General features: G+C 54.1%; 1 protein-coding gene across 1 annotated transcript; it reads right to left on the bottom strand.

Moving 5' to 3' along the window:
* Nucleotides 1-52062: 52062 nt before the first annotated feature.
* On the bottom strand, nucleotides 52063-138225 carry RAB3C (RAB3C, member RAS oncogene family). Its single transcript, XM_054575302.1, has 5 exons — nucleotides 138119-138225; nucleotides 130199-130426; nucleotides 89660-89778; nucleotides 67383-67507; nucleotides 52063-52250 (listed from the first exon to the last, which is right to left on the bottom strand). Exons 1-5 carry the CDS (start codon nucleotides 138140-138142, stop codon nucleotides 52063-52065), a joined length of 684 nt encoding a protein of 227 aa, XP_054431277.1. The 5' UTR covers nucleotides 138143-138225.
* Nucleotides 138226-142726: the final 4501 nt, after the last annotated feature.

The following is a 142726-nucleotide window of genomic DNA, read 5'->3' as shown; positions in this document are numbered from 1 at the left end:
AGCCAAAAGCTTCCTGCGGTTTTTCCTGTAACGGGCAACTACACCAGGATTTTTCCCTTTCCCCAGCGGAGTGACTGCGAAACGATTTCTCTGCTTCGTTCTACTGTCCTGGCCCTTCTTCAGAGCCACCTCACCACTCTGTCTCCCCACAACATTCTTATCTTTTGGAGCAGACAGATGGCTCCCCCTGGTGGCCTTTGGCCGGCCTCCGCGGAAGTGAAAGTTCCTGCCATGAAGGGGCTTTGGACAAGACCAAAATCGGTGGCAATACAAAGCACAAGGTCTGCTGAGAACTGCGCAGGAATCAGAACCTCCCGACCAGGCGGGAACCACGTTTTCCCAGTCACCAAACAGACGCGGGCGCTCCCGCTTTACCCAGTTGGAACGCAGTTCCTCTGCTGCCCGCCTAGGCAGGACTCTTTCCCGGGGCAGGCAGGGGCTGGGGGCGGGGCCGGGGGGACAGGGGGTCTGGCGGCGCTGTCCGTGGTTCTGACTTGGAGCAGCACTTGCTGGAGCTGAATGTCCGCTTTTCCCGCTAGGAGCTCCTAGTACAGGACCCCCTCCCAATCCCATCTTGTACGTGGCATCACCTCCTTTGGATGAAGATCACATTTTGGACGGGCTGCTGCTGGCTCCCTTCCTGAGCCCGTGAGCTCTCCCGACGCACACTGCTGTACTTGAATATGGGTCCTTGCCACACACGCCAACCCCCGCCTCCTGCTTTCTTGAAAATGGAATACCTCTCTTACGTTTCAGCACAGAATGGCAAGCGGAAAGGCGGTCACGAATTGGCACCCCCTTCCTCCCTTCTTCATGCCTCTAGAATCCAAACGTCTAAGAGATGAGAGAAACCGTCCAGGTGCGAGGCATTGTCATCCATGCTTTGCTCGGATACCTACAGTCTGTTGCCTGTCTGCCTTCTTGCCATAACATGGTCTGTCCTTGGTCGCATCCAGACGAAATGGCTTTGGAACGTTATGGAGGACGATGAAGGCTGACATCAAAAACCAGGTTAAGTGCTTAGCAAAGCCATGCTAGACCGCTTGTTATCTGCAAAGCAGAGCAAGCTGGCAATTGGTAACAGCCCGTGTGGGGGTGGAGGGGTTGAGAAGGGAGCAGTTACCTGCAAGCTCTGCTGAAGAGGACTGCAACCTTTTCACAAGAAAGCTTTATCATGTACATAGCCTGTGCCCACAGCGTTCCCCTAAGTCTGCAAAACTCCCTTGAGCTTTACCTAACCAACCCCTATAAAGTAAACGTGGAGACCATGGTCACTGTCATTGTCCCTCCATCAGAGGACAAGGTCCCACCTGGCCCACGCTTTTCACTAAATTGTCTTGTGCTGTGTCTTTGTGTTGTGTTGTCCTTTCTCAACCTCCCATCGCCCCCACTCAGGGACCACCCCTCCACGTGGGTCGCGGCAGACCGCCACTGGTCGAACCGACCCATGGGGCACCTTCGCGTGAGAAACCTCCAGCATGACATTTTTTCAACCACGTCCCACGTGTTCCTTCAGCCGCAGCACCTTCTCTGCACACGCTGAACGTCCTTTTGGGCGTTTCAGCTACGCTTTGGCCTTTCTCAAAGTGACAACACCTAAGGTCCCAGAAATGTTGCTTGTGTTCATCCACCTTCAACAGGTAAATGGACAAATGGACAATCAAGAGTTTTCACATGTTTTTTTCCTTACATGCTCACCAATAGGACTTCTGTCACGACACAGTCTCACGAAACGGTTTCCAATGAACTTTAAATCAAGTACGTGAACCGGAGCCACATGGCAGGAGGGCGATCGGCGGCTGACGTTCGGGTCCTGGACGTTCTGGCTAACCCCGATTCACCATGGAGGGGAGCGAACGCAGTTTATGGCAAATCCCTCGTGATGGCGGTAGGACAGCACGGACCTATTGGCCAACCCGGTATGACAGTGGGGAGACCGAACAGACTTTCCCCCCACCCAGTACGGCGCAAGCTTCACCCAACATCACAGCACTGAAGTCACATACTGTCCCAGTTTTCCTCGCGTCATACCCTTCCGCTAGAACTCACTGAAGAGCGGTGGCTGCAGAGTCGTCTGCTATAGCACTGATGACACAGACTCCTAAACAACCTCGGAAACAAACCACCATTTCAGTCCCACAATAAGCTCAACCGGAGGGTCCCAAACGTACTATGTACTGAAACTGGAAAATAAAATCTTCACCCTCAGACGCAAGTGTTCAGACCAAAACCTTAAAGCGCACAAGAGCTGCACCCATGTTAGGAACCCAGAGGTGTGAGGGAGGTCCGGGCGAAGCAGGGGACACGCTCTGTGCACCTGTCCAAAAGCACGCGTACGTAACAGGATACTGCGTCTACTTCATATCATTTCTTTTTCTCCTCTAGGTAGGGAATTCTAAGTGCATTTTACTTTCCCCCTTGCTCAGGGACACTGCTGCAGACATGGCAACCTACAAACAATTTTCAAGCACACTTAAACACCTGCATCTATGACACCACAGCATCACTGCCAACAAAAGCCGCCTCAGACAGGTTTACCCTCCCTTGGCCCTGAACCTGGAATCCAGTCACCGGGCAACTGGGCAGCTCTGACACTGGGGCATCTCCACACGCACTCCCGGAATGAAGATGGTGGAGGAGTGAGTGGAAATCATACCGACCTCCTCCTAGGGCCAACCTGGAATTACAACTAAATTGTGGAGAAATCACCTGGAACAAACAACTGAACAATAGGGAGAGAGGAGCCTTATAACCTCAGAGACAGAAGAATCAGCTTTAGCATAATTTAACTGGTAAGGAGTGCGGTAGAGACTTGAGAAGGCGGGTGGGGCACCCATGGGCAGCAGCACCAGAAGGATATTGAAATGGCCAGTGGGATCGCCCCGAGTAGGGTGGGGTCTAAACCAAAAGCGGGGATCTCCAGCCTACAGCACCGGAGCCTAAAAAGTACACAGAAAACAGCCAGCTGCGAAGAGTGGCAGGGTTACTCTCTGCCAGAGACAGGCGGCTAGAGATGCAGGAGCCATTTAAAAGACCAACGCATGAATTTTTATTTGCAGCCATTTACCCTGTTCTTCGGCAAAGGCAGGGGCTGAGTGGGCTGGAGAGACTGGGGAAGGAGGCTTTGGGGGGAGAACTGAGAGAGTGGCCGTCAGGATCCCGGTGCTGACTCATCCCGCATCCAGCAGCAGCCATCTTGCTCCGGCAGAGACCACTCCTCCTGAGCGGCAGCAGCTGCAGAGGACCCAATACCCCCGCCCCCAGGAGGGATTCCGCCCTACCCTGTGCTTTCCGAGATGCCTGCTGAATGCAGAGTGGCAGCCACAGATAGTAGATATCTGGATAAAGGGGGCGCACAGTGGTCTGGAGATACTTGAGGAGAGACTAGGGATGGAGGCTTTGGAGAGAGAATGGAGAGAGTAGCTGGCAGGATCTCGGTGCTGACTCATCCCCCATATGGCAGCAACCATCTTCCTCAGGCAGAGACCACTCCCCTGAGTGGCAGCGACCATGAGAGGACCCAATAACCCCGCCCCCAGGGGGGACTCCACCCCACCCTGTGCTGTCTCTAAGCCAGCCTGCTGAGTGCAGAGTGACTTGATTAACAGCTGAAGGAGAAAGCCACAGACCATACATTCCTGAAAGTCTCGAACAGACTGCCTAAGGTCAGACACGGTCAACATCTGACATCACCAGAGGCAGAGCCAGAAAGCAAAAACAGTGGCCTCCTACCATAGAAGTTCACACCAGAAAGTCAGGAAATCAAGTCATATCAATTTGAGAAGCAGACGCAAAAAAAGCAGAGCCTCACAAATATTGGGAGGACAAAGACATACCCACCACTTGATGGGAAAGGAGGAATCCCCAGAAAGAACTAAATGAAATAGAGGCAAGTAAACTATCAGATATGGAGTTCAAAACAATGAATCTAGAAAGCTCAATGAGCTCAGCAAGCTCAGAGAGAATTACAAAAAAACTACAGAGAAACAAGGAGGAACTTACTGCAGACTATATCAGCATGAAAAAGGACATAAAAACTATCAAGAAAAGACAAGAGGAAATGCAGAATACAATTTCTGAATTGAAGAACACAGTAGACGGAATCAAAAGCAGGATAGATGAAGCCGAGGATCTAATCAGGGAACTGGAGGACAACATAGGAAAAAAGCCCCCAGAAAGAGCAAGAAAATGAAAAATGACTGAAAAAGAATGAAGAGGCACTGAGAGAAATGCAGGACAACCATAAATGTAATAATATCCATATAATAGGGATACTAGAAGGAGAAGAGGAGGAGGAAGGGACAGAGAACCTGTTTGAAAAAGTGATGATGGAAAACTTCCCTAATTAGAGGGGAGAAAAAAATCACACAAGTCCAGGAAACACAGAGGGTCCCATTCAAGAGGAAGCCAATGAGGCCCACTCCAAGACACATCATGATTAAAATGGCAAATATCAAAGACAAACAGAGAGTCCTAAAGGAAGCAAGGGAGAAAGAGGTAGTAACACATAAGTTCAGTACAGCTAGCAGCTGACTTCTCAACAGAAACACTATAAGCCAGAAGAGAATGGCGAGAAATCGTCCAAGTCATGAAAAGCAAAGGCCTGCAGCCAAGAGTGCTCTACCCAGCAAAGCTCTCAGTTAAAATGGAAGCAAAGTAAGGAGTTTCCCAGACAAAAGATGGCTAAAACAGTACACCTCCACCAAACCAGCACTGCAAAAAATATGCTACAGGAACTGCTTTAAGATGAAGAAAAAGAGTCTATGAATACCCAGTTCCTTTCACAGTTGACAATACTTGATATTACCAATAGTTTTAATATGTGTTACTGACTGTGACAAGGATTGTTATTTTAATTGTTCTTTTATTACTTGGTGAAGCTAAACCTGTTTTTGTAAGTTTCTTGCCTCTATTATTTTTAAAAGCTTTAAATGACTTCTTGGTATTCTTTATCCATTTACCAATTAAAGGTTTGTGGAATTTTTTTTCCCTAAAACAACAACAACTGTTAACTCTTTTTTAGATATGTGGCAAATACTTTCCCATCCTATTACTTGTCCTTTAACTTTTTTATATGCATATTATTATGTAGTATTAAATGTTTAATATAGTCATATTATCAATATTTTACTTTATAGCTTCTGGGTTTGAATATTTTACTCCAGGGTAAGGAAAATATTAGTTTGTATTACCTCCTACAACTCCTTAGATTCTACATATTGATTTTTAACTCACCTGAATATTTCCTGTATAATGTGTGAAATAGGGCTCTATATTTGTTTTATTGCAAGTAATAGTGGTCCATGCACCTTATTTCTTGAATAAGCCTGATTTTCCCCATTGATTTTGAAATATCAATTTAATCATATATTACATTGTAACACAGATATATATGTTTGTTTCTAGAATGCTCATATTTCATTAATCTACTTGATTATTGCTGTGCTCGTGTCATAGTTTAATTGTGGAGAATTTATAATGGCTTTAATTTTTTTAATATTTTATAATTGACTTTGACATTTAATAAAAAAATAAAATCAATCTGCATTTAAGAAAGAAAGAAAAAAGAATAAAGAAAGAAAGAAATCCTGCTTTTTGAGGCAACATGGATGGAACTGGAGAATGTTATGCTAAGTGAAATAAGCCAGTTGGTGAAAGACAAGTGCCATATGATCTCACTTATAAGTGGAATCTATTCAACAAAATTAATGAAGAAAATAAACCACAAACATGGAATCATGGAGCAGACTGAAAGTGACCAGAGGGGACGGGGAAGGAGGACAATGGTGGAAAGAAGGAGAAGGGACTAGACAAAGAACATGCATGAATGACCCGTGGACACGGACAACAGAGTGGGAATTGACTGGTGGAGCGGGGGGAGTCGGGGTAGGATGAATGGAGGGCGGTAAAAGGGGGAAAATTGAGACAACTGTAACAAAATACACATGATTTACAAATTAGAAAAGTAAAATAAAATAAGATAAACAAAATTTAATTTAAAAGATAAAATAAAATGAAATAAAATTAATAAAATATAAAATAAAATAAAACATAAATAACAAATAAAATAAATATAAAATAATAAAGTAAATATAAAAAAATAAAATGAAATAAATATAAAAATAAAATAAAATATAACAATAAACTAAAATAAAATAATACAATAACACTCCTGAATAACCCCGCCATCAAAAGTCGCTGATTTCCCACTACAATCAACCGCTTTTCCCTCGGACCCGCGCCCGGATGTCATTCAAAACATGGCCACGAGATGGCAGCAGAGACCGTGAGACGGAGAAAACTCCGGAAAATCGCCTCCGCCAAAAGCGTCCTGTGGCCTCTCCCTTAACGGGCACCGACAGCCACGGTTGTTCACTTTCCCTAACAGGGTGGCTGGGAAACGGTCCCGCCGTCTCGTTCCACGGCCCCGGGCCTTCTTCCGGGCAACTTCGCCACTCCGCCTCCCCACCGCGTCCCTCTCTTTTGGAGCAGACAGACACCGCCTCCGGCCGCCTCTGGCCGTCCTCCACGGAAGGGGGATTTTTCTCCGGGAAGAGGCTCCGGAAAGGCCGAAACTGGTGGCGATCCGAACGCGCAAGGTCCGCCGAGGACTGCGCTGGGATCAGAACCGCGCGGCCAGGCGGTGACCGCTTTCCCCCGGTCGCCAGAGAGACACGGGCGCGCCCGCCTTGCCCCGTGGGAACGGGGCGCTTCTGCTGCCCGCCGATTCGGGACTCGTTCCCATGGGGGCGGAGCTCTCCGTGGTCCTGACGGGGAGCAGCGGTCCTTGGAAGCGACCGTCCGATTATCCCGCTCGGCGCTCCTCCTACAGGACTCCCTCCCAATGCCACCCGCCGTGTACAGGCACCACCTCCTTTGGAGGGAGACCGCCTTTCCAGGGGGCTGCTGCTGGTTCCCTTCGTGAGCCCACGGCCTCTCCCGACGCACATCGCTCTACTTCATGATCGGTTGTCACCACCCCCCGACTCTGCATTGTCTGGGAAATGGGATATTTTCCTTCCATTCCAGTAAGCAATTCGCGAATACGAGGGCGGTCAGCAAGCGGTACGCCCGTCCACCCTGCTTGACCTCTGTGGAGCCCGAACGTCAAAGCGATGAAAGAGACCGTGACTGGCGACACTTGACTCGGCTACCTTGAGTATGTCGCTTGGCTGCCGCTTGCTGTAACACGGTCTGTCCTCGGTTGGCGTCCGGACTCGATGGCTTCGGACCAGCATTGGTCTTGCAAACCCATGGGGCACCTTCGCGTGAGAAACCTTGGGCACGAGGCTCTGCCAATCACTTCTCATGCTTCCGACAGCCACAGAGCCTTCTCCCGACGTGCCAAATGCCACTTCAGGCATTTCAGCAATGTTCTTGCCTCTCTCAAAGTGACAGAGCCTAAAGTGACCAAAAATGTTGCTTGCATTCATCCATCTTCAATGAGTAAACAGCCACACGGGCACTCAAGAGTTTGGTGTGTTCTTTTCATTACACGACGCCAATATGACATCTGTCACGATAAGGTCTCATGAAACGGTTTCAAGGCAGGTACGCAAATCAGAGACACGGCTACCTTGACTGGGGGCGGCATGGGAGGCCGGGACAGACATTAGGAAGAACCCCATATCGCCCTGGAGGGGAGCGAGAGGAGTTTCTGCCAAACCTCTCATGATGGCGGTGGGACCAACCAGACCTTTTGGACAACTGGGTAAGGCCAGGCGCGGGGGGTGGTGAACGGATTTCCTAGACAGCAAGGGAAGACAACGGGCGGGGCAGTGGGCGGAGATTGGACTATTGGACTCTCACCAACCCACCATGATGGTGGGCGGGCCGAATGGACTTTTTGGCCATCCCTGTGTGACGCAAGCATCACCCAGCACTGCAGGACGGAAATCACACGCTTTCACTTTTGCTCGCGCCGTGTTCCTTACGCTAAAATTCACTGAATAGCGTTCAATGGAGAAATCCCTGCTCTTGTACTGATGACACAGGCTCCTAAGCGACCTCAAAAACGAACCACCCCTTGAGTCACACAATAGACTGAACCGAAGGATCCTAAAGGTGCTACGTACCGAAACGGGAGAATAAAATCCTCACCGCCAGGCACGCGTGTTGGTAACAAAAGTTCGCTACAGACGAGAGTTGCATCCCTCATAGGAACCGAAAGGCATAAGGGAAGTCCGGACAAAGCCGGAGACACCGTCTGCGCACCCGTCCGGAAGGGCGCGTACGAAAAATAGACAGTGCATCAACTTTCTTTCGCTTATTTTTCCCCTCTGTGTAGGGAATGCTCAGTGCATTTTGCTTCACCCCTTGCCGCGGGAGGCTGCTGCAGATGCACCAACTCACAAACGATTTTCAGGCGCGCTCAGCACATCTGAGCTCCTGCCTCCAGGACGCCACAACGCCAGTGCCAACAAAAACCAACTCAGAAACGTTCGGTTCCCCCTTGGCCACGAGCCCGCAACCCAGTCACAAGGTAACTGGGTGGTCCCAACACTGGGGCGCCTCAAAAGCACCCCTGAATGACCACGCCATCCAAAGTCGCTGACTTCCCACTACTATCGACTGCTTTTCCCGCGACCCGCGTCAGGGTGTCATTCCACAACACGGCCACGAGACGGCAGCAGAGACCGTGAGGTGGAGGACACTTGAGCTAATCGGCTCCACCCAAAGCTTCCTCCGGTTTTTCCTTAACAGGCAACGAAGAGCTGACTTTTTTCCCTTTCCACAAAAGGCTGGCTGGGAAACGGTCCCGCCGTTTCGTTCCCCGGCCCCGGGCCTTCTTCCGGGCAACTTCGCCACTCCGTCTCCCCACCGCACTCTTCTCTTTTGGAGCAGACACGCACCACCTCCAGCCACCTCTGGCCGTCCTCCAGGGAACGCGGATTTTCCTCCACGAAGAGGCTCTGGGAAAGGCCCAAACCCGGGGCGTTCCAGACGTCAAGGCCTGCAGAGGACTGCGCAGTAATCAGAAGGCAAGATCAGGCGGTGACCGCTTTCACCGGTTGGCAAAGAGACACGGATGGGAACGGGGCGCTCTGCTGTCCAGCGATTGAGGCCTCGTTCCCACAGGTGGAGCTCTCCGTGGTCCTGATGGGGAGCAGCGCTCCTTGGAACTGCCCGTCCCATTTCCTAGCACAAACCTCCTAAGTACAGGACTCCCTCCCCATGCCACCCACTGAGTACACAGCACCACCTCCGTAGGATGAAGACCGCCTTTCGGAGTGGCTGCTGCTGGTGGTCCCTTTCGTGTGCCCACGACCTCTTCCCAATCAACATTACTGTGCCTTAGCAGACGTTCATGACCACACCCCCAATCTGACTTAGAAACAGAACCTTTCATTACATCTCTGCAGAGAGTCACACATGGAAGAGCGGTCAGGAAGTGGCACACCCACCCTCCCCGCTCAACCTCCGTGGAACACAAGTGTGAAACCGGCTACAGCGCCCCTGCCACTGCAAGCGAATCCTGACGCTTGATTGGAGTTCGGTGGCCTTCCTCTCACCTGCCACGACGCGGTCTGTCCTCAGTTAATGTCAGGACTCACTGGCAATGGACTCCGAATAGCCTACCCGGCCCTCGGGGAAGCTCCGCGTTAGAAATCTCGGGCATGAAACTCCGCCCACCAGTCCTCCCGCGAGCCTTCAGTCACAGCACCTCCTCCGTACACGCCAAACGTCTTTTACGGAGCTTCAGTTGTGCTTTTATCTCTCCGGAAATGACAAAGCCTAACATGCCAAAAACGTGGCTCACGATCATCCATCTTCAACAGCCCACGCAAACAGTTTTGATGGGTTCTTTTCATTACATGCACAACAGTACAGCACGTGTCAAGGGGAGGTCCCGCAAAACAGTTTGCAATGAACTTCAAGGCAAGTACTCGAACCAGAGCCATATGGAGGGAGGGCAACTGGCGGGGCACGTGCGGGACTGAACTGAACGTTTTGATAAATGGGGTATTATGGTCAGGGGAACAGACTTTTTTATCAACCCCGTGAGACAGTAGGGTGAACGGACTTTTGGCCAACCTTGTATGACAGTGGGGTGGTCCAGACTTTGGGGCCAATCCAGTATGACGGTGGGGGTGACTGAATGCAGTTTTTGGCCAACCTTGCAGGACTGTCCGGAGACAAAATGGTCTTTCTGGCCAGCACCCTATGACGGCCGCGGTGACTGAACGGACTTTTTGGCCAACATGGTATGATGGTGAGGCTGACCAGTTTTTGGACAACCCAGCACTGCGCTGGGGGGGCCCTAATGGACTTGGTGTCCAAACCGGGAGGACGCAAGCGTCTCCCAGCATCGCCGCGATGAAGCCTGTAGGGTAGGCTTTTTGTTCCCATGATGGCACCTATGCTGGAATTCACGGAAGAGCGGTGACTGGAGAGGTCTCTGCTCTGGTACCGATGACACAGGGTCCTAAGCCGCCTCCAAAATGAAACTACCATTTGAGTCACACAAGAAACTGACCCGACTGCTCCTGAAGGCGCTACAGACCGAAACTGGAGAATAAAATCCCCACCCTCAGACACGCGTGTTTGGAACAGAAGCTCTCAACGTACAAGAGCGGCACTCGCGTTAGGAACCTGAAGGTGTGCGGGAGGTGCAGGCGAAGTCAGGAAATGATCTGCTGACATGTCCGGAAGGGCACATACACAGCAACAGTACTTTTACTTTATTTCATTTCTTTTCTACCTCTAAGTGGAGAATTCTCAGTAAGTTTTCCTTTCCCCTTGTTCAGGGAATCTGCAAGGAACACGGCAACTTACTAACGATTTTCCAGCCCACTGGGCACTTTTAAAAACCTCCCTCTCTGGCTCCACAACGCCAGTGCCAACAAAAGTGAAATAAAACACGCTTAATGCTCCCTTGGCCCTTAATATGGAAACCAGCCCCAAGATTAACAGGACAGACCTGACACTGGGGCGCGTTACAACGCGCTCCTGAGTAACCCGCATTCAAAACTCACTGATGTTCCACTACAATCGATCACTTCCCCTGCTGACCTGCACTAAGGTGTCATTCTGGGAAAGGGCCACGAGATGGCAGCAGAGACCGCATCTTGGAGCGCACTTGGTAAAAGCGGCTCAAGTTTCCTGCGGCTTTTCCTGTAACAGGCAAAGGCGGGCGGGCGTTTTCATTTTCCCCAACAAAGTGACTGGACAGCGGTTTCACCGTTTCGTTCCACTGCCCTGGGCCTTCTTCTGGGCAACCTCGCCGCTCCATCTCCCCACAGCATTTTTGTCTTTTGGAGCAGAGAACTCCTCCAGCTGCTTTGGCGGTCCTCCGAGGGTGGGAAATTTTTCTCGAGACTTTGGAAAAGACCGAAACGAATGGCAATCCGAGGGTGCGAGGTCCGCCGAGGACAGCGCGTGACTCAGAGCTGCCCGGCCAGGTGGTGATGGCCGTTCCCTGGTCACCGAGCAAACACGTGCGCTCCGGCCTTATCCTGGGGGATGATGGTGCGTCTTCTGCCCACACCTCCAGGAGCCTTTCCCTGGGACGGTGCTTTCCGTTGGTCTGATGCGGGGCAGTGCTTGTTGCAAGTCAACGTCTGGTTTTCCGCCAGGACCTCCTCCCTCGGCCCTCCCGCCTGAATGCAGGGTACACAGACACCACTCTCTTTGGATGGACACCGCCCTATGGAGGGGCTGCTGGTGGTTCCCTTCGTTTGCCCACAATCTCTCCCTTTCCACATTAACGCAAAATATCAACGGTTCGTCCTCCCCCTCACAATTTGTCTTTAAAATGGAACATTTTCCTTACGTTTCAGTAGCAAGTTGCCTGTGTAAATGCGGTCAAGAAGGGGCCCCACACACCCCGCTTAGCTTACGTGGAACCCAAACATCAAAGCAAGTAATGTCATCGTGTTGGTGCAAATAATTATTGGTGCTTGAGTTTGATACTTTGAGTATGTTGCCGGTCTCACGCATGGCATAACATGATCTGTCCTAGATTTACATTGGGACTCGATGGCTCTCCACTGCAACGGGTCAGCCAGACCCGTGGGGCAACGTCGAGCAAGAAACCTCCAGCACGAAACTTTGCCAAACACTTCTCATGTGTTGGATCAGTCACAGCTCCTTCTCTATATGCACTATAACCTTTTTTTTCTGCATTCCAGTTGCATTTTCACCTTTCTTGAAATGACAATGCTTATTGTGCCAGAAATGTTGCTTATGTTCATCCGTCTTCATTATGAAACTGGCCGCACAAACTTTCACCAGTTCTAATGAATTTTTTAATGCCTTTGATATGACATCTATCACAATACAGTCTAACGAAATGGTTTCAAATGAAGTTAAAGACAAGTCGTGCTCCCAAGTAGAGCCCCAGCCTCAACCCCTAACCCTGACCCCCAACCCCCAACCATGCCACACACCAGACACTGGACAGGGCATCTGAAGCCTGTCCCTGACTCTGGATGCCTGACTCTGGACATCATACTCCAGAGAACAGTCTATCATCTTACTTCGAACCTGTAAACCCTTGGAACCTAAATATCTAATGCCTGAAAACATATTTCAGGTTGGTGCAAAGAACAGATTAAATCAAATTGCCCTGGCTGCTGTGGCTCACCGGTTCAAGGGCAGGCCTGCGAACCAAAGACTCGCTGGTTCCATTCCCAGGCAGGGCACAGGCTTGGGTTGTGGGCCAGATCTCCAGTAGGGGGCGTGGGAGAGGCAACCACACATGGATGTTTCTCCCCCTCTCTTTCTCCCTCCCTTCCCCTCTCTCTAAAAATAAATAAACTTTTAATAAATAAAACAATATAAATGACACAATGACAACACACATTAGACATGAGAACCGTGAGGACGCTGCTGCAGCATCCGAGGCGCGCTCTCAAAACAGAAGTGATTAAAATAAATGAGAAAATGCAGTGTCCTCCAGATTAAAAAATTCCGGGCAGCAGAAGATATGCAGAGTAAGAACACAATCCACAGAATCGAATAGTTGCACGTTATACCTTCAATAAGACTCTTTTATCCATAACAAGGACTTTATAACTCATCAATGAAGAGAAAACTGTATTTTTAAAGAACTTGAATAGTCCCTTCTAGAGAGAAGACATACCAATGGTAAACAAACACTAGAAAAGATGTTGATGGCTACATCACGGCACGATGCCCCCTCCCAGACACTACAAAGGCTGTAATTCAGGAAACCAAACTGAGAAATGTTTACAACCACAAACAAAAATTTAAAAAATTGACCATTCCTTTTGTGTTAAATAGTACAGATTGTGTATAAAATGGTTTAGCATTTCTTTAAAAAATTTACCCTACTGTGTTCAATAACTCCACTTCAAAATTTATACCTTACAAATTGAAAACCGGTGTTATAACAAACTTATATATTATGATTATTCATAACAGCACCGCGAACAACCACCAAAAGATAGCAAGTATTTAAATGTCCATCCACAAGTAAATGAATAAACAAAATTTGGTCATTCTGTCACCGAAAAGGTATCCGGCCCAAGACGGGTTTTCACTGGCAAGATCTCAAATGTGTGGATTCTTGACTTGGTGCAGTAAAAATTACACAACACAAACCCAGGGGAAATTGAGAGTTTGTATATTAAATGTAGGGACAATGAAACAAAAAAAAAAGATATAAGATAGAAGAGGCAAACTCACAGCAACAAGAGTGAGACTAGGCGGAGTTGCTTCATGGAAAACAGAAAAATGAAGACACAAAGAAGGTCCCAGGAGACAGGGTCAGGGGGTCAGCCCAGGACGAGCTGACACTGCCCACTGCTCCCCTGGTTGCAAGTCTTGTAGGGACCTTTGGAGATCAGGAGAAACAAAGCAAAGATATGCACTTAAGGGAAGAAGAGAAGGAAGGTGCATTGTGCTCAATGAACGCCGGATCCTTTGTCTTAAGGGTTTTACCTGTTTTCTAACATTGAGGACTTTAGGCTGCTTCAGCTCGACTTGGGGACTTATGCTGGCACTGAATTTGACAGAATGACCATCGGTTGGCAGGCGTGAGATGCCAGAGCCAAACTCAGGACCCTGGACACAGACCCTTGACTCAATCCTGGACCTTGGAGTGGACCCCAAACCAAAACCTGGACCCCAGGTCCAAAGCCCCAAACCCAGAGTCATGTGCCCCCACCCAAGCCTGGCCACACTGTCTGAAGGCCAAACACTAGATGCCAGGGACTGACATTGGACCCTTAATGCCAGACTCCATACACCAGAACCTAAAGCTTTAGCTGCACGTGAACCTCACAGGCGAACTCAGGAAACAAAGCCACATCCTAAGAGATACAAGACTGCAGACACACAGCCGAATGCAGTTTTGACTCTAAAGCACAGACCCTGGACACAGAACCCAGATCCACAACCAGGGTGCCATGGCCAGATTTTGGAGCTGGAGTTGGGACTGGACCCCAGTTGCCAGATGCAGGAGGTGAACCAGATCCTCACACTGTAAACCAAATAGACCTAGGATTCGATAAAATACAACCCATGCTTCTCCAAGTGCAAACTTCAACTTTTACCAAACCCAGCAGCCATAGGCCAAAAGACAGAGTGGACAAAAATAACACAGCTTTGATGGCAGACGTCAGTGCTCTCTCAGTGGCAGCGGGTTCAGGAGTTAGCGCCGGCTCGGCCGTTCATTCCACACCGCCGGCTCTTCAGACCTGGGGGGATGGGAAAGCAGCATTTTCCATAAATCTTGTCGGTTCTAACACCTGTGAGATAACCACCAATATAACATGATGAGATTAATACAAGGTATTCAACCTTTAATACGTGCGTGAGTAGGAATGAATACCAGACGAGGAGATAACATTAGGTACAGAGGGCACTGAGGAGTGTGGGGAACCAGGGCCTCACAGAGGTGAAACGGGTGCTGTGCAGGTGACTTAGGGGAAGTGCAGCAGGCGGGGCAGGTTAGTTTCCATTGGTCGGTCCCAAAAACCACTGGACAAGGGCGTAAGGTACAGGGTTCAACAGAGTCCTGGCTGGAACCTCAGTGTCTAAACCTAAGGTGATTGTGCTAATTTCCTCTTCTTCGATCATGCTTTTCCAAGAAAATTTCTTAGGAAAAAAATTGGGGACAATCATAGTTGTGTTTTCTTCCCTCAGTTTTTGATTCTAAAAACATCAGCTTAAAACCAACATACCACACGTCAAACTCTGGTCCCCTCATTCCCAGCTTTGAAATGTGAAAGTCTTACATGCACCAGCTAAATTAATAAACTCTTCCAAGTTTCATTAACATAATCATTCAGTTCAGAATAGGTTTCTTTCCTTACATTGTTCAATCTTGTAGCAGCAACGGCAGACCCGGCCTGAAGGACAGGGCCGGCTGCCGGCAGGGCCTGCAGCGCCCACGAGGCCCAGGGCAGAGCGCAGCGTCCAGTGCAGCGCGGACTGTCTGCCTCCGCCCCCGCCCCCGCCCCACTGCTGGCCGAGGGCGACAGGACCGCGACAGGGCAGTGAGGGCGGCGGCACAGCCAGGACAGCGACGCGGTGGGGGCTTCAGCTCCGAAGGGACATTGGGCGGCCGGGACCGGAGCGCGCTGGACACACCGACGCTGCTGGGGCATCGCCGCACCGCCTCCCTTCTCGGTCTGGGGACCCTCGCCCCGCGCACCCCGCCGACGCCCCTCCGCCCACGCGGCCACCTCCGTGGCCTCCTCGCGGTCCTGCGGCCTCTGGGACGGAGGAGAGGGAACGGGCGGGCCAAGGGGGCACAGGCTGGAGCGGAGAAGGGCTCCGGGACCAGGGCCGCGGGGAGGCCCCGAGCGCCGGGCAGGTGCGGCCGCGGCCGCGGGGCGCGGGGGAGTGCACGACATTAGGATGTCAATTCAGTTATTTATCAATTTAATGTGATATAGATTAAAATATCATAATCTTTAAAACTAAAACAAACTTCAGTTCACCATTTGAAACAAAAACTTGAAAAGAAAATTCTGAAAGAGCAAAGTAATGAAGAAAAGCTACCCCAACCAGACAGATAAATGTGTGGTATTACAAACCTGCAGTAACTGAAACAGCGGGCCCTGCCCTGGGAATAGACGAACTGAAGGGACAGACCTGAGAATCCAGGAACAAATGCAAAACCAGACGGGGATTGTCTATGACAGAGAGGCTCTTCCTCAGGTGGGAAATGTTCATTATGTATCAATGGTGCTGGAACCGCTGAGTGGGGAAAACATTGGACCCCTACATTGTATCCTCCACCAAACTCTATTCCTTACTGATTTCAGTACCCACTTAGAACTAATATAAAACGCTGAGAGCTACCTAAAACACAGAGACCTAAAGTGAAAGAATAGGAACAATATACTACGCAAACATTAACCCAATGAAAATTGCATAACATAGACCTGAAGACAAAAAAGCACTACTACAAATAAAGAGTACTTTACATAAATAAGTTCATTTTACCAGTTAATTCAAAATTTGTATTCATTTAAGAACATACACTCAAAATTATACAGAAGAGGTACACTGAAAAATACACAAATTCATAATCACACTAGGAGATTGAACAAACCTCTCATTCAAGTTCTGTTTCAAAAACAATTAGGCCCACAAAAAATAGTAAAAACATAGAAATATAACATGAGAAGCCAATTGTATGCACCATACATAAACACTTAACTGCAGCCCCAAACTGTAAAGTATAGATGATTTCTAAGCACCCTGGGAACTTTTTAAAAACTGACCTTGTGATACAGAGCTAGTTCCAACAAATTTCAAAGGGCTGATATTTATGTACATAAAGTGTTTCTTGCTTTCCTTGCCATTAATTTAGAAATCAGTAACAAAAGACAACTATAAAGTACTTACATTTATAAGTTATGACATACAATTCTAAATCATCCCCAAATTAAATCACAGTCAGTGTTAGAAAATAACTTGCACAGAATGATAATAAAAATACTGCATGCCAAGGTCAGATCATTATGGTTCCAAAAAAAAAAAAAAATGATCAAAGCTTCAGGATCAGTGGTTCTTAACCAAGGGCTGACTGTGCCCTCAAGGGGACATTGTATGGAGACCCTTCAGGCTGTCGTTAGAGTGGGGTTAGGAAGGGCGTTACTGGCCTGCAGTGAATAGAGGTGATTGATGCTAATGCGCACCCACAGTGAAGAAAACATCCCCCAGGAGCAAGAATTCTCCATGGCAATGAGAAACCCTACTCTGTATGGAGCAGGATGTGGAGTCACTCAGAATAGAAACAACACATGACTTTGGACCAGATATGAAATAATGCCTCTCTTTGGAGGAGCAGCAAGAAAGCTGAGAGCTACAAAAAACAACAACAAAGGCCAGTGTCTGGCAGAGATTGGGAGGAGTGTCCTTGACTGGGAAGACGCCTGCAGAAGCTCAGACACCAAGGAAGACCTGACGCCTCAGGAGAGGGAACCACTCGGTGATAAGCCACCGCGCACGCCTGAGGGTCACGCTTTTCACTGCCCGTGAATCACTCTCCGATAACTGTTTCCTAAAGTTACTTAGAATCTATAATCTTAGTCTTTTAGATTTCAGAATTCACCATCTAACATTCTCCTCTTTGAAAATGTGGACATTTGCAATAGTGTGAGTTCCTCAGATGACCTACGAGAGGTGCGCTTTTCCTCACAAAATGCTTCTGATTTCAGGAACACCACTGCTCCGGGTCCGGAACTCATTTTAAATGAAAAGAATCCTGTTATTACTTTATTTAATTATTAATGACCTTACAGTAACACACTTTTTAACTCGTCATTTCTTTGTGTTTTATTCCAAGCTTTAACCATTTTTCATAATTTATATAAACTAAGGCAATTTTATTATTGCATGATCTTATTTACCTTAACAAATCATGAATATCAACTTAAAAAGTATTATAAGTAATACAACTTAGGTAATTGTGTGGTAAATAACATGCAGAGATGAATATCTTTTATATATACAAAGGGTAATTTAAAGATAAAGTCAAAGAAACGAACCAATAGTGCACCCCTGAATCCGGCGTCCGGTCTAGATGCTGTGTTCATAAAAAGTGGTCCCACGGAATTGGTCACTTAAATTGGGACCTGAGACTTGTAGCTCATAGTCTTTAAAAAAAAAAAAAATCAACATTCCACTAGAATCAACCAGTTTTCTTGCAGACCTGCACTAAGACGTTATTCCCAAATATGCCCACGAGATGGCAGCAGAGATGCACACTTGGAACATGTACTAGTGGCTTGGCCAAATGATTTGATTTTTATGTATACAATGATAGCGGTCTTTTCTTTTTTAACCTCTTGGGTTATAATTTTAAATAAACCTTACTTTCTTCATTATTTAAGGAAGCCACAACAAAGAAAATTAGAAAAGATTTTCAAGCACAGTTGAAACTTTTAAAAACCTATTACACTATAAAGCAAGTTCCAAGAAACGTCATATAAAATACATTTATTGCTCCTTTTGCCATTAATCTGGAAACCAGTCACAAAGTAAGTATACAGTCCTTACATTTAGAAGCTGTGATTACACTTCTAAATAACACTGCAATCAACAGTCGATATTCCACTAACACCAACGACTTTTTCTGTGGGCCTGCACTAAGATGTCATTCCCAAAATGCCCACGAGATGGCAGCAGAGACCACCTTTGGGACGCATGCTGTACTACTGGTTTGGTCGAAAGGTTCGTTCGGTTTTTATGAAAAGACACATTTTTCATTTTCACCAATAGCTCTATTGAACAACGTGTTCACCGTTTTTGATCCACTGCTTTCTTCCATCTTTCAGGAACCTTCATAATTCCATCTTCCCAAAACTATCTTTGGGCGAACCCAATATAAAGCAAGTTTCAACAAGCACTGCAGCATTGAAATGCTATACAATGTTTCTTGCTCTCACTGCATTTAGGCTAGAATGTGCTAAAAAATTGGAAACCAGAAAGTCCTTATATTTGGAAGTTATGAAATGCACTTCTAAATAACCTAAAAAGTAAACCACAATTTGAATTACAAAAAAATTTGAACTGAATGATGATAAAGATACTACATATCAAAACTTATTAAAAATCTTCACGATTAAATGCACAGATTAGGCCGGGGCTGGTGTGGCTCAGCGTATTGAGCGCCGTCCTGCGAACGAGAAAGAGTCGCTGATTCGATTCCCAGTCAGGGCACCTGCCTGGGCTGCAGGCCGGGTCCCCGTTAGGGAGCGCGTGAGAGGCAACCTCACATGGATGTCTCTCTCCCCGCTTTCTCCCTCCCTTCCCCCTGTCTAAAATAAATAAATAAAACCTCTTTAAAAAATGCACAGACTAGAAACAAAAGCTGGAAATATAAAAGTTTTGCACCCATATTAAGAACCTATAATAGTAAGTGAAATCCAGAGAAAGTACACGGAAAGGTGCGTGTCGACATGTATGGAAGTGCATATGCCTAAAATGACAGCAGGGTTTGGTTTTGTTTCTTACCTCTTGGGGTAGAATTTTCAATAAATTTTATTTTCCTCATTGTTTAAGTCAGCTGCAACAAACAAAGCAAATTACAGTGCTTTTCAAGCACACTTGGAACTTTTTAAAAACTGTATTAAGCTATGACACAAGTTCCAACAATTGTCACATACGTTACTTGTGTTGCTCTCTTTGCCTGGCAACCAGTCACAAGGTAACTAAACAGTCCCTATATGTAGATGTTTTGAAAGACACTTCTAAATAACTTCAAAATCACAGACAGAGTTGGAGAATATTTTGTATGGAAAATTAATATAAATACTGACCACCAGAGCCAGATTGTTCTGGTTTCAAAAATAATAAAAGCTTCAAATGTAGTGGATCTTGCCCAAAGGTGGGTTTTGCCCTCCGAAGGGACTTTAGTAAATGTGTGGGGCCATTTCAGGTTGCCCTGAGGCAGGGGGTGGGTGTCATCTGCATGCAGTGAATGGGGGTATTGGATGCTAATAAGCACCCACAATGCAGAGGACGATGCCCCAGGAGAATGAATCCTCGGGCCCAGAAGGTCGATGGTGCTGAGAATGAGAAACCCTGCTCTGTACCAATGAGAGCCCATTAGAATAGAAATAGCAAGGCCCTCTGCATCCTGGGGCTGAAACACTGCCTTTCTTTGAACAGGAAGCAGGGACGCTGGGACTTAAACAACAGCGAATGCCGGCCAGCACTGGGGAGAAGTGCCCCAGGCAAACGGTCAGGGGGCAGGGGAAGGTCTGACCCTGTGATACAGCAGGGCAGGCTAGTAACTGTTTCATGATGTGACTCAGAACAACTAATTTTGCTCCTTTAGATTCCAGAATTTACCGTCTTAAGGTTTCCTCTTTGAAAATGTGGACGTTTGCTATATTGCATGTTCCTCACATCACCAACCCAGGGCACATTTCCACTAGCAAAATACTTGTGATTTCTGGGACATGGTACATCCAGGGCCAAAACTCTAAGATACTAAGAATAATGTTACACTTTTATTTAGTCATTAATATATCTATGACTAAAAAAAAATTTTTCTAGCTATTCACATTACCTCACTTCTCTCTGCTTTCTTCCAAACTTTAACTATCTCTACCTTATATGCAGCTACAGAAATGTAATGATCACTCTTGCGTGATAGCATGTTTACCTTGATAACTCATGGGAATCAACTGAAAAGTATTATAAATAGAATGTAGTACAGTGATGGGGAAACAACATGCAGAAATAAATATGTAGAAATAGTAAATTAAAAATATAATTAGAAAAGACTCAATAGCAACAAAACAAGTTAAAAAAAAAACACCTGGGAATAAACTTACCAACAATGTACAGGATCTGTATGAATGAAATTGGAAAATGCTACTTGTTACGATCCCCACAAGCATGAACTCAGAAATTAGAGTTTGATCACACTCTTTATTATTTGGCCAAGTTTTACCTGCGCAGGGGCCACCTTTCCCGCGAAAGGAAAAAGGCGCGCCGCTGTAAGGGTACACGGGTTTTTATAAGCAGAGCAAGCAAGCAAGATACAAGGGCGAGAAGTGGCAGTTAGCGATAGGCAGCTTCTTTCTTTCTTTCTTTCTTTTTTTTTTTTTTTTTTTTTTGCTGATTGGGTTCAAGGCTGTTACTGGGCCCCCTACTCTGTCTTTCTCTGGTCAGGATGTTTATCTGAGGCAAGGCTCAACCGTTGCCCTATGCCTCCTCCTCATTCTTGTCGACTCTGGCCCAGCTGCATGGGGGCTGCACCCTGATATGTTTTTCTTGGTATTAGTTTCTCCCTTATCCTCAGCTTTGACCCTGCTTTTTACGGGCTGTTTATCTGAGTCAAGGCTCAGCCGTTGTCCTATCTTGTTACTAAGGGGGGCTCTAATTCTTCCCTTCATCTTGGGGTATTGTTTGTTCTAGTTTCTTGTTTTGGCCCAGGCTTGACCTAGTGTTAAAGTTTGGCCCCTTCATTCCCCCCTTTTTCTTGTTCATCCTTTGTCAAACCCTTGACTCAGTGTCTTCTGTGGTTAGTAGGGTATAGGGCTGGGACAGTACCATCAGTTTCACAACCTCTATACGGTCCCGCACAAATGCTATGAGCTTATTCAATATTATTGGGCCAAACAGCAGGATTAGCAGGAAGATTAGGACCGGCCCAGCTAAGGCCGACACTAGGGTAGTCAGCCAGGGTGAAGCTTTAAACATGGAGGAATACCAGGAGGAATCACCTTCCTCACTATCCCTTTCTTTTAACCTACGAGTCAAAATTTTGATGTTTTCCCTTATCACTCCCGAGTGGTTGGCATAAAAGCAGCATTCTTCTCCTAAAGCAGCACAAAGCCCTCCCTGCTTCAAAAACAGAAGATCTAATCCTCGCCTATTTTGGAGGGCTACTTCTGCTAGCGAGTCTACTTGCTTCTCTAGATATATTACCTGCTCTTGTAGTAGGGACACATCCTTAGAGAAAGTTTGTGACAGCTGTCGTAGACTCATTTCTCCCTGCACAAGGGCACCTGCCCCTAGGGCAGCAGAGCCTACTATTCCGATTGTAGCTACGATGGGGACAAGCAGGGGGACCCTCTTAACTCGAGGGGAGGGTTGTGGCAGGAAGTTAGAATCTCCCCCATATAGATAAACTTGGGGAATGATATAGGCACTAACACAAATATCAGGGTCTATGGGGGCTACGCATTTCATGACTCCTCTTGTACAAGCAAACCATAGCCCTTCCTGAGCCTTTAGAATCTCAGGTTCCTCCTCTTGTATGGGGGTCTGCTTCTGCATATATATATAGCTGGTACAATAATTCTCATATAATGTGGAAGAAAAGTTAGCTAGGACGTAGCACGTCCCGTTTCCATGAAAATCTGCTAATTTTAAAGTGGTCTCTTGGTGACACTCTGGCATGTGATACAGATAATTATCCTTGGTCACCTTGATGGGTTCTGAGGAAGTTTCCGTGGTATTTGCTCCTATTCCCACAAAAAAGGGAGGCCTTGGGCTGAGGCATAACCAGCATGACTTGGTCAGCATTGGCTGAGTATTATTCAGGAAGGGAAAAAGTCTATCTAGGAGGTTTAAGGTGTCATCCTCTTGCCCGGGGGGCTCTTGGGCGTCCCTCAGACCTGGGTCCCCTAGTGGGCTCGTCTGGGTACCCGTCGGTACCCTGTGCACTAGCAGGGGCCGTCTCGTTCCTTCCTAGCTCACTCCCTGACTTCTCAGGAGTCGGCCCCTTTCCCAAAGAGACTATTTGTACCGGCGGAGGCCGTGTTGACAGGGGTAGCCCTCCTCCTAGACCTTTTAACAGGGGGCTGCTCGCGAGGGGTATCCTACGTTTGGTAAAGAAGGCCCCTGGGTCTGCTCCTGGTACATAGAGCCTAATTCCCCAGGTACGTCCTTTAACCCATTCCGAGTCATGCGGGTGCAAGACGGTGAAGGTGACCGTCTGGCTGCGAGAAATTATAGTGCCCCCACCTGCCCATCTCTTTTGTTCTCGGTGGACAGCGATGTGAGGGTCCTTCCCTCCTCCCGGACTCCACCCCCCGTCCGTCAGGGTCTCACATCCCCAGGCTTTACAATAGAAGTCCGTATGGGATCCGCAAGTGCGGCGCTGCCCTGAGGGGGGGTTCCAGGCAGGCATAGAAGGGGGCAAATTGCAAGGCCGTCTTGAAACTATCATATTGGTTGGCGAACGACCACAAGGGTCGAGTGTCCTCATACTCCTCCTCAAAGAGTTCTGATAAATTTATTCTGAGTGAAACTATCCTCTCGCCCCATGTTTGGTTCTTGGCAAGTACAGTTCCATCCCTCGTCCTTATTAACACCCATTCCCGGAGTTCATACCCGCTCGTTTCCCAATTTAGTCCAATCAATATTAAGAGCGGGTAAAAGAGAGCCGGAGAGGCTTTCCTGGGTCCTGTCGAACTCTCCATGGTTTTTCTTCACTGGGGTCCTGAGCTGGCTTAACGTGGGAGAGGTGTATCCAGTAGGGTTTCTCAGCCACCCGAACGGCGGTCGGGGTGCTTAGCAGTACCTGGAATGGCCCGATCCACTGGGGTTCAAGGCTTCCTCGCCGGTGGTTCAGGATCCATACCCATTGACCGGGGTCCAGTGTCCTTAGTTCGCCAGCGCCGCCTCTTTCATTTGCCTCCTTTTCCTCCCTTCGTAGGCTCCGGACTTCTTCTCTGAGGGCCTGCAGTGCCTGTAAGGACTTTAGAAAGTTATGATTAGAGGCCTCCATCTCCTCTCTAGTCAGCTTGGGCACTCGTGGCACAGGCTGCCCGTACATGATTTCATAAGGCGTCCACCCTCCTGTGTACGGGGTACATCGAGCCCTAAATAAGGCGAAGGGGAGCAATTCTACCCAGTTCTCCCCGAGCTCCTCCTTTAATTTAATTAATGTTTCCTTCAAGGTCCGATTCATTCTCTCTACCTGCCCTGAGCTTTGGGGTCTATACACACAGTGCAATTTCCAGGTGATGCCCAGTCTCCCAGCTAGGTTTTGGGATATTTGGGATACAAAGGCAGGCCCGTTATCTGATCCAATCGCCACGGGAATGCCATATCTGGGAATTATTTCTCGGACTAAGATTTTCCCTACCGTGGCTGCCGTTCCACCCTTTGTGGGGAAGGCCTCCACCCAGCCCGAGAAGGTGTCTACTAGAACTAAGAGGTATTTGTATCCCGATTTCCCTTTTGACATTTCAGTGAAGTCAACCTCCCAGATCTCTCCAGGGGCATTTCCCTTATGCCTGATAAATTGAGGGCATTTTTGATTCTGTGCGTTTACCCTGGCGCATGTCTGGCATCTGGACACTACAGACTCTATAACCTCCCTTAGATTAGGAGCCCTGTAATATTTTAATATTAACTTTTCTAGTTTTCCCCGCCCTAGGTGTGAGCTCGCATGCATTTCTCGGACTACATGGGTTAGCACTCCCTGGGGCAGGTAAAGCCTGTCATCCGGGAGCACCATCCAACCTCCTTTGTCTACCTTTCCCCCCTAGCCTCCTCCCTTCTACTTCCTCTCCCTTACTATAGGTAGGCGGGGAAGGTAGCACTGGGGTAGGCACCATGGGGAGTACTCCTGCAGCCTCCTCTCCCGCCGCCTCTTTGGCCGCCAGGTCAGCCAGGGCGTTACCCCTCGCCACGGGGTCACTTCCTCTCTGGTGCCCTCGGCAGTGAATGATGGCTACCTTCTTGGGCATCCACAGCGCATCCAGCAGTTCTAGGATTTCCTGGCGATTCTTGATTTCCTTACCTCCAGCCGTCAGTAGCCCGCGCTCCCGGTAGATGGCCCCATGCACATGGGCTGTTGCAAAAGCATATCTGCTGTCCGTGTAAATGTTGACCGTCCTTCCCTCGGCCATCCGGAGGGCTTGGGTGAGCGCGACCAACTCTGCTCTCTGGGCCGATGTCCCCTTGGGCAGAGCTTGTTTCCACACTACTTCATCCGCCGTCGTCACTGCCGCTCCAGCATACCTGTGTCCATTACTTACAAAACTGCTCCCATCCGTGAACCAAGTCAGATCAGCACCTTCATAGGCCTGGTCCCGCAGGTCAGGCCGCGTTCCGGCTACCGTTTCCAGGACATGGGAGCAGCAATGAGTCACTCCCGATTCGGGGACTGGTAGCAAGGTGGCCGGGTTCAGGGCAGTTGTCTTAAGGAATCTGACAGCCGGGGGGTTCAGGAGCTGTGCCTGATATTGGGTCAGTCGTGCGTTGGTCAACCAACGACCAGGCGGTGCACGGAGTACTTGCTCGACATAGTGTTCCCCGACTACTTGGATGTCTTGCCCCAAGGTTAGCTTACTCGCCTCCTTCACCAGGACTGAGGTAGCCGCTATGGCCCTCAGGCAGGCTGGCCATCCTGATGCCACCGGGTCTAGTTTCTTTGACAAGTAGGCCACCGGTCTTTTCCAAGGGCCCAGGGTTTGGCTCAACACTCCTAAGGCCATTCCTTGTTTTTATGCCACATAGAGGAGGAACGGTTTAGCTGGATCGGGCAAGGCCAATGCCGGGGCCGAGACAAGAGCTTCCTTCAGGGCCCGAAACGCCTTCCGCCCCTCCTCAGTCCAGGCAAACTCAGTCTCTTTCCCCTTTGTCATGTCGTAGAGGGGCTGTGCAAGCCTGGCGTACCCCAGGATCCAGAGCCTACAGTATCCCACGGCTCCTAGAAATTCTCTCACCTGCCGTTTGGTGATTGGCTCTGGTATCCCTAGGATAGTCTGGACCCTTAGCTCAGATAAGGTTCTTAATCCTCCGCTCAGGTCATACCCCAGGTAGCTTACCTTGGTAGACACGATTTGCGCCTTCTTGGCTGAGACCCTGTATCCCAGCCTCTCGAGCTCCCTCAACAAGTCCTCTGTTGCCTGTTCACAATCACTGGCGTGGGACGCAGCCACGAGAAGGTCGTCTACGTACTGTAGGAGTACTACCTCGGGGTGTTTTCTCCTGTACTCTTGTAGATCCTGGCTGAGAGCCTCGTTAAAAATGGTAGGGGAATTTTTAAAGCCCTGGGGCAGCCTTGTCCAGGTGTACTGACCTCCCAGGCCATGCTCAGGGTCATTCCATTCAAAGGCAAAAATTTCCTGGCTCTGGGGTGCCAGTGGGATGGAAAAGAATGCATCCTTTAAGTCTAAGACCGAGTAATATTTGTGGGTGGGAGACAAAGCACTCAAAAGCGTATAAGGATTTGGCACTGTGGGATGTATTGTCTCTACCCGGGCATTCACTTCCCTTAAGTCTTGTACAGGGCGGAAATCAGATGTCCCAGGTTTCTGCACAGGCAGCAGGGGAGTATTCCAGGGGGACTGGCACTTCTTCAGAATTCCAGCGGCCAGTGACCGCAGCAAGTGCTTAGCTATCCCCTCCTTGGCTCTGGCGGGAATCGGATACTGCCTGACCCGCACTGGGGTGGCTGTACTCAATAACTGGACTACTACTGGCGCCTGATGTACTGCCAGTCCTGGGGGGTTGGTCTCTGCCCATACCCCAGGTATCTTTTCCCAGAGTGCCTGGGGAACTCCAGTGGAATGAGGCTCGGCCTCACTCACAGCTAGCAGGTACTCTTCCGACAGGAGAACAGTAACTTCTAAGCTGGGGTCCCCCTTCTCTTCCTCGGGTGTCTTGAACATTATGGAGGCTTGCAACTTTTGAAGTAAGTCCCTTCCTAGCAGAGGGTAGGGGCAATCCGGTATAATCGGAAAAGAGTGAGTGATTGTCCCTTTTCCAAGGTCCGTAATTCTCGCACTTGTCCAAGGATAAGTCTCTGACTTCCCGGTGGCCCCTACAATTTTGGCTGTCTCCTTTTCTAGTTTTCCTTGGGGCTGCTTCAGGACAGAAAAGGTGGCTCCCGTGTCGACTAGGAAATCAACTGGTCTTCCTTCAACTGTCAAGGTGACCATGGGCTCCCGGGAGCCAATGCTTATGGAGCCCTGGCCCCGTCAGTCCAGGGTCTGCAGGAGCACCCCAGGGGCCCCCCTTAGCTCCTCTATCCCCTTCCTCTTGGGGCATTCCCTCTTCCAGTGCCCCTTCTCCTTGCAGATGGCGCACTGATCCCTCTCTAGCCGGGCTCCCCTCCTCTCTCTGTTCCCCCTACCGGGGTTCCCTCTGGGTGCACCTCCTTTCCTCTGCACTGCTATCAAAATTTTTGCTACTTCCCTAGCCTTCCCAACCTCTGGGTCACCCCTGTTGACATATACCTTTTGGGCTATTTCTAGCAGTTTACTGATATTCTCTCCCTCAAATCCCTCTATCTTCTGCAATTTCCTCCTTATGTCCGTGGCTGATTGCATGACAAAGGCTATGTTTATGAGTCTCCTATTCTCCCTTGCCTCTGGGTCTAATGGGGTATATACCCTCTACGCCTCCATCAATCTTTCCAGGAATGCGCCAGGGGTCTCGTCTCGTCCCTGCACTACCTCACTCACCTTCCCGAAATTTGTGGGCTTGCGGGCTGCTGCCCGCAATCCCCTCAGAAGGTACTGCAGAAGTGCCTCCCTTCCCCCTCCAGTGTTCGGATCCCAATGCGGGGGATGGAGGGGAGTATTTCCTCCAACTCCCTTCTTCCTCCCGCTGTCCCTTCTTCCTCTCCCATAACCGCCTTCCCTGCTTCCCTCAGGATCCTTTCCCTTTCCTCAGACGTAAACAGGGTCTGCAATATCTGCTGGCAATCATCCCATGTGGGCTGGTGGGTCCGGAATATAGTTTCCAGTAGGGAAATCAAGCCCTGGGGTTTCTCAGAGAATGGGGGGTTCTGGTGTTTCCAATTGTATAGATCACTCGTGGAAAAGGGGACATAGATTAGCCTAGGAGGCGCCCTAGGGGCGTCCGGGGCCGTGGGCACCTCTCCGAGCGGTAGCAGGGTCGGCTCTCTAGAGTCCGGAGCGCGCCGGCCTTTCTGTCCCTCACCACTGTAAGAGGTCCCTCCCCGGGTGGGGGGCGGACTAACAATTTCCCCGGATTGCTCGGAGGAATCGGGCGCCGCCAGGGCGGGAGACGGCGGTGGGGCGTTAACAGGATCTAAGGGGTCCTCCGGCCGGCCTGGCAGGACTGGATACGGCCGGTTCCCTTCAGGTCCCGATGACGGCTGGGGCTCAGCACTCCCCCTCTGCTATTTCCTTGGGGGCCTCTCTTCTCGCCCGATCCAGCGGCTAAGCACACCGCTCTACCCCTCCTGTTTGTCCCTGCCTGCCCTTGGCTGCACTTCCGGACGTAGCCCGGCCTATCCGTGGCAATATCCGTCCAGACATTGATGTAGATTTGCTGGTCCGGATGAGGCACCACGTAGGTGACTCGTTGGACCGAGAAACAAATTGGCAAGTGGAAAGTTCCCTCAGTCGGCCACCCAACATTAAAGGTGGGCCACTCCAGCTGGCAGAACGTTCGGAGGGTCTCCGGGTCGGGAGGACTCCCTCCATAGCGCTCCGCCCGCTTTCTGAAATCAGAGAAGTTTTTCAAGATGCAATCCAAAGGTGAACCCTCGACCGCTCCCGTGGATCCCCCTTGTCCCATGTCTTTACGTATGTGGGTCCAAAGATCGTGACTTATGAGACCGAGGAGGGTCAAGATTAAACACGCGGCCAGGCTCCACACCACTCTCTCACTTACGCCGTTCACTCTTCGGCCGGCCTCACACACGCACGTTTAGGAGACGACTCGGACAGACGGGAACGATTAAAGCACTTTCACTTTCGCCCGCCTGGCCTCTCCTCTCGCAAGGGACTTGGGTCTGTCTTAGCTAAGGCTGCCCGAGTAGAATCCGGGTTCCCTCCCAGCCGTTATGCCATATGACAGACCGAGGAACCGCAGGTTGGGGCCCACTCAGACTCCGTAGGCTCGCTGTCCCGTGGAGTCACACAGACAGGCACTCGCTCACTCACACGGCACTTTCGCATGCGCTCCCGTACCCGTTTCTCCCCGCGCTGCGCACCAAAACCGACCTCAGGCGACCCTGTCGCGACTCCCGAGGGCGTCCCCTCCTTGGGAGCCCCCTGGGTGGACTGCCGGTGACGTCTCACCTACCACCTCAGGGCTGCAAAGGCTAGCCTTTCCTTCCCCTTAAGAGAATTCTCGGTTTAACTCACCCAACTCGAGCTGGTCCCTTTGATTCCCGTCCTTTTACCCCACAAAAGGGGGAATCTCGCTGGGGCCTCCAAATGTTACGATCCCCGCAAGCATGAGCTCAGAAATTAGAGTTTGATCACACACTCTTTATTATTTGGCCAAGTTTTACCTGCGCAGGGGCCACCTTTCCCTCGAAAGGAAAAAGGCGCGCCGCTGTAAGGGTACACGGGTTTTTATAAGCAGAGCAAGCAAGCAAGATACAAGGGCGAGAAGTGGCAGTTAGCGATAGGCAGCTTCTTTCTTTCTTTTTTTTTTTTTTTTTGCTGATTGGGTTCAAGGCTGTTACTGGGCCCCCTACTCTGTCTTTCTCTGGTCAGGATGTCTATCTGAGGCAAGGCTCAACCGTTGCCCTATGCCTCCTCCTCATTCTTGTCGACTCTGGCCCAGCTGCATGGGGGCTGCACCCTGATATGTTTTTCTTGGTATTAGTTCCTCCCTTATCCTCAGCTTTGACCCTGCTTTTACGGGCTGTTTATCTGAGTCAAGGCTCAGCCGTTGTCCTATCTTGTTACTAAGGGGGGCTCTAATTCTTCCCTTCATCTTGGGGTATTGTTTGTTCTAGTTTCTTGTTTCGGCCCAGGCTTGACCTAGTGTTAAAGTTTGGCCCCTTCACTACTCAGTACCAAAAACTTCAAGAAATGAAAAATATCACCTTGTTCTTGGATTTTAAAAAACACACAGTGATACCCATTTACCAAAGTTTTCTATAAATGTAATATAATCAAGATTAATAGGAAAAAGTGGTTCCACAGGAAGTGGTCATTTAACTAGTACCTGAGACGTGCACCCCAGAACAGCCTGGCCACCCTTCTCTGCGCCGCACAGGGTGGCTGTTTCGGCCCCCCACCCTCTCACCTCACACCCCACCCAGCTCACCTTCCGGCCCTGGATCCCACTGCTGATGTCACGTTCGAGGCCCACGGAGACCAGATGCCGGCAGCGCCCAACCTTCCGCCTGCGTAGCTGCTCCTCTCTCGCCAGAACAGCTCTCCCCTCAGGCCTGCGGCTCAATGCGCCTCCCGCCCAGCCCCGCCCACAGCTGGAGCCTGGCCCCACCTTCACCTCCAGCCCAGTCCCACCTATGACCTTGAGCCCCACCCCCCCAACTGTAAGTTCGATTTTTAGTGGTCCATTTAAACAGAAACAGCCAGCAATCAGGTGCACTTGTGGACATTTAATAAGGCAATACATTAATAGTGTATACTTTATAAAATTAAAGAATACTCTGAAAAAGTTCAGAGAATAAGAAGACACAAACTAGATGAAAATATAAATTACTTAAAACATAAGGTATAAAGAAATTGAAAGTGAAAGGATAGAAAAAGATACACAGGGTGGTGCAAAAGTAGCTTTACAGTTGTTCATATGGAAAATAATATCATAATTATTAAATAATAGGACAACAATAAGCTTTGTTTTAGGTGCTTCCGACTCTAAACCACTTCTGCCCCACCCTGTATTATGCAAAGATAAACCAAATGAAAATTACATAACAACATGCACTAGACTTCGAGGCAAAAAGCACGACTAGAGATGAAGAGCAGTTTGTGTCAATAAGTCTAATTGACCGGGAAGATCCAAATTCACAATAACATCATAAACTTAAATTACATAGAACAGAGATACACAGAAAAATTAATAATCATACTAGATTTAACACCCCTCTCTCATCAGGGATAGAGCGCACCTCTTTCAGAAACAAGAAACCACCTCAAGAAAACCTACAAGGATATAAACTGCACTGTGAGCAGCCAATTGGATTCCACATTCACAGGTAAACAGCTGTACACGACTTGTCCTGCTGACCTGCACTAAGGTGTTATCCCCAAAATGAACACGAGATGGCAGCAGAGATGCAAGCGTGGAACATTTTTTTACGTTGACCATATTGTAATAAAGTTTCAAAGAAATTCAAGATTGAAAATATATGAAGTGTGTTTCTTGCTATCATTGTAATTAATCTACAAGTCAGTCATAAAAGGTAACTAGAAAATTCTTACATTTAAAGGTTATGAAATACACTCCTAAATAACCCTCAAAATAAATCACAATTGGAGTAAAAAAGTAATTGGAACTAAATAATAATAAAAGAAATACATTAAAAGCCTATGGGAAAATGTAGTGATAAATCTGCACATTAAAGGAAAACAAATGAAAACTCATATGTTTTACATCCATATTACAAACCCAGGATAAGTTAAATCCAGAAAAAGTAAAAGAATAAAAACATGCAAGTAGAGCTGTCTGGGAGGGTTTATACTTAAAACAATAGCAGTTATTCCCTATTTTCAATTAATTTTTATTTTTCTGTATAATTTAAGTAACCTGCAACAACAAAGGTATTCTCAGTTTGGGTTAAAAAAAATACTAGAGGGAAACATGGCACAATTTAAAACTAACAATAACCTATACAACACTCAGGGCCCCCTCTCTGCTCACCCAGCCCGACCTCAGAGGGGCCCCTGTTCCCATGGGTGCTGCTTCCTGTGCAAACGCAGCCCGAGCGCAGAGGAAACAGCAGGGCCGCCCTGGGCAGCACAGCCTGGGGGGGGGGGGTGGCTCGCCCCGGGGCTGCCTCAGGGCCTCCTCACAGCCCTGAGCGCACAGCTAAGAAGCAGCCTCTCCGGGCTGACCCACGATTCACCTGTGACGACTCAGAGCCTCTTCGCAGCCGCCTGCCCTCCCTGCTGCTCTGCATCAGAACGAGCTACTTGCACTAAACAGAGTTCCCTTCTTCCCCGCACCCCGATGCTGGGAGTCCTGTTGGCGCTGAATTGGAGCCAACAACCATCGGTTCACAGACACCAGATGCCAAAGATGGACTCAGGACCCTGGACTCCACCTGGAGTCCAGAGCAGACCCAGAACCAAAAGCTGAGGCCCAGAGCCCTGCCTTAATCCCAAAACTGTCCCTGAGACCCGGGCCAGACCACGGACCCTGAAAGCCAAGCACCAGGCACCAGGGACTGAAGGCCAAGGCTGTATACCAAGCTCCACACATCAGACCCTAGAGCCAGAGCTGCATGTGGACCCCACACCCCAACCTAGGACAGGAAGCCACACAGAGAGACCCCAGATCCCAGACACCCAGCCACAGACGGACTCAAGCCCAGGCCACCGACCCTGGAGACAGAGCCCAGACCTGGCCCCACGGCCAGACTCCGGAGCTGGAGCCGGACAGTGGAGCCCAGCGGCCCGATGCGGGAGGGGACCCGGTTCTCACATGTAAACAGAGCCAGGAGCCCACGGAGACGCTCCTGACTCCCCACGTCCGGGAGGCTGCCTCGCAAATACTTTTTCATGCCTGTGCAAATGTACAAGAGAGGAAAACAACTCACAGCACTAGCAAATTATACCAAACCCTGCAGAAATAAATAAAAAAGGCTGACAAAGCAAATAATAATAACAAAAACGCTCACTCTTTGCCGGGAGACGTCCACGATCTCTCAGCAGCTGTACTTTCCAGAAGTTCAGGGGTCCCACTTTGCCTGAAACGAGACTGGAAAGTGAGCTCTTTCGGAGGGGAATGTGACTTTGCTTGTACCTCTTCCCACTCAGGTTTCTGCCGCAAAAGCGCTGGTGAGAAGCACCCGGCGTTGCCGCAACCACTGCGCACCTGCCTCCAGGCGCCGTCTCGCTGGGCCCTCCGCCGCTCTGCGCTCCGCTTTCCCGCTGTTTCTCGCAGCGGCAGGTGGGGGCTGCGCAGGGCTGAGCCAGGAGCAGCTGGTCTCGGCTTTGTTTCCAGTGAACCCGCTTCCCTCGGGAGGGTCCCGCCCAGGCCCCCGCCAGCGGCGGGGACACGTCCGGGGGATGGCAGCGCCCCTCTCAGCGCGTCTCCGTTCCTTTGACTTGCCGGCAGCGCGCACTGGGCACCGACACCGACGTGCGCGGACCTCGATGGCTCCTGGGAAACGGCGCGTCTGGAAGGGTTGGGACGAAGGCGGAGGGGACGAAGGCGGAGGGGACGAAGGCGGAGGGGACGAAGGCGGAGGGTCCGACGGCCGGCTTCTGGGCCCATGAGCCGTGTTCCTCCGCGGCCCCTGAGAACCCCGCTCCCCGCGGTCTTCCCGGCCCCCGGGGCCGGCGCAGCTACTTCCGGAGGCGCACGGCCAGGACCGCAGCCACCCGCACTGGACACCCGCGGATCGTGGGGAATAAGCGCCCGGTCCCTGTGCCGCGCAGCCCGGGCCGGTTCCGGAATTTTCCTGGGCATCCAAAACAGGTTTCTCCCTACCTGGGGCACCGCCAGCGCGTCCTTCCCACTGGACGGAAGTCAGCAGGACCGGGGCCACCCGGGGACCCGTGGGGACTACGTCCCGCGCCCGAGGCTCAGGCCGCGACAGATCCTGGGCACCGCCTTCATTCGGAGAAGCCGGGGCCTCACGCTCCAGACAGTGGCCGCGGATCCTCGGATCGCCTCTTCCGAGAGCGCAGCCTGCGTCCACGCAGGCCTGGAGCCTGGCTGGGCAGGCGCACTTGCGAGACCCGGGGTGCCCAGTGCGGCCTTGCGGGGACAAGTTCTCTACAAAGGGGCGGTGGGAGCGGCTCCCTTCGTCACAGCCGGCCTGGCCTTGGCCCCCGGTCTGTGATCTGAGACCGCTGGTGTCCTGATCGCAGAGCCCTTTCGGTGACAGGGAGGGGCCTGGACGCGAACTTCCGTCCTCCTCACTAACCACATTCTACCAAACATGCCGCTGAGGACTCAGCGAGTCCGACATAGTCAACTTACTGGTAACGTGAGCCAATACCCTTGTCGTGGACGCGCCGGCGCTCCCACGCTCTCAGAACACGGCGAACGGCAGCGTCCTCGTCCATTTTCCCTCTCCCAGGCCCGGGGTGCAGGCTGCACTTTGAAGCGTCCCGGACGCGTGCCCCCCGGCACCCCCGCCTCCCCGCACTGCGTGCGGAAGGGGTAAAACTGTTCTGGGGGAAGAAGTTCCGGCTGCGCGCACAGCGGCTGCGGGCGAAACCGAGCGGACCCGCAGGAGGGTCCTGGGCAGGTGGCAGGTGGCAGGAGGGCGGCGGCCAGGGGTACACAGCCCACGCGGTGGCTCAGCCCTCAGGACGCAGGCACTCAGCCCCCCACCCCCCTAACAAAAGCGTTTCACTCCCAGATTTCGTGTCGCAGATGGAGACACCCTCCACTGGAAATGCAACCCACATTAACTCAGGGTCTCCTCCCAGAATTCGGAGTGGGAGGCAGGAACACCCCGGGGCGCCACCCCCACGCCCCACTCCTTCCCCTCCCCGCCCCCACCCACGCTCTGGAGCGGCCGTAGAACGTGCGATGGAGGCGCGTGCTGCTTTGGCCTGACTTTGCAACAACTGCCCCCACGGCGAGCAGGACTGAGCGTCACCTGTTCATGTTGCTGCTCCCCGCACACTCGCGGGGCTGCGGACCCGAAGCCGACCCCTCTCCTTCTGCGGCCACGACCAGGGACCTTGGTGCTGAGGGGGCCTCCTGGACGACCCCTAGCGGACCCCCGACATCCGGTCCCAGGGACGCTGAGAAGGCGGATTAGCACGCAGTTCACACCTCGACCGGGACTCCCAGGGCCAGCGAGGCCCCAGGGCTCACAGCTCTTCCCCGGCTGCCCTGGGGGCAGGTTGGGAGGGAGGGCCTGGCGGGGTCAAGCTGGACAGCCGCCAGAGGTCCCCCTGCTGTGCGCCCGCCCGAGCACCCTCCCCTGGCTGCGGGAGGGGCTCTGCCGCTCAGGACCCCTGTCCCCGTGGGCGCGGGCAAGGCCGTGGTGCCGTCCTCTCCACACGATGTGGCCCCACCCCAGCTCCTAAGGTGTGAGGACTCTTGCGCCATCAGGCTCCGCAACCTCCTGCGTCTTCTGCCCCGGGGTGCAGGTCCCAGGAGGGGGCGCTGGGTCCAACAGGGAGGGGGACGCCAGCTCCCGCTGGGTATGGCGTCAAGGCCACTCCCTCAGAAAGACACCTGCGCCCCCGTCTTCATCCCAGCGCTATCCACAGCTGCCACGATGCAGAGCGAGCGACGTGTCTGCAGACGGGTAGGCGGAGGGAGCAGGCGGGCGTCCGTGTGCGTGACAGCAGCGGTTCAGCCCCGAGGAGGGGGAACATCCTCCCGGTGCAGTGCGTGGGTGGCCCTCGAGGGCGTGTGCCACGTGCCATGATCCAGAGGAGGGCTCGCACTGCGTGACCTGGGTGCCATTTACGTGTAAAAGCTGGAAACACAAACCCGCAGGAGCAGAGCGCAGGCGGGGGTAGCCCGGGCTGGGGAGGGGGAGGCCGGCCGGGGACAGACTCCCAGGGGCAGGCGAGGGGGCTCCACGTGGTGGCTGCAGTCAGCAACACCGTGAGCTCCCGGGAAGGCCACTAAGGGGGTGGATCTTAAATGTGGTCACCACAGACAGACGGTGACCCAGGAGCAGAGGTGCTCCCGGCTTCACTGTGACATCGGTTTGCAGCACATTCGCCGGTGGGGTCATCGCGCTGCGCGCCGTGGACATGGACAGTGTTCCTGTCAGTCCCGTCTCCGTGGAGCTGGGGAAGGAGGGGCGGAGGGTCAGGGTTGGGGAAGGGCGACTGGGAAGCAGGGTCGGCGGCTGTGCTGGACCCGCAGACCCGTCCCCCTCCTCCCTGGAGCTGCGGGTAATCGGCTTCTGGAGCGTGAGTCCCCTGGTCTGCGGTGATTTATTGCAGTGGCTGCCTCCAGTTCACTAACCGGGAGCCCCCAGGGCGGTGGGGAGACCAGGGGAGAATGTAAACAATGCGGCTGTGGCCCGCAGAGCAGGGGCGGCCGCGAGTGGGGCCCGGCACCGTGCAGACCCCACTCGCAGGCCGACGACAGGTCTCACCCGGAGACCGCACCGCACTGGCCGAGCCCTGGGCCCCGGGTGCCCCTCGCCCGCTGGAATACGCTCAGGGCCCAGTGAAGCCCATTTGTCACACGCGAGGTGGCAGGGCCCACAGTTCAGGGGCAAGGGGGTCAGAAGCGCTTTTAAGGACAGGGTATTATTCTTGTGCACAGAGGGGAGGAGGGACAAAGCTGCCAAAAATCCGCAGCACTTAGAGGACAAACAGCAGTCGCAACCCACTGGACCCGCTAACATCTGCGGAGCATTTCACCCAAAATTACAGAACACACACAGTTTTGAACGGTGCAAGGAATATTCCCCAAGACTAGAAACATTTTGCAAAGAAAGTGGGGATTGGCTGGTGGGGGGGGGCAGGGAAGAGCAATGGGGGAAAATTGGGGCAACTGTAATAGAACAACGATTAAAAAAAGAAAGGCATTCAAATGGCCAATAAGCTTATGAAAGGATTTTGTGTCAGGAGTCACCGAGGAAAGGTAGGTAACTAGGTCTCAGGCACAGTGACAAGGCCTGAGCGCCACTGATGTGCAGGAAGGGGTTGGGGACAAGGGCCTCCTGTGGTCCGGGCGGTGGCCACACGCAGCGTCTGACAGAGAAACATCCGCGTGTTCATTAAACTGGTTTCAAATGCAGCCCAGAAATAAAAAGAAAATAACTTGTTTTGCTTAGTCTACGGAGGTGTTGTGGCTGGACCGGCTCTTTCAAAACGAAACAGAATTAGCAGAAATAAAGAGCCTCACGCCGCCAGCATCCCGGGAGGTTCCCGGGGCCAAGGAGGGAGCGACGGTGGACGGGAGGGCCGAGCGTGACGTGGGACCGGGGCGCACGCTAGAGCTCGGGAGGCCCAGTTTCCGCCTCATTAACGGGCACCGTTCCTGTGGGTCAGACCCCAGCCATTCGAACAGCCGAGCGGGGCTCCTGCTCCTTCCGTCTGATCTCAGGCTCCACCTGCAAAGACTGAGAGGAGCAACTGCCACGTCGCCCAATAAATATAACAAATATAACACCAGCATATTGAGATACCTTATGTCGCGTGTAGAGACCCCACTGTGACGTCCGTGAGGCCTCGGACGCTGCTTCCCGGGGGCGCGCGCTGTCTTTGTGGACCTGCGTGGGAGTAACGCTGCAGAGCATGGGGACGAAGGGACCGTGGGGGGCGAGACCCTGTTCCCCGCAGCCACCGCCATTACGGACGAAAGCTGCTCAGCTCTTAGCTTCGTCCACTTCCATTCGCTGAGTGTCCGGAACAGCACATCGGACACTCGGTCGGCATGAAAATAACGGCCTCAGGACGCGAGGCGGCGGAGAGGACGCCGGAAGTCGCCGGCGGTTCGTCTACTATGGAAAAGAAGCTCTGCCTTTGCTCCCTGACTTCAGAGGGATCCTTCTGGCCTCCACGGTCTGGGAGCACCACTCGGAAAAGCTCAGAGAGCAGTTTCCACCGGTGGTCCTGCGTCACGGCGCGACCTCGGCAAAGGCCACCGACGGTGTTGAGGGCCCCGGGCCACGCCCAGGGAGACCGGCCACAGGAGGGAAGAGAGCTTAGAGCCCTCGGAAGGCAAATAAACCAAAGTCAAACTTACCCTCACACATGCAAGTCTTGGCAGACAAATTAAAACGACTTTTCTCATCTTTGACTCTTCATGTCTTTATATCTTTATTTTATTTACATCAGAATAGATGCCACCAAAGAATAAATCACGATCCCAGAGCGTCAGCAAAGTGTAAAGCTGAGGCTATTCAAGTGCGGGCAAGGGTCGTGTGCCCAGGGTCCTCGGTTCTGGACGGCGGTCCTGGCGCGACGCCCACTAAGGGCGGACGACCACCGCTGTGGATGAGCCGGATGAGCCAGAGGCGTGAGCACAGGGGGCGGGAACAAGCCCTGCTGGTCGCCGGCCCCTCAGTCGCAGGTGGCTGGGGCCGGGCGTGTGGAACACGGAGCGAGGTGAGCTACCTCCCGCTCATGCGCTGCTGCTGCAAGTTCTCGGTATATAATGTAAATTCCCTGAGTCAGGATATACGGATCCCCTGAAATTAACCACTTCCTTCGGGTCGTTGCTGAAACGGCCTTGCATTCGAGAGGCCGTCCCCTTGTCCTGAGGTCGAATCCCCTGTGCCCCGCCCCCGCCCCACCCCGTCTCTGCCAGGCGCCCTGTCGCAGGTGCGCCTGTTGGCTCAGTCCGGGCGCCCCTCCCCGGAGTTCGCGCGGCAGGGACTGGGCTTGTGTCCGGCTGCGCGTCCAGCACCCAGGACAGCGCCCGGCACGGCGCGCGCGCTCGGGAAGCATTTCTGGAGGAAAGCGCTGCCCCGACGCTGGAGAAAACGCGCGCGTAAAAGCGCGACGGCAGCCCCGCGCGCGAGCCGCCTGCTCCGTCTTCCAAGCAGAGGCTCCGAAACCCGCTGCGAAAAGCGCAGGGACTGCGCGCTCCACGCCCGGTTCGGAAGCCGTTCGTCAACGCCTGCGCGCACTTCAAACCCTCAGAGCCCCCGTCCCAGGGCTCGGTCCCTCGGGACCCCGCCCCCCATTGTGCCGGATGTGGGGTGGGGTGGGGTGGGGTGGGGTGGGGTGGGGGCGGCCCCGGAGGCGGAGGCGCAGAGCGGCTGATTGTGAAAAAGTTACTAAGAGAACACGATCTGTCCCCACAGGTCACAGCTCCAAAGCCGGGGCGGGGGGTGTCCTTGTCTGATCCCGCGACCCCCCGCGGGAGGGAGCGGCCCGCGGCTCTGAGCCCTGCGGGCCGGGGCCGAGGCAAGGGGATCAGCGAAGCTCGGGCCGGGCCTGCGGGGCCGGTTGCGACCGAAGGGCCCCAAGGAGCCAAGACCGCAGGCTTCGCTTCGAGCCCCGGAATGGGAGACAGAGCGCCCCCCGCCCCCGGTTTCCCTGGGCGCCTTCGTCAACAACGACTCGACCGTCCGCGCAGGGCCCTTCCGGGCTCCCTGGTCCGCCGCAGTCCGACGGGATATCGTTCACGCTGTCGGTCTGAGCTCCGTGCGGCCTTTCGCACTTCCCAGGAGCCGCTTTTCCAAGGCGGGCGGCTGCGGGACCACCCGCGACTGCGTCGGCCGTGAGCGCTCGCTCCCTCCCTGGTGACGTTCCGTGGTGAACGGGTGCAGGGCGGCCAGCGCGGAGGGGCCGCCGGGAAGGGCGCATCGAGTGAAACAACGCGGGTGGAGGGGTCCGCGAGCCAGAGCCGCGGGGGGACGCGGCGCCGCCAGGGAGGACCTTCCGCGCGAGCTGCGGCGTCAACGCCCTGCGCTCCCTCCCACGCGGCTGCGCGGAGCGAGGAGGAGCAGCATCCCGCGCCCACGCGTGAGCAGCGTCGAGTTTACTGAACTCCAGGGGCGAGAAGGGGTTAAAGGCGGAAACACATCTTTGCTTGGAGTTTAGTAGGACACGGTGCACAATATCCGGGGCCCTGCCTCGCGGGCTGCATCTCTACATACAACGCGGCAAGACACGTCAGGCTGAGCAAAATAACTCAGACAGAAAAGGTTAAGAACCACAGGATCTCACTCGTACGTGGGATATAAAACTGCAAGCAACAAACAAACAAGAACAACAAACAAAACACTCAGACGCAGCAGTGGGGGGGGGCGGGGGGAGCAGGAAGGGTCAGGGGGTCAGACGTGGGCGACACAGGCCGGCGTGACCTGGGCGATGGGCGGCGCAGTGCGACGCGCAGACCGTGTGTCAGAGCGACGTGCTCCTGAAACCTGTGTGATCGCATCAACCAATGTCACCGCAATAAACTTCATTAAAAGGTAAAATAGCAAAGATTTATGGGAAAAATAAATTTAGGAGCATAAAGGTGCGAATAAGCATGGCTTTATAGTGGTTGATTAGTTAACAAAAAAAAGACATAACAAACTGATGTATAAAACCACTTTCCTCTGATTCCAAATCCCATAAAATGGCAGCAATTATAATTTTAATGATAATAAATCTGTCATAGTACTAGATTAAAAATTTGGAAGATTTTTTGAAGTATAAAAAATACACTGGGTGTGATCGATGGGCTGAGAGAAGACACGAAAAGCAACGGAAGTCCAAAGCACACCCAGAAGGTGAAGCAGCTCAGAGACACGCCATGCCCAGAGCCCGGCCTCCGCCGGGGCCCAGAACCAAACCACCTCCAAAGCCGCCCGGCTCTGACCCACACACGTCTCTTTTTAAATAATCAAATTCTTTAAAAGTAACATCACATTAAAAAAAAATTAGCTTTAAAAAGGAAACAAAAATTTCCCCCATAAAAAGGTATCCTGCCCTGGCTGGGGGTGCTCAGTGGATTGAGCACCGGCCTGCAAACCAAAAGGTCACCGGTTCGATTCCCAGTCAGGGCGCATGCATGAGAGGCAGCCACACATGGATGTTTCTCTCCTCTCTTTCTCCCTCCCTTCGCCTCTGTCTGAAAATAAAGAAATAAAGCCTTTTTTAAAAATCCCAATTCATTACCACAGCTAACATTTATGTCACATTTTTATATTTTCCTACTTCTGAGTGTATTGCACGTCTGCACAGTTGCAGTAGTGGCAGGTGTACAATGCTGCGTCCTGCTTCCATCGACCCTTTTGTCCGTGTCCCCGCCCTGCCTCTGGCCCTGCGTGGCGACCGTCTGTGAGGCCTGCACAGGCTTCGTGGACTGAATGCACCAGGGCCGATCTTCTCCCTTTTCGGCCGTTTGGGTCGTTTCCAATTTGTACGAGGATGGACAACACTGCAACTGATACCTTTAGTTCTCCGCTAAAGCTCTTTTATGAATTAAAAGTTGCTGACTGACTTCTGGGCCATTTATTTTTGAACGAAAATGAATGTCCTGGTTTCGTAACACAGGGCAGCCTACGCTGAGATGCACTGACCGCGGTGACCGGTCGGAGTGGCTGGCGAGGTTCCTGCAGCAGTTCGGACGATGTCTCTCTGTCCACTTTTTAGGGAATAGAGTAAGTCCCATGTTGCTTCAGCCTAAAGTGAATCTAAAGATTGGTAACAGTACTTCTGACAGGAGGTTTTCTGGTTGTTGTTTTGTTTTGTTTTGCTTTTGAAGTGTCCCCTCTGGCTGTGTTACTTTCTTCACTAAAGTCAGGCCAGCTGTGACGGTGCGATTTTCGAGCTCTTCAAAATACTAGGTAACACTGACAAGGTTCCTGGTTTTTCATGGAGTCTCTTGTTGCCGCCGTTAAAGTGATGCCCAGAGAGAACACAGCAGATAGGGGGACCAAGTAAGGGCCTCAAAACTCTGGCCTTTTTACACTATGATAGTTAAAATTGGCAAGCCAACAGATGGATAAAGAGTAGGTAGATGTAGCTAAAAATGAATTATTTCCTGAATAATCAAACCATTCCTAAAGCCATCTGGTATGAATTTCATATGCAGAGAGTTGAAAGATTAAAGGAGAGAAAAAAATCTGATAATAAAGTTATTTAGAGAGAAATAGAGACATAACTATTGGGCTGAATGAGTTCACTGAGAGCCGGTCAGAATGAATGAAAAATAGATACCTAGAGACAGTACCAGAAAATAGAAAAAAGTACCTAGAGACACTACTGGGAAATTTTGAAACAAAGGTGAATGGGGAATATTAAAAGATTACAAAAGGGAGAGAGAGAGAGAGAGAGAGAGGAAAGAAAACATTTGCCTACAAAGGAATGAAAATCACATTGGACTCCCCTTTCTTACTTGCAACAATGATACTGGAAATAAATTTGAATGTAAAGTTTTGTACACAGTCAAAAAATATTATTTAAGCATGAGATCAAAATGAAGACACATTCAGCCATGTTAAGACTCATTTACCATACATCTATCTCTTTTGAGCAAATTAGTTAAATAGTTACTCTACCAAAACAAACATAAATAATGAATTTAAGTGGACAATATAAAATGCAAGTGACCATAATGAGGAAAAAAGTGAAATAAAATAAAATAATCATCTCACAAGTTTCACATTTAGAAAATTGAGTGACTAGAGGGGAAAAAAGTATGTGTCTAAATAATTCAGGATGCAGAATATTTAAAAATGTGTTACTAGAAACTTCAAGCTAAAACAATCCCATGATTTCAACATCGGAGGTGTATTGTTGTGAAGAGAGACAAGGAAGCCTGGTAGGAAATGAGGGGAATAAAGTTACACAAAAGACCTTACCTTATTCAGGAGAACATAAAAATGATTAATTCTAGACATAGAAAAACTTTAAGGGTAATTGCTAGAAAAATATAAATAGATGTATAAGTTCTTTTTTAAAATATTTTATTTATTTTTAGAGAGGGGAAGGGAGGGAGAAAGAGAGGGAGAGAAACATTAACCAGTTGCCTCTCACATGCCCCCAACTGGGGACCTGGTTCACAACCCAGGCCTGTGTCCTGATCAGAAATCAAACCAACGACCCTTTGGTTTGCAGGCAGGTGCTCAATCCACTGAGCCAGACCAGCCAGGGCAACGTATAACTCCTTAACTGGAAACTACTGGAGAAAAAAAATAATAAAACAATGAAATGAGCAGTCTTCAAAAGAGGGGAAATAAAATATAAAACAAGGTGAGGTGATACAGTAAAAGATCCTGATACATAAATAAGAACTGGTTAAATGTCCTAGTAAGAGAAAAAAATTGCAAACTCCATCAGATATTACTCAACTACATATACTTAAAACTAATTACCTGAAACAAAATCACCTCTAAAGATCCAAGCAGCAGTAAAGGAAATAGAGTCTAAAAAACAATACAAAAGATCAATGCATCCAAGGGCTGTTCTTTTTATCTTTTGTTCTTTGTCCTTTTTATTCTCTTTGTTTTCTCTCTCCTCTCTCTTTTCTCTTTGTTCTGTCTACTCTCCCTTTTTACTCTTGGTTCTCTTGATTCTCTCTGTTTTCTCTTTCTTCTCATTGTTCCCTCTGTTCTCTGTTATCTATTTGCTCTATGTTTTTCCTCTTGTTCTTTTTATTTTCTCCTTTCTCTTTTTTCTTCTCATTGATTTTTCTTTTTGTTCTCTCTATTCTCTCTTTTCTCTATTCTCTTTCCTCACATCTTCTCTGTTCTCTCTCTGTCCTCTTCTTATTCTGTTCTCTCTGTCCTGTGTTCTGCTCTCTTTTTTCTGTTCTCTGTGTTCATTTTGTTTCTCTGTTCTGTAAGTCATTTTTGTTCTGTTCTCGATGTTATTCTAAAGATGCACACTGGATGGCAGCACAGAATAACTTTTAATGACATACACTCAGATGTTATTAACTACTTGCACAGTAAAGGACAGCAAAGAAGTGTTTTTCCTTGTTATCCCCACACAGATGTTTCCCCAAGAGGCACACTAGATGACAGCAGAGAAGAGGTTTCTTTGTGACTTTTGTTTAGGTTTTGTTCTTTGTTTGCACACTAGGCAATTACTGAAAAAGTGCTTTTCTTTGACCTCCACCCGGATGTTATTTCCAATACCCACACTAGAGGGCAGCAGATAAGAGCTTTTCTTTGTGATAACCGGGGAGGTGTTATTCACAAGATGCACACTAGATGGCAGCACAGAAAGTCTTTCCCTGTTTTCATATGTTAGTGCCAAGATGCACAGCGGATGGCAGCAGGAAAGAACCTCCACCAGCTTGTGGGGAATAGAGAACTTCGGTCTAAAAGTGTGTTTTATAACATTTCAACAAGTCATTTCTTTGCATTCTTTTAGAATAAAACAAATCTCTAATATTCATAACAATTATTTATTACACAAATATTAGGCAATATTGAATTTATAAATGATACTTTATTAAATGTGAACTTACCCGTTATGCTCTATCACAATTACATGACTTTACTGAGGATCAGGAATTTACGTATTTTTATGTATAACAAGAAATTAGTGTATAGAAGAAATTCTATGAATATTTATTTACAATATAACTGGAGGTCCCTAAATTTATTATTTTCACCTTGATTTTGGTTCTTTGTTACCTGCTTTATGTACCTAGGCAGGTAATTCCTGCTCACTGACTTTATTTCAGGAAGCTATTTTGGCTCATGTGGACCAGTGCTGATGTTTCGGGGTCCTCATCACTTGGCTTATTTCTAGTGCAGAGTCTGTGAAATGGCCAAGAGGGGGCCATTTGCAACAAAAAGTGTAGAAAGAGCTGGGGGCACAGTAAGAATATGAACTGACCTCACAACTTGCAGTGCATCTGTTGTGTTGCTAATAGGTTGATTGCTGGGCACCTCACCCTGCCCTGAGCTCCAGGACCAAGTCCACCCTCCAGCCCCCAAGCTTTACTGCATCACACGCCATGCACTGCACGCAGCCTTGCCAACTGCACATCCCATGCACATGTTGTCTGTGTCGAACGCTCCCCTCCTGCGCCGTGCCAGCAGGGAGCCAAAATGATCATTGGGTCCTCGACTTCAGATATGGGGCTACATGGTCCTTAGTCAGCAGTGCTGACAATGTAATACTTTAACAGCCATTCTTGATCCTATGATCAAGAACTCTGTGGCTCTGGAATGTCCTCAAGAAGAAAAAGTTACCTAACTTAAATGATTAAAAGTGTTGGAGTTGACTCCTATGTCCAAGTCCAAATTCAGATGTTGAAAACCAATAGCCCTAAATAAAAATGTGTTCATTCTCTGTCTCTAGTTTGTCAGTGCTGTGCCTGGAAGAGAAAGACAATGAGAATTGGGAATAAGCATCCTAGGATAAGAAGTAACACAAATTAAAAGGAGGTCAAAAAATTACCAGACTAAGACTGAGAAATTCAGTAATATATTCTCTTAGATATTTATTATAATCTCCAAAAATTAAAACAAGATAAAGCCAAAGAACAAAAACCACTTTCTATACAGAATCCACATACAAATTTAATACCTAATAAAGCACATATAATTTTTACACAATTACTTTCAATAAGGAATTAAACCTTCACAATGTGAATACATTTTATAGCTTTAAACTGAGACAAGAGCTCCTGCAGACACATGAAGATCCACAATGGTTGCTGTGCAGTAGTTTTCAGCTAAACGTCACGACCACAAGATGAAAGCATTAAGCTGTTGTTACTCAACATTTTCTCAAGAAGAGCTCACAGTGCAGCCACTGTGGAGCCAGAAGTACCCAGTTACCAAGGAGGGTCTTCACGTGTGCACATCCCAGTGCACTTCATGGGAAACAGGGACCTACAGGGACGTCTGCGGTGCCTGTCTGCCTGCTCGACATGGGATGAAATGATGCTTTGGGGTTTGGTGCCTGAGAAAAATGCCTACATCGACTTTTCTAACGTGGCTTTAGAGCAGTTTGTGTTTTGTGGCCACGGCTGGGGCTGCTCAGCACAGGCAAATACGATGATGCTACAGCTTGTCTTCCTCTTGGGGACAAAAAGAGACAAACCGGGGTGACTGGATGGGTTTTGGAGGGCCAGCGTGGCGCTGGAGAACACGGTGATTCACGGCAACTGGCTCTGTTCGCATTCACAGGGGATGCACTGTGACCGCTCCACTTCTGTGCGGGGCACACTCTCCTCATATCGAATTCTTTCTGGGATCCTGTCTGGCCTCTCAGTGCGGCTGTTCTTGACCCTGGCAGGTCTTACAGCTCCTCTGTTCTCTGGGCCCCTACACCCTGATGTGACTCCCTGCTGACTGTGTCCTGGCTTCCTGGCCCCTCCTTCTTCAGTCACTAAGCTTAGCACTGAGCACATGGCATTCAGCGACTATGTGATGACTAACTAAACATTAAAACTCTTGTAAATTATCATTCTCATGTTGGCTACAGGTTTATGTTTTTTAAAAACTTGGCACAAAGCCGTCACTGAACACCTGTCCTCTTCAATGGGTTTAAGAGCTGAGAACAAATTTCAGGCTCTCGTCCCAGGTAACACAGGGCCACGCAGCCCCAGCGGGAGCCCACACCATTCAACACGTTTGGCACATCCTCACGCATCCAGTTGAGGCAAGCGCGACGGAGGGAACCGACGGCTTCATGTGACGCACAGACAAGCGCATCATCTGAAAACCTGTCCCTCCTCCCTTTGAGCGAGTCTTCCTCTCCTAAGAGTATGTGGTTCATCTTGCTAAGCAAATGACAAGGCAAAGCACACTGTTACAGTGAATGCTTTGCCTCAAATGGTGAAATGGCAAATGGCAGTTCAAGGCAGCTGACCTACTTTAAACGTCACATACATAAAGTATTATGGTTTTTGGTAACCGAGCTGCCAGGCTTAATTTCTTGATTTTGTGTCTCAGTGAAGTTCCAGGCCAAGGACGGGGGTCTCCAGGGAGGCCGGAGGGTGAGCGAGCGTTTGCGCTGACCTGCCCGCATGCGGAGGGGCTGGTTTCTCTTTCTCTTCTCTCACTGGTGTGGGCGGTTGAGAACTGAAGTGAATATAACATCAGCTACAAGCTAGAAAGACATAAATATTTTAGGGTTCTCGGGGTTGACGGTGTTAAATTTGCAAACCAAATACAAGTTTCAGTTACAATAAAAATATACAAATACAAAAGTGAAAATTCCTAGTGTAGAGGACATGTGAGCAACATTTCTGAGAATAAAAATGACTTCCTTATGTGCATGTGTTCTCTTAGGTATGTAAGTTAGCCTCCTAGGAGAGGCTAATGGAGAATTCCGAACTAAACAAGGAAATGCCTATCTAAAATACACCCACAACCTTTCTTTCCTGAAAACACAATCCACAATTCTGAAGGGCAAAATTGGCATGTAGTCGCAGATACTAAATGTTTGGTTTTATAGGAAATAAAGTACTTTGAAGTAGGCACAGAAGAGTTTCACATGACACCAACGAGGCAGTTACTCTATACATGGCACCACTAGACACGCACAGCTACGGGCAATGATTTGAACAGGTCACACGCCACCCAGAGCACCTCACACATTCATTGTAATTCACTTTCACTAGTTTATATACACTGAGTAAGTCATTAAATATTGCACATATTGGCCCATGAACCCTCAATTCTGAGGTGTTGAAAATAGAAAAAGATCTATTTTTATAATGTATTTCATGCAACATTTAAGACATTTCAGTTCCACAAACACCATTAAATAGTTGTACATTTGGACGGTCCAACGGTATCACATCACATCTGACATTAACAATTTATTAACAGGAATTACAAAAATTTTTCGTTCAGCACACACCCTAGGGATGATGCGACTATGCCTGGGACCCACCCCCTCGCCGCGGCAGCCCAGGCCCCCGTTTATGGGGCGCGCGGACCCACTCGGCGCAGTCGGCCGAGCGCACGTCCCCGAAGGGCGGGCCAGGTGTCTGCATGGCTCTCCTGCCGTCTGTGCCCTTCACGAGAATGGCGCGCATGAACCAAGCAATCCCTGGCCACTAAAACCGTGAATAGGGAAATATTTTCATCCAGAAACAAAGTCACAGCCAGCCCTGCACTGTCCACGCTGAAGGACAGTGTGAACGCGGGCGAAGGGAACACCCAGTAAAGCCCCGCCCCCTTTGGGCAGGTACCGTTGGGTGGGGACCCCACCGGCATCAGCGCCGCTGGGAGGGAAACAGTGAAACGGAGGTGTCACTTCTAGTGTCAGACCCGCCGCTCTGGGAGGACGGTGCTTTACAACACGAAAGGGCAAACAAGTCAGGAAGGAGGAACGAGAACGGCGGCCAGGAAGCCTGACCTGCGGCGGCCCGGCCCGAGCGCGCGTCCTGGCAGAGGCGCGGACACGGCTCGCTTTTGTCCGGCTTCTGTCACAGCATCTACTTTCCATCCTCTTTTTAATGGGAATTAATTGTGATCGCAGCACAGAAATCGGTGTGAAGACTCCATTTCACGGACCTTTTAGACAGATGTGTTGTCGCTGGAGCAGAGCGCGAGCTCCGGTTCCCGGAGCCCACAGAGCGCTGGCGCCCCGGGGCACAGGCGCCCTCGGCGTGGGGGTGGGGGTGGGGGGGCAGCGCGTGCCTGCGGCCCACGTGTCGGCACTTCAACCTGCCACAGGGAAATACGATGGGACTGCAGTGCCGAGCATTTCTGTCAAGGTTTCTGAGAAAAACTACATTTATTTAGGAATATCCATCAGGCTAGGTCGATACATTGTAGTTCGGTTCCCTGGCCTGTTTCTGCCCCCACCCCTCGCATCCCCGCGCCCCGCCCCCCGGAGGCCACATTTCTGGAGCCCGAAGCCCTTTAAGTCCACTGTACAGATAAAGATGCTTTTTTTTCCCTGGTCATAAACTTCATCTTTTACCCAATTCATGTCATGTTCACTCCAGAACATAAAAGAGGTTTATGTCTGAAACTGACTTTGGTCAAAATTCACCTAAAATATGAAACACTCTAAACAGCTGACACTAATTGTTCAGTTCATTAGCAAAATTTGCCCCCCTTCGCTGGTAAACTGTCAAGTACAGACAGACAGACACCGGCAGAGCTGTGCAGGCGCCTCCTCCGGGGGCGGGAGGGAGGCCACGGGGTCTGGCTGTCCGCGCGGCCCGGACCTCGCCCACCGACGACGCCCCCGGGAACAAAGGCCCGCGCGCCAGCCGCGCACACGGCTGCGGAGAGAGGGACAGGCCGCCTCCCAAAGCGCCGCCGCCGAAGTGCCGGGCCGAGCGCCGCCGCGCGGTGAAAATCTGTACCAGGCGCTTTCTGGTCTGGGAAGGTTTTAGTCGTTACTATAAAGTAAGAGTCCTCGGTTTTCACACGCAGCTCCTATCACAGCCCTGAGGGCTTGGCGGGGTCTGAAAACAGTCCTGCGGTGCCACACGGGGGGCTTGCGTGGGGGCACTGGGGCTCGGGTGGGAGGGCGCGTCAGCCGCGCCCCGGCCCGGCCGGGAAGCTCCGGCGCCACTGCTGCTTCGCGCGTGTCCGCGTCTTCCTTTGGCAAAAGAGCAGCGCGTGCCTGAAGCCTGTTCGCAGCGTGGGCGCGGTTACAGGCGGGCGTTGGAGCCGGTCCCTGAAAAAGAACGACTGTGCAGAACCTAAAAGCCGTAACTGGTCTGGAGAAGTTAGGTCGCCGAAATCTGATTGCTTATTGAGTATGTGGAGGTCTTGCACCACCTGGGCCGCGATTCTGCAGCGTTGGCACTTCGTCCCAACAGTCGCAGGGCTGCCTTTCTGCTGCGACCAAAGCGCGTCCCCTTCCGCGTCCAAATGCACAGCCGCGCTCTCAGTTCCCCGCGGCGTGGCGCGCGGGCGCGGGCTGAAGGAACCTACGCAGGAGCTCAGGGCCTTCGGGGTCCTCGGGCCGCAGGAGCTTGGCGGCAGTGGCGGCAGCAAGGGACTCACTGCAGCCGCACAGCAGCTCCGCTTGGGGACGGGGGGGGGGGGGGGGTGGCCAACTGCGGGGCCTGCCCCCTCGGGGCGTAGGACGCCGCCCGCCTTGTGGTTCGTCCCATCCCAGCCAGGGCGCAGAGATGCGGGTCCACTCCACGGACTATTTGATAAAACCACTTCCAGTCCAATTTTTCAATTACATTAGAAACAAAAGAAATGTCGCAAAGCCAAAGTTCTCGGAAGTATTTACTCAAAACACTCAAGGTTTATTCCTAAAAGTAAGGGGGGGGGGGGGGTGAGGTCATGGGGGGCTGCAAAAGGAAGAGAAATTCACTTGAAACACTGATCTAGTTGCATCAAAGACGGGACCATGTGACAGGCATCTAACACTCACACACCAACCGGCGCACCCTTGTAAGGTGCCTCAGCCTTTCGAGCAGGCGTTCGGTCAGGCCGTCGGGGCGCAGGCGCTGCGGGCAGGCGGAGACGCGGGCGCCGTGTGTGCACGTGGCCACAGGGCTGGGGATCTCGGGGGCTACGGTGCTATGGTTTATCAGTGATGCAACGCAGCGCCCATGAATGGAGCCTTGCTTCGTTAGCCCTGGGATGGTTCCTGTTTTGCCAAATTCATTTCAAAACCAAAATGTCTTGATGAGATTAGGCCTGGAGGCTACTCTCCCTTCCCACACGCTCTGCAGAAAGAGCCCCGGCGCCCGTTCGCTCCAGCTCTGTGGTACCCTCTCCGGAAACTTCTCGCCCGATGACATTCACACCGGGGTGGGGGTTTCAAAACCGAGGACCAGGCAGGGAGGCTGTTTCTGCCGAGGCTCGGAGAGTGGGATTCACCCAGCGGCCCGGCAAGGACTGCAGGCAGGCGCGCGCCCAGGCGCCCTCCCAGGCTGGCCCGTTTGGCACACCCGCCTTCACGCTCCTGGTCCTGGGCCGACTCGCTGAATAGCTGTCAGTTCACCGGGGAAAAGGATTCCGAGGGGGCCAAGCTCAACCCCCCTTCTCGTTCTGCTTTCCCCTCCACGGTGGTGCATGTCCTCCGTGACCTCCGACCGTGAGTGGGAGGGCCTCCCAGGGCCCCTGCGGCGGGGACGCGGGAGCCGGCCTCGCGGCTGCAGCAGCACCAGGCCGCGGTCCAGCCCAGGGCTCGCAGGTCCCCAACGGGCTGGCGCCGCGCACAAATCGGCCCCATTGCCCCGCCTTCTCTCTCCTTCACATCTACTTTCTGTGATTTTCGAAGCTGGTTGCCCATTAAAATCTAATAAAGCATTAACGTTTCCTTGTCTTCACTAACCTGAGGCCTGCCCGGGGGGTGCTGAAGTAAAAATTTATTACCAATTAGTGTCTCTTAGGCTAAAAGTGGGGGACACACAGGGTGTGCCCAGAACAGCCCAACGCCCTTCCCTGCACTTCCATCCTGCAATTCACTCACCGCGCACGCCGCCCCTCCCCGGCTTACAGGCCGCAGCCCTCCGGACCCCCTGGGTCCCCGCAGCTTCCCTGCCCACACCCCTCCTTAATAAACCCGCACCAGAGCTTACTTGCATGCGAATGTTCTCCAGTTTTGCAAGGCGGAGAAACACCTTTACTACAAGCACCAAAACAAGGGGCGGGTCTCCCTAGCGTGAGGGTCCTCCTACCCTGCCGGCTGCCTCCCCGCAGCCCCACGGTCAACATCGCGGGGAGCGCCAGCCGGCGAGTCTCTTCCAGTGCCGCCAGGGGCCGCGGAGAGTTCGTGTGCCTGTCACGCTTGGTCTGCGGGGGGTCTGGGCAAAGGCCCCGGGGTGTTCACACGGCTCGTTCCCTCTGCCCCCGAGCTGCCCGCGGTGTCCTGCAACATGGCACTGGCTCGGCTCTGGGGGCTCTCCCAGGGACCTGAGCATGTTGGAAGGCTTACCCACAGGGACCTGCCTTACGCACAGGAGGACTGGAAAACGCCCAAGAGGAAATCAGTCTCTTCACAGCCTGGAGCCTCTGAGGTTATTTAAATAACTTCCCTTTAGTGAAGCCCGGCCAGGTGCAGGCCGGGGCCAGTGGTGGGGCGCCTGCCTGTGAGCTCCGGCTCCCCCTCCCGGCTGAGACCGGCGCCTCCCTGAAGGCAACGGTGCTCAGGCGGGTTACGGGGACTAGGGCGCATTACGGGGGGCTAGTGCGCGTTACGGGGGGCTAGCTAGTAAAGCGACGGGGAGGCCTCACGTGTCGGCACCCCACAGCGGCTGATGCCCTTGCTGGCCTAACCCTTCAGCCCTCGGAGCCCGCACGCGCGCAGAACGTCCGTCGGCATCTGTGCAAAGAGGGGAGCAGCCCTCCGGGGTGCCCCTTACTCAGACGTCTCAGCTGCGATCATTGCTTACGCCTGGTTCCAGTCAGGTGGATGGAATCTCTCAGGAAACTTGACAGGGCTTTCAACATAGTATTTCAATTTCTTCATAGTCAATGGTCTCCCCGGTTGTTAATAACACTACAAAACAGACACATTTCCTATATAGTAAACTGACCAGAAAACTGGTAATTCACTCAGAAAATGTGAGTGACATGCCTACTTGATTTTCGATCCAGAGCAAAGCGCATTGGATCCCTGAGAGCTCCCCGTTTCCCCTCCCAACACAAGCGATTCCTGGGTTGTCATCCGACCAGGGACGAGCAGCGGCCGAGCCCACGGCACCAACACCTGAGGCGTGACTTACGTCTGAGGTCCCAGCAGCAGCTTAATCCGAGAAGAAATCCGAAACATAAAGACCCTAGAAGACAAATGACAAATCACATGCAAGTACCGGGTGTTTGCGGACAGACAGTCTTAGGGATTTAAGATCGTGCATTTGCCACCTATCAGCGCGGGAGTCTCCCAAGACGCACCGCGCGTGCCAGCCACGGCCACCAGCGGCTCCCCGAAGGGCCCGCGGGCGGCGCGAGGGAGCCGGGCCACCTTCCGCGCGCGCGCGGCGTCAGCAGCCACAGCCGGGCTGCGGCGGCGGCGGGCTCTCCTGGAGCCTCGCGCTCTGCTTGGCGGCAGCGGCGGCCTGGTCGGCCTCCAGGCTCTCGGACATCTGCTCGCAGATGACGTCCACCAGGCGCTCAAAGGTCTGCTTGACGTTCACGTTGTCCTTGGCGCTCGTCTCGAAGAACTCGAACCCTGGAAGAAACACAGGAACGTGGCCCGGTCACGTCGCGCTCCGGCCGCGCTGCGCGGAGCCAACGAACGTCAGGGCCGAGCGAGCCAGCGCGACGCTCAGCGGCCTCGGAGCGGAGCTGCGCGGCCGTCCTTCCGCAGCCCCGGCCTCCGCGCAGCCTCTTGCACCCTCGGCCAGAACCGGTGTTCCCTGGCCTTTTTTTCTCTCCTCGCTTTGAAATCTACTGAAATGACTAATTTTCATTGTTTTCATTGACCTGAAGCTCAGATTTCCTGTGCAGATTCTGCTGCACAGGGATCCGTAGATGCTGGCACGACCCGGCTCTCAGCCCCTGTCACCCCCGAAGGGCAGGGACGTGGCCTCGGTGGCCCCCGGGGCGCTGCGTGGGCTGAGTCGCCGGCCGCGCGCATCGCCCTCTGGCGGCCGAGCGAGTGGCGTTAGCCCGACCGCCTCCCGGGGCTTTGCGCGGCCTTGCGCATCGCGGATGATTCCTCCACAGCTTGTCATCTGTCAGCAACGATGCTTTAACCAACAGCGGGGAAGGGGCACTTGGATAAATTTCAGATGAGCTGCCAGAATCTCAAGGAGGTATGAAAAAATATGGTGACAGTTTCACACTCGTACGGAAGTGTTCCTGTGCCTGGGCAGCGGGACACCCTCCATCGCTCCATTGTTTGTACTCAGGCCGCCGGGGCTGGGCTTGCCAGTCAGTTGCCATGACAACCGCCCGCAGGCCAGCCAGGGATGGGTCTGGTCCTTTCAGGGGACACCGATTTAAGATGTATTCGGCTGAACACAGGAACACTTTCCTGTCCACTATGAAGTTTACACCCTGTACATCCCCTGGCCCCCTCAGGCCCTGTCTCTCTCCGAGCAGCTGCGCGCATTGGGGAGGATTAAACCCCGTGACTCCATCCCACCTCCTGGGGCCAAAGGACAAAGAGAATGCACTGATGTTTAGCATCCATGTCAAAGTCCCTCTGAGAGCCCAGAAATACTTATTCTCTTAAATAGGACTGAGGGGCCCGGCCGGTGCGGCTCAGTGGACTGAGCGCCGCCTGCGAACCAGAGGGTCACCGGTTGGATTCCCAGTCAGGGCACAGGCCTGGGTTGCGGGCCAGGTCCCCAGTGGGGCACAGTGAGAGGCAACCACACAAGGATGTTTCTTTCCTGCTCTTTCTCCCTCCCTCCCCTCTCTTTAAAATAAATATTTAAAAAAATAAATACTATAAAAAAAATAGTACTGAAGGGTAGACAACAAAAAGCAATTCTCATGACTTAAAATTTCCAATTTGGTGATGATACTCATAGTTAGTTATATGGCTTATCTGAGCTTGACTCTCACTGGCTACTATGTATTGTCATTAAAACCTAAGTAACAACAGCAGGATCTGAGCTGAAGGCCCAGGAGCCAAGCCAGGCCTGTGAGATCGTGGTGGCTACTTTGGACTCTCTTGGGCTTGTGTTTGTCTTTCCTTCGTCTCTGGGTAGTGCCGATAGGGCTGTCCTAGGCCCTGCATTTCTTCACAGAGAAGGGGTTTGACATAACAGAGCTCTCTCCTCTGATATTTGCACAGCCTGCAGGGCTAGATCGCTCGCCTTTAAGATTCAGATTTTGGAAAGGGCAAGTATGGATCTCAGAAATACCCTAATGCTAAGACGCCAGACTATGTGCATCCTTGTAGGGATTTTTCCAGTGTTAACAGGAGGGTGCTTTATGTCACAAGATGCCAAGACCCCACTCAAGAGGTCAAATCCTGGCTGACTCTTTGGAGAAAAATGTCTCACAATTTGGCACAAAGGTTTCAGCTACAAGCTCCAGTCTCTCACCTCCTCTGCAAGCCCTTCCTCTACTCGTCAGCCTGGTCCAGGGAGGCCCTGAGCTGGGGGCGAGCAGGCAACCCACACAAGCCGCTGCCAAGCGGGCCCCCTTTGGGCTTCGAGAGGCCCCGGTGCAGGTGTGCGGTTCGGGGCCAGTGAGACGGTCCGCGACCCTAGCGCCAGGCGCCCTGTGTCTCCACCTCATGCCACCTGGAGCCCCGGGAGACGTGAGAGCTGAGGGGGCGTGTCCCTGGACGACAGCCCCAGTCACGGCAGCTCCCGGTTACCCAGCGCGGCCGGGTCTTCAGCCAGGAGCTGTAGCCACCCCGGCGATGCTCGCGAGCTCTGAGCCACGGCAGGCACGACTGAGTTCTCGCGCCCCCTGCTTCCGGCGTCTGCCTTCCCCTTCCGTAGCTCCCAGGGCTCTGCTGGGCTCGCATGAGAAAGTGCATGTAGAAGGGCCAAAACATCAGAAAGCGCCATGGCTACAACAGTAATGATACAAATTAGCTAACATTCGAGGGGTTACTATGTAACAGAAACTGTTCAAAAACACTTCATACATTTTAACTTGTTTTATCCATGAGGTAGCTGCCAGTATTTTCTCGCTTACAGACAGGGAAAGAGGCACAAACTGACCGAGCACTTTGCTCCCCATTTCCTTGCTCAGCCATAATGGCGACACTGGCGTTTGAACTCCTGACCTGGGCACGTCCCCGCCCCTGCAGCTGCCCTGAACTACAGGACTCGCTGGTCTCAGCTGAACTGGGAGTTTGATGTTAATCAATAATCACAATATATACTATAAACCTTTGACAATTTAAATGATTAGAAAGCAGTTAACTAGCTTTGACATTGTCAGTGAGCAAATGAAGCATCTTTTCCCAGTGATTCCAAAGGTGCTCTGGCAGCTTGTGCCACGTAAGATCCATCCCGGAGGCTGTGAGGCCGCTGGACCTCGGTGGAGGCACACACAGCTGGCCGATGACCAGCGCACGAGTTAGGGACATCAACCCCCCATGCAGTCCAAAGCCCACTATGTTTGTCCCCCCCAAACTTAACTACTGTTGTTCCAGAGTCACCACAGGAAAGTGGCTCCAGGAGCCCTGCAGTTAGCAAGGTGCACGGACGCGCCAGCCCTTGCGTGAAGTGCACACGGAACAACGCACACGTCTGGCCCTACGTGCCCCCGGACGCCCAGCGGTGGGCTGAAGTTACGCTTGCAGTCCGCAGTTGGTGAAGCCTGTGGGTGGGAAACCCAGGGACATGGGGGGCTGACTGTAATATTCATCCACAAACTCCTCTGTATATGTAAGTGGACCCGCACAGTTCAAACCCATGTTGTTAAGGATCAACTATAAAAGATTCTGAAAAGTAGGCCTCCTCGTATTGACCAGATATTCTATTTGCCATGAAATGAGTTATTTAGGATTAAAATCAACATCATTATTATTTTTGCACACGGTTGTTTGGATTCAGGGCAAATGTGAGTCGGCTGTGCAATAAATGATTCTACACCCAAACAAAACCTGTGTCTTCATTCCGCCACCGCACCCCTGTGTGCGCCCGCGGCTGCGTAAAGCCCACGGACCGGCTCATGGCCACACAGCCAAAGCCTTCAGCCTCCCTCCCTCCCAGTCAGGGTTGGGTGTAACGGCTGTCACCTCCCAGCACCTCAGAGTTCTAACTTCCTCTGCGGCAGACGACCTTGTTCTTAGAGATCTTAACCTCCGGTCTGTACCCCCAAACACCGGCGGGGTGCCAGCACTTCAGTCACTGAGGCTTAGAAACAGAGTCTTTCTTATAAAACTTTGAAGACTGTTTCTAATTTACCAGGTAGGACAGTGTGACTCAGCAGATCACATAAGTGGCTCAAGGTCAACAGCGAGTCAACCGAGGGCGGACGGAGGTCTCCTCAGAAGCGGGTGCCGGTTTAGCTTCCAGCCTCGGACGCTGTGTCTCAGGCGACGCCATCGGGCGCTAAGGACCTGTGTCGTCACCGTCACTGAGCACTTCCCGTTCGCCGCCGGGATGCTGATCACCCCTTCACATGCTCCCCTCGCCGGGGCCTCCCCGACTCTGGCACAGACGGCGCTGCTCCCAGCTCCGATGGGCCTGGCACTGTGGAAATTTTTGTTTTTGGCCTTTTCCAGCCCGATCCGGGAAGGACCCCTCCTGGGCTTTCCAAAAGCCATCACAGGAAATGCTGGACCCCGATCTGTACAGGACCTCATTTCAGTTTTACGTGGCCTCATGGTCAGGACAGAAGCTTGGAAGGGTCTCATACGGGAAATATGTCGGTTTTGCTTCAGGACACTATGCGCAGTGAAATAGTTCAGAGGCGGAAAAGTGCTATCTGATCTCTGTAACTGGAATCTGAAATCGGAACAACAACAACAGAAAGTGTGTAGATACAGAGGATAATTTAGGGGCTGCCAGTGGCGGGGGTGGGCACAACGAGTAAAGGGGAGAAAGGCACAAAAGTCTATGAATAAAAAATAAATAAAAAGATTCACTATCTGCGTATGTTACTGATGGAAATGTAAAATGACACGTGTCTTTGAAAGCATGACATGGGGTTCCCTTCTGGGCCTGAGAAGGTTCCAGGTCGATGGTGGTAAAGGCTGCGCAGCTCGGTGAACATGCTAAGAACAGAACTGCACACTTTAAGTGCATGGATTCCACAGTCTACGGATTGTATGTCAAGAAGGCCATTTGTTTTTAAAAAGGTCACTGTCTCAAATGAACGGGGACGTGTTTCCCCCGAGACTGCTGCCCAAAGGGAAACACCGCGCCCGTCTGGGGACACCGGTTCCTTGATCGGGGGCTCTGCCAGTCAGAGAATGCCCCGTCTTGGCCAACACTCGCCCTTGACAGGCCTGTCTCGGCCCACGGCTTGGCTCTGGTCTCAGAAGAGGCCAGGGCGGCTGCTCGTCTGGGGGACGGTCCCGTGCGTCCCGGTGGCTGAGGGGGGCCCCGCTCGGCCTGGCCCGGCCCGCCCGGCGCCTTTCCAGACCTGCGCTCACAGGGCAGCAAGCGGGCCCTTGGGGCTGAAGGCCACCCGTCGGGGCGGCAGGTCCCCGCTGTCCCTCTAGCTCGTGGGGAGTTTGCAAGCATCACAGCTGCTCACAGGGCCTCTTCAGCCTGAGGCCGCGCCACCTCGATGGCAATAAGCGCAACTCCAAGAGCAACCACACGGCTCTTTCTTGTATGAAAGGAAAGCAGCTGCTGGAACCGCGCTGCAGAGATCTGATGTCGCCGCTAGCTGTAAAAATCTGGGAGCCGCCCTCAGGTTTTTAATCCCAAACCCTGCAGGAGAAGGTCCCCTAGTTCCGGATTCCATGCACCACCCCAGGGCCTCCCGCCTCTGCTTGGACGAACCCTCGGGGCACTTTGGGCCAGAACGTAGGGCGCCGGGCAGCGGGCGAGCCGCGCATGGGCTTGCAGCATGCGGGGCCCCGCCTGCCGACCGACTGCAGGAGGAGAAATCCGCTGGGGTTCGACCCACTGGCCCGAGGCAGGGCCACGGAAACCAGCGCGGGAGGTCCACGTGGCTAAAATGAAGGCCAGGTCTCCCCGTCCAAGTGCTGAGCCTCGGCTTTGCCAGGATCCCGAAACCACGGAGGGTCGTTCCGCGGCCTTGACAAACCCCGGTGAGGCGGACGAGCCTTTCCGCCTGTGCTGCCCTCCTGAGCTTAAGGCCCTTCGTTCGGCGGGAGGAGCTGTGACCCACCGGCGCGGGAAGGGACGGGCTCCGGCCGCTGTGCTGGTGGGAAGGCTGCCCTGCTGCGCCCCCTGCTCCCACCCGCCGCGCTCCCAGCTGCACGAGACCCAGGCTCCGTAGCCTGTCACTCACGCCCTGCCTCACTGATCCCCCGCGGGGCCCCCCCCCACCCCGGCGCACACTCACACCCCCACGTCGCCCACGGCGGCCAAACGCATCTGGCTCCTGTCCGGTGCGCAGACTAGACGGCAGCATAGGCCATGCCTGCCTTTGGCCCCCTCAGGAGGCGCTGCTGCGAGCCTGAGACCGGGAGGCAGCGGCAGCCCCTGACGGCGCCGCAGACCGAGCCAGGTGGTGCTGGGAGGGCGGAGCCGCAGCCGCGTGCTGACCGCACTGCCCCTCACAGGGTCGGCGAGGCCTTGCTGGGAGGCCTTCCTGAGCCTACTCCCCCTCCAGGGGGGAAGGAGAGTCCAGGGCAGATGGCCGTCCCGCTCCATCCACATTGTGAGTCACCCAGGTGGGAACCTCCGCTCGGTCTCACCCCAGAGAGATTACAGGGGAATGTGTGAGGCTGACCGCTGGGAACCCAGCTGTGACAGAGGAGGGGGGGCGGCTTGTGACAGCCAGCACGCGGGTCCTGGCAGACTCAGGTCTCCCCTGTGGCACTGAGTCCCAGTGCCAAGCAGCAGCCTTGCCATCAGGACCGACTCAGCAGTACAGGAGTCGGCCTGGTGTGGTCCACAGGCAGCTCCGCTGCCCGGCCCCCAGGTCTGCCTCCACCCAGGCAGGGAGGGGAGCCATAGGCCAGCCCAGTGCTGAGCGCAGCGCCCAGCCTGCCTGACCGAAGGGCTGGCAGGAGGACCGGAAGCTGCACTGCCACACTGCAGTCCGGCACAGACTCCGCTCGGTGAAGCTCATATCCGCAGAGCGCAGCCAGCGGCTGGGCGTCTGAGACACTTTGGGCACCGGTCAGCCTGAGTCAAGGCCGTAAATGAAGGCCTTGCTGGCCTTGGACCAGCTTCTCAGGTCCTACCTGGGCAGGGAAACTAATTCATAGCCCTGCCGCAGCAGAATGCAGCCTTCAGCCCGGCCCAGCAGGGGACCGACTGATGCTCCTGGGAAGGTGTGTAGCTCACCTGACAGCCCAGCTCACAGCGGCGCTTGAACCGACAACACAGCCTGTGGCGTCCTGCAGCCGCAGGGAAAAACCAGGAGCCCCACGTGACCAGGACACTCAGGGCAGAGTCGTGCCTGGTCCAGCTTCCCAAATGATGGGCTGTGCAGCCCTGAGGCCCGTCCTGCCAGAGCAGGGCAGCTAATCCACAGTTCCAGCCGCTGCTGAGTAGGGGACCCAATTCCTTCTGTTTAGTCAGCCTGACCAGGGAACCCAGGCAGAAGGTCCTGCAGCCTCGCTTGGACCGCCAAACAAGCTGGCCACCTATCCAACTGCTCCCAGCCAGTGACACTCCTCTCTGCAAATGACCTCTGAGCTGGGGCAGCAGCCTCACTCAGGCAGGCCATGAGCGTGAGCTGCCGATGCCCAGGGCATCATGAGCACACGCACCCGGAAATGTGGCCTGAGCTGGTGCGAGTGGGTCAGGCCTGGGAGAGGAAACTGCTTATGCAAATGTGCAGGCAGCAGTGTGAGGAACTGAGAATCACAGCAAGTGAGGCAAATGGGACGCCACCAAAGGAAACTAATGAAGCAAAAATGACGGACCCTAAAGAAATGGAGATCTATGAACGGTCACAAAAAGAATTCAGAATATCGTTCTCATAAAGAAGTGTAGTAAACTACATGAACACGCAAACAACTTCACAAAATTAGAATAACAATGCAAGAACAAAAAATGTTCAACAAAGAAACATAAACCCTTAAAATAAAAAAAGAAAACACAACCCAGAAATCCGAGAGCTGAAATATATGACTGAACCAAAGAATTCAATAGAGAGCTTCAAAAACAAACTCAACAATTACACAAAAAAGAATTAGTGATCTAGAAGACAGGACATTTGAAATTATCAGAAGAGTAAAAGGAAGAAAGAATGAAAAAAGTGAACAAAATCTATGAGACCAATAGGACACAATCAAAAGAATCAATAGCTGTACTATGGGACTTCCAAAAGGAGAAGAGAAAGAGCAAAGAACGGAAAGTATATTTAAAGCAGTAATGTCTAAGAATTTTCCAAACTTAAGAGAAAAATGGACAGGCAGATTCAACTCCAAATAGGTTGAAACCAAATAGGGCTACACTGAGATACATTACAATTAAGTTGTCAAATGTCAAAGAGAGTTCTGAAAGCAGAAAAAAAGAAAAAAAGGAGGGAGAGAGAGAGAGAAGTTACATAGAAGAGAATACCCCATAAAACTATCCAGGCCAATGGACCATGGGATGACATATTCAAACTATTGAAAGGAAAAAAAAAATCTGTCAACCAAGAATTCTATACCCAGCAAAACTGTCCTTCAGAAGTAAAGAATACTTTCCCAAACAAACAACAGTTGTAGGCCTGTCTTACAAGAAATGCTGAAAGAAGCCTTTGTTTGGAAGTAAAGCAATGCTAATTAATATTATAAAAACATAAGAAGGAAGTATAAAACTCACTGGTAATTGTAAATATATAGTCAGAATTAGATTCTGTAATATGATGATGGTGGTACATAATTCACTTACAACTGTAGTATAAAAGTTAAAAAGCAAAAAGGAACCATAACTACAATAACCTGTTGTCTACATAACATGAAAATATGTAAACAGTAACATCAATAACCTAAATTGGGAGAGAGAGAGGAAGTAAAAGTGTTAGACTTTGAAATGCTATTGAAGTAAAGCTGTTATTACTTTAAAGTATGGTTTTAGAGTTTTAGGATGCCTTATATATGTATTATGACAAGCACAAGGAAAAAACCTGTAATAATTACCCAGACGAACATGATAAGGAAGTCAAAGTATATTGGTACCAAAGATATCTAAGCACAAAATAAGACAGCAGGATAGGAAACAAGGAGTAACAGATCCATAAAACAGCCAGAAAACAGCGAACAAAATGGGAACAGTAAGTCCTTACCCATCAACAATCACCTTTTGACTTGCAGGAAGATGCCCACCCAACTGAGCCACACTGGCCGGGGCAATAGTTACCTTAAATATGTTAAATCTCCAAACAAAATATGTAGTGTGGCTGAATGGACCGAGAAATAAAAATGAAATATATGCTGCTTACAAGTGACTCACTTTAGCCTTAAAGACACATACAGACTAAGGATAAAGGAACAGTAAAATGTATTTCAAGCAAATATTAACCTCAACAAAAAAGCAAGGGTAGCTATACTTATATCAGACAAAATAGACTTTAACTAAAGAGTGGTGGAAAAAAAACAGAGAAAGAATAAAGGGTTCAAGCAATCAAGAGGATATAACCATTACAAATAATTATGCTCCCTACATTGGAGCATCCAATTACATAAAGCAAAAAGCAACACACCTAAAAGGAGAAATGAACAGTCATATTATAATGTTGGGGACTTTAACATATGCAACATTATTACCCCCCTCTCAACAATGGATAGGTTGTCTAGACAGGAATTCCAGAGGGAGCAGAGGAAAACAGCACTGCAGGCCACTGGCACCTGCTGGCACCGAGAGAACACTATAACCTACAGCTGACGGTGCTGTAGGAACGCGGAGTTGATGGAACACGGGATACATGTTCTCCTCAAGCCCACGGAATGTTTCCCGGGAGAGACCGACCACATGTCACTCACAGAAATTCAAGAAGTTTGAAGTGATACCGAGAGCTTCTCTGACCAAACGGTATGATACTAGAAATCAATAACAAGAGAAAAACTGGATTTCATGAAAACATGAGAATTATATGACACTCTCCTCAACAGCAAATGGATCAAACAAAGAAGGACTTAAAGGGGAATTACAAAAAAGTATTCTGAACAAAAATGGAAACAAGCGTACCAAAACATATGGGATGCAGCAAAAGCAGGTCTAAGATGGAAATTTGTAGCATTAACCACCTACATTAAGAAATAAGACAGATTCAAAAAACTTGATTCTATATCTTAAAGAACTAGAAAAAGAACGAACTGAGCCCAAGATAGCAGAATGAAAGGAAATAAATTTTAGAGCAAAATACATGAAATAGAGAACAGGAAAACAATAGAGAGATTCATAAAACTAATAATTGCTAACTTGAAAATATAAATAAAATTGACAGAGTTAGTTAAGCTAACCAAGGAAAAAAAGAGAAGACCCAAATCAACAAAATTATACATGAAAAAAGGAGACAGTACAACTGATATCACAGAAACACACACACACACACACACACACACACACACACAATCAAAGGCTATTATGAACTACTACAGGCCAATAAACTGGACAACCTAAAAAAAATTGAAAAAATTCTTAGAAACATACAACCTACTAAGACTGAATTAGGAGGACATAGAAAATATGATAGTAAGAAGATTAAATCAGTAAGTAAAAATCTCCCAATGAAGGAAAGCCCAGAACCACACGGCTTTACTAGTCCATTTCACCAAACACTCAAAGAATAATTAACAACAATCTTCCTCAAACTCTTCCAAAAAATTGAAGAGGAAGGGACACTTCCAAAATCATTTTACAAGAGAGATCACACTTTCTGATTCCAAGCTCTGCAATGAAACATTACGCTGATAACAGGGCCAGAAAAGAATACAAAACGAAAACCGCAGACCAAGATCCCTGATGAACGCAGGTGCAGCAGTTCTCAACGACGCCCTGGCAGACCTCGCACAGCAGCTCGTCAAAAGGCACATTCACCACGACCGAGTGGGATCTGTCCCTGGGATGCTCAGATGGCTCAACATATGCAACTCGATTTATGTGATATATCCCAGTAACAGAAGGAAAGAAAAGTTGTGTGACCATCTCAACAGATGCAGAAAAGGCATTGGAAAACTTCAACATCGATTCATATAACAATTCATAACAAATTAGGTGTAGAATGAAAATTCCTCACCATAATCATAAGTGACAGGTTCAAACCTTTTCCTCTGAGAAGGAAGACAAGGTGCCCAACTCTCATCATTCCTGTAAGACAGACTCCAGGAAGTCTTAGCCATTGAGCAGCAAACAGGTGTACAAGGTATCCAACCAGAAAGGAAGGAGAAAAATTATCTCTGCTTGTAGATGACATTTTGTATGAAGAAAATCCTCGAGACCCAACCAAAAAAATCCACTAAGTCTAATCAACAAGTTCAGTGAAAATGCAGGTTATAAAATTAACATACAAAATGCAGTAGCTTTTCTATACACTACAACAAATTACGTGAAAAATAGGTAAAACTGATTCATTTACAATAGCATCAAAAGAAATAAAAGACTTGTGAATAAAATTAACCAAGGAGGTAAAGGATCTTTATTGCGAAAACTCCAAGACACCAATGAAGAGACTACGCAGCAGCGCCACAGGCGGGCAGGGGAGCCGGAGGCTGCACGAGAGCCGCCGGGACGGGTTTGGCCGTGACCTGCTGAACGGGGTAACCCAGGGGAGGTGTGGGCGGGGAGCGGCTGCCGAGGGTGAAGAGCCGTCGGTCGAGTCAGGGGCAGGGAGCGGGGAGACTCCCCAGCAACAGAAGCCACGGCTGGAGTTGGTCGGGGGGAGAGCTCAAGGCACAGAGTTCAGTAGGAGGAAGCCCCCTCCCCCCGGCCCCCGATGGAGCAGAAGGAACAAAACAACAGGGACAGGAGAGGCCAGAAAACTGCACGATGTCTACGTCATATCCTCGGTTCCACATCCCCTGGTTTCAGTTACCTGGGGTCCATCGGGGCTGAAAATAACATTAAGTGAAACATTCCAGAAGTGAACACTTCATACATTTTAAGTGCTCATTGTTCTTAGTAGTGTGTCCGGCTGTGTCCCACCTGAGAGGACTCCTCCCTCTGTCCGCGTCTCCGGGCTGTGCCGATTGTCCCTGAGGAGCTTCTCGGGTATCAGGTCTGCTCTGGGGGACCGCGGTGCTTGCGTTCAAGGGACTGTTATTCTGCCTCCTAGCAACGGCCCCGAAGAGCAGGAATGGTACGGCTGGCGATTCAGGTGAGCCAGAGAGAGCCCTGATGGGCTCCCTTTAGAAGGTGCACGTTCTCGACTTAATAAGGAAGGAAAAAACCACATGTTGAGGTTGCTAAGATCTACAGTGAGAACAAATCTGCCTGTGAAACTGTGAGGAAGGAAAAAGAAATCAGTGCTCACTTTGCTGTCACAGCTCACACTGAAAAGGTTACAGACAGCGCGTGACACGTGCTCCGTGACGACGGGAGAGGGACTCAGCCTGCGGGAGGCAGGCAATCAGAGAACGGTCCGCGGCTGACGGCACCACGTTGTGCCAGAAAGCACCGGGCCTCTGAGGGGAGCTCGGCAAGGGATCCCCGACTGCACGCCATTTGCCGCAGCTGCGGGACGTTTACCCAGAGGCAGGGGTCGGCCCTGCGCTTTATCACCTCCCATCACCCCACAGGACGTGCAAGTCCAGGACAATGAGATGTTGTGAGAGCAGGAAAGGGAGAGAGAGAGGCCACATTCACATAACTTTTATTACAGTAGATTGTTGTAACTGTTCTGATATTATCAGTTATTGTTGTTAACCTCTTACAGTGCCTCATCTGTGAGTTGAACTTCCCCGTAGGCGTGTGCGTACAGGGGAGGCGTAGCGCACGCGGCACTGGGTGCTGTCTGCTGTTTCCGGCATCCACTGTGGGTCCGGGACCCTGTCCCCTCGTGTAGGGGCGGCTGCGGAGCCTGCGACGTTTGTCCCTGGAAGGCAGGGCTACTTGTCCTTGTGTGCCAGTGCCTGGCGTACTGGAAGCACCAAGCAAACATCTGGTGAATTAAGTTGGACCCGCGAGGGCAGCTCCACACACGAGGTTCAAGGAGCTCGGCCCCAACCCGGTCGCGTCAAGCGCCCTCAGCTGGGAAGAGCAAGTGCTCCTCGCGGATACGCATCCACAGCGGGGGAGCAACCGGAACCAAATCGATAATGCAGTGACTTTGAACGTCTGCCAAGATACGGTAAAGACATTTAAAAAACAGCCTGAACTCCATGTGTATGGGATGGTGTTCAGAACAATGGCGTCTCACCAGCCATTTTTAAAAATACAGCAAAGATGTTCAAAACCTTTACTGTAGCTTGTGAGGGTGTGCCTTTTCTCCCCTACAAGGGGTCTTTTGTGATTATTTGTAGAAGCATGTGCAGTCATGAGGAGAACAAACGACATTAAAGGAGTAAATGACCCTCTAAGAATGCACAAGTGCCAGTTGCCATGACAACTGCTGGCTTTTACTGAATAGAGAGCAAAAAAAAAAAAAAATCAATTAGAAACCATTGGAAAATCTTGCATGGAAACACGAAACACCTCTGCCTCTCCCACCTGGAAACTCCCCCACTTCTCCGCACGGTGTCGGGGGCCAGGTCTGTGCCGGGGGCTGGGGCGTCGGGGGCCTCCCTGCTGGGCCGGCCTGTCGCTCTCCCTTCGCCGAGTCTCCCCGATGCCGCGCACCGCGGTGCAGCGGCCCAGGGTCGGCCCGTCGCCCGGCTCTTCGGCACCGATGTCATTAAACGACTCTCGGCTCTGGCCTACAGTTCTGCAAACCAGACAACCTGCAGGTTTGTGCAGTGCCATTTACATCTGCGTAGAGATGTCCCCCTAATGTGGCAGACGGCTGACTCATCAAAAAAATACGGGGACAGAGACAGTCCGCAGATGACCCCTGGCCACCCTCCCCCCGGCCTCCTTTCTCTCTCGGGGGGACTCACTGTCCTCCATCCCTAACTCCCAGAGGTGCTGAAAAGACTAAGAAAAGATGGCCAGGTTTTCCCAGAAACAGTCAAAGAACCTTGCTAAGCGGACAGAATGGGGAGAAGAGGCCTGCGAACCGGTGGCAGAGGCTCTGGGGTGGCGGCGGCAGGTGTGTGGGCGGCCGAGTGAGCTCCGTCCCATAAGGGAGCGGCCAGGCCTCAGGCTGGACGGTGCAAGTTCACAGACGGGACCGCCAAGCGCTGGAGGGACCCACTGAGGGGCCGCACCCCGCCCTGCAGTGTTTTCAAATGGCAGCCTGAGGCCCCTTACTGGTCCCATGGGGGTGAGAGAAGAAGAAGGAGGAGAACAAGAAGGAGAAGAAGGGGGGAAGGGGAGGGGAGAAGAAACAAGCAGATAGAACATATCATCATGAATCTCATCTGTAAGAGGAAGTGTTTTGCAAAACTTTCGTTTCATTCTGCCCTTCTCACTGTGCACGGAGGTACTCAGTCGCTAGACTGGGTGCATTTCTTATTGCAGACCCCGGCCGGCCAGGAGGTTGCAAGGCCAGGCCTCCTCCCTGCTAAGAACCCCCGAGTCATTGCTGTTACTGTCGTCTGCAGAAGAGAAAGGAGAAAAGAAGGGCGGGGGCGGGGGGCGGGGAGGGTTTATTCCGCTCCTCTGCTCCAGGGCCCAATCTCCCCCAAACCCACGATCCACCCACGGCCGTCACGCTGGGTCCCAGCGTTCCTGCTCCCTGTCCCCTCGTGTCCTTGCCCCCAAGCCCGGACTCACGACGCCGCCTCTGCTGTTTGGGCTCCGCACACGCTCTGCTCGCCCTCTACGGTCTCGGCTTCCGCGCCTCCCTCACCGCTCCCCGGCTGTCCTGCCCTCCTGCCCCCCTGCCTCACTGGTCATGGGCCCCCTGCCACTCTGCTGCCCCACCTCCTCCTGGCGCCCCTCCCCCCGCGCTCCCCTCTCGGCAGCCGCCTCCCGGGCCATCGTCTCGTTACCCAGCCTTTGCGGTCTCGTCATTTCTGCTTTCTGGCATGTATCTCTGGTCACCCCACATGAGGGAAAGCAACTTGATCCCAGGGGCAGCAGAACACGCTTGCTGTGCCGCTGTGAGGTCTGACGCAGCGCAGGGCACACAGTTGGCGCTCAATAAAAGTGCCTTAAATTATGAAAGCAGTGGTTCCCTCCTTTGCCTGGAAGCTCTGGCCTGCGCACTCCAGCACTTCCCTCTTTAGATTCAATGTGTGGCGGCTGAGGTGGCTTTGCCGCGTCTAGGGCTCGGTCTACCTCTCGACTCAGTTCATCGCATCTGCAAGGACTTGGTGGACGAGGCATGGGGTCGGGAGCTTGATCCTCAGAGATGAGGAGTTGAGTCTCAAAGAGGCAACTTGTACGCAGTGTCCCTAGGACAGATACTATAGTGTGACACACTCTGGGCCACCTCCCTCCTCCAATGGAAACGTGAGACCAACGACCACCGCACACTGTGGCGAGTGCCCACTCTGTGCAAACTCTGTGCGGAGAAACCCAGGTAATCAGGGCAGGGCGCGCCCCGTGTTTCCCGTGGCGCGAGCGTTCGGGCTCCCGCCCTAGACCTGGGCCTGGCGGCCAGTCCCGAGCCCGCGACTGCGCGTGGGGGGAGCCACAGGCTCGGCGGGATGTGCGGGTTCCCTGCGGGGCTGACAGCTCGTCATTAGGGCCGTCCTGCCAATCAGCGGGTCTCTGGGCGGAGCCGCCCGCGGCCACCGAGCCCGCCCCTCGTCGGCGCTCCTTACCGAGCTGCTCCCCCAGGCGCCGGCCTCTCTCCGTGGAGACGACACGCTCGTCCTCCATGTCACACTTGTTCCCGACCAGGATGACCTGGGCGTTATCCCAAGAGTACGTCTTGATCTGGGTTGACCTAAAAGAAAAGGAACAGGCAAAAAAAAATTATCAGAGGAAAGTGGAAGAGCCTAAACCGAAGAAGAAATGTGTCACATGCACAATGAGAGCAGCAAACAATGGAGCCCAAATTTGGAATTAATCAGTTCAGTGGAATTCCGCCCCTCAGATAGCCTTCAGGGGTCGCGCACATCAGAAGTGAAAGTGAGGCGCCGCTGCACTAGGAATTCTTCTGTGTTTGATGTGTTGCTCCCTGCCCCCGGCTTCTAGCTGGAGGGGCTGGCGATTCTGTTGGCCCACCACTCTCAGTTTCAGGGGTGAAGGGCCCGTGTCCCGAGAAGCCCCTCAGTGCCAGGAAGCCCCAGGCGGTCGTCACTTGACAGCCCACCCCAGAAACATAATTCCCCTCATTAGAGCAACAACGGAGAAAGCCAAGTCTCCTGGGGCCTGGGAAACGGGAAGTTTTTTAAAAATGAATTAGAAGAACTAATATATACTCACGGTCTCACATTTTTAAGACAAAAATGCCAGGTTCATTACCATTAAAATTGCAATACAAGGAGCTGGTGCTTTAGGTTACTATTCTCCAGATATCTAGGATTCAGGATAAATCTCCAGTATGAACCAGGACACACGAGACCCTCTTGGTTTCGACTTGGATAGTGACGGCCACAGTCCACACTGGCAGGCTCCATTCTAACCCCCTCCCGATGCTGTGCTCGTCTCCTCCCGAGGGCAGCTTCTCCTCCACCGCCAGGGAGGGTGGGGCCCAGCGAGGCGAGGTCCTGGCCCGAGACCCCTCGCTGGGAACGCGGACCTGGGAGCCCTGGGGCCTGCGCTGGCTGCCGGCCGGCCCCCCGGTCCCCCCGGTCCCCGACGGCTCAGCGCAGCTGGAGACGCGGCCTTCCGCAGCCTCCTAGAGCGACGGCTGTGGTCAGGAAGCGGACAGGAAGCGCGTCCTTAAACCTCCTTCGCACTGGCCGCGTTCTCCTTTGGGAACGAGTCTCGGGTGGGAAAGACACACGGATCAAACGCTGAAGAGCTAAATGCGTGATGAAAGCTTAATGGGAAAGACCTGAGAAGTGTGAAGAAGAGAAGCTTGGCGGTGCTCTTACCAGCAATTTTCAAATCCTCTGGATTATTAAACGGAAAGTAGTGATGAGCTGCTCTCAACGTGCCGAGAATAAAAGCAAATCGCATCACACAGCAGCAGGGGCGCTGCCTGCGAGGCGCGACCTCCCCCCCTTCTGACAGGACCGGAGGCTGCGGGGGTGGGGGCTGATGTCGGCCCCCCAGCCCAGGGCGAGTGATCAGATGAGACACAATTTCTGGTGAAACATAATCTTGGCTGCATCTCAGAGACGCACCATACGTGTTTTACCAGGATCACCTGTGAACGCGAGCTTTCTACTACGGCGTGTGAGCTAACAACGCAGTCCTTAAGCAACAGCGAGATTCAGCAAATACCCACAAACCAGGAAAATAAAGGCAGATGCCAAAACTGCACTTTGCTCTCACCTCTTCTTTTGTCTGGGGTGTATAAAAAAGTATGAATTCATAGAGAATTTACATGTAAAATGTAGACTACACATGGATAAACCTTTAGTCTCAAGTGCTAACATAGTTTTACAAAGAAATTCCAAAGGTTCTTTTAAAGGAACCCAAACTGAGCTGGATTTCCCTGGGCAAGCTTCCAAGGACCCCTCCGCCCCCCACCCCCCGGCTGCCCAGGGCAGGGCTGCCCCCTCCCAACCAGGCCCCGTGGAGGCCCCGTTTGTGTTAGTGGACAGAGTCCTTCTACGCAGCTGGGAGCTCAGCAGCCAGACCAGGAGGCGGGGTCCCCAGAGGGGCCTCAGCTGCGTGAGGAGGGGCCGGGCTGTAAGTGACAGGCCTCCTGGGTTTGGGGTCAGACGCTCGCTCCAGGAAGTTCAGCCCGCCTGCGACCTTGGCACACTCGCCCCTTTAACCAAGGCCACGGGGCGCCTGCCCCTGCCACTCGGCACAGCGCGCTCGCCCCCGAGGTGCAGGCTCCCCGGATGCCCCGGCCGGCCCCTGCAGCCCAAGGCCCCCACCCCGTGCGGGGGCTGTCGTCGGTGCGCGAGGCTCCAGGGCTCACGCTCAGCCTCCTCGCTCGCAAGCATCTGTCTCGGGAGAGATGCGCTGTCAGTCCCGGATCAGGCGGTTCTTCCACCAAAATCCTGCTCAGTTTGTACTTTCTAATTCCTATCATCTAAATACTAACAACTTTTTCATTAAAGTATCTCAAACATTGTCTCCGGTTCATATCGCGAGGCGGAGGTCCTACACGGGGAAATTTCTGTCTCTGGCCTGTTAGGACGAAGAGAAAGCCCTCCTTCCAGGCAGTGTTTCTGCATATTTTGTCTTTCAGTCAATTTGCTGTATTTTGTAACATTTCTTACTTTGGGACGTGGGATTTTAACCTCCTCATTAGGGACTGTCTTGTTCCTTCGTTGGTGAGAGACATTAAAGAAAGTGACTGTCACCCAATAATATCTGCGTGAACAGAAGATTTATTTCTGACTCGCTGCCGAAGACCCTTTGGGGTTTCCTGTGAAACTCAGCAAGATTAATGGGCTCAGAAGCAATGTGCTGGTCACCACGGTCACTCAGCCGGCGGGCGGGGGGGCAGAGCTCACCGGCCCCAGGTCACAGCTGCTAAGAAACCCGTGGTCCAAGAAACACCTCCCCCTCTCTCTGTATTTATGTATTTCCCATATTAAAAAAAAATATTTTCCCTCTCTCTAAAAATATACATATATTTATATACACAGAGAGAGGGCTTTTATTTTTTGTTTTATATTATGAGGCAGCAGGAGAAGAAAAGAGTTTTCATGTATTACACGTAAATGACTGAACTCTGCCCGGAATGAAATAATTCAAGTTCCCATTCTTTCTTCCTTGTGCTGGGCACCTAAATAATTTCCAAGGAGCTTCGCCTGTTCTCAGAGAGAAGGGCCTGGAACGCAGGGCCCAGAGGCACCGCGGTGACCCAGACCCGCAGCCGCCTCGGAGGGCCCGGCGCGCGCGGCGGGCGGCCGCGGGTCAGCGGTCCCGCGACCTGCCGCTCCCGCGGCCCCTCCGTGGCGGTGCCGGCGACGCCGTCGCTCGTGCGTTCGCCGCCCCGCCTCTCGCGGAGCTTCCGGACCTCGCGCCAGCCCGGAGCGTCGGTCGGAGCCGCCGGGACTGCGACGCGGGCGTCTCGCCAGGCCCCTCCGGGACGCGCGCACGTGCAGGGCGCGGGGACCGCGGAGCCGCCCCGCACGCTCCTCCTCCCGGGTTTTAAGGGGCCCGAGGTTCGCGTGGCAAACGCGAGGGTGGCGGCGGCCGCGCGGCACACGGGGCGCCGCAGTGACGATGAAGGGCTCAGCAAGCGTCGGGCAAGTGCTGGCCAACGCCCGCTATCGTTTATCATTTAACGAAACAGGCTTACAGTCTGGGGTAAAAGCCCTATATTCTACTTAAAAATTCTGATGATAAGAAAACCTACAGCAAAATATAAAAATCACCAGAAATTGCAGTGCCCCCAGGTACTGACCACTAGCGTTTCGGTCCACACCCTGTCATCGGGGCTGCTGAGCCCGCCCCGTGGCCACCCCCCACCCCGCGACTGTGCGTGGGCGACGTCCCGGCCCAGGGCCCCGGCTGTTCCCCATCACTCGGCCGCCCTGGCAGCGCCGCTGCGGGGCCTTAGGCCGCGGCTTGTCTTCCACGCCGGCGCCGGCAGAGCCCTGACCGGGGGCAGCCCGGGGCGGGAGGGGCCGCCTGGCCGCCGTGCGCGCACAGGCCTCGCCGGAGAGCCGCCCTCGGGCTCCTGGGTCATATCCTGCTCCCACCCCGGAAGGACCTACTGATAACGGCCACCGTGATCTGTAACAACATTATTCTGTGTTAAAGTGAATCATTAAATTGCACAGAAACGGCCCAGAAAAGGAATTCTATCCCTTGCTCGGGTGGGGGCGGGGGGCGGGGCAGCAGCCGCCGGCGCCCCTGCCTGGATCTGCTTTCCCGGGCCAGGCTGGGGCTCCCAGGACGCTTTCCCCGCGATGCGGCTGCTGTTCCCATCAACACCCCCGGAGCGTCACATTTTATAAGAAATAATGAGATCAAAATACTGTACATCGCTGAGTTCCCTGGTGGAGAATATTAAATGTACATTTGTATCTTGAAGACTCTTGCAGATGATCAAATTTCTCTTAAGAAAAGATGCATAGAGTATTTCACCGCCTGACCACAGTTATCGATAAGGATGCAGCTGAAAAGCAGGTTCATAAAAGCAGAAAGAAATAAGGGCCCAGATCTAATAAAATTATGCACTGAAAGACTAGAATTTCAGAAGCTTCCCCAAATCAAGTCAAACTCTGACGACATGTCTTTTCTTCTTTTGCGAAAGAGACGGCTGTCTGGATCTCTCCGTGCCTCAAGCTGCTGTAGCTTCCCAGCAGCATCCACTCCCCCCGAGGGGCCCAGGGAGGAGCGGCCGGTGCGGGGCCAGACCGTCCCCAGACCGCGCCCGCGCCCGGACTCCTTCCTGAGCCACACGCTCAGCATCTCTGCGTCGCTGTCTGGCCGGCGTGCGCCGTGCGCCCTCCCAGACGCGCCACACACTGCGGCCTGGGCCCTCGCCCCGCTCCCTGCTCCCCGCTGCGGCCAAGGCCGGCCCTCTGGGCCCCCCCTGCCCCGTCACTGCCCCGCCGCCCACCGGGAGCTCGGGAGGCAAGCCCCGCAGCTGCCCACTCGGCTCTGCCCACGACCCCCTCCTCCAGGGCCCGGGGGATGTCACGTCCTGCACTGACTGGTCATGGCCTCTTGGTGGGTCTCCGTGTCCCTTTCATGAAGCCCCCAGTCTACGGTCACGGAGGGGGGGGGATCCTCCCAGAAGGGCCATGGCACCACCTCAGCTTCCAACCGCGCCCGGAGGGCTCTGGCCACCGCGCCAGGCTCCACGAGAGCCCGTCTGCAGGCCTGCGATTCTGCCCCCGCCCCGCCTCCCCCCCGCCCCGCCCCCGCCCCCGCAGAAGCTCAGGGCCGACAGCCGCCCCCCCCCCCAACGCCCTCGCCCTCCTCCACTCAGGGCTCCCGGCCAGGGCTGCCCGCGCCTGTCCCCGCCCCCTGCTCGGGTCCTCGTCCACGAGGGCTTGTCGCCCTTGGGCCTGTGTTATGTTTGCTTTTCATTTGTGTCATTCCTCGGTTGCCATCCGTGTCCCCAGCTAGACCTGTCCGTGGCAGGCACCGGGGGGACACTCAACAGGTGTTGCCAGGTGAGTGACTAACCCCACGCATCCTGCGTCTGGAAACACAGCCCGTGCGTTTCTGAAATCAGGTTCAGATAAAGCGCAACTTAAACGTCCCCCAGGGGAGCTGCTGCGATGGATACAGGAAGGAGGACCAGGGTCCAGAGCCGCTGCTACTTTTGTCCTGTGCACGTAGGTGACGGAGGTGCCACCCGCTCCGTTGTCCGCCCTGCCCCGGACGTCCCCTCAGCTCCAAGGTCAGCTGGCTCCTCGAGCCGGGGCCCCCACGCCGGCCTCGCCCTGCACCCCCCAGCCTCCCCCGCGGTTCGCACCTGCACGCGCCCTGGCCATGGGGGCCTGGCACTGCCTGCGGCTCCCCCCGTGTCTGTGACAAACCCTCAGAGAAGCCATCGCCACCACGAACCCCAAAGCAGCCGCCCACGCACACCGTTGTGTGGTGGCTGTGACCTCCGCCGTGGCCCTCGCCACCGGCCCTGTTCTTCCGTGTTCTCTTCCGCTCCCCCCGCGCTGCCAGCCTCTGGCCCTGCGACGCCCCCTGCTGGTGGCTGCCGCTCCCTCAGGGGCAAGTGGCTTCTCGCGTGTCGGGGGTCAGCTGCAACGGCAGGTGCTGAGGTCCGTGCTGTGAAGCCCATCTGATTTTTTTCTTGCCTCCTCCTCCCTTTTTGGTCTCCTCGCCTGTGCCACTCAGAATTTCACTCGGGCCGACAGGGACAGGTTTATCCATTGGTGCAGGAGCCAAAAATGAAGGTCCCAGAAAGCACGCAGGAGGCGGGGGTGAGCGCGCGGGGGTGCCCGCAGGGGCACGGAGGCGGCGTCCCTGCGGGGGCTCAGGGGGCGGCTTCTGGCCCCCCTCCTGTCTTTCAGGAGGGATGCAGGGCCACCGTGCGGAGCATCACCCAACGCTGATCTCCGGTTCCCCGTCGCCACCGCGGCTCCTGGGGGCTGCGCCTCCTGGGCCTGGGCCACCCGTCTGGGGGGAGTGTGCGCCCCGGAGACAGAGGTCCCTCCGCCCGAGTCGTCCGCACCGGGGTGCCTTGGGGCTGCCGGCCCAGCTGACCTGGCCGCTCCACGTGCTGGTGAGGCTGAGCTAACTCCAGGGAGCGGGAAGTCCGGCCTGGAAATCCTATGAAGACGTAGGTCTCGCCCCACGAGAAAGAGCTTGCCCCCCGACAGTGTGACCTGGCCTGCTGCCCTTAAACTGCTTCGGTGACATTAACGACTTGGTGACAGCTCGACACAGCCTTTGTGAATAACACAGACAGTGTGAGTTGTGTGTGAAGGGCACGTCTGGGCCGGGAATGCCGGGGAGGCCTGCGGGCGGCCCTGTGGGGCCGGGCTGGGGCGGGGGCACTAACCCTGCGCGGCAGGACCTGTGTCTGCGCCCTGGCGTCCCTCCCCCCTCAGACCGAGGACTGTGCCTGCCCCACTAGGCCTGTGAAGGGCCACAGCTGGCGGGGGAGAGCAGCCCGGCCAGCGAGCAGGGCCGCCGGTGCCCCCTGCCCAGCCCCGCGCCGCCCTCCGCCCGCGGCCGCACTTCGGCCCCATCCCGACGCCGACGCTGCGCGTTGCTGCTTCTCTGCCTCCCGTGTGTCCTGTCTCTCGGATTCTTGCCCGGGCGTCTGTCCTGACAGGCGAGCCAGGATGGCCGCTCCCCCTGCCACCCCATTCGGGGCCAGACCAGGCCCCAGACCGACCTCAGGGCCTCTGCTCTCCCAGGCTGAGCGTCTGGGGCGCGGAGGCCGCTTCCTCCTGCAGGAGACTGGGGCGAGGAGGGGGTGTCAGTGTGGCGTTTGTTCTGGACCCGAACAATTTCAGGGAACCTGGCGGTTCTGGAAAACTGGATTCCGGGTCGTTGAGGGTTTACTCCGTTCACAAACACAGGGACATTGACTGGGCATTTCTTTAAAATTATTTTTGAAAGTGGTCTCACTTCCTAAGACCTAGGACTCAGGAATCAGGAGCAGGCATGTGAGATCCCTAGCGCTTCCTTCACCTGTTCCGAAAGAAATGCGGACTTGAGACAGGACTCCCTGCTTCGCGGATAACTATTGTCGTTTAGTGGCAAAGCATTGAGCTTAGAATTACTACTTGATTCAATGAGTATTGGTCAATCTTGGAGGGAGTTTGAAAAAACTCAACACACCCTATTAACCACGTTTCCAATAGGAATGACTTTTTTAATGACCACTTTCCACTTCTTAAGGCCCAGGTGAAAGCTGACCCCGCCAGGTCCGGGACGGGTCCCCCGCTCGGCCGGCAGACGCCTGCGCCGGCTCCGCACGGGCAGTCACAGCGCGTCCTGTTTTCAGACTGGGGGTGCATTTCCATAATTCAATCTTTTGGCAAGCTCGTGTGTGATTACATGACTCAAATAACACGCTATATTTTGAACTGATGAATATATCTGCATTTTCGGTAGTTGTTGAAAAGTAGCAACAGGGCGCGGGGAGCGTGAAGACCTGCCCGAGCTTGGCCGTTTCTTCCCGGCCCTGCCTTCTCTCTCTCTCCCCCCGCATGGTGGGCACCTCACTCTGTGGCTGCCGATAGGCCAGCGGCAGCCAGACTCCCATCAGAATCGAGCAAAAGGGACAATAATCGAGAGTTCTCACCGACGGGAATTTCTGGGAGGAGGAACCTCGCAGAGAAAGCGTGTAAGGAGCACACGCGGACGTTCCTCGGCGCGTCGGTGCCCCCCCCCCCCGCCCGGCCTGCAGCTGCTTTGCAGTCGATTCAGTGAGTTTCCTGCGCTTAGATCCTATTCTCCCCAAAGCAACGCCGGACTTCCTTCTCGGGTTCGTCCTCTTGGGACACCGTCCTGTGGGAGGCGGCACGGCGGGTGGACGGTGGGGCGGCCCCGCGGCCCTGCCCCAGGCCGCGGCGGCCGTGCTCTGCAGGGACCCGGGCCTCTCTGGGCGGCGGCACCGCTGGATGGAGACCTGTTGCTGCACGTTCACAGAGCTCAGGAAACTGGAGGCCACGAAGCAAGTTCAAGAAGGGATTTCAGGGGGTCGCTCTCTTGAACTTGGCTTATGTGCTACAGCTTGAGATGAAGAAAAGTGGGCTTTTTGCACCTCTGAAAAAATTGTGTTACCAGTTAATGACAAGTCTAGAGTTCTCAGCAGACTTTACATCTCCCTGATCAGAAAGTGATCGAAGTATCACAGTGAGCCTGAACTCATTTCATACCTATTCTCACACTTAATTGTATTTAATGCTGCATTTTGTTTTGATGCAGAGTCTTCAAATTAAGGAAAATCAGCAGTTACATCTCTGACCTACATTTAAATCATTAATTTGCAGCTTTATTTAAAAATACTAAAACATCAGGTCTAATTCGGCATCCTGAACAGTTAAATATTTCACTCTGCCAGGCCGGTCACTCAAGTTCTTCAGCCACAAACTACCCCCGAAGCCCACGCGCCCCGAGCCTCGGGTCCGGGCCTCCCCCATCTTCGGTTCTGCTCCCGCACCTTCCCTCCCGCCCTGGCTTACAGCTGCCGTTACTCTTTGGGCCCGGCTGGGCCTCACGCCCCTCGGCCCCCGCGCCCACGCCCCAGTGCCCGGCGCGGCCCTGCCGGCAGCCGGCTCCGGCGGGGCCAGGAACACGCGCAGCCCCTCGGCCCCCGCGGCTGCGCCTTCCTGCAGAGTTGGGCCGGGTCTGAATGTGACGACGCACAGGCTTTTGTTTTCCTAAATGCAGCACCTTTTCCAAATCTAACCTAATTTTAAATCTTGTTCTAAAATGAAAATATGAGTCACAATAAGCTACATAAAAAAAGGTGTCAGTTTTGCAACCTGATTATGGAGACTCCGACTGAGGAAATAATTTCCATATATATTGAATGAACTCAGAGTGAAATCTAATACTCAGTTAATTGCTTTTGAGAAGAGATCTAATTTCTTTTCTTCTTTTTTTCTGAAAGCCTTTTTAACCTAAGAGTTTCGATGTTTTCTAACAAATGTTTCTTGGAGTGTCTGCTTCTATCACAAACGGTTGCGGACGGCAGCGCCTCCGCGGCCGGCCCACGGGTGCGGCCGTTGATGCAGCGGCGGCTGCCAGGCCCCCCCGCCACGCAGTCCGGCCCCTGCTTCCCAGGCCTCCGGGGGGCCGCACCCCGGCCTTGCAGCTTGCGCCGCAGTGACAGGAGGGGCCGCTCCCCAGCTCACTACTCCTTTTCCCCTAAACACCTCAGTTCCCTCCTGCTCATTTTATTGTTTCTACGTGTCTGGCCATCGGAAACCGGTCCCTTGCCAGGCGGACAGGGCACTGCGTTGAGAGGAGTGAAAGGCACGACGGACATTGAGGAGCTTCCTCGATGGAACCTGGAGCCGCGGGAGGAGCCCAGGTGTTAGAACGGTGTCATACGTACGAGTCACAGCGAGGAGGCCGGAACGGAGCAGCACGGGCTCCTTGGCGGGAGCCTCCCCTGCCGGTCCCGCATCACAACGCCACCTGCAGAGACGTGATGCGTGGGCGAGTGACACCGACCGTCAAACAACGGGTGAGAAAACTTCCTCGTCACCATAGAAACCCTGAATTCCAGGCGGAGTAAAGAATTTGACTTTAAAAACCCTCAAGTTTAAAAAAAATTATGAATGAGATGATGGCAACTGAAGCAAAAATAAATTATTATTGGTAAAATTAATAACCGAAAACTCTGGCGAAAGGCTGAAACGCTGGATAGTCGCCCCAGAGATGGCGCCCGACGGCACCGTGAGCCGCCACCACTTACTAGGAACCCTCCCCCGGCCCTGCAGGTGCTTCGGAGGGGTCCCCGCAACCCCGCACGACCTCGGCCGCCCGCCGCCGGCCGCCCCTGCCGCCGCCCCTCGCACATGGCGCACCTGTGGCTGCTTCTCTAACGATCAGCTTAGCACCTCTGACCCGCAGGGCCTAGCCGGGTGCTGCTCCACAGGCCGGGCGCTGGGAAAACGCTTCTGCAGTGAGAAGCAAGTTCATAGAAAGCCCCTGCTCTGCACCCCTCTAAGATCACAACTCCTCAGGGCTGAGCATCCTCAGGAGAGTGCTGCACCCCCGGGCCCGGCGGGGGCCGCAACCCCGCGCTGGCGGTGGGCGCTGAGGCGGGGCCACGGGAAGCAGGACCGCCCCTCCCTGTCCCGGGGCCCCGCTGGACAGACGGCCGCCTCTGCCTCAGAACCACGTCCCGCCGTCCCACGGTCTGTCTGCATGGGTCCCGACACACAGTGCTGCACGTCTGTGCGATGGTCTGTGCACGCTTAGGTTCTGAAAGGCCTGTGTGCACACGCACACGATTTCTGGGTCTTTGAGGAACGTCGGCTGCAGCTCCTGGCCAGCCAACCAGTTAGAGGTCTGAATGCTCCCAAACTGCAATGCTGAGAAGCTCCACTTCACTCTCACAGTTCAGCTGCACCCCCTTGAGAACCACGGTCCCCGGCCCTGTCGGAATAATGGGTGCAGACCAGGCCAGGCAGCAACACCTGGGAGGCCCCAGCGCCATCGCCTGCGGGAGAGGGAGGCGGGGCGGGCTCTGTGGGCGAACAGGTGACAGGGCCTGCGCCAACTTGGACGTTTAAAGGGTTAGTTATGTTCCACATCCGGACCCGCGGTTTCCCAGCATTCTCTCTGAGCTGACAGGTCATCTCTCCCCTTGAAGCTCTTGCAGGTAATGCGGGAGGGGCACACAGCCCTGCTGAAGGGTCCCCCGACCTCAGCCCCGGCCGGGGGCGGGGCGGCAGGCAGGACGGGCAGCTGCCAGTGCGGCCGCGTGTCGCCACAGCCAAGGCTTTGTTGTTGTTCAAACAGGACAAGTGCCTGAATGCCCGAAAAATTCAAAGGGCTTGTTTAAGAAGGAGGAGGACTTGACCTGGGCAGTGAGCAGCGTGGAGCCGTGTAAGCCCTTGGACTTTTTATGGACTTTTTATGGACTTTTATGGTAATATTTTCTGATTAAAACACAAACCAACCTTTACTGCATATTTAGGAAGCTAATGACTTGGTGCTGAACCTGGTTAGATTATAGAGTTTTACTTTATGTTGTCCCGCGCTAACAAATTTTATAATTCCATGGGTAAATGGAAAGGATAATAAACAAGATAAAATATACACACAAAATAACACAGAAACAGGTGGACCGGGGGCCGCGGAACAGGCACCAGCACACGTTACGATGTTTTCTACGTGAAAGCTTTTCCCGCCTCAGTGCTGGGACGTCATATGCTTTTGCCAGAACTGTAAGTATTTTGGCTAAATAACAGGTGCTTTTGGTTACCAGCTTCGACCTCCAGAAGAATGGGAGAGGCAGATGTCAGGAGGCAGGGAAGTAGTTTAACAGAATAATGGTAGAACGTGGCGGGGGGGGTTATTTCACCTGACACTCAGGCCGCCTGCAGTTCTCGGAAGGATGGGGTCACCCGGTAAATCACAGGGCGCCCAGTCAGGTTGGAAATCCCGAAAACGTCGCGCCATTTCTTAGTTCACGTATGTCCCAGACGTCGCCGGGGACACTCACACTACAAGCGTATGCTTCTCTCTCTGAAATGTAAGTCTAACCGCACGGTTGGAACTGGGACGGCTGCATCCGGCAGCCCGACTAAGAGCTCCAGGCGGACCCCCCTGTTATCACGCACCGCGTCTGCTGCTGCCTGAAAGCCTCGTGAAACCCAGATCTGGCCAGAAACAGTGAGAGAAAAACGTGGCAGCGTCGTGGCAGGGGCTGCGGCAGGAGAGCTGCGTCCACCCCAGCGCGCGCCACCCTCGAAGGGGCGGGAGGACTTGAACTCCTGTCGGAACGAGCAAGGACGTGCGGTCCACAGCTAAGGTCCAGTGTGCAGGGCCCTCACGCTGGTTTTGGTGTCTTCTACTCAAGAAATCAACTATCAAGCTCAAGGACCCGAGCAAGCATTTTTCTTACCTGGAAACAGGAATCCACAGTAATCATAAGAATAGCCAAGGTTTCACGCCGAGGAGGCACGGTTTACAGCCGCCCCAGACCCGGTCGGTGCACTCGGTCGGTCGGTACTTCGAGCTGCCCTCGTGAAACCTCCTCCCGCTTCCGGGGGCTGCACAGGGGAGTCTCGGTCCCAGGAAAGTGCTGGGACTTCCCTCCACGGCTGCAGAGGCCGCAGGGAACAGACGCCGCGTTCCACTCTGGCTGCCACGCGTGCTTCCTGTGGACGGGCCGGCCGCTGCGCAAGGCGCCGCGGCATCACCTGACGCTGTAGGGGCTGCTGCCGCGAAGTCACAGACTGAAGCCCTTCCTCCGAAGCCCCGGGTAGGGCGCGGAGCGCTCGTGCAACACCCCAAGGATGGGCAACGCCTCCCTCGCTCCCGGGATGTCGGCTGCTCCGACGCCCAGATGACCACGGAGCGGCACGCGTTCTCGCTCTGCGCGGCGCTGTCCTCGTTTCCCCTACACAGCGTCCCAGCTGCACCAGCCCGCCGGTGAGGCGGGGCCGTCGGCTGCCAGAGATGGTGCGCAGCGGTGCTGGCTCGTGACAGGGAGGACGGGAGAGGTCGTCCTGGCTCCTTTCTTTGTTTGCTCGATTTTCTGCAGCCTCCACGAGGAACAAAAGGACTCTCCTATGTATATTCATCATGAGTCCTCTGGAAATCGGAGGTCGGCCTGGGGCTCTAAAACTCTCCTTCTAAGGTGCAAATATTCCCATGTACCCTAGCAAATCAATGATCTACTTATACATTCTGTGAAGTGTTTTAATCTGATTAGTCCCTGGGAAACGTCAAAGCAATCAGCTAACAGGAGTTGTTTAAGGGGAGAACACCCCGCAGAAGGGAGAGTTACGGGGCGAAGGCTGGGCACGGCCATTTGTTTTCTCATTCGTTCGTTCGCGCGTTCGTTTCTCCATCGAATACCAGCTGAGTGCCTGCTAAGCATAAGGCTTTTTGGAAGCTCCTTGGGGAACACGGGGATAAGTCTAATTGACGTTCGACGGCCGCGCCTGCAGCCTAGCCGAGGAAATGGGCGCGTGCGCAGGGCACCGCGCGGCAGGCCGGCGCGGGCGCTGACAGCAGAGCAAGGGGCGCGCGGCCCGGGGAGGGGGAGGGGCGGGCTGGCGCTCACGGAAGGCCGGCCTGGTGGCCGGTTTCCGTCAGGGGGGCCCCTGCCGTGTTACGGAGCGCGAGGTGGGTGCGGGGCTGCCAAGGGAAGGACCCGAGGTCTGCAGTGAGGACAGGAGCTTTGTTCTGATGGGACAACGGAGGCAGCAAGGAGCGCCGCACCTGTGAGTCCGGACCGTGGTCTGGGCTGAGGGAGGGAGGGAAACTGCGCCCCTCTGCCCAGGTAGCCGGCTGGGGGCGGGGCCTCGGGGTCAGGGCGGGGCCCAGAGCGGGGCTGGCACACAGGCCCTGGCCGTGGAAGGGACCAGAGGGAGGCGAGCACCGAGAGCGGCCACACAGGCCACCCAGGGGACCAAGGTGGGCTTGGCAACACCGGCCTGTGGCCAGGGCTGTGTGTCTGTTTCCCCAGAAGGTACAGGCGTCTGGGGCAGAGGCTGTGCCTCCCCGTGGCCCCGTGTGCAGTGACAGCCACCGAAACCCCTCAACAGATAAAACAAAACCAGCGGAACGAAAACAACCCCCGAGGGCGGAAACGAACCCCATCTGGAAGTCCTCAGGCTGACCTTGCTCCCGCGCTGCCGGTCGGCAGTCGCGTCAGAGAACGAGGAGGCCGCCAGGCGCTCCCTGCCCGTGGTCCCACTGCAAACGCGCTGCGCGGCTGCCCCTGCCGCTCGGGAGGGCCCCGCCTGAGGCTGCGCTGGAAGTGCCACGCGTGGCCCGGACCACGAGGCACGAGCCTGACCCGTGACCCGTGTCGGTCCTTCATCGGCCACGTCCGTCGCTGGCACGGGCGGGCCCGGGCACCTCGCAGCGGAGGCCTGGGAGCCCGCCTCGCCCCTGCGCCCCTGCTCCACCCCAGAGGGTCCGCAATATCTGAAAGGGCCGAAGGCCAAGAAGCCCTATCAGACGCAGTTGCGTGCTTCCCCGGAATGGAACTAGTAAGCCCCGGGAATCCGCTCCGGGCCGTGACTGAATGCGGCCCGGGCCGCGGCTCCTAAACCCTGGTGCTCGGGCCCCGGGGGCAGAGACGTGGGCTGAGTGGCACAGGGATCACACGCCTTGGCAAGACGTCCGGCGCCTCTGACACGCGAGCTGAAGGCAGGCTGACCGTGTGAGGGCGGCGTCCAAGGGCAGGACAAGGTCCTCCAGTGCCTACAGCTCTCCAGGCGCGGCAGGCGTTTCCCTCCTACTCCTCCCAGGCAGGAATTCCTGCCCCCTCAGGTGGGGCTGAGAGGACATGGTGGCGTTTCCAAGGCCACGGTCTGTTGGCTGGGCCTGTCTCCCCTTGAGGCGAGAGGAGAGGCTCGCAGAGGCTGTGCGGCCCCCGCCCACCCAGGGGAGCTGGCGCTCGCCCTTCTGGGACGTAGCTTCAGCCAGTCACCCGCCCCCTCTGCCTTGCTCATCCCCTCCCGAGATCCCTGCCTCCGCTGACTTTAAATTGAGGGGAATGGGTTTAAAAGGCAACATTTCCTTCGGGCTTAAGGAAATGGCTCCTATGATAAGCTGTTCTATCCAGCTACATAAATTAAATCAATTTTGGTACTTTTCAAAACATATCATAAGGTCATAGGATGTAGAATTCTGTGCTCTAGCAATTTAGAAAAGACTCAGCTCCAGAGTATGAACTGTGAAGACAAAGATTTACATAAATTACCATATTAATGTACATTTTTAAAGTTACCAGTTTATGAAGAATGAAAGATAAGAGAATAAATTCAATTCTGGCAGAGCATCCATTTTCCCACATCACTTGAATGTTTGATACGGGACTAGGAGGGGCCGGGTGGGGGCACCGTGCTGCTCTCAACTCCGCGAGTGCCAGGGATCTCGCCCGCCCGCAGGCAGGCTCCGGCTCAGGACCCCAGGGCCAGCCCAAGTCCCCGCGGGGAGGGGTGTGTGCTGGGAGGCGGGGCTGGGGACCCAACAGGAGGCCAGAGTATTTGTTGTTCTATATGTGCTCATGAAAAGGAGAGGGTTTTGACGAGGTGACAGCTGCCTCGCCTGAGGGCCTGAGGGCCGCAGCCACAGGACCTGCCACCACCGGGAACACAACACAACGTTCTGCCTCAGCGTCAGGGACCCGGCTGCAATGGCGGAAGGTGGGGAGCCAACAGGGCAGAGGTGGGGGGGCGGGGGCGGGGACGAAGCCAGGCGACCTGGGGGCTGCGGGGGGTGTTGCTCCAGTGGGCGGGCCGCCTTCGCCAGCCTTTCAGGGGTTCGGAGAAGGGTTGCTTCCATGAACATCTTCCACAAGGCGGTTTTCTACACAATACAATATAATATTCGAAGTTCTACTTATATTCAATTCATAATTTTATTAGCATCTAGTTTTCCATGTGTTTTGTGATGTACATTATAGATTGTCACAATGTATATGCTCATTATTTATGAATAAACAAATGAATATTGTACATTAAAGAATCTGGTCAGTCTTTGTCCCCCATTCCTGGGTGCTAATTTCTCAACCCTTGATGTTTCCCAAGTGACGGAACCATCTCTTACTCATGGTGGGACCCCAGAGCTCACCTGCCAGTCCCTGCCAACGAGGGGGCGCACCTGCCAGTCCCTGCCAACGAGGGGGCGCACCTGCCAGTCCCTGCCAACGAGGGGGCGCACCTGCCAGTCCCTGCCAACGAGGGGGCGCACCTGCCAGTCCATGATAATGAGCGGACCCAGAACGGGGGGAGGGGCGGCCATGCCCAGAGGACGGCTGAGCTCGGATGGCGGGCACTTTGCGGCAGCCGCCCCACAGGAGCAGCTCAGCCACGGGGGCAGCAAGGCAGCCAGGCAGGCCTGCGCGGCGAAGCTGCAGAGACATGGACAGCCGAGCCTGGGGGACCTCTCTGGCCGGTGACACTGCGAGCCGTCCCACGTCGGTGTGTCCCTGAGGACCTCAGAAGCGTCCCGTCCGGAAGCCTCCCCGATCTCGCCGTGCGCATCTCTGGCTGGTTCTGATCTGTACCCTTTTGTTCTGATAAAACTACAGCTGTGAATGTGACACTTCCCTGAACTCTGTAGGTCATTCTGGCGAATGACCAGATCTGAAAGTGGCCATGGGAAACCCTGAATGTGTAGCCAGCTGGTCAGGAGCGAGGGTGCCACGGGGGCCCCAAAGTTAGGGGCCGCAGACTTAGAAGTGGGTCCTGAGGCGAGGCGTCGTGTGAAGGACGGCTCCTCGGCCTCAGTCACCTCTGGCTGGACGCATTTTGATGACCGCTCAAAGCCTTCCATCGCTGCGAGTGCTGGTCCGAAGGGTGTGGAGCCCAACTGGGGCCCTGCGAGGTCTCTTCCTTGGCCTGCCACCCACCGGTTGCTGCTTTCAGTTTGCTTTGGGGAGGAAACTATTTAAAAGCCTGTTGGTATTTCTAAAGCGCAATTAGGCCACAGGCCACAGGACACTTTAAAGGAGAGCATGACACCAAGGGCAGGGAGACCGGACACCCGGTCAGGCTGCGCCTAAGGCCTTTCACTTAGGCCCCGAATCTTGCTCTCGCTTTGGAAATGGATGGTACAAAAAGGGACAGGTATGTGCCGAGACTTCAAGGACTTTGTCTAAGTTTCACAGAATCACACACCATACACGACGACATTTCTGTCTTCTCTGGTGACAAAATATAACCCTCCTATGACGACTTTGCTGTTTTTTAATCTTCTCTCTTGAATAGTTTTCTTTAAAGTTTATTTTTTTATCTACAAGTGGGTGTGTAGGAGTGTGGTTTACAATTGATAATTAGAATAATTATCTTAGTGAATTGAACTGCAAAGATAAATGACGAAGTTCAGCCAATGGTAAAGGGACAACGAGGCTCCAGGACCCTGGCCAGCGCAAGGCCCCCACACCAGACCGTGTCGGGCGGGAGACACCAGAGACGAGGCCGCACTGCCTCAGCTCGGCCGCGGGGCGCAGGCCTGCACGGTGGGCCCGAGGGCCGAGCCGGAGGGCCGGGCGGCGTCACCGGGAGGCGCCCGCACGCCCTCACTGCTCACCCCCAAGCCGGGCTCTGTTTTCTGTGTTGGATCGTCTCCATCCCTCAGATTCGCTTTTAAACAACCACCGCAAACAATCCACCCAGAAACCGAGCTAAACTTAGGGCTTGAAAATGAGCTCCTACCACAGTCTCCTTCCCTGAGGACAAGTGTAATCACTGCCCTGCAAGGCAAATCTGCCCAAAGATGGACAACTCACATAAAAGGAGGCCTGTTGGCACCCGCAGGAACCAAGGGGATCCTGTGAGAAGATGCCGGCATTTGCAACAACTGCTGTGACACGAAACCGCACAGAAGGCGGAGCGAGAGACGCAGAACCCGTGGCCGCCGTGTGCGTGTGCGTGCAGCGCCGTCCCCCACGAGCCCCGCCCGCCATTCCGCCTCCGCAGTCCGACGCGGGAAGGCGGCTGCCAGCCCTCACTGGGCGTCAGTGCTCACGGAACCTCAGGGGATCGCAGCTGCCGCCTCCAAGGCACAAAGTCGGACGGCGGCACCGCCAGTCCCTCCCCTGCCCTCCGGACAGAACCAGCACCTTCGCCGCTAACAGGCAGTTCCGGTTCGGGCCTCAGGCCACACGCTCTGTCCTGCCCACCGGAAAAAAACAATCTCTGCGCCTGGGTTTGCCTGTAGAACAGACAGTGGAGGGAGCGGGCTGTGTTGCGGTTTTTATTTTCGTTTTCTTGAAAGGAGCCGTGGATCAGGAGCGGCGCGTCCTCTCAACTCTGACTTGCGTTCGGGCTGGGCGGCCGGCCGGCGCCAGGGCTGCGGTGCTGGCCAGAGCCGCAGGAAGGCAGGTCGTCACTCGGCCAGGGACGGGGGAGACCCCCTGATGCCCAGAGGCTGGTGGGGAAACGGGGGGTCAGCGTCTGTGCTCTGGCCCCATCGCTGCCACCCCAACCTGGAACAGAACCAGAGCGCGCAGCCAGGAGGACCTCGTCCCAGGCCAGAAATCCCGGACGAAGGCTTAGCAAACGCCCCTCACACCTCAGCGGTTAATGTCAGGTTCAAGGTCTTTCGCACTTAACACGCAGTCACCTTGATCTAAGAGCATTACACACTTGTGGACAAAAAAAGGAGACAACATTTGAAGGGGAGAATGTTTGAAAAAAGTACTCGAAATACCTGTATTTTCTTGAATGTACGCAGCTGCAAATCTGCTCCTCTCTACTTTACAGCTTCTCGGCCTTCTCCCGAGCAGCAGATGGAGACCGCGCAGGTTCGAGTGGTTACGCACCAGGACGACACACGGCTCACCACGAGCCAGGCCAGAAGGACACTGGCAGCCTCGGGCAGCTCCACCAGGCGTGGTCTCAGCCCCCCGACTTCGCGCGTCTGGTCACAGGGCCCACCGGCCAGTCCGGGTGGCAGCGGCCGCGCCTCCCAGGCCGCTGTCCCCTTCAGTAGCCACCGCGGCCGGCCACCGGGCGGAGGAGAGTGACCCGCTGCGGGCACAGGACCCGCTACAGAAGCAACTTGACAAGTCTGGCACCGCAAGAAAACGCGCTACGGAAAAGGGCGGTCAGGCCGGCAGCCGCAGAGGGGAAGGAAATCCTCTGGATCCGCGCGCAGCAGGAGGGACGCAGTACCTCCAAGACACAGAGAAGCCCCGGGTCCCAGGCAGTCAGGGACTGAAAGGGCGTCCCCAAGTGGGAGGACCTCGCCGATCGACCCGCGCCAGGCCCGCACCTGGCGTCCGACTCCTCGGACAAGCAGCAGCCTCGGCCCAGGGGCGTGCGGACGGGGTCCCGGTAGGAACGCGGCGCTCAGCGAGGGTGCGCGGGTCCGCGGTCACCACTGGATTCTCGTGTCACCTGGGGCCGCAGGGGCCGTGTGCTCGGGCGCAGCTGCCTCGCCTCTACAGGGGCCGCCCGCACGCGCCCCATTTCCCTCTTCTGGGTTTTCTGGCTCCATAAACACGAGCCTCGCGAGGGCCCTTCAGAGCTGGCTGCGAGGCTGTTGTTGACACAGGCTCGCTGCGCACGCTTACGAGGCGCTTCCACCGCCTGCGAGGCCTGGAGAGCTGGCCGGGTGCCTCATCCCTTCCCCTAACGACGCTGCGTGCGCACCACGCGGACCTTCTCCTCCTCCGGCCTCGCAGCTTCCAAGGCGTCTCCGAGCCGACGCCAGGGTGAACGTGGTGGCCACTCCCCGCGCGCCCTTACAGGCGGCCCGCGCCTCCCGCCGGCCTCCGCTGCACGGCTCCGCTCGCGGCCCCCTGCCCCCACAGCTGGCCCCGACAGTGGCTGCGGAGGACAGAGACCAGCGCTGCCGGGGACCAGCTCTCTCCTCCCATGCGAGTCTCCGGTTCCGGTGAGTCCGCTGTGGCACCTGGCACCAGGCGGTCCCGTTCCAGGTGTCCCCGAACCGCTTGCGTCCTGCGCTGGGGGACAAGGGCCCCAAGGGCCCACCTCCTGCTTCTGGGAGCCGCTCTCTTCTCCTCCGCGGTCAGCCAATCACGTGTGCCCTGTGTTTATTTCCTCACATTCTTTTGAAAATTGTAGACTTAAGATAAATTTATAAATAGCTCATAGCAAGCTTTATTAATTTTACAGACGTTGGGAACTTGCCCAAATTAAAAAGGATACTTCTATTTCATTTAATTCCTTAAATGAAATTCCACTGGAAAATTCAAAGCACGGTCCTGTGTTTCCAAAGAAGGCATAGCCGGTCCAATTTACATTAAAAAAAATGTGCCAGCTTGCTACGGGTCTCTAAAACGCTACACCTGCCTTCTCAAGGGACTAGAACTCGTAATTAAATTTTAAGAAACTTACCATTTAATCTAATTCTCTCAACAGTCAGATAGTTTAAGGATTTTATTGAAATCATATCCAAAAAGCATTTTCTCTTCTTTCTGGGTAATGCAAATGCATCTGGTTAGGAAGGATATTTGAAATTTTAATTGCAAATGACTTTCAATTAGTTTCTCTTTTTGCTGTATATGGTTTCCTGTATTTTCCTTTACCTTAAAATCAGCACCTGGAGACCAGTAAACTGAAGATCATATTCCTACTGAGAATTTCGGGAAAATGCACCACTCGGAAGGCAGCAAGCAGAGCTTCAAAAGGGAAGAGCGGGTCAGCGGGGTCAAACAGAGACTCTGAGCAGGAGGCCGATGGCAAGGAGGGCGGGGGCCGCCAGGGGCAGCCCTATGCTCGGTGGGATTCCCCGGGGGCGCGAGGAGCAGGGGTGGCGTGGGGGGGGGGGCCTGAGGAAGCTGGACTTCCTGGGCTCTCTGATGCGGGACCTGGGGCCCTGAATTCAAGGGACCTGCTGTGCGTCCTCCGTGGTCACACAACCTTCATTGGAAGCCGGGGCGGGGCGGTGGGTGCAAACTGCCTCCGGAACCGCCCGCGGGGAGCCCTGGGCCTCCGCGTCCCCTCAGAGCCGGCAGTCACAGTCCAAACGACCACCTCGCGTGGTGGTGCCCGAGCCGGGGGTCCGTGCGGCCAGGAGGCGGCTGTCACCGCACCGTTAGCCGGACAGACCTTCCGGTCACTAATTTGAAAAGCTACTTTTACCATAAACTAAATCCACATATATGTGTGTCTATATCTGGACTATTTCAGTCCATTTGGTGGCAAACCTGTCGGTATTTAGTTGTAACTGCTTGGAGTTTATGAACTCATCGGAGAAGAACTGGGATGTTCACAGTGTTTAATCTACTAAAGGGGGGGCTCAAAAGCCCTCTTTTATGTCTGACATTGGAAGGCAGTTCCTTCTTCATGTGCCTCCTCAGCTTGTCTTTTTCAGTTTATAGTTACAAATTTCCCTTTGAGTTGCTATTGTCAATGATATTACTATTTGCATTGTGTGACTGTGTGTGTGTTAAACAAGAAAGATGTAGGTGTTTTCTCAAATGAACAATTAAAGTTTAAAAGAAACAATCTAAAGCAAATTAAAGTTTTGAACAGCATCCGACCTTCATGGAGCTGACACACATGTACAAGTTCACGCGGACAACACTGCCACGCGACACAGAGAATAGAGGGTGGCCTCTGTCGCCCGTGCGCCGCTTTCCTCACGTGCGCCGTGCCGCGGCGGTGACGGGGCTGCCACGCAGGGTCTGCTCAGTCCGGCCCTTCCCCTCTGGACACCAGCGGAGCTCGGGCTCAGCTCCGACCCCCCGCGGAAGCCAGCCCTGCCCGCCTGTGGCCGGAGCAGGGAGCGGGCGGTGACAGGAAGGCCCCCGTGCGGACCATGGTCCTCGGGCACAGAGGGGCTTCTGCAGGGTTGGATTAGCCAAGACTCAGAAAAGGTTTCCATCTTTCCTATCCCTTTATCCCCGTCCTCTGAAACCTTTCAATTTAAAGAAAAACTGAAAACCGCTTTACAAATCCAGACGCCGCTGCAGCAGACTTTCACCGTAAGCAGCTTCGCGGGCCCCCTGACGTCCTTGGCGGCTTCTCGGCTGCTCTCGTGTGACTCCCCCCCAGGCCCCAGCCCGTGGCCCGGCTGTGTTCTGGTAAGACTGTACCTACAAAGCAAGTGGCCAGGCTGGGTGTGTGGCCAGGCTGGGTGTGTGGCCAGACGAGGCCTGTGGTTCAGGCTCTCGGCCCCTGTGCTAGACCAGCACACTTCCCAGCCATTCGCTACTTCTGTGTTGAGACACTAGGCTGATAGAAGGCCGAGCACTGAAATGGATGACAGGCAGGACGTTCGCCCAAATCCTTTCTGCCCAAGCCCTCGGGGCAGGCCGAGCGCGACCGGCACGCGGTCACTCCGTGGAGGAGCCGTGGACCCGAGTGTGTGATCAGCACACACCACACACCACACTGGGACGGGCCCTGCCCTGAGGAGGGTCAGGCCGGAGAGGAAGCCACCCCGGCGGTGACAGAGCGCCGCTGCGACTCACCAGTCCCGCACGGCGGCGAAGGAGCCCTCGTTTGTGACGTCGTACATCAGGATGAAGCCCATGGCCCCGCGGTAGTAGGCGGTGGTGATGGTCCGGTACCGTTCCTGGCCCGCCGTGTCCTGAAACAGCAACAGTGATCTCTTTAAAGTAAGGCGGTCCCCCTTTTGGAAAGCGACTACTGATTCCAGCAGCGGTCGTCACAGAGTCTAAACTGTATTAGCGATCGAGAGCTATGTATCTGTTTCAGTCTTGTTTTTCCTAATGATTTTCATATGGCAGCTCCGCAAATTATGAAATTTTTTTTTTTTTTTGGTAAACAGCACCTTGTACATATTTCACTCCCATTAAGCAGCATCTCACTATATAAAATAAAATAAAATAAAACAAAGTGAAAGACTACGCGCATGAACGTGTGACCCGGACAGTTTAGAACCAGGAGATGCGGCCGCTCCGCCACCAGCGCGCTGTCTGCCGACCGAGCGCAGGCCCCGTGGGGTGACAGAGCCATTTGTGGAAAGGGCCCTGCTTTTAAAAGCAGCAGCTCAGTCTCAGTTGAGCCAGCTGCAGCCGGAGGTTTAAAAATGCCCTCCTTGTGAGGAGGGCTGGGTCACATGACCTGGGTCCCTGCTTGTCCTCGCAGGCTGGGCCCGAGGCCGTGAGTCCAGGTGCTCGTTAGGGGGACGTGGGGTGACGCACGGGAGAGCGCACGCAGCGCCGTCGGTGAACGGCACGCCCGGCCTCCGCTCCTGAGACCCGGGGCGTGGGGCGAACACAAGGCGGCGGCAGAGCGGGGCGTCCGGCCGCCGCAGTCCCCTCGCTGACGCGGAAGCAGCCTGTGCGCGGCGGACACCGTGCGGCGCAGCTCAGGAAATGATTCCTCAGCTCGGCGGGCCTCGCAGGGTCGGGGCGCCCCGGTTGCCCCTCACCCTGGGGACGGGGCCCTGCCGTCTCTCCCAGGACTCAAGGTCCTGCAAACCCACGTTGCCGGAAGTGCTACCCTCCTCCTGACTTCAGTCTGGACCCCCTGTCTCCTGTCTCCCCGGGTGCTTCTTGGCACACAGCCTGCACCCCGGCGACCCCAACACTTAACAAGCCTTGAAGGGAAAGGCAACGTGCTGGATGATCCAAGGACAGGCCCCTTTATCATCAGAATGAACCCAGCCTCTCCCGGGCCTCGCTGTGGGGACCCGGAGAGGCTGGTGAGCACCCCCTCTCCCACGGGAGCCTCCAGCAGGGGGCTCACAGCTCCCCCGATGGATGTGGTGCCGTCTCTTTGGACCCTGGGAGTTCAGAGAAGGGTGATCGAGGAAGACTGGAGAAATCTGCAAATGACGGGGAGAATGCGGAGCTGGGAAATGGACGTGACGGTCAGCTGAGGCTGTCACTTTGCAGGAAGCAGGGACAGGACCCCCCCCCCCCCATCCCTCCACAGAAGGAAACACCCGCAGCGCGGAAGGGGCCTCGCCAGGCGCTGAGCTGCGATGTCACCACTTTCTTTTCCCCTCTGCCCCCCGCCCCAAGGTGCTCCTCGCATTCGGACAGTGACGTGACTGGGGAAACACGCAGGCTGTGCCGGGGCAGGGCTCGGGGTCCTGGTACGATGCAATGAAGCATTTCAGGAAACCACAGGGCGGGAGCCATCATGCGTCATGGAGGGAGCAGACAAACACAGCTTTCCAAAAAGTGCTTTGAAGCCTAAAATTTAGCACTTAGAGAACAGCAGGGGCAGGACTTGCCCACCATTTCGATTTAAGCCCAGACACACAATCTAATCGGAGGCGGTTGTCCCGGGAAAGTCTCAGGGAGAACGCAGACGCGCCACGCGGGGGCAGAGAGTAGGAGATGCAGAGGACATCTGCCCGCCAAAGGCGAAGGGTCAGCCAAGCCAATCAGCAGACACCAGGCTGGCTCTGCGTGGGATTTGGGTGTTGAAACAACTTGAGGATCACAAATGCATTAGCACTTTCTCTCCTGTGACATCAGGAAGAAAAAGAAGCTAGAAGAACATTTCCCTCCACTCGACCTTCCCTGACGAAGCTGACATCTGCAAGGAAAGACCGTTCTACAACGTAGTCGAACGTGGGGGTCGCAGGTCGCCTGGCGGCAGCGCACCTCTCAGCCTGCTGGGAAGTGGCTCTTCTGCCCAGCAGATTCTGCTAGCTGGGGACACCTGCTGATTTTCTAGAAATACAGGCTTCTCAGATTGAAAACCACACCTCTTATAAGGTATAAGGGAAACCTCTTATACAGAATGAGAAATAAAGAAAACTTTCTTTTATGGGTTTTTATCTCCCTCTCTTTTAAGAAAAATGAAATCATTCTGCTTGGTTTAAATATTTTGATTTCTCAAACATGTTTTTAAAAGAGATTTGTGGCTTTGATGACAGGTTCGATTAGCAAATACTTGAGTATCTGTCAAAAAAAGAACCATGAAACTGAAAACGTTAGCAGCCTGGTGAGTAGCAGCTGAAAGCAGTTTTGGTATGAATGCTGGCATTTTTGTCTTGGTTTTTGCCTTGAATTTTTTCTCTGATAAAACATTTTATTTTTTTAACTATATGAACTGCATTTTCAAACCCTTTGCAGGTTGTGCAGAGATAAGATAAAGTTTTAACACTGAGTAAATAGCTTTCATTTGTAAGGCCTGGGTTATCCTGTGGTTGTTTTTTTTTTTTGTTTTTTTGTTGTTTTTTTTTTTTTTTTGTCTTGGTGGTTACCTCTCTCTATATGGGATTAAACAAAAAATGCAGGTAACCATTAGTGACAAAACATAACTCAAACAGTCTCCACAATCGAAATACACTTACTGAACCTCTCCACAGAGTAGAATAGATTGAAGGACAGCCAGTCCTGGTACATGATAAAGCAGGTAATTTTGTAGCTGGAGAAATCAAACTAAAACACATTGCTGTTGACTGGTCAGCAAAATAATTTGAACAAGTTAAAGGGAATAATAAGAGATAACCCAAGGAGGATGTCTATAGAAATGGAGGATGAGAAAAAGGCAACTTAAGACATAAGACAGACGTGAGGCGGTGCATCTCCAAATGCACAGGGTGGAGGCGGAATCAGCCCCTGAGGCGCTTGGCGCTGGAGCCAGGAGAGATCCCTTAGGCCACACTCCGCTGCGTCTCACCTGGAGGGATTATCTTGAATTCCCAAAGGAAGACGGAATCGGGCTCGAGGCCTCGGCAAGGTGATGACTGACTCGCTCCTCTTTCCTTCATTCAGTTGTTGAAATCCAACATGTTGGATTTCATGTTGGATACAACATGTAGTGAATGCCTTTTGCCAGTTAGGGACTGTGACTTGTATGTTAAACTCATTTCATCTATTCTAGATGTATTTTTGTATATTTTAAAATTCTACACATAAAGCATTTCATTAATCAGAATATCATGTTCCCTATATGTCTACAAAAGAGTAGATAAAATTGTGAAAATGTCATTGCTCGAGAGCCAGACCATGTAGCTAACAATGCAAAATTGCAGTCGATGCTGCACCACCAGCCCCGGGGCGCGCGTTACAGCCAGTGTTACGTGTGCTCCCCCAGAAAGGAGCACTGAGGTCCTGCCTGCCAGGCCTGGGAATGTGACTCCATTGGAAGCAGGGCCTTCGTGCTGGACGAGGCTGGGCCTCCGCTGGCCTGGAGCCCCTCCAGGGGACGCGACAGGGGCACAGGCACGCGGAGGCCGCCGGCGGGCAGAGGCAGAGACACGGCCCGGGGGTCAAGGGCACCGAGGCCGGGACGCGGGCCGGGCCCAGAGCCGCACCCCTGCCCCCGCCCCGCTCGGTGCAGAGACAGCGTGGCGCTGCCGGTGCCCCGGGTTGGGGCGTCCAGCTTCGGAACTGCGAGCCCACGCGTTTCTGTTGTTTTAAGCCGCCCCATGCGTGGTGCTTCGTGACCGCAGCCCCAGGAAACGCACGCGGTCACTGAGCCCACGCAGCTATGCCCACGATCCGGGCAAAAGCAGGGAAAATGTCGCAGCCACCCGCACAGCCACACACCAACAACAGAAGAGAAAATACGGAAAATTAAAGGCAGTTTGTGAAGAAGTCTCACGTGTGAATTCACGTAGCCTGTTAGGCTAAAATGCATTAATATATTACACTTACATAAAATTAATTCTGTTCAGAAAAAGGAGGAGTGATATAGCTTATTGCTTTAAAGAAGTACGTCTTCGTATTTACATGTTGTGTGCAGATCAGTGATTTTCAGCCTTTGCCATCTCACGGGACACATAATTACCAAAATTCTGTGGCAAACGAAAAACTACATTTTTTCCCAATCTGACAGGAAATAGCTATAATGTTGATTTATTCACACCAGATGGATATTGTTGTGTTAGCTGTTGCCATTTTTTACTTCACAATCTCAGGGACAAGGGTCAGTGTCCTGGCTACACCGTCAGGTCTTGCACCCTTTAAAGCTTCCTGTGACAGTATAAAGACATACACGTGCATACATGCATGGTCATTGGAAAGGCAAAGCACTATTGCTTGAAATGACAAAACGACACATTGCTTCATCTTGGAATTTCATCTCGAGGTGACTGAGACGCTGCTACAGAAAACCCGGAAGCTGCGATGTTCGCTGAGACTGACCTGCACAAGGACAGAAGCAGCGAAGTGCTGACTGCTGCATGTGGCGTCTTTTGTTCGATGCTACTTTCTCCAAAGTTGCATTTTGATTTTTTTCATTTCCATAAATAGGCAGGCATAAAGCAGCACTGAATTGAGTCTTATAAAAATAGTAAGCTAACCAAGACACTTAAGTATTTTATGCTTTCTTGCTGCGTATTTATTTTTGGAATAAAATAAGAACTTTTCCCCCTTATAGCAGTTAATCTTCTGTTAAGATAAAATGTACAAGCCTCCTTTCCCACTGACCTTGTGCAGATTGGTCTGGACTCAGTCGCATAGGCAGGCGTGTAGGATGGTGAGCCAGGCCCGCGCTTCAGAAATGGCGAGCCTCTGACTAGCTCCGAGGATGGCGTTGGGCCGTCCTTGCTGCTCACACCAGCGGGTCTCCTGATGAGGCTGTCTCCCCAGACGCTGCCGTGCTGCATGCTGAAGTGCCCAGATCTTCACTGTACAATAGCACCCACCCCTCACTAAAGCCCAACACAATAGGCCTGAGGCAGAAGGATGCACTTGACCTATTCCTTCTGGCTGGGTTACCATGGCGATCCATCTTCCCTGGAGGAAGGGACAGGCTATAAAGCTCTGTTATGGGGCCCTTTGACCCCATTGCCAGTGAGACCCTAACGACTGTGTTTCTGCTCATGGAAGCTGGAGACATTTTTCAGTAAATATCATTGAAACATCCCCATGAACTCTCTTCCATATATGAATAAAATTCATAGCCATACCGTGTGAAGGCATCTCTGCTCATCTCATTTAAGAGCTTGTTTTCTAAGAACAATTAACAGAAAGGCGGGAAGAGACGCCATTTTTGCTTTCTTCCTAATTAATCTCTTTGACATACTTCTTCCCAGCAGGATGTTGATTAAGCTCAATTCGTCAAAACCAGGCCATCAACACCTAAAGGCTGGCAGCTCAGAGCCTTAGGCCACGGCTGGTCTCATGGGACGCGGCGCAGAGCACGCGCCACATGAAATGCTCTGCTCTAGAGAGCGACGTACTTTGGAGCTGGCCTTCGGTTGCTGCCCTAGACTAATGGCAGTAAAAACTCCTCGCAAAGGGCTGGCTGGCAGGCTGACTGGCTGGGGCGCGGCTGCCCGGGCCGCGGGGTCCCTGAGCCCAGGGGGTGGCAGGGCTGGGTGGGGTGGTTAGCGAGCCGGCAGGCAGCGTTCCCGGGGAGCGGTAATTAGAAACACCACTGAACCTCTCTGGGCATCAGGTGGCAGGTCTCCAAAATGAAATCAATACCAAATGCCCAGCTGAACTGCAGGGTGCACATGGGAAAAGACCTGTAATGGCTGCAAAATGCTCTCGGTGGCATCGCTGTTGCCGACTGTGTTTTGACAGTACGGGATGAGCCTAGCATGTCAAATCCCAAGAGCAAGGGGTTGTCGAGATGCACCGGGTCGCTCAGTAGGGCCCCGTCCCTCACCTACCCCGCGCCCAAGGGGGGCCAAGGCGTCTGTCTTCCAGAATCACCCACCACCCACACGTCCTCTCTTCTCTCGTGGCCGCGTAGCCCCTCACGTTGAAAGGGCATAGCATTCCAAGGAGAAGCACACGTGGAATCCGCTCATTTCTGTACGGTCCTCTGCACACTCTTGTCTCCACGATCATTTTGGCCTTGCATAGACTAAAGGCCTAAGAACCCCACTGGGGTTTAAGGTTAAAGCAGGGATTCCCGCACCTCGAACAACTGCTCACATTTAGTGTCATGCTGCGTGTTAAAGGACAACAACTTCAGCAGTGAGCCTCGTGGCCAGTGCACGGAGCCTCTGCAGCACGTGGGACGCAGGAAGCAGGTGGCGGAGGAGGGTCCCTGAGCAGCACCTCGCCATCGCGCCCAGAGCGGCGTGGGCACGTTGTGGGGGCGGGGTGCACGCGCTCCTCGGACAGGGAGACAGCAAGACCAGAGAAATGCTAACACCTCTCTTTTTAGGTTCTAATACATTTATCAACTTTTAAATAAATAAGCTCCATTTTAAACAATTTTAAAGATATAGCGAGATATTCCACCAGCTGGAACATTTAAACATCGACGGCAAGTCCGAGCTGCGAGCGCTGTTGCACCAGCTGCTGAGTCGGAGGGGACCGGAGCCCGGCCTGGCTCCCGGGAACGGGGGCGCTCAGCCTGCGGCCTTCCACAGCCTCTGTGGACCTGCGACACTGTGCCAATTGCGCGGTGACGTCCGTAATGCACAGGCCACCCTGGGCCTCCTGAGGTCAGTGGTGACAGCCCATAGAGCTTCAGGGTCATGCAGCCACGCAGGTGACAGGCTCTGGCTTTTTGCCGACAGTTTTTGGTTCTGCCGAATCCAGGGAAAGAGGCTCGAATTGTTCTCGGAGCACTTTCTCTTCTCCAGCCACGACCAGACACAAGTGTGCCGCTGAGCCTGGAGCGCGGCTCCATCACTGAAGGGCTGGAGGCAGGGGTGGGGGTCAGAGGCCAGCCACAAGGACAGATAACGGGTTGATGAGAGACGTGCCGTGGAAAACAATCGAGGAGTCTGAGGAATGACCCCTGCTCACTTGAAGATAGAAAAGTCCTCTGCTGGAGCATCGTAAATCTTCACTCACGACAGGACTGGACCCACTGGACTGGGGACAGTGGGGCCTGGGCCTTGGCTGCAGGTCTGTGGGAGCAAGAAAGACAGATGTCCTGCTTTGAGGACTGGGCTGAGCCAGGGACTCTCCTCTGGGGAGGCGGGGGCCAGGCGGGAGGGAGAGGGCCCTGTGGGCACCCCGCCCCTTTAACCTTGTTGTTGTGGATGCCGCTTTTGAAAAGGATAGAACCAACCATGGAATCAAAAGAAAACAAAATCTAAAAGAGAAGCCAAACTCATTTAACATTTGATAGACTCTAAATCCAGAATAACATCTACAGAATTCGTTCAGCTTGAATTCTATTGGGTTGGCTAAACAGTTTAGTTTTTTCCATACGAGGGCTCTAGTAGCGCTTAGTTGCCTTTAACTTCATTCAAACCAATTTTTTTTAGATTGTATTATGACAGCTGTCATATCGGTGTGCATTTAAAGAAAACTTATCACAATTGGTGAATTTTTGTGCAGCCGTTTTAATATTGAAGATAGAATAAAAGATGCAATGTTTTCAGTGTATTATGCTTTATTATTTCAAGAAAGGTAAAAATGCAACTGAAAGACAAAAAAAAATTTGTTCAGTCTATGGAGAAGGTGCTGTGACTGATTGAATGTGTCAAAAGTGGTCTGTAAAATTTCTTGGTACTATTGATATTTTGGTCAAGTCACTCTTTGCTGAGGGGCTGTCTTATGCATTGAAAGATATTTAGCAGCGCCCCTGGCCTCTACCCACCTGAAGCCAATAGCAAGATACAGCTGACATACCCAACATATCCAAATCAATAAAGTTATTGGTGAAAATGAAAAATGTGCCTTTTATTTTATGAAAAAACTCAATGAACTTTTTGACCAACCCAATAGTTAAGGGATTAAATCTTCCATTAAGTCGGAAGAAGAAAATTTCCAGGAGCCATGACAAATAAACCAACCATATGGTTTCTGAAAAGAAAAGAGCCTGACTGAGTTGGGTGACGAGGGAGCAATGGCACATCCGTGCCAAGAGCAGACAGCGCGCTCCCCGGCTGGCGCTGCAGATTGAAGCAGAGAGGTCCCTGGGCCTGAGAACAACGTCGCTGATGGGGCAGTAAAACCCATGCAGAAGCAACATTGGCTCCTCGTTTCCACAGTAAAGTTACCAAACTCGCCACGATACGGAAAGACCAAACAGACTTAGATCGCTGGCCACGCCACCTGGCAGCCCATGACAGCCCTTTTCCCACACTTAAATTCCTCTGACGTTAGTAGTCGGACTGGAATTCACATTTGCACTTTCAATGCAAAAAGTGCTTTTATGGGTCGTGTATCTTTCTTCCCAGGTCCATCGACTCCATGCTGGAAGCTGCCAGCGAGTCAGGGCAGACGGGCCGGCACCCGCGGGCCCTTCCCCGGCAGGACAGACCGGACGGGCGTCGCAAGGGGGCCGCCCTTGCAGGCCTGAGGACCGCGCTGCGCCGGCAGGGTCGGAGCCTGACCTCCGTGCGGCCCTCACCCTGGAGAGTCCGGTCACCACGTGAGGGGCCGGAGGCGGGGAGGCTGCGGGGCTGGCCGAGCACAGACCCACCGCCCTTCCTAGGAAGACGAACGCGTGACTCTTTATGCCCAGCGACCACCTGACGCTGCTGAAGGACAGACAGGGGTCTGGGCTTCCTGCCTTTGGAGCCGACGGCAACGGAGTCCGACGCAGCCCAGAGCTGCCCTGGGGGCGGCCCAGCCAGGGGTCGCCCCCACCCCCAGGGAGGGGTCGGGCCCTCTTCCTTCCGTTGGGCTCGTATATGTCAGGCGGCACCGGCACGGGGTGCCGAGGCTCACAGCCCAACTTCGCGCGGCCTGGCGGGGGCGGGGAGCTCAGGCTCTCACCGAGCGCCCTCGTTCTGACGCTGCTGGTTGGACGGGTGGGTCAGTGACGGCGGGGACTCCGGGCTCAGGTGCCTTGTGATCGCGTGCCGGCTCCATCACTAGCTCGTGACCTTAGAAAAGCCAGTTCCCCTCCTGCACCTCACTTCCCTCAGTTGTGAAATGCGATCATGGCAGGTCCTCGCCCAGGGCTGGTAGGAGGAGCAAACGAGCGAACGCAGGCAGCTTCCTCAGCGCAGGGCCCCGCACCCCCGCACAGGAAGCAAGCGGCACCTGTCCCCCGATATAAACCCTGGCTGCTCTTCCTTTTTTCCTGAAGTTTCTTTTTTACACACCATGTCTTACATTTCAGTGTTTCATGGCTATGGTTAGGGTTTATGGTTTGCATCTAGAAATTCACATACATAAGGTATATTATATATATGTTACTGTACACATTATATCAACTAATATAGTAGATATATTAATATTGGTATAACAGACCTAATTTTTGGATGTCATTTTTTTCCAAAGAGGAAGCTACAAACCACTATGAGTCACTCTTCTTTAAATAAAATGGTGACCAAGAAGTAAAGATGTCTCATGAGTTGTCATTCTTTGCTGAAATATTATCTTTCTTTCTCAAATGGAAATGAGATTACTGCTATGTCTTCCAAGTTTACTGAACTTGACAGGTAAAAATCTCTGAGCCTTAAAACTTCCTTCTGCCAGAAGAGTGACTTCCATGTGAAGCTTCCAAGGCAATTAAAAACCAAATGGAGAGAAGGAAATAAAACTGGGCATTGCCTTGGCACACAAATAATGCTTTCGCCTTGACACTGGTTTTACAAAGGGAAGAAGATGCTTTGTCTTACCGTAAAAATAACTGCAGACGTGCAGATTTTGACCAAAACAGAGACACGCTCTACTAAAACCGTCAGTTGAGGGAGGCTGGGTGAGCAAGGCCAAGGCCGCCGGAAGGAGAGCTGTGCGTCCTGTGAGGGGCCAGCTGCCAACCGCGCGGCTCCGGGATGAAAGCCGAGCCGGCGTCACGGGTGTCATCACTGCGAGAAGGGCAGCGTCTTCGCTAACGACAAAGAAGTAGAGCGGTTCCTAATCTGTGCGAAGGCAGGAGCTCAGATTTCAGACATGCTTTCCTCTCGCCCTTGGTGGAAACGTCTAATAAGAGGGCTCTAAACCCAACAATCTACAAGAAGGGATATTTTCATTATATTAGAAAGCTACTTTTTTTTTTAATAACTCTTTTTGATCACTGGTGTTCTGCTTTTCCTGCAGTATAAGTTTCAACAATTCCCTAAGGGGGTTAGCCATTCATCTATAAATAAAGTTATAAACTTGAGGTGGATGTCAAAGCAAGAAGTGAAAAATATGCGTATTCAGAGGGTACTGAGCCCCTCTCCTTCCAAGACTATTTATTGTCCCACAACTTGCAGCTGGAACTAACCAATTTTTTTCTTAGTTAATGAAACAGAAAAGCTTATCGTTCAAGGTGGTGGAGCTGCTCCTTAAGCAAAAGACTTGTTATCTCCTTTACATGTGTTTCTAGATCACTCAGGAATAGTTGGCATTAGATTATTTTAATTTTTTATTTTTAAAAAATTGTCCCAAACAGAGAGACTCTGTAAGAATCACAATATCATCCTTTCACCCTGGAGGCACCGAAGGTGCAACGTCCAGCGCCCCCTGCGCGGCAATGGGCCCCGGCTGCCGAGCAGCAGGAGGGTCGCGCGGACGGGCCGCCTCGCCGCCCGCCCACGGGAAGACGGATCCCGCAGCCTCGAGCGCAACGGCTCTGTGGCATTGAATTAGCGCCCCGTCCCGAACCAGCTACTTTAGGTTCGGAGCCGGGGGCCCCTTTCCGAGGACAGAGGCAGGGACGGAGCCGGCGGCACCACGTCCTTTCCTCCAGGGAGCCCTCCCGGCGCGGGGCCCGTCCGGCCCGCAGCTCCTCCCAGGACCCCCGCCCCCGCCCTACCCTCGCTGCCCCGCACCGGGACGCACGCCCGGTTCCTCTTGGAGCGGAACTCGGGTACTTCCTACGTCTTTTTCTCCTAAATGAAACCCCCCAATGTCACCCTGCCAAACTCATTATCGACATCTTTAAGAGCGCAGAGAAGCCAGCGCCGGCGGCCGTGCGGTGACTGGGGCGGCGGTGGCTTCGCGAAGCCCCCGGCCGTGGGGCGGGCGGGACGCCCCTCTCCAGCTCCCACGGCAGAATCGCGTCCCCGGGAGGAACTCCGCTCTGCTTACTGACAAAACAGGAGCCTGAAACGTGCGTGCTATGGCGCGCGGGTACTTCCTCCGCTTTCTATTCTAAAAAATACTCGAAGGCAGAGATTCCTGAAAGAATATCTTCTCACCTCACAGGATGTCACGAGTCACCAGACAGTGAGAAAAACACTGAGGATCAAGGGAAAAGGCGAAGGCTCACAGTGACTGTCAGAGGTGGTAACTATGATCCCGTTTGCTTCCCTGACCTCAGTCCCGAACAGGGCGCTGCAGCGTCACTCGCGGTGACCGCCACCTAGGAAACGCGGCAAAGGAGACGCCAGACCGTGCACCGCGGGCTCTCCCGGGGCCGATCACCGGCGAGCGCAGCCAATCAACGACGAGCGCAGCCATCAACGGCGAGCGCAGCCAATCAACAGCGAGCGCAGCTCATCACCGGCGAGCCCAGCACCGGCGAGCCCATCAACGGCGAGCGCAGCCAATCAACGACGAGCACAGTCCATTGAGAGCGAGAGAAGGCCCGCGGGACCCACGTTTGAAAACGTACAGGATGCAACAGAGGACAACCGAGGGCGTCACACAAGGGCCTTTGGGGCGGCCTTCAGTGCGCGCCCGTGGGCGTGCGCGGACGCGAGGTGGTGCTGTAGAAATAAAGTACATTTCGTCTCTTGGGTCATGGTCAGAAAAGCTTCAGAGCTGCGGCTGAGGCCTGGGAAGTCCCGAGAGCCCGTGAGGCTCAGGGGCAGAGCCTCGCACTGAGCAAAGCATCGTCGTTGCTCCCCTGTGAGGGTCTCCGTGTCGTTACGTACATAGACGTGCGGTGTACGCTACTTTATGACACTGTGGTGCAGAGTGTGGGGGCCCAGAGGAAGCCGGCTGCTCTCTGGTGAAGGCAGAGGGTTGTTTGTGGGGCTGTCCATGCCGCCCCATCAGAACGGACGGTCCCCGTCACCTCAGCGTCTGCTGCGGTGACAATGACACGGAACACAGGGAGCCCGCGGGGACAGCCACGCGGCTGCCCACCTCACCGGAGGCCCCGGGAAGCGGCGGCCCGGCTTCAAGCGCGCCGCCGCCCCTCCCCGAGCTCACAGCTCTCCCCCGCTTCTCCCCTGAACAGCCCTTCCTAACCAGCAAATACACTCCCGTCTCTGATACACGGTGCATCGCTTCCTTGTGTTTCTGACAAATGCGTTATCTGAACATTTTAGCGCACGTTGGCTATTCTGCGACCCAACCTTGAAGCTTATGAAACCCTGCAATAAAAAGGCAAATGTCTGTATTTGGGGATGCATTTAAATTACATGCAACCTGGTTCCCTCGTTACTGTCCTGCGCCTGCTTTGGGTTTTAACGCTGTGGAACTGTTGTCACACCGGCTGTGACACGGGACTCTGCTTCGTGGGAACTGCGCAGGCCTGTGCGCCCTCGGGTGTTCCGACCGTGGGGAGCGCCCTGGGTGGACCCAGGGGCCGCCCAGACCGCGGTTCCCCGGGGCCCGGGGTGCATGCGACCGTCCACCTCAGACACAGTCCCATTTCGTGGAGAGGGGACAGGCGTGAGGCCTTTGTGACTGAAGGACAAGATAGCCAGTCCCTCTCACAAGTCAGATCAAGGGGCGGCGCACTCATCGGACGCCCCGTCCCCGCCACGCACAGGTGAGCAGAGAGAAGGTAAAATCTCGACCACTGCGACCTTGTGCAGACACACGGCTCCACGTCCTGAGCTCAGGCGCCACTGGGCGCCCCCTGGGCTTGTGTTCTGGGCGCGGGGCCCCGCCTGCCAGCAGCTGTCAGGGGCCCGAGGGACGTCTGTCCCGGGGAGGCCCCTGCAGCGGGAGCTTTGAACCAGGGCGTCGACGGCTGCCCGCCGGTGCCCGCTGGTCTCCCCGCCCCGCTGCCCAGGCTGGGCTCCTCCAGAGGCAAGCGGGGGACGCCGCCTCCCTTCCCCCCTCCTTTCCGGGCGGCCTGGCCCACCGAGCAGACACCCTGTCTGCGCGTCCCCAGGACTCCGCGCTTGTTGGAGCTCTTCTCTGTTCGGAGGAAGAAACCTCAGTTGAGGGATGAAGAAAAGCAGAACCAGTCGCACCACGCAGTCACCCACGCGGACGGCCTTCTGGAAGGGGAAGCCCTGCGCGCCTTCCCACTGAACTCGGAGGGCAGCCCGGACTGTGGAGCAGGGCCCGTAAGCGCCCCCGGACGGACAGTTCCCAGCTGCCCCTTCCCGCCTGCCCGCTTCATTCCCGCCGCAGGACGCTCACGGCCGACGGCAGCCCCGCCGTGAGCGGAGTCCAGACCGCGCCGAGGCCCAACCCTGGAGCCTCGCAGGACGCGCCCCCGGACTCCGCGTCGCACCTCGGCCCCCGCAGAGGTGACCCGACCCAGGGGAGCCACCCCAGCGCCCTGCTCTCATGTGCCCCCACCGCAGGCAGCGGTAACGCGGCAGGTGCGCTCCCGCCCAGTGCGCCGGGCCCCCAGGTTCGCTCCAGGACGGCGCCTGGCACCGAGGCGCGGCTCGGAGGGGGCGGAGCGCAGGAGCTGGGCGCCCCGTGAAGAGCCGCTTGGAGGCCGCAGTGGCCAGCGCGGTGTGGGGCGAAGGGACCAAGGGGCGAGGGATGCAACAGGGCGCGGGGCCACGCAGCCCCTGGGTGGGGTCGAGGAAGAGAAATTCAGTGGCAACAAGAGAAATGTGATAAATCTGTGAAAAGTGAAGAAAGGGAAGCCCTAACTCATGGTTCCCTTGGCTCTGAACAGTGTAAAAATCACAATGATTTCGTTAAAAAAATGAAAACGTATCATGACCTCGCCCAGGTACTCTGTGTCCCAGACGGTTGCCACTGACTTTGGCACACATGTCAGTCACGGTGGCCACGGGCCACGCGGTGCATGGCGGGGACTGCGTCCACCGAAGCCACCCCGCACCAGACGGCGGCCAGCGCTCTCAGCCGGACAGCAGCCCAGACCCCTGAGCCAGGCAGGCTTTTCCCCGGAATCCGCTTTGATTTGCTCGTGGATCTCAGCACAAAGGCTCCCGCTGAAGCCTGACGCCCGGGTGCTGCGTTCCCAGGGCCCTTCGGAGGGCGGCCCGGGGGCCGGGCTCAGCGCAGTGTCCGAGCACAGGGCGCGTTGTGCAGAGAAGGAAATGCAGGTTCAGCTTCTCGCGCTCCCAGTTCTGCTGCCCTTGTCATGATATGAAAATTCTGTTGTAACATAGACATATAAAAATTAGATAATAAAGAAAAACAGCCACTAAAAGATTTATGCATCAGAAATTAGAAGTAGACCGTTATTTGGTGGCGCGGCAGGCACGTGTGTGCCGCTCACTGACAGCGAATTGCTGTCGCACGGGGCATGATTTTCAAATCTGGAAATCCAGTCCCAGCATGTGACGGGGTCTCAATACACATTTCATTTGCTCAGAAGAAATTAATTGGTTGTGCAAGGTCCACAGTTACTAGATCTGTGTCTCAAGGGAAGTTACGGAAATGCCGTGGGTGACAATCTTTGGAGAACAGAAGGGCGGGCTTCAGACCCCCAGGGCCACACGTGCGCCGGGAGTTCCTGGCACTGGGCGGGCACCCGGGCGCTAACAGGACCCCCGGCTGTCGCAGGAGGGAGAGGCACACATGCTGGTGCCATGTCCTTCCCGCCCGATCCACAGAGGAGAGAGAACAGGGAGGACCCCAGGGCGGGCTAAGCGCCGTGGGTCCGGCCGGGATCGGAGCCGATACCAGCACGCTCACCCCAGGGTTCTGCCGGTGCCGCAGCGGCAAGTGCTGCTGCTCTGGCAACCCCAGACCTTGCCTGCCCTTCACCATCCCATACCTCGGCCTTTTCTCCTTCTTGTTTCCATGGCGGCATGTTCATAATGTTAAAGACGTGAGTTGTGCAGGTTTCTTCTCACCCGGTAGATTCACAATGTTTCTTCCGAATTGCCCCTAGAAGTGGCAGAGGCGGAGCTCACGACAGCTGGCAAAGAACTCCAGCTACTTCCATGAAACAAAGGACAAAAAGTCGGGAGCTGCACATAAGACACCCCCTCTGCCACGGCTCTGCTGGGTTCGGTGCACCGGCCGGGTTACTAAGGAACGTCCCCGTCTGGGCCAAACACTGGGCTTCCCCGGACCACACCGCCGTGGCGCCAGGCAAAGTTTCTCATGAGGTTCAAGCCCCTGTGTGCACACTCAGTCCCCTGTCCTCTTTAAAATAATAGCGATAATGACTATAAACCTCATTGCCAGACAGAGTGATTGTCGGCCTTTATCCTCACCTGACAAGACACAAAGATAGCATGTCTGAGAACCTGAGATTCTGGTTTTTAAAAAAAGTCACCATCTGAGGCTGTGGTTATTGATTTCACAGACAGAGGAAGGGAGAGAGGAAAGGAAAGAAACACCGATGTAAGAGAGAAACACTGATCGGTTTCTACCTGCATGGGCCCCACGCGGGGACTGAACCCGCAGCCCAGGCCTGTGCCCTGACCAGGGATCGAACCCACACCCTCTGGTGCACGAGACGATGTGCCGACCAGCGAAGCCTCTTTGACGGGGCCACATATTCTGGTTTTAAAATCCCCACAAAATGGCTTTCAACAAAACTTTTTTTACAGAAATGAAGCATACCACAGCACAAAGCATCTTCTCTCTTTCTTTCCTTCCTAGGCAACTAATAGAAATTTTAAGAAAATATCCAGGCAACTCTTTGAAAGTTTTTAGTTAAATTTTTCTTTAGCAGAAATGGTATGGACCATCATAATTTCTGGGTTCTCTGTGACTTATACATAGTGCTATTATTAATAAGCTAATACAAAAGGGCTTAAGAGCAACATAGCACTTAACATGGAAATTTTTCTCTTCATATTCTCATCAATACTGGCCCCTTATCTCGTGATAAATTGTTACACTTTTTAAATGTAGCAACTGGGTTTAACTGCCCAAGAGAGGTGTTGGGCATGTGCTCTGAAGCCCGCAGTGTGCTGTCCACGTCTGACCCAAGAGATCATGAGAAAATATGTTCAGCCACCTCATTTTGGTAGAGTTCGCTGTACAGTGATACACAACTGACACAGGAATCTGTTCAATCACCACTGTCTCTCTTTACAATAATTCTTATAAGGTTAAAAAACCTCAGCTCCACTCAAAATCACCACTGGGTGCAAGAGGCTATTTCTACTGATTTTATGGGTAGAATGAAGTTATCATCATTAATAACCAAATATGCACAATCAAAAGTCACAGTTAGAAAAACCTAGGTCTCCAATGGATAGCAAACAAATTATATAAAAATCCAGTATGGAATTTCCTTAAAAAACTAAAAATGGAACTGCCTTTTGACCCAGCAATTCCACTGCGGGGATTATACCCTAAGAATCCTGAAACACCAACTCAAAAGAACGTATGCACCCCAATGTTCATAGCAGCGTTATTTACAACAGCCATGTGCTGGAAACAGCCTAAGGGCCCATCAGTATATGAGTGGGTCCCCAAACTGCAGTGCATTTTCACAGTGGAACACTACACGGCAGAAAGAAAGAAGGAGCTCCTACCTTTCGTGACAGCATGGATGGAACTGGAAAATGTACTCAGTGAAATAAGCCAGGAGGTGAAAGACAAATACCATAAGGCCTCACCTGTAAGAGGGATCTAATGGCCCTGGCGGGCGTGGCGCAGTGGATTGAGCGCCGATCTGTGAAACAGGGGGTCGCCGGTTTGAGTCCCAGCCAAGGCACAGGCCTGGGTTGCGGGCCAGGAGGGGAGTGCAAGAGGCAACCACAGGGTGATGTTTCTCTCCCTCTTTCTGCCTCCTTTCCCCTCTGTCTAAAAATAAATAAAACATTTTTTTAAAAAGAGGAATCTAATGAACAAAATAAACTAATGAGCAAAACAGAACCACAGGCATGGAAACATGGAACAGACCAACAGCGACCAGAAGGGAGGGGAAGAGAGGGGAAGGGGGAGAGAGGGTGGCAAGGAGGGGAAGGGGCTGGACAAAGAATGTGTACGAATGACCCACAGACGAGGACAACAGGGTGGGGAGTGACGGGGGAGGGGGGCGGGTAGGATGGGCTCCAGAGGGCGAAGGGGGAAAACTGCGACAATTGTAACAGAATAACAATAAAATCATTTAATTTTTAAAAAATGAAAAAAAGTCCATAGCTCTTACAATCAAGTAAAAGGACTTTTGTCATTTCTATAGAAAAAAAAAAATTCTGGCTTTTCCAAAGCATTTGCAAGAATTAATTAAAATAGGTGAGATGTTGGGAAAAGCATATTCAGTTAGTGTCAGAAATGGCTGATAGCTGAGGGAGGCTGAAATAAACGGAGACGATAGTCCAACAGAGCCTTAGCAAAGCTAATTCAGTGACTTAAAACAGAAATGTTTTCAATGGTAAAAGTCCAATAGCTCACAGGATGAAGGACGCAAAACAACGTATTAGTAAATAGGAAAGCGACCAGGTCCATCGAAATTCCTGTGTCCTCTCCAGTTGGTCTGGAGTTTATCTTAGCGCAGGACTGTCTACACCAACATTTGGGTTAGGATCCTTATATTAAATGTAACCTATGCCTTATTTTTTGCCCTGTATCTCAATTTCTGCCACATTCATATACACCAGGATTTATTAGGTGGAGTTTCCTAACCTTCTCATAATTAACATTTCCTAGACATATGGAATAATGTTAACAGCTTCACCAAGCACATTAATCCTGAAATGTTTACTGGGTTTTGTTTACTTGCAATTAGTTTCATTGTGTGTTTTTTTAGTTCAGAATTAGTTAATTTCTCTTTAGTATCTTTGTAGCTAATTCATATCAGAAAAGATATAGTGCCAAGGAAGAAGAGCTTAGAAGAACCCCCCACCCCCTGCTAGAAATGGAAAACAGACCTTGATTTAAAACGAATTCTGGCATGATCCCCTCTCTCCTAAGACTTGGCATAAAGTGCGATTGAGGGGGCGGATGCACATTCTGCAAAGACAACAGGTTATTTTGGTGTCTAGTGGGCGAGCGAAGGAACCCGCCACCATTTCTAGAATCTTCAACTCATGAAGGACAAGGAAAGGCTCCTCTTCCCAATAAACCCCCAAGGAAAAGCGCCCACAGGCTTCAGTCTTGACATTGTGCCCACAGGGCACCGGGCGGGTGGGGACGTTGTGCAGCTACAGATCACAGGAAGAAATCACTTGGAGACTTAAAGCTAATTTTTTAAATCTCTATTTTAAGGGTTATTAGACATGTATAAACAACTGGTGAAAGCAGTGAGGCTTCCACCCCCCTCCAGGTGACTGCTGGGGGTCACGGGGCCACACAGCTGCCCGGGTCAGCAGCAGGCCCTGCTCCTTGTCCCTGTGCTTTGAGAGGAGCGGTATGGGTAAGCGCCTTCCCCTCTCGCCCATTCGAGCTGGAGAGCGGCCCTAAGACTTGAGTTTGTACCTGTGTGAGAGCCAGGGCAGAATGAAAGTCAGAGAAGCAGAACAAAGAGACGAGACACACGAACAGGGATAGAACTCACAGGTCATAACTGAGGTCATTGCTGACATTTTTTGTTAATTGGACCTAAAACGGACTTAAGGGCAACCGCAGACGACCGCACCCTGCCGAGTGCCCCTACCAGCAAGCAGTCAGCCGCAGGCACCGCTTGCCTGCTGCGCTGGACAGACAGACAGAGCATCTGGGCGGGCGGCTGGCCTCCCGGACCCTGCGCGGGGTCGGCCCAGTCTCCCCGCCTGCCCAGGTCCAGGCGGAGCCCTAGTGCACAAGGGCTCGGATTAGGCTCTTGGGCAAAAACCACCCCCTGTGGTCCCAGCTGTAGAGTGGAAACAGGGAGCCGGGAAGCAGAAACGCTGTGATCCCATGCAGCCTGCGTGGCACTCCCTGGACACCGAGAGCCTGCCCGCAGCCCCTTCGGTCCGGAGCCCAGAGCGCGACGCACGGCCCGCGGTGGCTGCTGAGCGCGGAGCCCGGCCCGGCCCGGGCCAGACGGGAGGCCCAGCGAGCTCACAGCGGCGGCTGCGCCCTCCTTCATCCCTGTCCTTGTCCTAAGGATTGTTTAGAACTTTTCAAAGACTAGGCTTTACTTTCATCAGCTCTCTCATTAACAAGCCGGCCGCCCGCTTTACCCCACCTGTGACGGGTGTTCAACTCCAGTGTCAGGGAACAAGCACACTCACAGGGCTCGAGCAGGAGGGTTTGCGTGGTTTTATGAGAACAATGTCATTTCACTGATTATATCAGTAAAGATGAACAGAAATGCTGCCAAGCCATTTTCTGTCCTCTCCCCCGCCCCTGCTCCCGTCCCTGCCCCCCAGTTTCCACTCACCCCTGTTTCCTCCTCGGGCACAACCTGCCGCTTCCCGGGGACCCCTTCCTTCCCCTGCTTGTCAGCGTCAGCGGTGGTTTGGTGCGGGGCCGGCCGGGGGCGGGGCGCGCACGCTGTGACGAGGCAGCGGGAGGGCTGGAAACGAGGAAGCCTGACTTGCAGCCTCAGCACCGCCGGTCGCGTCTCCGCGTCCTGGGCGCGGTCCCAGGGCTCTGCGCCGGGTGGGTTCCAGTGCCCCGGTGTTCGGTTGGCCCACTCACTTGGGCTAATGGGGGCGGCTTCCACCATTAACTGGGCAGAGTTACGTAGCCGGCCTAATGTATAAGGCAGTAAACAACCAAGTAAATGTATCCAAGTTGCTCCTTCTAAGGGGCAGCGTGCGCGGACCCGTCCATACCCGCGAGAGGTCTCCGTGGGGAGCCTGCGGTCGGTGCAACGTGCGCCCCGGCGTTTCTGCTCTTCCTCCCCTCCGCGCTTCTCTCGGGCCCGCCCTCCCACTCTCCCCTCTGCCCTTTGTTTGCTTTTAACGGCAGTAGACGTTCGTGGTAACCCCAGGAACGTGTACATCTAGTTCAAGAAGCACATTATGGAAATTCACCTCAGGCCACGGCCCCAGCACTTCAGGCAGCCTCAGCCTTGCTGTTCGTTCTTCCCAAGATTGTGCTTTTCTTGCTATTTCTGTTTGGTCGATTTCAGACTTTATCTACTGGCTTCCTTTACACAGGGACGCTTGAGCTCGGTGATACCTTTATACCGATTTCCTTTCTCTTCAAACCCTCGTGAAGTCACAGCAGAAGAGCACAAGCTTTCATTTAATCAATCAGCCTGTTTTACGTTACTGTAACTGTGTGGCTTTTTCACCGCTGAGGGAACCGTCTCCTCCTCGCTGGCCTTTTAGATTTTCCTGAAGCCGGTCCTTTCCTCGTGTTTCATTGGCTTCGCCATTGACAGACTGGTGGTCCGTTCCCACCGGTCGCTCTGTCCGCCCCTCGCCCCGCTGCCGCCTGGCCAAACGCCTCAGGCGGCCGCCCGCCGTACCCTTCCCGCCCGCCTGCTGTGCAGCCTGAGGCTCCGCGAGGCTGGTGGGAGGGCCCGGCCCCCCTGCACCCGGGCTTCCGGCCCCATGCGAGGCGAAGCTTCCAGGCCTCCACTGCGGTCGGAGGGCAGAGGGAGAAGCCCCTGAGACCAGGCTGCTCTGTTGGAGCCGCGGCCGCCTTTCCCACACCCTCCTGTTTTCTATTTCTGTTTAACAAATCACTGTACAACCTCAACTTCCATGTTACAGGCGCGTGGAGCTCCTGCGTCAGGAAACTGGACGCATCCGTGGTTTTTGTCCGGCGGGGCGGGCGTGCTGATGTGAAGATTCCCAAGCCTATTCCCGGCCGTCAGCAGGGGAGCAGGCCAGCGACCCGGGCAGGAAGGTGAAGGTCGCTGGTGACACCGAAGTCAAGGGCACAAGACCCGAGCAGGCCAGGCATGCGCCCCTGCAGGCAGGGAGCGTGACAGCCGGTGCGCGGAAGCCTCATTATTTCCCGATGAGGAGCTGGGCTGCGCACGCAACACACACGCATCCAGGTCATTTTCTTCTCGCCATGCAATTCAGGGACCCTCCTGCCAGACGGCCGGCCCTTCCGAGTCATTCTTGGTCTGTCTTCTGGGCTTTGCAAGCGTTTCTCCTTGGTTAGACAGCTGGGCGAAATTACCCGCTTTTTTGGGTTCTAGAATTTCAAGGGAATGTGCAGGGGCTCAATTGCTGGTATTGTTTTAGGGTGTCCCATTTTCTTTAGATGGGAAATTTCTGAACCCCTCATTCATAAATTATATAACTCCTTCCCTTTCTTGGATTCTTTTATTTGCCATCAACGAGTGCCACATTTCCCTGACTTATCTCAGTGTTTAAGGTGTGACTATCAATCTGGCAAGCAAAGTGCTGTCAATCAAAACTGAAGATGGAGCACCATTGAGTGTCCAAGTCTCATGCTTTAGGTGCGCTTTCTTCTCAGTTTTGGAAAAAGAACATTCAGATGAAGGAATTTTAGATTCTGAACGACGTAGGCACGACTGTGAATGAGACAGAAGTCTACTGACAAAGGGGCCTCTGAAGGCGCGAGCTCGTTTCCCCGGGAAAAGCAAACTTCCGCTTCCCCAGGGCGCGCCCACCGCGACGCGGCCTCTGCCGCGTCCCCGGCGCAGGGGCGAGTCTGTGGAGCTGCCACGCGCTCCCATGGGGATCCGGTGCTGAGCCAGGAGCAGCTTCAGCGGCCTGGCCCGAGGCTGAGGGCGCGCAAACACCACTAGGACCGCCACAGGAGGCCCCCCTTCCCCGGGGCTGCTGCGGAAGACAGGCTCCCCGGGACAGGCCGCGGGTCCGCGGGGAGGCGGAAGGGCCCCCGCGCGGGGCACCGTCGGGCGTGGGGCTGGGGGTGGAGGGAGGATGCACGTGCCCCAGACCAGCGCGCGGCTCCGGGCAGCGCCGCTGTGTCTCCCCGGGACGACTCCGAGGTGCACGGTACGGGGCAGCGTGAGGGGGGCGCTGGACAGCAAGGGGCCAAGCAGCTGAGAAGCGAGGGGCCGCCGGCGCAGAGCGTCTCGTTCGAACTGAGACCGTGAGACGATCCCCGGACCTGCTGGAGGGCACGCGGCGGCCGACCCCCGGCCCAGCTCCCTCGCCGCCCGCCCGCTGGCCCTGCCTGACTCCGTGCGCCCGGCTCGGGTCGGGTGCCGCGCGGGGTGGCGCGCGGGGTGACAGGCCGGGCCGCAGTCTAACCGGCACGGCGGCCAGGAAGCCGGGACGCACCCCGCAGCCAGGCTCCGCACTGGCGAGGTTCCCACGGCGGAAACGCGCGCCCGGGCCTGCGGGGTTGGCCCGCTGACAGCCCCACCCAGCAAAGACAGCGGCGGCGACGTTTTTAAAAAATCAGAAGAGCCCTTCTGAGTCCACAATAAAGGAGTTTGGCATTATTTATACACGTCTAAGTTTCTGGTGTTTTGTTTCGTTTTTTTAAAATCACGATTATATATTGGAACAACTTGGAGTTAGGTTATTGTACAAATAGAGAATTAACACACTTAGATTTTTAACTCAGTTTAAAATAAATCGAGGCAGAGTGACCGTATGACCCAGCAATCCCTCTTCTGGGTTTCCACCCCCAAAACCTGAAAATACGTATTCACGACGACAAACGTCCGCCTACAGTCACTGCCGCGTTATTCACGCTCGGGGCGCCCCCTGGGGCGGGGGCTGCAGGGGCGACGGAGCCCCCCGCGCGGGCGGGCCGGAGCCGGAGGTCGCGCGGCCGGGCAGGGACGTGCGTGTGGACGGCGGAGCGCGGAGACAGCGCGAGGCCTCTCCTCCCCGCCGCGCGGGCCAGCGCCGCTCACCGGCCCCCCGGAGGCGGCAGAAGCTGCGGCGGAGACCGTCCGGGACGCTCTACAGACGTGCATGTCCGACCCTGTGGTAAAATCCTCCCAAGAAACGGGGGGGCAGTTTCGGTTTGGTTTTTGCTCTCACATCTCAGAGCACAACTCCCTTTACGTTTCGGTAAACTCGCAGGGTCCCCGCGTGCACCACAGAGCCATGTCATGACCCCAACCCACACGGTCGCACAGCGACCTGCGGGCCCCCAGGGAGGCCGCGCGGGGGGCCTGACCGTCCCTGCGCCCAGCGCGCACCGACGCGGACGGCGCTCCGGGGCGAGGCTCCGGAGCCAAGGCCGTCACTGCGGCCCGGGGAGCCCCCACTGAGGGAGAGGAGACCGGAGGCAGCGGGCGCTGCGCGTCGCCTTCAGCTCATTCACTGGGCGGCGCAGCCTCTCCGAGCGGAGGGTCCTCATGCCTCCCTGTGTCCTGGCGCGCGGCCACGGCACTGCCGAGGACCGGAACTTGGATGAAAAGTCCCATTTCATGGCCCGAGAGGGGCGATACCCCTCATGCATGTCCCCTGTCGCGTTTGACCTGCAGGTCTTTCACCTGCAAGGCACACACGACGTTCACCCAGCCCCCCGGTTCCGAGGACGGAGGCCGTCATGGGCTTCTGTGTGCACTGTCCCCGGAGGGTTGCGACCTTCACACTCCAGCCCTGCGTAGTCAATTCAGGCACAGGTGACGCTGTGACGCTGTGGGCGCGATGGACTCGGGGGGCTCCACTGATCTGTGGCTTCAGCGTGTCATTAAGAAAGATCCCCTGGTTCTCATTTGTCCAGAACTCACTGCAGTGCCACCTGCCCTCGGGCGCCCTGCCAGGCTGCCCGCCGACGCGACGCCTCCAGTCTGAGGTGAGGAAGCTACTGTCTCGTTCACGAGCAGGTAGCTGGCGTGTGTTGATGGGCGCTGCCGAGCCGGTGGGGGGTGGGTGACCATCGCGAGCCCTGGCTTTTCCTCTCAGCGGCTTCGGTGCCCCACCCAAGGGCTCTCCAAGCCGAGTCTCGGGGCGTTGCTGAGGCCCCGCCTCTGAAGAGGGAGGCCCCGGCGCCCGCCACTCCTGGGTGTCGCGCTCTCTCTGGTGGGGCCTAGGGTGGCCGCCGCGGCCGCAGGCACCCAGGGCCCCTCGCGCAGGATTCTCTGTGCAGCTCCGAAGTGAACGTGTGGCCGCAAGTGACCTCTGGCCTCCCTATTTCAGGAGCGCCTGAGTCCCAGGCCAGCGAGGCGTGGGGCGGCCTCCCTGCCCCCGCGCGTGGGGAGGGCGGACCACAAGGCTGGCAGCGCTGAGAAGCGGGGGCCTTGACCCTGGGGCGCAGTCCCGCGCCCCCACCCCTGTGCGGTGCCCACTTCCAAATGCGCAGAGACGGGAACAGGAGCCGGCGACAGCGGCAGCTCGGCCAGCGCGAAACCCCTGGCAGCTCCTCTCCCTGCCGGTCAAGCACTTGAGGTGACTCTACCACCAGGAACAGAGGAACTACCCTGCGAGGGAAGAACCCGGAGGAACGGCGAGGGGGCCTTTGTCTTCTTCCCAGCTGGGCCCGTGGCGCTGGGTGCTCCCGGCCCCTCCCCTCGGCGTCCGGCTCCCCCAGCGCGACTGGGGCGGGGGCGGGGCAAAGGCAGACGCAGAGGCACAGACGGAAGGGACGCGCACCTGCAGGAGGCTCGCTGTGCGCTCTGCTCCTCCAGGCTGGCCCGCAGGCTGGGGGCTGGTGCCTCCAGGATCCGCCTGGCGATTAACAACGGCGATTGCACTTAACCTCTACCTGTTAATAACTATTTTGTCTTTTTTTTCTCAATTAAAAAAAAAAAATCAGAGAAAAGGGTTGCTGTTTGTGATTGACGCTGTAAAATTTCTGCGACACCCTGACCAGCGGCTGGGCTGGCCCCTGGGGCCGCACGCTGGCTCTGCCATGCGTCTGGGACCTGAGGGTGGCAACTAGGCTCTGGCTGTCCTTTGGCGCACGGGCCGCAGCTCTGGGCGGCAGCGCCCCCTGCAGGGTGGGGCCGGGACCAGCAGTGCCCCCCGAGCAGGGCTGCCGCTGAGCAGGGAGCACCGGACCTTCCAGGAGCGGCTTCTGCCACTAAGCCATTTGCCTGATGGGGTCCCTGGCTGTGACCCCAGTACTGGTTCCAAACACGGGGAACTGCTTCAGCTTGAACCAGTGCTAGGTCACAGAATACTAGGCCTCCCAGAAACCCAAGAGGCCTCGCTTGGGGCGCCGGACGGCGGGGAGGCAGGACAACAGCCCCCAGGTCCCACACGGCAGTGCCGAGGCCACGGCCGACCCCCGATCTCCAGGCTCCTGGCGCTGACTGCCCCGCGACTGGGCCGCCTTTTTCTAACTACGATTTTGTTAAGGGCACCTCTCCCACTCCCTCTGCTGCGCCTTCCGCGGGGCGGTTATCTACGAGAGCACAGCACGAGGCCCAGCGAAACGCAGAGCATCCCCCCCCACCCAGGACGAGGGCCCCTGGCGGCACACGGCTCCTGGGGGGGGAGCCGAGGTCGGACGTGCTGGGCAGTTCACGCAGAAGACGCCGCAGAAAGCAGTGCTGTCGGTTTACCAGCATCCTTGAGTGGGTTTGCCTTTTACAACCAAGAAGTGTTTGAGGCCAGAAATTTACTTCCTGGTCGTTCCTGCTGCCTCCCAATGCTGCTGCCCCGCCCCGCCCCCCGGGAGCCCGGCTGTGGCTCCTCTGCACCCCGGTCGGCAGACTGAGGCCATGTCGACGCGAGTCCTGCGAAGCTAATGAACTGTTCCGGGCAGAGGGAGGCAGGAGGCCGTGTCAGGAACGGCGCTGTCATTAGTTGGCTCTGGCCACACAAAGACTAGATTTCAGAAACGGGCAACTGAAAGCAGAGAATTCGGAAGGGCGCACGCAGTGCCTGAAGGCAGAAAATCGTTACTTTCAGTCAGGTGTCAGCCTGGAGGTCGAGTCAGACACTTTAATGTGTGTTTTCAACTGAGACCCACTTTGCCCAAATTTCCAAAAGGAAGACGTGGCACGTTGGCCAGTCGTCTGTCTGAGCAGCTACCGGCCCGTCACTGCGGGGGCGGGGGAGCCTTGTGCCTGCCTGCTGCCACCGTAGATTTCCAACGTCCGGCCACGTGGCCGAGCGGTGGTAGGTGAGGTCCCAGCTGCTGGGACAGCGCTGCCCCTGAGTCCGTGTGGCTTTGCTGAGGAGGGGCCTGTCCAGGGACCTTCTCGGGCGAGTTCGGCTCCCCTGCTTCTGGCTTCTGGCGATGCCACGGCTGCTCTAAGACCCAAGGGAGATATAATCTTGTTCTCTGTGTGCACCACCCTCAGGAACTGCTCTATGTAATTATTTTATAAAACTGGGAACACAAGTTATATTGGCCACAATGTTCCCGAGATGCTGAGGCTGGAGGCAGGTTGTGAAATTAATTAAGATAATGATCATCAATTTTCTCCCTATCAAAGTGTTTCCCAGACAGAGCGGCACGGCTGTTTCCCACAGCCGCGGGTCTCCGCTGGAGGGACAGGTGCGGATGGCAGGGCCCCCGCGGGGCAGACAGGGCCGTGGGTTCAGAGGGTGGGATGCGAGGGCTGGATGGGACCCCAGCTGACACCTGCCGCTGGGGGTCCATGGGGGTCCTGAGGGCCACTTGACTCCTGTGCGTGCCCCCCCGGGGAGACTGACAGTGACTGTCCCGGGCGCTCCGAGGGCTGGGGGGTGAGGGGATGGGGGGACCGGACAGGCTGCTGCTGGCGGGGCCTCGGGAGTCAGAGGCCCGGGGAGAACCTGAGTCACCCCTCCCCTGCCCCACCCTCCACCCCAGGAGACTGAGGCGGCCGCCCTGGGGACGGCGGGGGCCCTGCAGGGCCCCCAGAGCAGCACCAGGCCGGGCTGGGACGCTGGGCAGCCCCCAGGCCCCTGGCTCTGAGCAGAGAGTCTAAATCAGGGAGTCTGGGGTCGCATTCAAAAACCACATTAAAAAAATCCCCCACACGATCCTGACAAGCGCCTGCCTCTGGGAAGAGCTGTGAGGGCTCTCTGGAGGCGCCTGGTTTGGTTTCTGTGCTGAAATCGTCAGCCAGACCCGCTCTGGGGGGCAGCGCTGCGGGCAGCTCCCCAGGCCCCCCCGGTCTCCCATGGGTCTGCAGGTTCCCTCCCAAACTCAGTGCCCCCCACCCCCACCAGCCGGCCGGTCTGGTGGCCACCGTCCGAGCCTGGGGGCGGCCACCGCTGCTCCAGCCCTCGGCAGCCACGTTGCCACCGAGCTCAGCCTGGAGTCCACCCTCGCCCTCGGAGCCAGGCCTGCCCCGGGCAGCACTCGCAGGGGCGGCCCAGGGCCACGGAAGAAACGCTCCCTCCCGCTCTCTGGCTTCCCGTTGATCCTAAAGTTTGTGAAGAATTAAGCAGAGATGAAATTTTCTGAGTTTTGTCTTGACCCAGAGGTTAATTGCTTTGCAAATTTTGAAGAAAAAAAAAAATAGTGTATTTTTTCTTAAAAGAGAACATTGGCTAAAATAAAGTGAAATGTGTTGGGAAACGCCCTGCCTGGTGTCAGGAGCTGTCACCCTGCCGACAGGCGGGAGGGCCCCACGGCTGGAAATAATCGGGAGGCCTCAGAGAAAAAGGCTCCGGAGGCGACATGACCTGTCCCCGCCGGCGGGGGGGGGGGGTGGGGGGCCCGCCCCTCTGCTTTGCCTTGGGATGGTCCCCGTGAACGACGGGTAAGACCCCTTGGGGGAGGGGCAACCTAAGCCAGGCATCAACCAATAAAGGCAGCAGACAAGAAATTGGGGGACACAGAGAAGGGGCAAAGAGGCCCCCACACCCCTCGGCTTGGCGTGGACACGGCCGGAGTCCTCACTGCAGCCGAGAAGCAGCCTCCTTATCCCTTGGTGGCTCCCGCCCCCGCCTGGCTCAGGCTTGGAGCAGCGCAGGAGCCAGCTCCAAATCAGGTCTGGCGGTTGCCAGGGAAATCAGGCCTAAAAGTAATTTCTTTAGAGTGTGCTCTGCTCCTCCCTCGGATCCCTGGCCGGCTCGTGCTGCGAAGGACCTTCACGTTGTTTGCGCCCCTTGCCCTTTATCGTTAAGGCGCTTGCCCTTGTCTTCATTCTCTTTTGTTTAGACTGGTCTCCTCTCGGACCCACGTAAATCAGTAATTTCCCATCATTGGTTTTCTTAAAAGTATTCTCTGTGAACTTTAACATGCTAATGTAACGAGATAACGTATGCATTCCTGTTACATATCCCACTGGTAAGATTTTTCAATAAAAGCCTTGGAACAAAGGGCGACGGGGCCTTCCCCACTAGGGGGATGTGCCACGGGCTTCTCCAGTGGGAGGGAAGCGCCCCATCTACTCTCCCGGCAAACAGAGGTGTTTGCGACGTTTGCATTTGTCCCCCTCATCGGTGACAACCCCGGGACAGGTTCTGCGGGATCCCGAGCTCCCATCTCGGCCGCCCCCGCCGGTTTCCGTCAGGCTCAGGAGGCGCCCGCTCTCTGCAGTGCTCCCCTGTGGCCGTGCGCCCCGTCCAGCTGACGCCCAGTGCGACAGCAACGGCTCACATCAGCCCATTCCGGCCCCTGGGGCCCGGGCCAGCCTGCCACAGACGGGCTAGGCTGCCGGCTGAGGGTGGCCCCCACCTGGGTCCTGCCGCTGGAAGCTCCTTCTTCCCGTGGGTTATTTGGTTAACAAACTGCTGTTTCAAAATTCAAACACCCTAGGCTACTGAGGCTTCGCGTGTCAGTCGTGCATAGCTTAATGGAAATGCACATTGAGCTTCTGACAGACTTTGAGGGACTTGGGGTTCGGAGTCCAGAAGCTGGTTTCCACCAGCGATGCTCCTGGGAGAATCTTGCCAGGAAGTCAAACAGCTTCTCTACTCGTGGTCCAGTTTGTCGACGTCGGGGCCTGGGGGATGGTTCGTCACTGTCACCTGCCCCCTGCCCAGGGCTGAGGGGGACGCTAATGCACGTGGGCAGAGCCACCCTCCAGCCCCCTGTGCTTGCTGCTGCTACACTGCCAATAGTGAACGTGGCAAACAGGTGTAGAAGGCATGTGTCTGTGCCCCGTTCACGCGTCCCCTCATTCAGACACTGCTGGAAACCGAACGCTTCCCGCAGGGTCAGCCTGGATCTGCGGAGGCATGCCCTCTGCTCTGGCCTCAGACCTGGCCTCGGGAAAGCCACGTGGCCCAGGCCTCCTTCCTTCGCCTGCCAGCTGTGGGCGCGGGGGGGGGGGCCCTGTCCACACAGGCGTGCCTGTCAGCTGCGCCCATCAGACGTGCCCACAGCGCTTCCTGCTCTGCTGACAGTATCAGCAACTCTCCGGAGGCCGAGGGCCACGGTCTGGGCCCCAGCCCACTCAGAAGGTCAGGCCAAGCTGTCGTGTGTCCTCCCCACCGCCCCCCACGGGGGCGGTGGGTTCCCAGGGGCTGCAGGGCAGCAGGTGGGGGAGGGAGACTCGGAAACCCAGCTGTGTTCCCTTACACGACATCCAAGAGATCTGCGAAAACATAACAGGATCACTCTCCTCACTGCTTTTTTTCTTTTGTTTTTAAAAATGTAGTTATTTTTCATAAAAGTCCAGATGGTCCTGACTTACAATGGTTCACCCTAAGATTTTGCAGCCTGACAACGGTGAGAAAGCATTACGCATTCAGGAGAAACCATCCTTTTTTGGATTTTGATCCTGTCCCAGATCAAAGGTTTACAAAGGAAACCCACCATCTGCCAGTGATACCCAGGGTGATACTCCCAGGAGCAGGGCAGCGGCCGCCCATCGGCCGCGTGGTCACGAGGGTGCACTTCCGACGAGCGCCCCCCAGGATGCTGTGTTGCCAGCGTCTTTGGGTGTTGTGTTCTGGGCACATTTACGGTGGGAGGGGCCAAGCTGTGATGTTTGGTGGGTGAGGTGCTCCACGTCCGCTTTCCACTGACAGTATTTTCAGCTCACGATGACTTTGTTGGGATGTCATGCGTCAAAAATCATGGGGCATCTTCACATAATTTATCTTTACATGTGTTATTTTTATTTTTAAATAAATTAATATTTACTTTTTCAGTTTTAATGTCTAATACAGTAAATATCAGTGACATAACCCACAACCACGTGTTCTTTGGGGCACTTGATAATTTTTAAGAGTGTAAATTGGTCCAGAAACTATGAGATCACTTATTCAAGGCACATTCCACATATTACGTTATTCTTCAAGACAAGCCTGCAAGGCAAATACTGTCCTTATTTAATAGAAAATGAAACCTAGACCCAACAGAGCTGACTGATTTGCCCAGAGTCAAACTGTCAGACACCAAAACCCGCTATTTCTCCCTGGGCTGCTTCTGTCACTGGCCTCGGGACGCTGGCCTTGAGTTGCGGACAGGCACCAGGAAGACCGAAGACACCGGAGTGCGTGGCCTGCCCGGGAGAGCCCTGCCCCCCACCCGCCCAGGAAGCCGGCCTGTGGGACGCAGACAGCGGCCTCCACGGCAGCCGGGAAGCAAGTAACAACTTCGCCACACGTGCCACAAGGGTCAGGACTTGCTGAAGAGCTGAGACCACAGTGGAGGCCACACACACCCCTGATGCCTCACAAAGGACCCCCGTCCAGTGCCTCCACCGTCCCCTCCCGTCGGCCAGCGCCTGACGCCGTCCCTTCCCTCCACTGGGAGGCGCCCCTCCCCGCGCTGCCCCGTCTGCCAGCGCTGGCAACGGCAGCTGCAGCTGGGGTGCTCCTGGCGGCGGCGGCTGCCCTGCCCCCGGGAACTCCCACCTGCTTCTCTGCAGCCTCAGCCCCCCAACCCCGCGCCCCCAGGGTCTGGCGCTTGGCACAGTGCAAAGCAACCCCTGTAAAGGGCTGGCCCCCAGGACAAAGCCTGGCCGGGGCTGGACAGACACTGACTGCCGGGCCACGCGGTCCCTCGCTGTCCCCTCCGCTGTCAGCCCAGCAGGGCTTCGCCACAGACCCGCAGCACGGCCTCCCAGACAACCGGGCGTCCGGGCTCGAGACCACGTTAAAACGCAGTAAATAAAAACAAATGAGCGATCAACAGAGAACTGTCCTTTCTTTTTCCCAAGAAAGGTTTACAAAGAAAACCTACCATCTACCAAATCACCAAACTAATGGGAAGAAATTAATTAAAATAAATAATATTATTTTAATTTAAAATGCTCCTTGAAATTGAATAAATTTAGTTTATGAAGCAACACATTGCCTTGCTCTCCGTCTGGGGACACATTTGTCAGAGGACCAAGCAGGTCGGCAGCTGGCGTCTGGGAACATTGCTCAAGCCTCAGGCTCCAGACCAGGGGGCCGACCCTGAGCCTGAAGCGCGCAGCACAGGGCTCTCCAGGCAGCCCCTGGCCTGCCGCGCCCCTCCACGACGGGCCTCTCAGATCACCCGCCTTCCCTTCTCAGAGGGCACGAAGCCCCCCAGAGGGGGCGCGCGGCAGGGTGTGGCTTCACTGGTGTTTGCTCCACACAGACACTCACCCGGTTCCAGTGCCACAGTTCATTTCCTTGTGAAGTGGACAGGGCGGCACCTCGAGCCCTCGATAGAATCATGCAGCAAATGCCCGTGAGTCCGTCAGGGAGGCCCATGTGGATGGTCAAAGCACAACAAAAGCTGTGAAACGTCCTGTGTTACCCCAATCGTCAGGGTTATGGACACATGGAGACGCCGCCGCGTGGTTTCTATGCTGCTAGTTCCCTAAGCCGTCTTCTCTGACAACTGAGTCATTTGGTACAGAAAACGTGAATCGCAAACTGCCTCCCGCACCGTGCTCGATGCGGGCCTCTGCCCACCTCACGCCCCCGGGCTCCGCGGGGACAAGCTGCTCAGGAGAGGGGGCCTCCGCCAGGAACATGGAGGGGCTAGTCCAAGAGAGGGACCCCCTCCCCAACTCAGCTCTCCACAGGGTCTGCCCCATCCCAATTGCTCCCCCAAACCCTGCACGTCCCTTCATAAAATCATTAAATTCCTAAGTTACCTGCTGTTTCTCCCCACAATCCTGTTAGCTCTCATACCTACTTCAATTCTATTTAATTTTACGTCTCCTTTGTACTTTATTAGTTTACACTGTCCTTTGGTAGGTGATGCTTTATAGACATTCTAAGATTACGTGAAATACTGCAAACTCTTTGAAGGCACCTCCATCATGCGCCCATGGGCAGAGCACAGTGACCCGCACCAGCCGACGGCCACGCCTGCCCTCTCCCCCGCCTTCCCAGCCAAGTAGCCCAGGACCACCAAGGTCAGCATGAGGAGAGCAGACGCGGGAGGGAAGACAGAGCATTCTGAACACTGACAATCAATATTATACGGCCTGGGAGACGCTGTGCTTTCTCCTTCACTCTGAGCTGAGATGTGCACATGGAGGTGTAACTGGCCCATTGGTGTCCAGATGTGAGCCGTGTTTACCTAGCGCTGAACAGCTGGCCAGCTTGGAGTCACTTTAAACAGAGCCACAGGAACAAACAGGGAGGCACCTGGTGAGAGAGACACAGCCGCGTCCTAGATCAGAAGCTGCCTGTGCCACCAGGCCACGTCCTAGAAGGCGGCCCCGCACTCAGCGGCAGCTCTGCTGGACGTGGTGACCTATCGCTGTTTTGCCACAGTGGGGCACCGGTCCGGTGAGTGGTCAGTGAGTGAGCCACGCGGCTCGCTTCGCGGTGCAGTCGATGACCCCGCCTGGGGCACGGACGGCTCAGATGCCACCGCGCACTTCCAGGTACTGCCGACGGCCCTGGCTCACTGACGTGCGCAAGCAGCCAGAGAGCAGAACTCAGGTTCCTTGGCCAGAAGCGTGGACATCTCATTACTATGTTAAGACACCAGCTCCACTCTCCACACAGGTGTCTGCCTGCACTGGAACGGGCAACCTGCGCCCCAGAAGGCTCTGCGCAGCTGCAGGAAGTGCAGAGTTAGGCAGCTAGGGCCCACGCCTGTGAGACGCAATAGGATGAGAGGAATAAAAACGACTGATTTACTGAGCACGTACTCTGTGTCAGGTGCCACGCGACATACTTTATAAGTATTTTATTTAATGTTTACAGAAAGACCATAAGCACAGTGCTATCAGCATTCCCAGTTTACAGACAGAAAACCTGAGGCATGCAAAGCCACCTAACCTGCCCAGGCTGCCTGGGACGTCGTCCGGCCTAGAGAAGGTCCGAACTCGGCGGCCTGGCTCAGGGCCACTTGCATCGCAGCCCCGTCCTGCTGGGGGAGCTCCACCCGAGCACGTGGAGCAGAGCCCGCAGGCCACTCACACCGCGTGCGCAGTGGATCTCAGCCGGGGCGGGGGCGGGGCGCCCTGTGAGCTGAGTCAGACCCGCCCTGCACCGCAGCTGCCACACGTCAAGGGAAAGGCCCTCATACGAGGGCACTCGGAACGTGAAGGCGGCTGGGTGATACTGAGCCTACGATGACAGACGTCCGCACGGGACCCTGGGGGCTCGGTCCCCGGGGGTCTCATACTGACACCCGGACTGGCAAGACAACTTGTCTTATTGTTCACATTCTTAGCTTTTTACCCCGTGAAGTAACAAGATGTGCAACACATGTTAAAAAGACTTTCATTAAAATATTTCATTTTTTTAAAGCCTGGGCCACTTAAACATACAATTATTTGGAACTTCACTCAATATTTCCATTCTCTGCCACCAAAGGTTGAATTGCCTTTCTCAGAGGGCAGTGGCCAGACGAGAAGTCCAGGAGAAGGCCGGCCGCCTGGGAGCCCAGAGGCCTCGATCCGGGCACCGTGCACCGTGCTGCTGGGAGAAACACTTCACCCCCGATTGCTGGCTGCGTCCTGGATCGTTTAATTGGAGAGTTAGGAAGTTCAAAGGTACTACAAAGGCAGTAAAAGAGCTATGTGACCAGGAAGAAATTATTTAACTGCTCTGGGTCTTGGTTTCCTCGTACCTTTAAAAAAAGCCACATTAATCCAGTTCAAGGTTGGTGTAAGTGCTAAAAATAAAATGTGCTCGGTGGCTGGCCCAGAGCAAGTACTGAAAAAGCAGCCGCCGGGAGAGCAGGAGCAGGAGCAGGAGCGTCCCGAGGAAAGGCCCTGCGCCAGGCGGGCTCACACTCAGAGCCGCGAACCTGCCAGCTGTCCCGCCCTCCGTGCCTCTGTTTCCTCATCTGCGAACAGACGGTAAGGACATCGTCCGTCTCAGGTTTTCCAGAGGTTGACATGACTCAACACCTACGAACACACACACTGTACCAGGCGCATCAGGGGCCATGGAGCGTCAGTTTGGTTTTGCTGAGCTGAGGCCACCCTCCATGTTCGGGATCAGCGACTGAGGCCCAAGAGGGGAGCTCGTGGGCCCCAGTGCCCACTCTATGCGCTCAGCACCCCGCACACCCCTCCCTCCCAGCATCGGCGGCCACTGCCTCTCGGCACCCATGTGTCCTCAGTCCCTACAGGCAAGCGGGGACACCACCACAGAGGCACAGCTGACTGCCCATGAATCTCGCCAAAGATGATGCTCCAGGCTCCCTCCAAGGGCCCCGCAGAGGGTTCACATGGCCATCGGCTGTGTGACTGTGGCAAAAGTAAGAGGTTTCTGTGTCCTGTTTCTTCAAGAGGATCACCCAACTGTAAGAGCCTCAGGCCCCGACAGCCACCTAAACCCACCCCTGCTCAGGCAGACGGGCCAGACGGGGCGGGGGATGGGAGAAACAGCAGGCAATAAACACTCTGTGTGACGCTGCAGTGGGAACCGTCAGAGAACAAAAGGTGGTTTTCAAAACGCAGGGAGACAGAGACAAGGAGAGAGACAGGGAGACCTCACGAGCTCACCCCGCTCTCCAAGCGCTGGCTGCGCCGCGCCCCCGGGCCTCAGCTCAGGCGGCCCACGCGGACCCCCGGACCCCGACGGGCACGGGCGCCCTGCTGCTGCCGCTGCCTCCCCAGCGCTCTGCCCTTCTCCTCAGGGCACCGTCATGTCTGCGCGTTGCGGATTTACCTGCAATCTCAACTTCCTCCAGTGTCTGGTGAGCAGTAAAAACTCAAAAATATCAACTGAGTGAACGAATGAGTGAGTGAACAAACAAGTGATTCCCTGTCAGTGCCTGGCTCGTGCAGGGAGGCTCCTCCAGCCGGGCACCCTTCCTGTCCGCCCCGAGTGCACGCCCACAGGCACCCTTCACAGCAGGTGGGCCTCTGCCCTCACCCAAGGCCCGCCGGGGGCCGGCTCCTTGCGGCCGACACTGTGCGCCTCTCACTGTTTATCCCCAGCACCCAGCCCAGAGCCCAGAGCCCACATAGATCGGTGGGCAGGGGCTGACCTGACCATCCAGCAAACACGGCTCCCGTCCCATCACCGTGCACCAAGTGCAGAGGCCGCAGGCCGAGCACTCTCCGCAGGTGTTCGGCCCGTTTCCCTTGGCATCTCCCCACACATCCCCTCTGGGCCCACACGTTCCCCAAACTGCCGCCGGCACGAGCCAGAGGCGGCGCTGACAGCGTGCGTCCTCCCTGCACGCCGGAGCTCTCCGCACCACGCAGACTACGGCGACCTGCTCAGGCTTTACACAGACAACTGTTCCCGGATTGCACACCACTGCCTGAAACGGGTGACACAGGGGGGCGAGAGCGCACGGAGCAGTAAGCACCTCAGTGCGGGAGAAAGCTGGGATCAGAGATGCAGGGCTTCAGAGTGGCCGCCCCGCCTGGCTGACAGCGTGTGGTCCAGTGCAAGCCTCGGGCCACACCGCGCTCCGACGCATCCTAGCTGCCACCTTGGGCACATTCCTGTCTTGCGATTCTCAGTTTCCTCACTTAATGAGGCTATAATACCACTTTCCTCATGGGGTTGTTGCAAAAAAAAAAAAAAAAAAAAATTCTAAATTGCATGTAAACATGAAGTGGTCACTTCATGGTCAGTGCTGGGTACGGCGAACAGTGCCATCAGCAGCCACATCACCAAATGAGGAGCGGGGCCAGGGCGCCTGTGAGAGCCAGGTCTGACCCCACATCCAGGGCCTCCAAACGCTGAGACCCAGCAGTGCAAGGGCCTGCGGTGACCATGGCTGAGACCACGGTCAGGATCAAAGGCAGAAGCCACCCTGGTGGCTCTAGGAGCCTGCCTTTCATTCTCCCTGCTCTGATCTTTGACTCCTGGGGCCTGTGGACCCTGGAAGGAGAGCCCCCCTTCACGTCCCCAGTGAGCCTATAACTCGTTTTTCACATGCAAAGCAAACCAGTCCAGAACTCAGAGCCCTGACCACCTCCCTATCCAGCTCTCACTCTCCAGCCAAGCCCACCGGCCCTGGTCGCCCAGGCCCACAGGGCAAGCAGGGTCCAAGGTCCGCTGAGCCAGCCCGCACCTGCTGCCCTCACCTCCGCTCTCCCCTTCCCAGCAGCTGCACGGAGGCCGCGGTCACGAGCTGTGGGTCCCTCTGCTCTCAGCCATTTTTCTGACTCTTGTTTTGCAGAAATACAAAGTTCCTGGGATGAAGCTGCTACTAAATTTATTTAAGAAACAATCCAGACAGCAGTGTGCACTCTCTCTTTTCCATTCATAAAAAGTAAAATGCTAAAGCCTGGATTTTGGAGCACGTTCTCCCCAAGGCCGAGGCGGCCCATCCTCTCAGCTCCCCCATCAGTGGCTGCACCAGGCAGTGAGAGGGATTCCGCGGTGGCTCTCTGTGGGGGTCAGAGCACCCTCGGCAGCACGTGGGCCAGGAGCAATGCTTGACCCGCAGGAGGCCGCGTTGTGACCAGGGTCCGAGTGAGCACCGCCCAGCGAGTGGCTCTCTGTGGGCTCAGTGGCCCTGGCCTCCGGACATGCGGAGGCGAGTTTCCTAGTAACTTGGCCAGAGCCCAGAGACCACGGCAGGACGGGGAGGGGAGACAGGCGCGGCGGGAAAAGGAGATACAGAAGGGAAACAAAGCTCGGTGACACCCTCACGGGAACAGCTGCCCGCCATCTGGGCCACCCCGCCTGCCTTCGCCACATGGTCTTCTATTAGGCAGCTGGACCCTGCGTTCTGGACGTGAGCTCTGCAGGCTGCACGGCAAATAGGGGGCCCGGTGTTTTCCTGAGCAAAGGAAGCTGTGGCGTCCGGCCGCCCGTTTTGGTAGCAACCGTGCTCGGCGCTGGCACTGGGGGCGGCGTTGAGCCCAAGTCTCCGAGTCCCCGAGTCCCCAAGTTCCCAGCGGCAGGCGCCACACACAGCGTGGGCGCAGCAGCCACTCTCAGCGACAGAGGTGGCACTGTCTTCAGTGCCCTCACGGGGAGAGGTCCCGTCTGCATAGCCATTCTCGAGGCTAAACCACTTTTTAAATTAAACCGAAATGCCATAGGCCCCAGATGTGAAATCTCTTTCTATAATTAAAGTGAAAAACCACACTAAACCTCTCTCCAATCTATTCTTAACACCATTACATACACGCAAAATAATAAAGGAACCAGCCTAAATACTTGGAATCTCTAAAACTGTGAAAAATTCTGGTTTGAGGATCTTAAAAATGGTCATCCAATGGAAGCGCAGCAGGAAGCTTCACGCAGTGGAGGAGTCGCAACAACACTGGCGGAGGCCAGTCTGCCACGGGCACGGCGGCGATGGGGTTTTCCCAAGCACGTTTACTACCAGGCAGTGAGGACCGTCAACAGAACGGAGGGGCCACGTGTCCAAGAAGAAATGTCACACTTCGCATCACCATTAAGACGCTTTCCTTGCACACGGGCTGTGGAAGCCCAGTTGCCCGGTTTGCAGGCTCAGAAAGCCCTCTCACAGCGACGCAAAGAGCGAATCCCCGAATACATAGGAGGGGTGGCTCCCGCATCCTCCCTGACTAGGAGCCCTGCCTGGAGCCCGGCCTCGAGCCTGAGGACCCTTGGCCGCAGATGCCACGTCCGGCAGCGGCCCGGACTCGGGACTCGGGACTCGGCTCGGCCTGGGCACGCAGCCCTCCCTGCCTTGGCCTCCGCTCCCTAGAGGGGCTCTGTCCGCGGGCCGTTCTCGACCAGGAGAGCCGCGGGCGGGCCCGGGTCCGCGGCCGGGCTCGGGAAGGCCCTGCTGCCCTGGACCAGCCCGCGAGGCCGCTTCGCTTCGCTTCCCTCCGCTTCCCTCCCCTGAAATGTGCAGCGGGCGGTGGTGCTGCGAGGCGGGGAGAGGGGCCACTCGGTCTTCCTCCTGATCCTGGGACCGAGCTCCCGAGACCCTGGGCGTCCCGTGGTCGGGGGCTGTTCACAGAAGCCCCTTCCGTTGCACCGGAGTTTCCGCTCCTGAGGTGGCTCTGGGTGCGCCCCTGGAAGGCTTCCCCAAGGAGACCGTTCCCGGAAGACGGGACCCCGCGGCCAACGGGCTGGGACTTCCGGCCCCATCCCCACCTCCCGGAGGGGAAGTGCTGGAACTCGGTTCCTCCCAAACGGCTGGAGCCCTGGCCTAACATCCGCAGAAGCCGGACACTGCGTCCCGGCGAGCCGCCGGGCCAGGGGCCACACCTCAGCGCTCGAGGGGATGTGCCCCGCCCGCAGCCCCGTGCTCTGCCCTGTGCTGCTCTCTGGTTGGCTGGCCCCAAGCTGCGGGCTTCAAACACACCAATACCAGTGAGCCCGGCGTTTTCCTAGGTCTCCTGAGCTGTTCTAGCCAATTACCATCCCTGACGGCGGGCCGTGCAGCTAGCCGACCTGCGATTGGTTTTCAGAGGTGGGGGCGGGGCCTGCGACACTAAGGCCTTCACCTGCGGAGGCCCTGCCGGGTCCGGGTGGTGAGTGTCACAGCTGAATTAAAGGGCAGGACGGCCGCGGGGCCCCGACAGGGAATTAAAGGACCGCCTGGGCTGCCGCCCCCACACACGGTGTGTCGGAAGAAGGAGATGGCAGCATCGACCGAGGAGACTGTTGAGATCTCAGTAACTCGTTTACATGTTAATGTCAGTTCACAAAAATATGAACTAGGAAAAACCGTTGTTGGGTAACTAAAATGCCATGAGACGACAAACCTCTGTGTCAAACACATTCCCAAATAAAGGATTTCGTGACGTCGTCAGACCATGGGAACGGCACGCGAGTCAGTACTTCCGGGGACACAAACACGGCAGCGAAGCAGACGCGCCTGCAGGCGCCTCCCAGAAGCGCCGCCCGCCCCCGCGGCCCCCGCCCCTCCGGAGCCTTTGCTTCCACTTCCCAGGACCCGCCCTGCGAGGCTGCCATCTTCACAAAGCAGCTCCTGGTCCCAGAAGACGGCCTGAGGAGGAAGCTCAGCGGCGGGGCTGCTCTTCCAGGCTCCCGCTTGAGCTCTGTCTGGTCTGACGGGGGCTCCAGAGTGGAGTAAGAGAAACGGTAACAAACCCCGCCAACGCCCTGAGGGGATGCCTGTCTGTGTTATCCGCATCTTTAAATCTCACTGCTAAAAGCTTTAAGGTACGTAAAGGTCACCTAAATGTTTTAATAAAGGCTCTTTTATTTTAAACACATTTAAACGGTTTCCCCCAGAGCTTGCCTGTCTTGGGACGTTGCGTAGCTGAGGCGGGCGCCTACCACCCATGGTCCGGGACCAGCCCCGTAGCGAAGGCATCAGACCGGCCCCGGGAGAGGGTGGGAAGCCGACCCTCAGGAAGCTGCTGAGGGCGCCCAGGTCAGCAGTGGAGGTAAAAGGACCAGGAAAAGGGGCCTCAACTGCCCGGAGCACGTCCCGCCCGTGTACCTGAGCTTTATGCACGTACACAGGCGCTCCGCACACACTTCTGGTGCAAGCGGCTTTTGGCCCCTTCATCAACCCTGGCAGCTCACACCTGTCACCCGCATGCGTTTTTCCCCTGTGTCCCACCCGCTGTGCTGAGTTCCCCCGCAGCGTTTCGATGAGGCGGCTCTGCCCTCCCGCAGGCGCTGCGCGGCCGGGAGCCAGCCCGCGGCCTCAGAGCTGACCGGAGGGAGGGCCTTGTGCTTAGAGGAAACCTGTTTTAAAATAAATATTTACTTCATTCGTTTTACTTTATTTGTGCAGATAAACATGACTGGTAGAGTTGAGAACCCAACATCCACCGAGTATAAATAGATCATGTTTGAAGTTGTACCTGGGGCTTTGGGAAGGCACTATACTTAGGCGTTTTCTACACTTGCTCGTTTGTCTTTTTCTTTAAAATGCCCAGGATAGGCTGCTTCCTGCTGCATGAAAGGTGAGACCCATTTTGTGTGGATTAGACAAGTGGCACAGAAGGAGTTGCAGGCGAGCCCACGGTCACACCGACCACAGTGGCAGAGCCAGGCTTCTCACCAGCCGTTCCTCCCACCAACACAACAGCACTGACAGTGGGTCTTTTCTGGACACTTTTAAGGAGCATCACTTGACAACAAGGCACAATTCAGTTTATAAGCCTTAAAGAGGCTTTGCTCTGCTGTCTTGGGAACAGCAGGGAGCCTGGAGATGGAGGCTGTGGCGCCCTGGAGACGGACGGACGGACGGACAGACAGGGCAGGGAGCCCTTCCCTCACACGCGCGTGGGTCGCACGCCCTACTGTAGCACGCTCAGTTAAGGTCACTTACCCAAATCTGAAGCTTGATTCTCTTTTCATTTCTGAATACAGTTTTTACTTTGAAATCGATCCCGACTGTGCTGACAAAGGCGGATGTGAAAGAGTCATCAGCGTAGCGGAACAGGAAGGAGGTTTTGCCCACGCTGCTGTTGCCAATGATGAGCAGTTTGAACATGTAGTCAAAGTTCTGATCAGAGGAGTCTTTCTGGCCCACCCTGGCATCTTGGGCGGAGGCCATCTGCGGCGGAAACAAAAGAGGTGCCGTCAGTCTCTGTTCAGTGATATGCTAGCGGTCCGGCCGCTCATTACTGGCCTCTCTGCCCACTCGAGAGGAGACAGAGCAAAGTGCTCCTCTCTTCCCTGACACGTAACCATGGCGACGGCCCCTGCTGGGAGACAGAGCCCACCCCTCCCAGCCCTTTCCCGCTGGGCTGGTGTTCGCCGGTGCTCAGCATCCAGAACCAATCCAAGCACCAGAGGGGACGTCTGTGTGGCAACATGAAAAGCGAGGACAGGGAGCCGGGCGAGGCTACAGGCTCTGGAACGTCACCCGGTGGTGACACCCGGGTCTGAGCGGCGGGGTGTTCCTTGCTCAAGGGTCTGAGTCCGCAGGGCCGCCCTTACTCCCCAGGCGCCTCGAGCTCATCTGCTAGCATCACCTTAAACCACCTGAACACAATGGGGCTGCTTTCAAATTAAAAATAACAACGATGGCAAGTGCACATGCTTCAAACCGTGTGCCAGGAACCAGTAATTTATTTGACTCTCACGACAACCCTGTGAGGTGGGTGCCTTTGTTATTTCCACATTAAAAGGAGAAAACGGAGGCTTAGAAATACTAAGTAATGCGCTCAGTTTCACACAGGTGACCCATACCAAGGGCAGCACTCACTGGGCAGGGCCCATGTTCTGCACCCACACCCCGTCTCCCACCTGCGCCCCGACTCTCACGGGGACGGCAAAGTGGCCCACATCTGCTCTGAAAGACGGAGACGATGCTCACGGCCAAACACCTCGGCGATCGCACCCCTGGAGCCGAGCGGTGGTCCCCCACTAGAGGCCATGAGGCCTTGAGTTTGCTACTTTAAGCTGATGCGCCCCACTTCCCTCTCTTACATGAAATGGAAACAAGTGAGATCTAATTGCAACGCCTGTGAAGGTAACACTTGTGTGAAGCACGCAACATAACGTGGAGAACAGTCTTGTTATTAATTAGAAATGCTTGACGTGGGTGTCGATTTACTTATTTTTTTGACAGCCATCCTAACAGCCGCCTGGCTCAGAGCCGGGGAGGCATTGAGGAGGACACCCGACGCCTTCCTGGCCTCGTGCGTTCCGTGGTGCTGCCTGCGCAGCCCAGGAGGGAGCCACGGGGCCCACATGCCCACATGCACTTGACGGAGCACTCGGCTCCTCCGTCACACTCGGCACAGCTGCCGTGGTCCCTGCACTGAGCCCGACAGGCACGGAGCACGGCCATAACTGTGGGCAGTTCTCAAGAGCAGGCTAAGGCCAGGAGGTCTTTTGTCATTTCCCATAAAATCTGATCAACAGTGGCAGCTTCCCAGGCTGGACGGCGCAGAGAAACCCCTGCAGACTACAGAGCAGGAGAAGCAGTCAACAGTGCTCAGTGTCACTGAAGGCATGGCCTCTGAGGTCAGGGGTATGTTCATGGACGCCTGCGGGAACCGGGAAAAGGGAGAGGGTGGGACAGCACAGTCCCTTTGTACAGAGACTTACTGCCAGTAAAAGTGCACAATTGTAGGCATCAGAATAAGAACAAAAAGAAAGTCTGTGGACATGAAAAAACTCAAGGACAATAAAACTCCTGATTGCATGTCACACTTCCTTAATAAGTACTGGCTGAAGCGTTCTCTTGTTAAGTCCATGCAACCACACAGATGCCTTCAGTGATTACAACTTGTGATGAGTGTTTGCAGGCAGGAAAACCTGGCCCCTGACGCAGGCTGGTGGCATTGCCTTCCCTTCTGCTCAGGGAGTCCCTGCGCTTAGGCAGACCCCCCCCCCCCCCCCCCCCGCTGCAAGTACCGGCCAAGGACAAAAGCAGGACTTCCATCTGGACAATCAGTTCAAACAAGGATGTCTTGCTCTGACTGCTCCACCGCTGCCCGCCCACCCATCCCCCCATGCCTGGAAGCCCAGGTAACTGTTGTGTTCGGCAGGTTCCTGCAGACACAGCCCTTTCAACAATGGATATTCTCCCCTCTTGGGACTGCTAAGGTCAGCCAGGTGGCAGATGGCAGGCAGGAAGCTCCTGCCACTGTCCTCTGTGCAAACCAGCTCGGACCCTGGGTGGACGGTGCTCAGCCCAGGCCCAGCCAGGATGCAGACACCACGGTTTCCAGAGCAGCACACCCGACGGTCGACCTGCACAGCGCCCTGCCTTGCCCTGCCCTGCCCTGCCCTATGTGGGTGGCACCGTGGAGCCCTCAGCCCACTAGGTCGCCTCCAGACAAAGCAGGATGGACTCTGTGGCTGCCTGTCCCAAGTCCTGCTCCAGAACCAGGCCAACTACAATGCCTGAAGAAACAGGCACCCCCTGCAGAGGCGCTCTGAGTGCTCCGTGGAGGTTCCCGCAGGGGAAGGCATGGGGGGCGGGGGGCTCTCTGTGGTGTGGGCCTTGAGCCCACTCACCCTCGGAGCAGCAAGGGGGTGGGTGCTGCGGGCTCCTGCTGGGGCCTGAGCCCAGAGCCTCTGAGGGGCGATTACAGAGGTTGCTAACCCACTGCTCTGGCAGACTTTTACTAGTGCCTGAGTTATAGCCTCAGTAAGATTCACAGAGAGCCAAAAAGCTGTGCACTGGGAATGTATACGTTTTATCAAACTGTAGAATAAGGAAATGAATCCTGGCTCAGAGGATGGAGAAAGAGACGCCCTAGTGCCTTGCTGAGAGCAGAAAGGAAGCAGTTGGACAGCAGTGCCGGAGGGAATCACAGACACTCGCTGTGCAAATTTACTGACGCCTCTCACTACGTGGGAAAATATAGCTAAAGTCTGAAAATGCGAGTAAGCATGAAGTAACCTCCCCCAGAGCAAGTCAGAGCTCCTAAGAGTTAGAGAAAAGATAACACTTTAAATTACATTAATTTTGAATTAATTTCCAAAAAAAGAATCAGAGTTGAACTTCCCACTCAACCCGAGAGTCCCTTTTCCAGCTTCAGAGCCTCTCAGGAGAGACGCCAATGCCCCCACTGGGGACAGGATGTTTCCCAGGCGGTGAAGTGGCCTGTTTCCCTGCTGAACTCCCGCAAGCGTCCATCCACCCACCATCCATTGTCCACCCATCCATCCATCCACCTGTCATCTTTAGTATGTGGTGGCAGGCAAAACAGCAACCTCCCACCCCCCAAAGGCAGGTGGTGGGTGGATGACAGATGAGAGATGGAGCAGGCTGGGAGACAGGCTGGTAGGTAGGTCAGTAGGTAGACAGGCAGGTGCTTGGATGACAGATACACACACACACACACACACACACACACAGAGTAAAAAAAAAAAATTGTTGAATTTGTCAGATTTTTTCCACACAGAAAACTCTAGGCTCCAGTGGCTCCATTGATGAACTCTGCCAAATGCTTTAAATACCAATGTATATTAATCACACCAAAATCACTCAGAAAACAGAGAAAGAACATTTCTCATCTTGTTTTATAAGGTCTGCATGACTACGATATTATAGCCTCATAAAGATGCTACAAAACAATCACACAGCAATATCCACCATGAACTTACATGCAAAACTCAAGGAAAGTGATCAAATTGAATCCAGCAACACCTGGAAAGAGCCAACAGGGATGTACCTAAAGAAGGCCAGATCCTCTCAAAATCAATTAACAACATCCAACAGAATAAAGGAGATAAACCGTGTAATCGCCCAATAGGTACAGGACAAGTGTTTGACAAAGTTCAACACCCACTGATGTTAAACACAGATACTCTCAGGAAACTAAAAATCAAAAGAAAAGTCCTCAGCATGATGGGGTGTCTATACCTGCAGCCACAACAACAGAACAACTGCAGCGGCCTCAGGCTTCCTGGTGCAGGAGGAGCCCCTCAGACAGGAACGAGGTGAGGGGATCTGCCCGCACATCCAGCGGCCCTTGTGGGGAGGAGGAAGGAGCCCCTTGCTCCTCAGTCTCCGTCTCCATAAAGGAGGGGAACTAAGTTTCCGTTTCTTGTAAAGACAAAGGGGCCACCGCTGAAGCCTGACACTGTCAGAAATTCAATGATAATGAAATGCAAGGGAGATGAGCATTTTTCATGATCAAATGAAACAGTGACTATTCAGACTTTATTTCTTTTTAAGTTGTTTTTCTATACAGCATGACTGCATTTAATATTGATTATGGAGTTTCACCGCAACTTCATCTTCAACCTACATCCATATACCTTCTTCAGTCCACCTCATTTTTAGCCAAATAATCTTTTTATTTTTAGTTTCTTGGCAGCCTGTTTCATACAGGGGGTAGATGTTTTTCTTCAAAGTTTCCCAAATAGAATGCTCTGCATTTCTGAGATGACTCAAGAATCTTGCAGATAACAAAACTGAAGACTAAGCATTCAATCAGAGACAATGGATTCCACGTTGGTCCTGCAAGACAGCAAGCCAACCTGCAAGAAATTCAAATCCAGGAAACAAAAATCAAGCCATTTTTAAAGCATTGGCCCTTCTGAAATGTTTGGTTTAGTTTATACAGGTTTGTTTTATAAACAGAAGATAGAGACCATTTTTCTTTCTTCTGAACCAAATGAATGGATCAATTTACATCAATAGCGCCCTCATTCTTCACAACACTCTTCTGAGTCTTCCTGGGAAACCCAAAATAACAGGAGACGGGACACAGGCTTTCCAGACGGAGATGTGGCAGAATCTTGAACCTACCGTGTTAGAAGAGTTATTTGTTCTTAATAAGCACCAGTTATATTGACTGCAATCAGTAACAGTGACCTCTAGGACTGTTTCATATTTTATACACAGACAGGTGGATAGACAGACACACACAGAGATCTGAATCCGAGGCACAGTGCTTGGCACAAAGCACTAAATAAACTGGAATTTGTTCAGTCCGAATCAAATGACAGCTTGTTCCCGTGTCCTTCCCTCGTGTCAGGAGCAGTGCTACTGCCCGCTTCACTTGGCCCTGGGGACTGACAGATACGCTGAACGAGGCCCAGAGCGGCCACTTCCTGCGTTAAAATTCTAACTTTCTAGCCCATCATTTGGAGCACTTGCCAAATGCTATTCCTGGTTATTTAGTTACAAAAGAAGTACAGAAATCAAATGTTATCACTGTGTATTATTTTAATAGTCACTATAAAAAAGTTATTTTCCCTCACTTTGCATCAACTTAGAGTGATATTTTTCAAAAGATATCCCTAGAGAGCTCTGGCTGGTGTGGCCCAGTGGGCTGGAGCATCATCCTCTAAACCAAAGGGTCATGGGTTCATTTGCTGGTCAGGCCACATGCTAAGTTGCCAGTTTGGTGCCCAGCCTGGGCACATGTGAGAGGCAACCAGATGATGTTCCTCGCCCCCTTCCTCCCTTCCTCTCTCTCTAAAGTCAATAAGCATGTCCTTGGGTGAGGATTAAAAAACAAATACCCCATATCAAAAACTACCTTGAACACAACACCAAGATATAGGCATATCAGTTACTTTTTAAAAGACATTAAATAATTTTTAAAAGGCGCCTCTGACTTTAGAAAGTATGTAATTAGGAAATCAACAATTAAAGAACTTGTTTTGTTTTACATCAACAAATTAAATATTTTTAAATGGGGAAAGGAATATCTTAGGATAATGCAACTATAGGATGAGGTTTTGCTTGTCACCCATTGTCCAGAAACCTAAGTAAAATTTAAGAACATATATTTAAAATGATAGCATTCATTCAGTCTTTAAATAGAAGAAAAAAGAAATGTTAGCTATTAATCTTGTTACATTTTCATGTGTCAAAGTCTCTGGGAATGTGCTTATGATTCAGAAGTATGGATGCTGAGACACTACTTGACACTTAAGAAATACAAAGCATGTTTACAGTTTTTATTCTTCCTATCATTATGTTTGAAAATCTGATTATAATGAAGAGAACCACCAAAACAGCAATTTACTTGTTAACTGAATCAACGAGTGTGCTTTAAATAAATACACTACAGAAAACAGTCTTTGATTTCTTAAAATGTACATTGTTCACAATAGCATTTGGGCATTTAAATTTTTAAATCTCAATCTAGTCCAGTGAATCAAGTACACCATAAATATGAAAAAAAATCCATCCATGAGCAAATTAATTTTGTTACCTATTTTTATATTAATTCTTTGTTAAATTGCTTACTATATAGTTGATATGAAATAATTTAAAATATTTCCTAAGGCATTGATTTCATATAGTTCTGTAACATTTTAATGACCCTCTGAAGATTCTAAGCAACTCTTTTACAAAAATAAAAATCAAGATGCAGTGTGGCTGATAGTTAGCAGTTTATTTTGACAGGAACACTTCAGTGCATATACGGAGTTGACTTAAACATTAACAATGTACTTTCAAATACCACTGTCTATGTTTACTTCTAATCAAATACGGTTAATGTGGCCAGGCGGCTGCCGGCAGCGGCTCCGGCAATGGAAACCCATCATCAGCCAACATATTTCCATGGCCACAGCCGGCACCTTCATTGTCTGCCAGGCTCTGTTCACATCAGGTTCGCAGCGAACAGCCGAGGCGCACACAGAGGTACCGGGAAGCACACAAGGGGGCCCTGTTCTCTAGAACAAAGCAAATTCTCAATAACTCACGCGGTCATCTAAGGGCTTCCGCTGCCTGACCCTTCAACAAACAGATTCTGCAGATTTGTGGGTGTTTCATTAACAGTTCAATCAGTGTATAGCTTCAAGCGCATAACCCATAAAATAGATGAAAAGTAAATAGATGCATATGTTTAAAGTCCTTGATTCATGAGGAAAACGTTTCAGCAAGAACGAAGGTCAAACATTTGTGCCCCTGGATTTGGCAGCAAAGCCGGGCTCTCGGGAGGGACCCCTGACCCGCGGTTCCGCCGTCCCGCGGTCCGGCCACCTGTGCGGCTCGGCGGTGCACGGACCCTGCTCGCCCGGGAACCCAGGGAGACGAGCAGCGATCGCTCACCGCTCCTTGAAAACAGAAGTTAATGCCGACGCTCGGCACAGGATTCCACGGCAGCAAACCTGAGTGGGACTGAAGGGGCTGAGCGCGCAGCGACAGGCCCATCGCTCGGGGCTCAGGGTCTCTGGGTGCAAGGGTGAGCCTGCCGGGGTCAGAGGCGAGGGTCAGAGGTGAAGGGCCTCTGGGTTGTGCTGGGGTCAGTGGTGGAGGACAGGGGTGAAACTGCTGGGGTCAGAGGTGAAGGGCCTCTGGATTGTGCTGGGATCAGAGGTAAGGGGCAGGGGTGAATCTGCCAGGCTCAGAGGTGAAGGGCAGGGGTGAACCTGCCGGGGTCAGAGGTGAAGGGCCTCCTCGTGGCGCCGAGCCCTCGGTGTTCGCCCTGTGTGCCTACGCTGTCCGAGCCCTGACCGAGGCCGGGGACTGAGGGGGCCCTAACACCGCTTGCCCTCCCCGCTCGTGGCCCGGCGCTCGGTCGGTCCCGACCCCAGGACCCCTGGACGCCCGCCTGCCCGAAGCCCTCGCGTTGGCACCGCGGTCCCAGATCAGGGACGGCAGGTGACACACGACCCCGCGCCCAGAGTGTTGTTCACAGGCACACAGGCGCGCTCACTGTCTCTGTGGAGCCCAGGACGGCGACAAGGAGCCCCTCTCCCATCGCGACACGTCGGTTCCCGGACCGAGTCCGAGCACTCCTCGCGGTGGCCGCCCGGACCGAGGGTGCCAGCGTCTCTGTCAGTCCCTCCCAGGGCCACACGCTCCGCACAGACTCACCTGCACGGGAGCTTCGTGTCTCATTGTTCTCGGGCGGCCCTCGCTCTCGGGGACGACGGCGCTAGTCCGGCGCGCGCTCCGCGCTCCGCACCCTCGGGTTCGCTGACCCACCCGATATCAGCACCGGCGCTGTCCCCTCCTGGGGCGCATGCGCACTCTGGCTCGGCGCGCGCGCTCCTGGGAGTTGTAGTCTAGACCCCGGCCGCGCCCCGCAAGCCCGCGAGCCCGCGAGCCGTGCACTACAGCTCCCGGCGACCCAGAGCGCGGGCCGCCTTCCCTCCCGCCGCGCTCGGCCGCCGCACCTCCCGCTCCCGGGGCCGCTCTCAGCCTCGCCCGGTCCCTCCCCGGGCGCAGGCGGGCGGGACCCCAGCTCAGCCGCAGCGACGGATTTGCAGTTTCCACCTGTGGCCTTCCGAGGCTGCACTGGGACTTCCCGGTTAGGGAACGCACTGCCGGGTGCTGACGACCGAAACAAACGACACCCGCACGGCGCTGCGACTCTCGGCCCTGCACCTGCCGTCCGGAACCCGGACAGTTTAAACTGGGTTGCCCGCACCCTCGCGTTAGAGGGAGCGCGCGCGCGCGCGCACTCTCACATAGACAGGGACACACTCACCCGTACACTGACACGCGCGGGCGCGCACATGCACACACGCCCATACACTGACAGTTACACGCGCGCGCGCGCCCTCACATTGACGCTGACACACTCATACACCGACACACACACCCACTCACACACCCATACACTGACACAGTAACGCGCGCGCGCGCACATGCACGCACGCACACACGTGCGTACGGACACTGACACACGCACTCACACACAAGTGCGTCAGGTGAGCTGCCCTGCAGACCTCGCGGGGGACGCCCTTCGCTCACCTTTCCGTACAGCTCCATGGCGAGGCGCGCCTCCCGGTCTCGGCGAAGCTCCTCTGCGGGAGGCGAGGATCACGCACAGCACAATGGAGCGGGCGGGGGCGCGGCGCGGAGGGAGAAAGAGGCACGAGGGCGCGCCGCTGGTCAGGACCGACCGCTGCTTCCCGCGGGAGGAGTGGGCGGTCCTGGCGGCAACGCAGAGAAAGGGCTCCCCGGCGCCGCGCCGGGGGCGCCACCGCGCGGGGCGGCCCCTCCCAGGCCGGCGCCGTCCGCGTCCCCGGGGCGCGGCCGCGGGCAAGCGCCGAGTGCGCGCCGGGTTATTCACCCAGAGCAGGTCCTACCGAGGGAGCACACCCGTCATCGGGGCCACAGCACCTGCACAGGATGACACTGGAGCCCTTATCAAGTTACCCTGTCCTTCCACTCAGCCTTTTCCTCGCACACTAGTTCAAAATGGGTCTCAAATCTCTGAACTGCTCTTCTATTACACTTACCTGTCCCCCAGCTGACTAGCGTGTCAGACTGTCCGTGTCCCCGTGCCGGGCAGTCCCCTCCCCTTGAGAATAAACGGTGATCAGCCCAGGACAGATGCTGCCTCTGGCGAGAGGCCGGACTGTCTGTTACGGAGGGAATGGCGCGAGCTCGACATTGGCGCGGAGGCGTGGAAGCAGCACCTTGACTCAGCCTGAAACTTCATCGCGTCCGACAGGCAGCGGAACGCGGGGTCTGGACGGAAATGTGCTTGAATCTGGGGGAGCGGGGAGTAAATTCAAATTCTCGAGGCATCATGGGGCTTCCGAGTGGTCAGCATTTTAAACAAACGCGCCGGCAATTCTGATGCAAGTGGCCATAATTCAAGAATCACTGCCGTAAGATCTTTTATATGGGAGAGTTTTTTAAAAACACAAACTAACAATTTCACAGATTGACTGAATAATGAGACAACAGTGAATGGGGAACCTACTATGTCCCATTAGTTTTAGGGTTTTGTTTTTGTTTTCGTTTAAGAAATCTAAGGCCTGTCTTCCAATCTTGTCATCAGTGAGAATCCAATGCACTTTCATCACCGCGGCGAACAGTTTTTATAACTATTCAGAACATACACTTTTAAATGCTCCCCTAATCGTTGCGGTGTCGTGATGGTTAGAGCGATTGCATTTAAATTAGCTCATAACAAACAAAAGTAAAAGGTGAAAGGGACCCTCCTCTAGCCATTCCTGGTAGCAGCTTATGAGAAATAAGACTTCTGTGATTTTTAAAGATACATGCGAAGGCACACCTCTTTATAAATTTTTTTCAGAAGAAATTAAAAAACAAAAACAAAAAACCCAGCACTTAAGTGTGATTGTTTGGCATTTGAAAATTTAAACACCACACGGGCAGGTAAGAGTGTCCGTCTTCCGAGGTTCTGTCACTGACGCTGCGGTCGCCGCCCGAAGGCCTCGGACCCCAGGAGGCCGCTCGCCCAGCGCGCGGTTAAGTATCGCAAATGCGGCGCTGTTAGGGGTTTGCCTGTCTCTGAGAACCCCGTCTTTTTTGGACATTTTATGAAAACGACATATACCTCCTCAGTTGTCCATATCTCTCTCGCTTGTGGAAGAGCCCACGAAAACAATTGAGCTGTGAAAATACTAGTATAGTTGCAAGAGGTTTGGGGAGACTTGGGGCTCTCCTGTCTCTTGCGTCTTCAGGGATATTTAAATGGGTTGAGGGAGTAGAAAAAGAACAGCCGGGGACGAACTAAACCAACCAGAAGAAGCAGAGCGGCCTGTCCCCCTGCGATGGCGCTTCGGGCGAAGTAGGGCCACCCCTGCCGCGCCGGGGCCACGGCCGCCCCCGCCCCCGCCCCCGAGCCCCAGCTTTTGCCTGCACCTTCGGGGCGGCAGGAAGGACGAAGCGAGGAAGGGCGCCTGGCCCCTCTGAGTGCACGTCTGCTCTGGCTACATGGCGGTGCCTCCTTACAAAGGCCGGCTGGAGAGCGTAGCTCTTACTTTGGACGAGCAGGTGCCCAGCGCAACACCGGGATTCAGTGACGAACGACGGGGGAGCCGGGCGCGGAGGCCGCTGCAGTTCCCACCGCCGGCGCCAGGGGGAGCCCACCCGACGGCTGGCCTCTCCCTGCGCCCCCAGCTTGGCAACTTCACGGAGAAGTACCTGTCTATTCAAAATTTACTCCTTCCCAGGATCTCTGTCATTAAACAGCAATCAAAGCCTTAAAATCAAGGAATTACCCAAACGTTAGCGTATTCGTGGAAAGAGGGAAGCCACCTTCACTTACAGATGAACCTGGGGTTCGTCGATAGGAAAAGGTTTTAAAGGCAACATGGTTCATGGAAAGCACCGTGGGTGCCACGGAGTCTGCAGGGTCCCCGCGATCGAGGGCAGAGCGGCCTGTCCTGGGGTCCGGAGGGGCCTCGGCCAGAGTCCCGGGAAGGGGGGGTGGGCGCTGGGCTGAGGACTCTTCAATCCGTGTCTTTGGTTGCAGTTTTCTTCGTCCCATGCCACTATTCTTTATTGATTCGCTTTTTGCTACCCTGTGTTCATCTAATATTTATTAATATTCACTTTGATTTTTGTGTTTATCCAGTGTGTCTACTGTTCACTTTGCTGTTATCAGTCTATGTCTGCCTCAGCTGCACGAAACACTGAAATTCTATCCAGCAGGGTCAAATGGGGATAATTTTTTTTGGCTAAAACAGAGCCAGGAACAAAGATAATCCATTTAATATTAATTAGTAACAATAATGTTGGTTAAGTCAAAAATAGAAACAGACATTTCGTTTCTGTCACTGTTCCCATCTCTCTGTTGGGACTTACAGTGAAAAATGAATGGCTGGGACTCGATGTCAGAGACAGGGGCCCTCCTGGGAGGCCCTGGCGCCCCCACGCTCGCCTGCTCCACCCCGCGCCGCGAGCGCGCAGCGCAGCGGGATCCCAGCCTCGTCCGCGGCCCTTCGCGGCCCTTCGCGGCCGCACAGAAGGCTCTTCCGGCCTGAGCCTCCCCGCCCGACTCTCGTGTTGGCACCCGCTTTGGCTTCAACTTTGTGCGGTCCCCATACGAAGAAATGCTATTCATGGCTTCATTTTCTCTTTGGAAGAAGTAAATGTCCTCATGATGTTATTGATTTATTTTTAATTAAAAGGAAAAATCATTTTAATTCATTCCTGCTTATGATGCCTCCAACCCACACGCAATCAATATAAATCAGGTGTGTTTTAAAAAGAAATTAACGCACTCCAATAGAATGAAAAGGATGGTTTTTCCCCCTATAACATAAATATGATACTATTAGCAACAGCTACCCTTTCTTCAATATCTATTTTGTGGGAGGCATTTTGTATATATTACTCCATCTCATCCTCAATAATATTGCAAGATAGTGTTACCAACCTTATGTTACAAGGAAGAAAGCTAATCGCGAGGTTGAGTGTTTTGCTTACGGATACCTCGCTCGTAAGGCACTGGGCCAGGATTTAAAGCTCGGGGTCACCTTCCTCCAAAGCCCAGGCTCCCACACATAGATTTTCTCATAAAAGGTAATGTTGCTTCAAAATAATGTTTTATAATCTCTCACAAAGAAGTTTTACTGGACTTTGTTGTTGTTGCTGACCTTGCTTGTAATTAAGGATGTTACATATAGTCCTCTCACGGAATTACTGGTTATTAGGTATATTTTCATACACTTTTTAATTAGGAAACTGTCAGCATTTTTAGATAAATATAGATTG

This window comes from Pteronotus mesoamericanus, unplaced genomic scaffold (genome assembly GCF_021234165.1).
Source record: "Pteronotus mesoamericanus isolate MK-2021 breed Mesoamerican mustached bat unplaced genomic scaffold, CSHL_Meso_final contig_29, whole genome shotgun sequence".
Taxonomy (NCBI): Eukaryota; Metazoa; Chordata; class Mammalia; order Chiroptera; family Mormoopidae; genus Pteronotus; species Pteronotus mesoamericanus.
This window is presented reverse-complemented; position numbering and strand designations above follow the sequence as displayed.

What these genes read in the sequence shown, in the direction of transcription:
- RAB3C (XM_054575302.1), bottom strand. Translation starts at nt 138,142, where the DNA reads ATGAGACACGAAGCTCCCGTGCAG. An exon ending in GAATCAAGCTTCAGATTTGG is followed by an intron (nt 89,779 to 130,198) that starts GTAAGTGACCTT and finishes TTGCTGTTTCAG; the next exon opens with GACACGGCGGGCCAGGAACG. An exon ending in GCGCCTGGGGGAGCAGCTCG is followed by an intron (nt 52,251 to 67,382) that starts GTAAGGAGCGCC and finishes TGTTTCTTCCAG; the next exon opens with GGTTCGAGTTCTTCGAGACG.